Genomic DNA, 144179 nt, shown 5'->3' with positions numbered 1-144179 from the left:
GTGTGATGATGATTTTTGTAATTGTCTTTCTCTCAAGAAGTTATAAGATTGTGGAGGGAAGAAACTGACATTTTTTTCACTCACCACTGTGTCCCAGCCACCCAGCACAAAGAAGCTGCTCAGCAAACTCCTGTAGACCGAATGAATGAGATGCAGATGACTTGGGGCCCCTGAGCAGCCTCCAGGCAGGGCAGAGAGTGGTCTCTGTGCCCATATGACCACATGACCTCAGGGCCAATGTGAACCCTGAAATAACAACAAATCCATTCCAGTTTGGGAGCATGATGGGAGAAGACTTAGGAAACAGTCTTTGCTTGCTCCCAGCAGAGAATTCTCACAGCATTCAGGGAGACTGAACCCATCCGACCCTTCAGTGAGAGGCCTGGGCACGAGTATGGGGAGGAAGCTGACTCAAGAGCCTGCGGTGACTTTTCTAATCCCACATCGATGCACAGGGGTCCGGAATGTAAGGGGAGCTTTGACATTCTCTCACTTGGAAAGTCTCATGAACACTCCCTAAACATAAGCTGTTGATTTTGCTGATATTCACTGTTATTGCTGATGTCTCCGGGCAACTATAATGAGTAACTAGTTAAGCACAGACTGGTGGGTGAGACTAAGAGGATCCCCTGCCTTATCCATCTTTTTGTCTACATTTTCTTTAATAGGCATATTTTGGTTTTACAATGGAAAAGTAATACACCATTTTAAAAAAATGAATGCACACACCATGCCAGTTCTTAGTTCCTTTATACAGTTTTCTCTGCAAAATGACTTAAAAGCCTAATGTCTGACTTATAATTTATAGTCTAGGATAGTTTATGAAAAAAGTAGCTATTCAGATCAGTTCAGAAAGGTAATCTATTCAACAAATAGTGTCTATATATGAGAAAATTGAGATAGATCCTTGAACCATTTATAGAAACCATAGTCCATATGGTTAAAGAAATAAATATAAAAACTATAAAGTCATAGAAGAACATATAAAAGGATTGGGAAGACCTCTTAAAGCATAAATGAAAAGACCACAAAAGAGATTGATAAACCTGATTATATCAATATCAGCAACTTCTGAATGGCACAAGATACCATAAGTAAAATGAAAGACTTGAACAGTCTAACCAAAGATTAATATCCAGAATATACAAAGAACTCCTGTATATGAAAAATAAAAAGATGAACAATTTAATATTGAACTGTAAATATATATATGTATATATAAAAGGCATTTTCAGAAGATTTAATATGAATGACCATGAAATATAAAAATAATTTCAATCTATTTAGTAATCAGGGGAATTAAATTAGAGCAGTAATAAAATATTATTTCTTCTCTTTAGACTGAAAGAGAAAGTGACAGCGAGAGTGAGAGCAAGAGAAAGAGAGATGCAGAAAGAATAGGAACAGCATCAAGATATTTATTCCACCAGCCCGTGCAGTGACTCGCCTGTAATCCTAGCACTTTTGGAGGCTAAGGTGGGAGGATTGCTTGAGACCAGCTTGAGCAAGAGGGAGACCTGCCCCCATCAACACAAAAGTAGAAAAATTAGCCAGGTGTGGTGGTGCACACCTGTAGTCCAAGCTACTCAGGAGACTGAGGCAGAAAGTTCACTTGATCCCAGGAATTTGAGGCTGCAGCGAGCTAGGATGACACCACTGTACTCTAGTTGGGGTGACAGAGTGAGACGCTGTCTATAAAACAAAAAACAAACAAAATGAAAAAAAAGGAATATTTACTCCACAACACTGTTGATACGGTATAACATTTCAGTGCTGACTTGAAAGGAAATTTGATAGTAGCTTAGAATTTAAAGTGTACATTCTCCTTGACTCAGTAATTCCATATGTTATCTACTTCCAAGGAAAACTCATACGTGTGCACAAGGACACCCAACAATGAACATTGCAAGCACTGCTTGTTACAGCAAAATATTAAAAGAACCTGATGGTTAAATATACTATGGCACATCACTGGCTAAATACACTATGGTTTATTTAAATCTTAAGATACTTCACAGCAGATAAAAAAAATTAGACACACATGTACCAATGTGGGTGTTCAGTGAGAAGATGTAGGTTCAAAAATGAAACAAAGGCGTTGACAGTACTGCCCTCTTTATTTGTTCATTGGACAGTAGCGCTACCCCAAGAAAAGGATAGTTAGTGCTATTTTTTTAAAAAAGATATAGTTGTAAGGAATAGAATACAAGTTTATTTAAATTCGTTAGCGAATCTATAGTAGTTTTTTTCCCATTCTGCATTTTCTCAAATAGCAGATGTTAAAATTAACTCTTTTGTCCTTTTGGGTGGTCTGCATAAAAAGGGGTCCTCACAGCATTTTAAATGTGCATGTCTTTTGTAGTGTATATGTGTTATAAATGTAATATCTTGGGAGCAGGGATCTTGTCTTGGTCGCTTATTCAACTTGTTCAGCAGCTAGCTCAGTGCCTGAACTCAGGCATGTAAATACATTTTGAATAAATATATGCACACACACACACACACGCAAAAATGGAACAGTATCATATATTGTTATGTTAAAAATAAACAAAGAAAAGAACTAATTGATTTACCTGAAAAAGGAAGATTTTGATAAAGGATGGGCAAGCCAAAAAGAAGTTAAACCTTTATCTTTTTGAGAGTTTTGTTACCAAATGCATTCTTAATACTGCCATAAGAAAATTGAAGTGAAGGAAGATATTAAACGTTACCCTTTACTTTTACAGAAAAATGAAAACCCAAGAGTGAAGAACAAACTGTTACACAAGCAATCAGATCAGAAAGGAATCCCTGAGCTTATCCTTTAGGAAGGATAAGAGTGTTCTCTCTCCCTTATCCTTCCTAAAGAATGAAAAGAACGCTCATCAACAGCAAGCAGTAGGTACCACCAGGTGGCGCCACCTGTCAGCATCACACTCAGGAGAGCTCTTTACAGCTCATGGTTGGGATTTTTGATACCCTACACTGCTCAGAAACACTTCTCTAGAAACATAGTATAGAAAAGATTCCCAGAAATATAATTATCTGCCCTTTGCCTCTCCTGGGACTAGGAAATCTATTCTATTTTGTTGATGAAGACATTTTTCCTATCCTGATACCTACAGCCTTTAAATATATATATATATATATATATACATATATATATATATATAATAATTACATTCCATAGATTTAACAAGCACTTTGGACTCTATTAAGTATTATTTCTTAAAGAATGTTTATATCACAAAGTTCCTAATTAGCATAGTACTCGCCAATTACCAACCAGAAACCGTTATCTTCCACCTGCTAACACTCCCCCGGCCCTGTCAGGGGGTTACTCCCTACGCCGGAGCTCTCAGCACAGATGACCCAGGGTCCCAGGTGGTGGAGGGCTCTTCTCTGCATGAGGAGATACTAGAAAGCTGATGTTACCTCCACAGCTAACACCCGTGGCTTGTTCAAGTGTAGCTCTGAAGTTATTTCTAATTCTCCTTTGTGTCAGACATTCAAGTGTCAACAGAAAGTTTTTTTGTTTGTTTATTTTTTGAGACAGGGTCTTGCTTTGTTGCCCAGGCTAGAGTGAGTGCCGTGGCGTCGGCCTAGCTCACAGCAACCTCAATCTCCTGGGCTCAAGCGATCCTGGTGACTCAGCCTCCCAAGTAACTGGGACTACAGGCATGCGCCACCATGCCCGGCTAATTTTTTCCATATATATTAGCTGGCCAATTAATTTCTTTCTACTTATAGTAGAGACGGGGTCTCGCTCTTGCTCAGGATGGTTTCGAACTCCTGACCTCGAGCAACCCTCCTGCCTCGGCCTCCCAGATTGCTAGGATTACAGGCGTGAGCTACTGCGCCCGGCCTCAACAGAAAGTTTTAATGCTCAAAAGCAAAAACTTTGTCCTATCGTGTTTCTCGAATATCCAAGAGGAGATGGTGAGTTGTCAGTTGACATAGAGTCTAGGGTACGACAGAGTGATCTGGACCAGAGATATAGGGCCCTTGTCTGAGAAAATACAAGTAATCACAACTATTAGGTAATATTTTGAGATATTAATTGATGTTTTTCCCCTTGCATATTTCCTTTTTTAGAAATAAATTTCTCAACTTTTCCTCCCACCACATGTATTCAAGAAGACAGGCCAGTTTAATCAATCGCCTCAGAGGAGGAAAGCCCAGCCCAAACCAATCTGCTGATCTCTGGCTAATCCCACACTCATTAAGGAGATGACGTTAGACACCTCTGAGGGTGAGCACAATAGAGGGAGTGCCTTTATGTCTAAAATAATAACTAAGAATTCCCTTAGGTGGGATGGGGCTGGCCAGATGTCTGGTGTTGGAGTCTGAGGGCTGGGAAGAACCCAGAGGGAAGGGTCATAGCCCCCTTGTGGCTCTTAGGGCCTTGGGTGGGTCCTGTAAAGAAGGGCCATGCGTCGTGCCACCTGGGCAGAGTTCTTCAGGGTGTGGGGCAAAGCAAAGGGTGAGAGAGGTCTTAGGTTTAGGGGACCTGAGACCAGCGAGCAGGCAGAAATATTCCCCTCTGTGGGGAAATTGATTGTTTTGTTTTGTTTTTGAGACAGCGTCTTGCCCTCTTGCCAGGGCTAGAGTGCCCCGTGGCCTCAGCCTAGCTCAGAGCAGCTTCAAACTCCTGGGCTCAAGCAATCCTCTTGCCTCAGCCTCCTGAGTATCTGGGACTACAGGTGCACGACACCACACCTGGTTAATTTTTTCTATTTTTAGTTGCCCAGCTAATTTCTTTCTATTTTTAGTAGAGACGGGGTCTTGCTCTTGCTCAGGCTGGTCTAGATCACCTGACCTCAGGTGATCCACCCACCTTGGCTTCCCAGAGTGCTAGGATTACATGTGTGAGCCATCATGTCTGGCCAAGAAATCGATTATTAATTCTCAACAAAGGCACAGAGGATATCAACAGCTGCTGCCTCACCTGAGAGAACTAAGTTGGCAGCCTCTGTGGGGTGGGGTGGAGGGTAAACCCGAATATATTGGAATTAAATTTCCATTCTCCTCATGGAATGGGCAGCAATGGAGCTCCACGAAGAAATCAAGTTGAGTTAAATCTAAATGAAGCTATATTCCCTTAACATGAATCTAAGGACTGAGCTTCCTCCTTGAAACAAAGACAGGACTTATTTCCTTATCAATGCCGCAAAATAATGATAATTTATGTGAATCTCCTGAAACATCTCTGCTTATTTCATCATGAGATGGCTACATGGCTCCCTGGTTTCCTGAATAAGGTCTGGAAAAAAATTACAGATGTGGAAGGAGAAAAAAATACTCGATTTGAAACTGAGCAAAAGGAGGCACTGAGTATTGGAGGTTGACCACAAGTAAAGAATGAACCCTTCAAGTAAACAATCACAAATCCACTCATACTTTCTGCTTTGGTATCTTTTAAAGAATCCTCCAGGGCTTCAACTCAAGCCTTCTTACCTTCTTAGGCAACACATTCCACTTAGCTGAGATCCTATTCTTATCTATGGCTTCAACTAACACCTCTTTGCCTATGGCTTCTTGATCTTCTTCTTCCCAGAAGCCTCAGCCAAGCTTCAGATACAGATCTGCAACTGCCTGCTGGCCTCAGCCCAGGATGCATCCCATGGGCACGAGAATTCTGCTTATCCAAACCATAACTCATTGTTTTAACTTTTTTTATTGGTCAAAGAATAAAATAAAAACCACCAGAGCAATGGAAAAATAACAAAGTTTATCAAATTGCCAGGCAAGGAGTCCACATTGAGGAAGACATTCGCTGAGAACTTTGCTGAAGAAAAAAAAAAGTTAGTGGAGGGGTTGTGTACTAGGAAAGAAGGAGTTCACACTGGCATGCTAATTATGTATTGAATGGGTCTGTCTGTCTCTCCCGTTGTTCACTGGTCAACAAAGATCTCCCAATAGGCCTGTTAGGTTCCAGGGTCATTCAAGTTCAGGATCTTTTATCAACCAGTGAGGATGAAATACCTTATTTTATGTTGTCATCTCCTGGGCAAATGTAAGTAAAAAATTTCCCCTTGACACTTTTTTTTTTTTCTTTCTTTCTTTCTTTCTTTCTTTCTTTCTTTCTTTCTTTCTTTCTTTCTTTCTTTCTTTCTTTCTTTCTCTCTCTCTCACTCTTTCTTTCTTTCTTCCTTTCTTTCCACTAAAATCAATGGTGGTTTTACATATAAATACTGCCTATTTTGTATCTGTAGAATAGAGCCTCAAAATTAGATTTCCAGGCCAACAAGTACGTGGATTTGTGACTTTATTAGAAATTGTCAGACTATCTTTCAAAGTGCAATTCCCTTACCAACAACAATCTGTAGGCATTTCTGTTTCTTTTCTTATTGCCAGTTCTGCATGTTAGCTCTTTCAAGTTTTTTATTAAAGTTATAAAGTTATGCCAATTTGGGATGTGTAAAAATGATATTTCGTTCTTGTATCAATTTGTAATTTCCTACTTGTGAGTTTTTTTCCCCATAGATTTATTGTTTATTTGCATTTATTCCTTTTATCAATTGCCTGTTCACATCCTTTGCCCATTTTCCCACTAATCTGTTTTTAAATGTTTGTGGGCACTCTTTGTATATTAGATCCAATAACCTGTCTGGCACATGTGCTAAAAGTATTTTGTCCACTCTACTGTTTTTGTTTTGTTTTTATTTTCTTTGTGGTAACTTTCATCAGGCACGTCAAAAAAATATATAACAGCCCAGTATATCAATCTTTTCCTTTATAGCTTCTGGATTTTGTGTCTTCTTAAGAAAGACTCCCCAATCCCCCAAATTTTACAACTGTTCTAATATCTAAATAAAATACCCTCATCGTATGTGATTTTGATCATATGGTGGTCTTGTCTATCTTGGTAGGGTACCTGAAGAAGTGAGTTTGTTCCCTCCTGCAGTCCAGTGCCTCTCTGATTCTCAGGGACTCTGCAGTTGACTCTGAAGTTGACCGGAACAGGGCATTTGGTGATGTGATGTGCCAAACAGGTGCCAAAGCTACTATGCCCAGACTCTGGTGAATGGGGATATGAGTGGGAAGGCAGAGAACAGGGGTAGGGAGGTGTGGATGTGGCCAGAAACTGCATGGAACTCAACGTCCGCCAGTGGGATTAGAGTGGAATACAGTGAGTGCTGAGGGCCCACTTCTGGAAAAGACTCAGGTGCCCACTGCATGTTGGTTAAGAGTGGTAGATGCGTCTGTGTCTTTGATAAGCCTCATGGAGGGTAAGGAAGTCTTGGAGAGTTCTATCTCCAGATCTGGGAGAACAGCTCCTTTCTTTGTTAGTGCCCACAGCTTGAGTATTTTGCTTTTTTCTACAGTTACAGGTGCATGTGATAGAAGAGACTGCATTCCCTTGTTTCTGTTTCCTCCTATACCAGCAACACCACTGGCTACTCTCCCAGGTGTTGAGCTTGGGCCCTGCACTCTGCCCCTGTCCACGGTGCTGATATGCTCTTTAGACACTCATCTCTGGATAGACCCGGGGCCATTAGGCAACTTGTGGATCACACCATGGTTGAGCAGGCCAAACCGTTCATGTCACCCAAGCTGGCCACATGTGAGATGGGGCATTTCCAATGAGCAAGTCTCTTTTGAGGGATGCACAAGGTACCCATATCAAGCTAAGCATAGAGGAGGACCCCACAGGCTGCTTTGGTTGGTCAACTACTCTTGATGCTTCTCCTGAGTCCTTTACCTCTCTAGCCTGGAAACCCACCACCATCTCTATTGTCTGGAGGAGTCAAACCTGCTGCTGTGCTCTGGAGTGATATAATTCTGCCAGAGAATGTTTGGCTCTATCTTTTTGTCTCATTCTTGAAATCCTACATGCGAATCTTATATGGGATGTTTCTACAAGAGACCTCAGGAGAGCTACTTTCATTCATATCCCAAATGACCAGCTTTGCCTTCCCCTCACTCCATCTTCTATTGATCATTTCAAATCCCCATTTTGGACACACTTCTCTTGCTTGGCCTTGGAACACTCTCTAGAACATGCATTTCTATTTTTTCTCTGGCTCCATTTGCATGGCAACGTTTGGGCAAGGGTTGCTGGTGTAAGTGTCTCCTTAGGATCAAGTAACCCTGCCTGCCTCGTTCAGGGAAGAGGTTTATCACAGAGCAGGGAGAACTTTGGAAGGAGACCAAGGAAGTGTATTGTAGGTAGAAGCAAAGTAGAAAAACTGGAAAGAGTGGTAGCATAGATGCCAAGGGAGCACAGAATTTCAAGTAGGAGAAAGTTTCCTATGCTTGGAAAAAGAAATCTCCCTGGCAGAGAGGATAAGAAAAATGGACATTCCAAGGTGCCTGCATGTTTTGTGTCCCTAAATGGAACAGTGCCTATGAAAGTGGGGCAGCGTGGGGTGGGCAAGAGTAACAGTGGGCCCAGTGGGGAGCAGTATTTTATTACTGACACTATTTAGAATTGCTGACACAGTGACAACAGAGAGCAGACCCAGTTTTAGCTGATTTTATTATTTTTTAAAAATTCTTTACACCCAGGCACTCCCCTATTGCACCCAGGGTGGACCACTCCCATCCTCCATCCCCTCCCACTCAGCACATCACTGAAATGGAGAAATCCTCATTTGGCCCAGTATGGAGGAGTTTGGGATAGGCAGAGAGGCCCAGAACTAGAAGGGAGAGAAACTCTAAAATTATCTGCATAAGAAAACCGGTTATTGATTTTTAAGGCATGTCTGACAGGAGAGGCATGATTGACCCAGAAAACAGAGAACAGGTAATATTTAGGAGGAGAAGAATACCTAGAAATATAGTGATGTAAACCTTCTTCATTGCCTCAAACTTTTGGGAAAAGCCTTGTGGATTGGGTTGGGGTTGGAGTGAATGGTGAGTCATGGAAATGGGACAGGTGAGAGAGAACAGCCCATTATAGGAAGTAAAAACAGTGACGTCAGGAGTTTCATGGAGAGCCAGGACTCATAGCTAAAGAGGCCAGGAAAAACCTGCAGGCTCTTGGGGGGAGCAGTGGACTTCACAGGGCATCGTGTAGGGGCAGAGCCTTCTGGGTTTGAGTTTAAGGCAAAAATTCATTTGTTCCCTCTTGGCTTCAGTGTAGTAAGAGGGAGAGGCAGGTGGGCCCTGGGTGGGTGCAGGGAAAGGAGGCATAGAGCAGGCAGCCCTGGTCTGGCCTCTTAGGCATTAAGCTCACGTGTTGGAGGTCCTTGAGGCTGGAAAATGGAAGACCAGACAAGGAAATTCAAGCTGGAAGACTAACAGCAACACAGTATGGATTTGATTGCTGGGTCCCTTTTGATAAATTTCTTAAGAAGCAAACATGGCAGATAGAATGGTAGAAACCAATTTCCTAGAGTCAACCCCAAATAACAGCCTCTAGTGTTTTATTGATTTTTAAAAAATGATCCTCGGTAAGAATATTTTACATTGTGACTCAGGATTTAGTATCTTGGTTTCAACCATTATTCACAATATGCCCTCAACAAAAATTAGTTGCATAAATTTTAAAAAATGACCATGATAGAAGTGAAAGTGGTAAAAAAAGAAAAAAAAATAGAACATAAGAACTCAAATTCGTATATTTAGAGGGTGGTAGAATTGAGCCCAGATAGCTCTTGGGGCAACTGTTGCATGAATCCATCACAAACTATTACTGAGCACATACTGTGTGCAAAACATCATACTAGGAACTAGAAATAAAAAATTGAGTAAGCCCTTGTCCTTAGCCTGTGGAGCTTCTGCTACAGAGCATGTCATTCTGGCATGGGGTGAGCCATGCCCTTTTCTTGCTTTTTTATCAGGATTTCCTGACCACCTTTCAAGACTCAGTTCAAATCTTACTTTTTTGATCAAACTACCTAATGATTCCAAAAAAAACCAAAAAAATAGATATTTCCTCTTTTCTTCTAGAGCATTCTTTTAAACTTGTATTATATCATTTGTGCTTTATTGCTATTATCTGTATCCATACTTGTCTTCCTCAGTAGACTGTGCAGATAGGAAACAGTTTGTGTTGTTTAGATTTGACCTTGTTAGATTTATGATGTTTATTAATACATGCACATTGACCCATGAGGGGGTTGTGAAACTGGTAGATTTTTTTTTTTTTTTTTTTTTTTTTGAGACAGAGTCTCACTTTGTTGCCCAGGCTAGAGTGAGTGCCGTGGCGTCAGCCTAGCTCACAGCAACCTCAAACTCCTGGGCTTGAGTGATCCTTCTGCCTCAGCCTCCCAGGTAGCTGGGACTACAGGCATACACCACCATGCCCGGCTAATTATATATATATATATATCAGTTGGCCAATTAATTTCTTTCTATTTATAGTAGAGACGGGGTCTCACTCTTGCTCAGGCTGGTTTTGAACTCCTGACCTTGAGCAATCCGCCCGCCTCGGCCTCCCAAGAGCTAGGATTACAGGCGTGAGCCACAGCGCCTGGCCCGAAACTGGTAGATTTTAACCAGTATTTAAAAATGGAATAGAATAGAAACCATCAAAATGATCCACACGTCATAAAGATGAGTAATGCTTCATGAAATTTGTTTCTATTATTTATGTGGGTGTCCTGAGTCACAATGTAAAATATTCTTCTTACTGAGGATCAATTATTGGGGGGTAGATTCTATAAGAAAGCTAAACCTAGAGATTCTGCAGCTTGCAAACTATAAACAGCTCTTTACCATACATAGAGAGCAATGGGTCACACAAGTTTATAGCTTAAACAGGCAAATAAAATAACAAGCATGTTCCATAAATTAGGGCAGGAGACACTAGACTAGTTCTGTAAAGATAGTAAATATTTTACGTTTTGTAGACTATAAGGTCTCTGTCACAACCATGAAACTTTGCCATTTTTGCACAAAAGCAGCCACATGTGCTATGTATAGAAACAAGTGTGGCTGGGTCACAATAAAATTTGAATGTTGTATAATTTTCATGTGTCATGAAATATTCTTCTTCTTTTGATTTTTTAATTTTTTCAACCATTTAAAAATGTAAAAGCCATTCTTAGTACATGATGTTTTAAAACATAGTGTACTAATAGAAAATTTTAAGGGCAACAGATCAGGAGATGGTTGCCATCAAAAAGACAGTTTGTCACTCACAGAGCAGGGGACATGCCACATGTTAGAGGGGCCACACAGGGAAACACTGGGGTTGGTCAGGAGGCAGAAGGAGAGGGGAATTGTGGGCCAGAGACGTTATTGTGGTTTCTGTGGGAAGGAATGGGCAAGGCAGGTTAAGAAGGTTTAGAATTGACTAGTTTGAAGAATTTCAGGGAGTTCTGGGGACGGGAGCCATGCTGGGTTGTCTGATACCCGGCCTTGGGCTGCTTAGGGAAGATGGATAAAGGCCTGGAGTGTGACAGCCCAATACAGGAGGTGTTGGAGTTGTGGGCTCTGGCATATAAATATTCCCTAACCTGCTCTTTCCTTACCTTCACGGGGAAGGGTAACAGCCAGAACAGAACATGGAATTCTCAGAGTAGTGAGTGTCAACACGATTACATCTTCCCAAGTCCTCTAGTAAAATGTAAGTGTCATTTCTGTGTTCTCATCATTTTACCCAAGGTTAAGTTAACATTTTTGGAGCTCCTAATCTAATAATACCATTGTGAATTCCTTGAGGGCAAGGATGGCATTTTGTTTCTCACATTGCTCCCTTGCTCAAATCCTTTCACTGGCTGCTCACTGCAGTTAGGGGACAGTCCCAAGTCCCCGTCCACGGCCCTTTGCCTCCCCAGACCTGGCTCCTGCACCGGCCTGTTGTTTCAGATGCATCTCTTGGCAAGTTTCCCCCTTTTCAATAGCCACGTTGTTGGTCTCTTGACAGGCAATGTTGTCAGGTCTTGTTTTTAGCTGTTCCTTCAGTCTGGAATAACTTCCACTCTTTCCCAGTCTCATTCCTCATTCTCGAGGTCTTACCCTTCTCATCTACATTGAGTCCCCTCTCAGCTATCTGTGCTCTTCCTCCGCAGCGCTTTTCACAGCTTGTGTCTGTCCAGGGATCCTTTTAATATTAGTCTCTTCCATTAGGCCTCAGACCCTGGAACACAGGCCCTGAGGGCCTGGTACACAGTAGTAACTCAATAAACACTGAATGAATGAATGAGCAAAAGCAAATGCATGGCCTCTTGAAGAGCAGGGAGGAGTCTGGAGTACAGGGTAGGAGTGACCACTGTACTGTGTACATTGGCCCTCCATATTCCTGGTAGTCTTGTAAATCCTCATTTACATTTGAGGGCATTTTGAAGCAGCAGCACCCCAGCAGAAAATGCCTCATGCAGACTCAGTGAAAGAATTATCAGCAAGTCCAGGGAGAGAGAGAATCTGAAAGAGCTTTAAGACGTTATAAGGATGATCATAGGTGTGCATGTGGGGTGGGGCAGGACCCCTCAGGGATCCAAATGTAATTGGCCAAAATATATGTTTAAATTTCTTTTTATTTTATTCAATTCTATTTAACTAAAAAATATTGGTCATAACCTATTGAATTATGGCTCACAAATGGGACATGACCCACAGTTTGAAAAGCACTGGTCCAAAGAGAACCTAAATACTAAGATCTCACTTTTTAAATGTTTCACAAAAATACATGAGATAGAAGAAGAAATATATGGAAAATAAAAATTATTGAACATTTATATTTCCATTATACGTACATATGTGTGTGTGTGTGTGTGTGTGTGTATATATATATATATATATATATTTTTTTTTTTTTCTTCCATGAATTTCACAGCAAAAGAAACCAGTCCTGGATTCTCTGACTTTGGGGAAGAATTCACCGGCATTAAGTCAGAGTGTCAGATATGCCCGCCCTGGGTGTGGGGATGTGGCCTCTGAGCATGTGGCCTGCCTGGGTTCGGGCTTCCCTTCCTGGTGGTACACTTGCTGGAAGGAGGCTGCTGTCACTGGGGGGGGGGAGGGAGGGGAGGGTGTTCCTCCATTACATCCTATTCAGCGATAACTCATGTGAAGAAGTGCAGTCCTCTTCATGGGCGGAGGTACAGCCTTTCCTCCTGTTCCGGTTGGTGTGGGATGCTCTCGGGACCTGGGACTTGGTCTGCTGGATCTGGGCCATCCTCTCATGGTTCTTAAACATCCTCTGTGGGTCTTGAGCATTATTCTACTGAGCTGCCATAAATTACATGTGGAACCCTCCATTATGGAAGCTAGGAAGTATCCTTTTTACCTTGGTTACACCCAGACTGATTGCTGTAAATCCATCTGCAATTATCTGGAGATGGACAGAACAGTCACCCAAATGCAAGGTGTTGTTCCATAGGCTGCTAAGGCTTTCTTGTTGTCCATATCACTGACCCCAGGGCCATGTCTCAATGTGCTTTGTAGGTGATCAGTGTCTATCTTGGAATGACTTATTGCAACAATTTACCAGTTTATTACAAAAGATATTTTAAAGAAAGCAAATAAACAAACAGATGAATAGTCTGTTTGGGCAAGATCTGGAAGGGTCCCGAGAACAGGAGCTTCTGTCCGTGTGGAGTTGGCGTGCTTCACCGTCCTTGGCACATGGATGAGTTCTTGTTCACCTTCCTGTCTGCCTCCATGTATTCATCTATGTGGAAGCTCCCCAAAATCTTAATAGATACTGTTATGGTTTGAGTGTGCCCCCCAAATTTTATGTGGGGGAAACTTAATCCCCAAATGCATATGTTGATAGCATTTGGAGGTGGGGCCTTTAGGAGGTAATGAGGACTAGATACGGTCATCAGGGTGGAGACCCCATAATGGAGCCCACTGGCTTTATAAGAAGAGAAAGAAAGACCTGAGCTGGCTGGCACACTTTTGCCCTCTCACCATGCGATGCCCTCCGCCATGTTATAACGTAGTAAGAAGGTACTGACCAGATGCTGTTGCCTTGTTCTTGGACTTCCCAGTCTATAGAACTGTAAGAAATAAAACTTATGTTCTTTGTAAATTACTCAGTCTGCAGTAGTCTAACAACAGAAAATGGGCTAAGACAGACAGTTTAGACATTCCTCAACAGTAACTTTCTTGACACATCTCCTCTGCTATCACTGAAACGTCACCTGATAGCTTTACCGATATGCATAATTGCTCTGCTATTCTCATACCAGTTGTTGCGAGTGAGAACCATTTACACTGGTTGGTGGATCTACAGTCCCCCCCTTTTTTCTATTTTATTGTCAATATGTTCTATGACATGTAGAAATGTTCATTCAATAATGGAAACTTCATTTTAAAGACATGAGTGCACAGTCCACACCCCACTCCTCTCTCCATCATGTACTCTTCTTTGCACAGCACTGAGACTGGACGGCTGAAGTGTAGTGTTGAGCATGTGGCTCCAGAACCATGGGGCTAGGGTTTATATGTTGTGCTTTGTGACCTTGGCACCTTACCTAACCTCTCTGGGCCTCAGTTTCCTCATCCTATAAATGTTATGAAGATGTAATGAGCAAATATATGTACAATATTCAGAATGGCATCTGCAACATACCAAGGCTAGACTAAATGTTAGCTATTATTATTATTTGTATATGAAGTTAATATCTAAAAAGATAAAACACAGCCTAACTTGACATGAAATTGTTGTAAAACTCTATTTACATTGTTGTGATGATTTACAATGCAGTTTAGAGAGCTTTACATTAAAAATTATCAAAATTGGCTGGGCATAGTGGCTCACTCCCGTAATTCTAGCAGTTTGGGAGGCTGAGGCAGGAGGATCACTTGAGGTTAGGAGTTCAAGACCAGCCTGAGCAACATAGAGAGACCCCATCTCTACAAAAAATAGAAAAATTAGTGGGTGTGGTAGCATGTGCCTGTAGTCCCAGATACTCAGGAGACTGAGGCAGGCGGATTGCTTGAGCCCAGAAGTTTGGGGTTACAGCGAGCTATGATCACACCACTGCCTTCATGTCAGTGCAACAAAGTAAGATCCTGTCTTCAAAAAATAAATAAAATAAAATAAAACCATTTTGTTGTTCAAAACATCAGCAACAGAGAGAACCCAGTTCTCTAGACCACATAAGTACTAGGGAAGACCCGGACTTGGTGACTTGACTTAGGCTGCACTCTGGTAAGGATCTCTTAGGAGGATGGTGGGGCTTCATTTAACACAACAAATAAAAACACATACACACAAGTCCTCTTTACGGCTTGTATAGTCCTTTTAAAAATGAACTTTCTGTCTCATTAGCAAACAACCTGGAGCGTGAGCTGGTAGAAGAAATCCGTGGTGTGGACTCTGGGTTTGAGTGTCACACATGCCCTTCCTGTGAGTACTGCTGCATCTCTATAGAGCTCTTCAGTGCACAAAATGTTGGTTTAATCTGTACAGCTACTCCAGAGATGTGCATATTTATCCCCATTTTAATGATGAAGGCACTGAGTTTTGTAGGAGGGCGATGACATGCCCAATATCACACATCAAAGTATTGGGTCATTCATTTATTCAGTGTGTCAAGTAGACCCAGGGACAAGGAGCTGAATAACTCTGTTTTTTGATATCTCAAAATATTAAGGGGGTTCAAATGTTTTTGTTACATGGATAGCCTTTATAAGGCTTGAGTCAGGGCTATTGCTGTGCCCATCCCCTGAATAGTGTTCACTGTACCTGTTAGGTAGGTTTTTATCCCTGGCGGCTTCTCCTCTGCTCCCTTCTGGATTTCCAATGAATTTAGTTCCTTCTGTGACCATGTGTGCCCATTGATTAGTTCCAACTTATTAGACAGTACATGCGGTGTTTGTTTTTCCATACCTGAGATACCTCACTTAGGATAATGGTCTTCAGCAGTTCCATCCATATTGCTGCAAAGGACATTAATTTATTTCTTTTTATGGTTGAGTAGGGTGTATGTGTGTGTGTGTGTGCACGTGCGTGCACGTATGTCACATTTTGTTAAGCCACTCATGAATTGATGGGCACTTAGGTTGCTTCCACATCTTTGCAATTGTGAATTTTGCTGCAATAAACATTTGAGTGCAGGTGTCCTTTTGATAAAATGACTTCTTTTCCTTTGGGCAGATACCCAGTAGTGGAATTGCTGGGTCGCATCATAATGAATAACTCTTTCTAAAGGGCTCAGAGTGTGCTACAAAAAAAACCATTACAATATTGTGTGGTGGTTGCGGCAGTTTAGGGGGTCTCAGTGGGCTAGAGGGATGTTCAGGCACGGCATTTTACCCAGACTTGGACCAGAGGAATCCCCAGAAATGCAGCAATTGACCTAAGTCTTAAAACAGGAGTGGCACTTTGCCAAGTGACAGAAGTGAGGAATCTAGACCTCCTGACTCAAATTGTAATGTACATAAGGGTGACCCATGATGAACTAAATAAAAATACATATTTAACCTTTTGTATTTTAAGTTTAAATTTTTAAAGTCACTACTTTTTCACATACAATTTAAGTTTATTATTAAACATTTTGAAAACTACAGAATAAAGAAAAATGAACATTTTGGTTTATATATTTATATCCTTTTTTTTTTCTGCTTAAAAAGCCCTGTATATATCAACTTACGAGGATACCACGAACGTTCTCCTGTGTCAGTAAACAGGCACCTTCAACATCACGTTCAGTGTCTGCCGAGTGTTACGGTCATGTATTGCACCACACGCCTCCTTTGTCTGGGGCCCTGCTGGTGGACACAGAGGCCAGTGGATAAACTCCAGGGCTGTGCCAAGCCGAGCTGGAGAATGTGGCCAACGTACGGGCAGCTGGGGACAAATCAGGTAATAATTACTCAGTGACTCACCCTCGCCTCACTTGTCAGTTATTTGCCTTAGATTTCACTGCAATTTTGAAAGCTAATCTGGGTGTTTTGCAAGAAAAACAAATAAGCTGAAGTATCTTCTGGAGCTTGGCAAAGTAGAAATGGGTCGTGTGCAGGGAAATCTCAGAGCTGGCTGGAGTGGCCGGTAGGAGCAGGTGGAGATGGGAGAACACTAGACTTTTCATCTTCCTGAGGATGAGTTCTTCATGGGGTAGATTCTAAAATGCACTACAACCTTGAAAAATCAAACGCAGAACGTTGGCTTTGAAAAAGAAATGTATATTCACAAAAGTGTGGTTTGCTTATATCCCAACGCAACCGTCACAAGTTTTCTGATTTCCAGCACAAACAGGAGTACTTTCAAGAGTCCCAGTGGTGTGACCTCAAAATCAACATACTGTGGCTATTTCTTCCCTCTCTTTCTCTTTTCTCCACCCTCTCCCAGTTTTCTGAGTGCCGGCTTTGTGTCAGGGTCTTTGTAAGCACTAAGCACAGGTAATGTAAACATGCAGAAGTGCCCTGTGGGGACCCTATCCATAGTTCCTTGGAAGCAGTCAGCTGCAGAAACAAATCCACAAGTGCACATGATTTAAAGGCAATGTACGTACATAAGTCCTAGAGGAGCATAGCTTCATCTACTGAGGTCAGAGAAATTCACAGAGCAGGTGACATTGGAACAGAATCTTGCCAGGGAACAGCAGGAAAGGTTTATGCAAAGGCGTCAAGGGGGAAATCACAAGCCCCATGTATACTCACAGGAAGAAATACAAGGCAGCTGAAGTCTCAGGGGGCTTTCTGGAGAGGGCAGGGCCTTGCACTACCCAGAGAGGGCCTTAGATTTTCTCCCACTAAGGGGACAGAGTCTCACTCTGTTGCCTGGGCTAGAGTGCAGTGGCGTCAGCCTAGCTCACAGCAACCTCAGACTCCTAGGCTCAAGTGATCCTCCTGCCTCAGCCTCCCCAGTAGCTGGGACAACAGGCGCATGCAAGCATGTGCCACCATGCCGGGTTCTCTCTCTCTCTCTCTCTCTCTCTCTCTCTCTCTCTCTTCTTTTGTTATTGTTAGTTGCCTGGCTAAATTTTTCTATTTTTAGCAGAGTTGGGGTCTCGCTCTTGCTCAGACCTGGTCTCAAACTCCTGACCTCAAGCAATCCTCCCACCTCAGCCTCCTGGAGTGCTAGGATTACAGGTATGAGCCACTGTGCCCAGTTGAGAAGTCATAATCTTTCCATTCTTTGCCTACAAGCATGCTCTACCCTGAAACGGCATTCCCAACCCCACCTTCCTTCTCATCTGGTTAACTCTGATTCATCCTTCAAGTTTCAGCTCTTACATTACCTCCAAGAGTCTTTACTTACCTGGCCCTGGGGCAGGCTGACTTGCAAGCCCTTCCCAGCACCTGCTAGACCACATAGACCCTCCATCACTCAGCACACTGTGCTGTAACTGTCTGTATAACTATGAAAACCTGTGGGCTGTGAATGTCTACATTGATTTTCTACCTCCAGTTCCCAGAGCAGAGCCCGTCCTAGAAAGATGCATGTTTGCTTTCAGATTCCCTCAGCCTCTCTGCTCTGCATCACAGAAGCTGACCCTTGCAAACCACATTGCCTGGGATGACTTACAAATTGGCTTCCTGCTGGGTTTGGCCAATGGGAGGTGCTGGTGGGAGGAAGGGAAAGGCCAGCACATTTCTCCCCCTTTATCTCTGCTTTGAGCAGCAAAGAGACTGACAATGACCTTATCTCTGCTTTGAGCAGCAAAGAGACTGACAATGATGGAATCTCCTCCAATAGCCCAGCTCCTATTAGACAACCCCTGCCTTCAAGGTTCAAGTTCCTCCCAAGGAGCCACTGCTTCTGGCTCTGATACCACCAACCTTTTCCTTCTGTCTCTCCAGGTTTGGTAACAGCCTCCTGCTGTTGCTAATTCTGCATTGCTTCATTGTTCCCTGCTGGTTTGTCAGCTCTTCCTACACTACTGTCATCTGTTCTCTGTGTTCAGCTGTCTCTATTGAACTCCCTGGCAAGGCCCCTGCATCTCAACTGGACGGTGATGCACAGACAGGAATGCTTGATAATACTGCATTTGCTTAAGTGGCAACGTCTGAACTGAGGCAGAAGCAGCAGAAATGAAGAAGAAGGAGGAGAATCCGAGACACAAATGAGAGAGAATGGACAGTCTTAGTGACCAATTGGATATGAGGGTTGAGAAAGAAGGAGATGACAGCTATGCTGGCTCCCACGGTGCTGACCTGGGCCCTGGGTGTGGGAGTGCAGGCCGTTCACTGGGATGCGGAACGGTGGAAGCACCTTTGCAGGTCTGGGAGAGTTGGGGAAAGGCACTTGGTTCTCTCCCCTTCTCTGTGGCCTCATCTCTAATCTCAGGGCAAAGCTCAGTTGTGCACTGTGGGCCCCCAGCCCACCTTGCTGAGAGGCGTTAGACTGCCCCAGGCCAGAGTTGATCATTGCAGGGATGTGAACAGTTGAGAAGTAGAACAGTTGATGGGGATAGTTAGGCCTGGAGGAGATGAAGAAGGAAATGTGCTTCATCTCCCTGAGTGAACAGAATCAGAGCCAGAGACACCCCTCTAGTTCTGACGCCCCTCCGTGGTACCCACAAGTCACTGCCTCCCTCATCAGTAAAGTGAGGATAATGGCAGAGCCCCACCTCTGGGCAGGGGTGGCGTGAGAGGAGGGAGGGCCAGGGACGTCAGATGATGGTTACTACTGACTGATCTGTCCCCAGTAGCAGCAGGGAGACGAGGGAGCCAGGGCAGGATGCAGACAGAAATGGATGCTGGCGAGGGGCACGCAGGCGCAGGGACGGGATGTGAGGGGTTGGGGAGGAGCTGGTGCCATGGAGATGGTTGGAGGATGGTGGTGGAGCAGGGAGAGCAGAGAAAAGCTGTGACCTGGGAGAATCAGAGTGATCCAGGCCCCAGACTCCACATCAGCCTTCCCCGGGCCCTGGAGTGCATTATTGGGTTTCAGGCAGCGCTGTTGTCATCCTGGAGCTAAGCAGAGACCACATGAGCAAACCCTCACTGTGGAGTCCTCAGTGGAGAGAGCAAGAGGAGAGAAAGGGGCATCTGGCTGCAGATATGATCTCTGAACTCAAAGGCACCCAGTCTGCGGTGACGCTCAGGCCCTGGACTATTGCTTGTCCCTGAGTAGAGCAGAGACACTAGGCTTCTCTCTCCAAGGTGACTGGCAAGCCCAGGAGGGTGGGGCTCTGTGTCCTCCTCCTCATCTGCCTTCCAGAGTCTCTGCTCAGAGAAAATGCTGGGTAAAGACTAGTTGCATGCATGGCAACCTGTATGCTGAACAAACACAGGTGGGTCATAAGACACATCTTTTGTTTTTGTCTCCCACTATCTTTTTAAAATTTGTTTTCCCTGGACTCTTGACTTTTCTGCTCACTTAGGTAATAGCAGCCTTGCAGTCACTTAGCTGCAAACAGTCTCACTTGAGTAATGGCAAAGCCTAGTTTGTGTAATAATAAAAACTGGGAACCTAAATTTGCATTCAATCTTGTCCCTCCTCCTAGCTGGAAGGAAGGCAGGCAAAACCCTGCTTTCTGAGAAGGCCCAGTGGTCAGCTTCTCGCTTTCTCAGCTCATGTCCCCCCACTTGCTAAGGAAGGTTGGCATCTGGGCTGGAGGCAAGGTTATTAGGGAGCTTTCTTGCAAGGCTGCTGTCTGAAGCTGGCTCTTTCACTAGTGGCACATTGCTGGCCTCTTCAGGGACACCGTGCTGACCACAGCCCCTGTGATGTGGACCTTGCATTCTGTCCTTTTGGATGTCTCCTCCCTCGGCCCTGACCTCTGGTTCAGTGATGGCCCTCTCCCCGTTGGGGGCCCCTCAGTCCCCAGGCTGTGCTGTCAGGCAGGACTTAAAACTACACCCTCTGGCTTTTCTACCTCTTCAGGGTCTGGGAAACTCACATCCTTGCTCTGCAGCATTCTGGGAGTGCAGCCCGATTCCAGGGCAGCCCCTTCTACCCTGTTGCTCAGGCTGCCTTGGTCATTCAGTGCGAGTCAGGCACCGGATTTTGTACCCCAGGAAGTGGGAACATGGTTTGATTAAGATTGCTTACTGCTCCCACGGCAGCCCCCTTGCTAGGCAGAGGGAAGGAGGCAGCCCCTCCACACCCCTCCAGAGGGAAGTGGGGACTTGGCAGCAGTGCCCCCCACAGGAACCTTCCACGACTCCCCTCCCTTTTCTCTTCTCTAGATGTGTTCAAGGAGCACAGAAGCAGTTCTCAGAAATTCCCTTGGTGAATTCCGCACATTGTGGGCTGTCTAACTCTCAACCATACTTGTGTCACAGTTGAGACTGAGGCCAGGAAATTCCCATCGAACAGTTCTGGTAGAGTGCAGATAAAATCCCCAGCAAGGGGGAATGTCAAATTCAGAAATTCTCAATTTACTCTCGCATTTTCTGGCTCACCCCCTCTGCACACAACACCTGCTCTTCGAGTCAGGAGGCTGGAAACATCCCAGGGACTAGACATCCCTATTGTTTAATCAGTCTTAATTTCATTCCATTTGAATTGTCTTTAGTCATTAATTTTTAGGTGGGGCTACTGGCTAGGACTAAATTCTGCTGAGTATGGAAGTGGTGAAGGTTGCTCCACACACTTGGAGTGCACATATGGGCATATCTCTCTCGACTTTTCCAATTGCATGGCAAGTGGTCTCCATCTACCCTGTTATCAGAAAACCAGCATCTCCGTAAGTCCCTCCTCTCACCTGCCTAGAAGGTCCGGGTGCAAGTGCTGGGGAACTGGGATGCGCTCTATCCGCCGCTGCCCCGTGCTGCCACACGGTGGCGCCGTAGGACGGGCCCTCAGCCTTCCACAAAGCGGCTTTTGTCCGTGTCCCCGCTCAGCCGCTGAGGTTCTCTAGGGAGGATGACCCCATTCCCTCAGCGGTAACCTCAGCCAGGGGTGACCCCCACGGGAGCTCACGAGGTTGCAGCTCAGCTGAGTTCTGCCTCCAGTTTCCTTTCACAGCCGCCTTCCAGGTGCCAGCTGGTCCCAGGAGCCCCTGGGCAGCGCAGGCTCCCACGAATCCCAGCCATCCTTTGTTTTCAACTCAAAACACAAAGGGTCTGTTACCAGCCCCCACTGAGTCCCTGGACAACGGGGTTACTTGCCACCCATCCAGACTTCTGAGAAAAGTACCCTCAGCCACTCCCAGGGGATTCAGGGCGGCCCTACCTCTTCCCCTCCCCTTCCAGGTTAGCAGCCCGCCTGGAGGCCAAGTTGGTTTTCTGTCCTGATCTACAAGACGAAGAAGTTGGCACTTTTCTCACCAGAGAAGGGGACTACAGATTTAGTTTTTTAAATCTTCTGCAAGCACCCCTCTTGTAAGTCACCTGCCTCAAAGAGACTAAAAATGCGTGTAACATGCTTTAAGACCTAGAGCAATCTGTGGCCCTGACCTTCAGAATAGACCTCTGGGAGTGCATTTGAAGACTGTGTAGCAGTCTGACCCTTCTGACTGTTAAGGAAGTGACTTTGGATTCCAAGGGCTTGTTCATGCATGACAATTAGTTTTTTTAGAGCTTCCAAGAGCAAAGGGTAGACTTCATGAAGATGCAGAGTGGGGAACCTAGTGTTTTTGCTGCAGAAATGGAATTCACTAAGGGTCCTGGGTTTCACACCAGGAACTAAGCCACACCCCACCTTCACTGACTGGGAGCCAGGCATGGATGGGAGCAGAGGTCTTCCAAGGAGAGGCCGTCCAGCTCACAATGAGGAATAATATTAGCTGCCATCCTTGAACATGAGCTATATGCAAACATTTTGGAGGGCACTTTGTATATATTATTTCTAATCTTCATGACCACTCTATTTGTTAGGTATTATTATATCCATTTTACAGATGAGACAAGCTTGGCTCAGAGAGGTTAAGTAACGCAGTCCAGTGTCACACGGTTAGTTATTAGCCAAGTTGAGACTCAAGATCTTGGAACTCTAAAACTCATTCTTTTCCTGTAATTGTATATTGCCTTTGGAGAATGGTGTCCATGTTAGAAGGGGATGGGCTGAGAGAAGGTAGCTGGGAATGGATCTTGCCATATTGTAGAGATTCTTGTAAGGTTTCAAGTTTAGACAAATGATAACTTTGCCCATAAGTTAGTCGTGAACATGGTTCTGACACACAGTCCCCAGGGGAAAGAGAATCAGTGAGTGGAAGCAAAGGGCACAGAAATAAACTTGACCACATCTTTTCTTTGGCAGTGGATGGTTTCTTGTTAATCTAGCTGTCCTCATTCTCTTCACGGGGCTGTGCCTCTGCCCCACTGTTCCTCTGCCTGGAGTCACCTTCACCAGCCCCACCTCCACCAGGTGAAAATCTGATGAGTCACCTCTTCAACCACTTTCTTTCCTGATGGCTCCCTGCAAGCACACAGATGGGGTTAGGCACCCTCCTCTGCGTTCCATTGTTCCTGCTCATCCATCAGTGCCATAGGTACAGTCATTGTTTGCCTAGGCCTGAAGTTACTACCAAGAGTGGCGGGAGGGGAGTTCTCTTTTCTCCAAGACAGAAGCAGATGTCAGGAATGATCAGAGCCCCAAGCATTCCAGAATAAGGAAATCTGGGCCAGGGCGCGGTGGCTCACGCCTGTAATCCTAGCAATCTGGGAGGCCGAGGCGGGCGGATTGCTTGAGGTCAGGAGTTTGAAACCAGCCTGAGCAAGAGCAAGACCCTGTCTCTACTATAAATAGAAAGAAATTAATTGCCCAACTAATATATATAGAAAAAATTAGCTGGGCATGGTGGCACATGCCTGTAGTCCCAGCTACTCGGGAGGCTGAGGCAGTAGGATCGCTTGAGCCCAGGACTTTAAGGTTGCTGTGAGCTAGGCTGACACCACGGCACTCACTCTAGCCTGGGCAACAAAGTGAGACTCTGTCTCAAAAAAAAAAAAAAAAAGAATAAGGAGATCTGAAGGGAGTCTGCAGAACCCCAGAACCAAAGAGGGACATGATCAGGGGGTGAAGGTAGGGTCAGGAGCAGGAACCTGGACAGGCTGATAGGAGCAAGGCTAGTAAGTCAGGGCAGCATCTAGCATGGGGCCAGCTCATAAGCCGGTGATGAATGGGGGAGGAGGATGGAGGATGATGAACAGCCTTTATTAAGCCAAACCTGAGGCTGTATTTGTCACAGGCGGTTACCGCAGTCTGGGTTGAAGTCATAATTCTCTCAAGAACTCGTCATGCTCCTGGAACTTCCCACTATATTTCCCAACTGATTTCCCCATGAGTTTGACCAAAGACTTGGACCTCTAGAATTGGTAAGCCACACGGACCATCCCGGCCCGCACAGAGCAGCAGTGGATGCTATTGAGGCGCCTGTTTGCAGAGCTGGAACCGGTCCAGCCCCTTGTGGTGGTACAGGATGACTCAACCCCCTTGACTGGGGGCCAACCTCTTCCCTGGCCATGAATCTGATTGTGCCAAACACCTCCTTGTTTTTCTAAGTGGGTGTTGGAAATTTCCTCGGTTAAGGCTCCAGGTCTTCCCTCCTTCCGGATTTAATGAGCTCATTTATTTTTCTTTTTCACTTTGCAGGGTTTAGGGCCAGTTAATGAGTGGTGGGTTTCTCTTTAAGAGCCAAATTGGGCTGGAGCTCGGGGCACTTTCCTTGCCATTTCCAGCTCTCAAGTCCCCAGTGTCTCTGCAAGTCTCTCCCCAACTCTGCCAACTGCCTTTCCCACTGCAATTCCAATATGTAGAAGTTTCTGGAACATAATGTCAGGGACGCCTCAAGGTTTTTTGTTTGTTTGTTTTTCCTTCACATGCTTGCCCTGGGATGGTTGTTTCAAGATGAGCTTGTGCTATCTAAAAAGAAAGCTGTTGAAGCATCGGGGAAAGAGATTCTTTCTTAAATGCAGGGTTTCCCCTCTGAGTTCTGTCTGAGGCTTTTGGTAGATTTGGGGGTGGGGGAAGCCGGTGGTGAATTCCAGGGAGACTTGCCAGAGGCTGTTTTAACCTTCATTGTGTGAAGCTGGCTGCAGAGAGCTGCCAGGAGGGAGCACTAATGGAAGGGAACTTGGACGCCAACGGTCAGCCCAGAGAGAATGAGAAAGAAAGCAGGGTCCATATGGCCAGAACGGGAATCTGCAGCGATGCAATGGCAGACTCAGCTCCTAGAAGCTCCCCTGGGTGATGCGTTCAGAGCTACATTGTTGAATCATGTACTGGCCCAAAGAGTCTCCTGTACATATGTCTGTCCATACAACCAGTAAACAAAGACTGAGCATTGACTGTGAGGCAGACACTGAGCTGGGTGCTGGGACATTTAGAGGGACAATCGGACACAGTCCTAAGGAATGCCCACGGGTCATCTCTGCACGTTGCAGAAGAGTGAGGATTCATGTGCTGTGGGGACGGCAGACAGTGGGGGAGGCACTAGAGGATAAGTCCTAAACCTCAGCATGTCACCCTGAGTTTGCAGAGCAGGTGCTAACTGCTTGTTTCCTGCTCAACCGCTGAGACTTGGGCAAAACTCTCCCCACTGAGAAGGCAGAGCCCTCTGCCTGCTTCTGCATGGGGACCAGGCTGTGGTTGCCAACCGGGAGCCTGCCTTGCTCTGCTAAACTTCCATACCAGGCGACAACCACGGTTCTTGAGGCCAGTGTTATTGCAGGCACAAATGCACATGGAGGTTTGTTGTGATCTGACTCCCTACCCAACCCAGCAAAGGTCAGTGAGAAGGACTCAGGTAGGAGAAGGCCACCCACTTTCATCTGTGAGGGGTTGCTGTGCATGTTAGTTTCCTAGGGCTGCCGAAACAAAGCACCACAGATGTCATGGGTAAAACAACAGAAATGTATTGCCTCCCAGTCCTAGAGGCTAGAAGTTCCAGATCAAGGTTATCAGGAGGGCTGATTCCTTCCAAGGGCTTCGGAGGAAGTCTATTCCCTGCATCTCCCTGAGCTTCTGGTGGTTCGCTGGGCAATGTTTGGTGCTCCTTGGCTTTCAAAAGCAACACCCCAGTCTCTGCCTTCATCTCCACATGGCATTCTTCTGTGTGCACGTCTGTGTCTAAACTTCCGATTTTTATACGAACACCAGTCCTATTGGATGAGGGCCTGCTCTGCCGACTTCATCTTAACTAATTACATCTGAAATGACCATTTCCAAATAAGGCCATATTCTGAAGCACTGGGGGTTAGATTTCCACCTGTGAATTTTAGGGGGACACAATTCAATCCATGGCATCATGCTTTTGACTTTACCCCGTCCTGCTATCAGCAGTGCCTATGAGGAGGAGGCCAGAGCTGATTCCAACCCAGGGCGGGTCAGGAATAGAGTCCCAGGAAGAACCACAGGGTGGCCTAGAAGCAGGGAAACGTCTTCTGGAAGGACAGTTTGTGCTGGAGAGCAGCCTGGCACATGGATGTCCCACGAGCAGCTGCAGGAATGTGGGAGGGCAGTTACCAAGGTGCAGAGATTTGATCCTCTACCCAATTGTGCTCGGGGCTAGCAGGACCCTAAAGGGGAGGAAAGCTCCAGGTGGGCAGCCACTTAGCCTGGGGCAGGGATGTCGGCAGAAGACAGGTGGACCCTGGTACCTGACTGAGGCAGCCGAGGGACTCACCTAGGGAAAACGGAGTGTAGCCATCAGGGGCCAGAGTTCCAGGGGGCTTTCGAGTCCGTTGGTGGGCAGGAATCAGAGTGTGAGACTGGGAGTGAGGGTGTCTGGGGTGACTCTGGCTGGGTGAATGACGGGGTGCTCATTCACAGCCAGCCAAGGTTAGCTGTGACTCTTAACCACCTCCTCTTTGGAACATAAGAGTAATTTAATTAAAAACATCATTATATTGGGTGTTGTAATGTAGTCTCGTAGACTTTGACAGATAATTCTGGAAAAGGAAATAGGGGACATTTGCCTTACCAAATATTGAAATTTAAGATAAAGTGATTGTCATCAAAAGAAAATGTTTTGGCACATGAATAAGTGGTCCACTGGAACAGGCTAGAATTCAGGAATAAGCACCATATGTTTGCATGATTAGTATTTGATACAGATGATATTTCAGTTCAGTGGGAAAGTTATGACTGATTCAAGAAATGACATCAACCTAAGGGGTTCTCCATCTGTGGGAAAAAAGTAAGGTGGACCACCATTTCATACTGTGTACAAAAATAAATCCCAGATGGGTTTGGGTTAAAGATGTAAGTGTAACTAACTAAATAAACAAACACAAAGTATTTGAAGAAAGTCTAGTGGAAAATCTGTATAACTCTGGAGTAACTTTTAATGATGGTGAGAATCCCAAAATCCATGAAGGGGAAAAGAAATGACACCTATTCCCTCATTTTGTTTTTCAAATTATAAGAAAAAAACAAAGTCGAAAGACAACCTATAGACTCAGACAAACATTTGCAGCACATACAAAAGTATATTTTCCCCAATTTATCCCAAACTCATAAAAATTGGTAATAAAGTGGGCAAAAGCAATAGGAGTATAAGAAACAATATGAACAAGCAATTCACAAAAGAGGAAATGAAGATTTAGGTGGGATAGAGACTTCAGAGAAAGTAGAATTTAATTATTTATTCATCATATGGGCAAAAATGAAAAAGACCCAGTAACATCTGTGCATGAGCACTTTTATAGCTGACTGGTGGGAATGCGAACTGCTCAGACCTCTAGTGAAAAGCCATCTGGCAACGTCTATGAAAGTTCAGAATGCACACCCAGTAACTCAGCAACCCCATCTTGGGCAGCCATTCCAGTAGGCATAAAAGCATCAGTCCCTAAGAATATATTGACAAGGGTGTTTACAGAAGCAATGTTTCCCGTGGCAAAGTACTGAGCAATGCACAATTATTTGTCAGTAGTAAAATGGCCAAAGAAACATGCAGCTATCTATCACAAAGAAGGATGAATGAGTTAGAGCCAACTATCCATATGTTCATATGAAGAGATATGATACTATCGTATATACTAAGTGCAAAAAGCAAATTGTGGGAAAATGTCTCTACCATGATCTAATTTTTGTAAAAATGTGAGCAAACAGAGCAAAACCCAGCACACATGCCTGCTCTGCATGTGTATGTGTTATACCAACTTGAAGAAGTGCAGTTTAATGGTGTAAGTTGCCTCAGGACCTAAAGAACAAGAGAGAATGATATTTAGCTTCTTGTTTCTCTGTCTTTGGCTGTTTTGCTTATTACAAGAATCTTCTTTTTTTAATTAAAAGCAATTGAGTAAAGGCAATTTTAAAGGGAAAAAAAGAGACAAAGTGCTTAAAGCACTCCTATGACTCACTGGGCCCTCAGGTTAAGTCTGCTCTCTTTAACCGACTTACGGCCCCTGGGATCTGGTCCCTGGGCCCAGCACCAGCCTTTCTCCTCTCCCTGCTGTTTCCCTCTGCTCTCCCGCTGTGCAGAGCCAGGAGCACTCTTGACGCCAGGCTGTCCTCCCCATACACCTTGACCTCGCTTCCCGTGGGACTCTCTGAGGCTGGGCAAGGTACTCCCTACCTATTCCTATAGCACCTTGTACCTGTGTCCCTGGTGGCATTCCTGGCCTCCCTGTGATCACCTATTTAGTTGTATCCCCTACTAGACTCTGAGTTCCAAGAAGGCAGGAGTAGTCTCGTGGTATGGTGTCGCCTGTGCCTTGTCTAGCTCATTGTAGGAGATAAATTAGGGTTGTGGTGAGCATAGTGGGGGGTGGGGGCGGGAATACATCTAACCCTTCCAAGGGAAAGGCTAAGATATACAATGTAACCCAAAGGTCAAAAAAAGGGGGAAAAACCCCCAAAAAACAAACTTTTATCGGGTGGTGGGCAAATGGGAGGGGGCAGGAGGAGAATTTACACTTACAAAATAGGTGCGATGTGCACCACCTGAGGGTAGGACACGCTTGATGTTCGGGTAAGGGGGGTGGGGGGAGGAATGGCAGGGGCAATATATGTAACCCTAACAATATTTGTACCCCCATAATATGATAAAATTAAAAAAAAAAGAAGGCCTGAGAAGGGGAACAGAAGAATAAGAAACAAAACAAACAAACACCAAATAATAAAATGGCAGACTTAAGCTCTAAAAACAAAAAAATACAGTAAATGTTTGTTGAATGAATAGATAAAAGAAGAAAGAAACGAATGAATGCCAAACATCAAAGGTGCAAAGAAAACACAGTTTGTGCCCTCGAAATGTGTGGTAGAAAAACAGGCATGCAAACAGTCTAGTTATAATACAAGAAGATAATTATCATCACAGGAGACAGGGAACTTAAGCTACCCAAAATTGCTTGGGGAAAGTCTTTCGCAAGTGAGAAAGCACTTAATCAAAGACTTGAAGGGCGAATAGACATTTACCAGGAATGCAAGAGGATGGAGTGATGCTGCTGGCAGGAGGATCAGCTCCTGCCAGGGCACAGAGGCATGAAAGAGCATGACATGTTCTGCAAACCTCAAGAGAAATTCAGCATTGCTTAAGCATAAAGTTCAAGGATGAGGGAAGGAGTGTATGAAGGATAACGAATGGAGGCAGTCATACTGAAACCACCCTGCAGGTGATGCCTGTGGGTTCAGAGTTTGTAATGGAGGTAGACGCAGGGGACTCATGAGGAAGGTTTAAGCCGGGGCGTGACATGGGGGGCTTTAGATCACACCGGCAGGATAAGGATGAGTTAGCGTGGGGACAGGAGATGATGTCAGATAAAGGGAAAGTGGCCGAGAGCACAACAGAAAGGAGGTAAAGTTATCAAGAGAGGAAGGATTGGGGACGTACAAAGGAGGTCAAGTTGACGTGATTTGTGCTTGCTGGCTGTGCCATGGGGAGGGAGTCAAAATCAACCTCAGATTTCTGATTTTGCAACTTGTTTCATATAGTACAACAAGAAATACTAGAAGAGAGGGTAGTCAGAAAAGCAGAAAGCAATGAACGTGGTTTGGGCTGTGCTGAGTATATTTGTTTCCTAGGGTTGCCACACAAAGTTACACAAACTGGATGGCTTAAAATAACGTAAATTCTATTATTTTATGTTTCTGGAGGCTGAAAGTTCAAAATAAAACTGTCAGCAGGGCCAGGATCCCTCTGGAACCTGCGGGAGGGAATCCTTCCTTCCTTGTCTCCTCCTGTCTTCTGGCAGTGGCCGGCCATCCTTGGTGCTCCTTGGCTTATGGCTGCATCACTCCAGTCTCTGCCTCTGTCATCACCTGGCCTTCTCCCTGTGTGTCTCTGTCTTCATATGGCATTTTTCTCTGCTTATAAGGACACGAGTCATATTGGATTAGGGCCCACCCTAATGACTTCTTGATTACATCTGCAAAGACTATTTTCCAGTAAGATCACATTTACTGGTAGGTTAGGACTTCAACACATCTTCTGGGAGGGGACACAATTCAATCCCTAACAGTTAGAGGTTTGTGTCTGAAGGGGCTAATAGGATCTTCAGGTGACAATGTCCAGGAGGCCTCTGGATAGATGGAGTTGAGGGGCCAGGGAAGAGGCCTGGGCTGTGTATCTTTATTTAGGATCTACCAGCAAAAAAGACACAGCATAGGGTACTCAGAGCAAGGAAGTGAGTGGCCTGAGAATAGAAACCTTGGGAAAGGTCACGATTAAGGCCAGAGCGCGTATCTGCAAGGGACCTTGTGCACATGGCTGTGACTAAGCTGGCCTGTGTCCTTCCTTTCCTGGGAGCTGACCTTATTCCACTAGAGTGCCATACTCTTGTGTTTTCTGTTGCCTGCTGCTTTTATGTCTGAAATCCCCCCTCCCCCTGTATTCACTGCTTTTCTTCCTTGTGCAGGAAGTACTGGAGCCCCGCAGCCATCTTGCGAAAGAGTCGGGCTCTTACAAGATATTGTTGTGGCAGCCGCCTCCCTGAAGTCAGCACCACAATATAGTATTGGTAAAGCAAATAGTGCCAGCTTGTCTGTATTTTGTATTTCTTCAGAAATGAGCTGGCAGTTTTATAATTACAGGAATTACACTCCAGTGCACCGTCAGAACATTCCTGCGTGGCCATACAAGTGTTGCCCCCACTGTATACAGTCTTTCCCCTCCCATCTCCCACCCCGCCCCCAAGAAAGTCTGCAGAGCCCACTTTCAGGTCTCAGAGAAAGCTGCGGATTCCAGAATGAGGTTGGAGGTCAGGGCAGATGGGACGAGTCAGCCAAGGGCCTCTAGACCTGTGCCTTTGGAAGGTGTGCCTTTCAAGTAGGGTGGAACAGTGGAACGTGCCTTCCAAGAGGGCAGGGTGCTTGGCTGGCTGGTTCACTGTTGTAGTCTCAGCACCCAGTAGGCTCATGATAGACACTCAGCAAGTATCCCCAAGCCGTGGGTGGCCTAGGATGTGAGTCGTTTGTCCACACTGGGATCAGGAAATGACTGATTAGAGGTGTCCGGCTAATGCAGGATTCTCACTCTGACGCTGGGTGAGCAAAAGATGCTAACTCTGCCATCTTTTCTCTTTTCCTGGGGAGAGGCCAGTGGTCAGTGGCCAGGCCTGCTGTGATATGGCAGTTCTGAACCTCACACTGCTTGCTCCAGCAAGACCCACCCTCTCTGCCCCTGGGAAATGAAGAACAAACAACAGCCACAGTGACTATTGCATTATGATTTAATGAAAACATTGGCTAATATTTATAAAGTGCCTATAATAGGGCAGGCTCTGTGCTAAGTGCTTTATATGCACTATCTCAGGTAAGTAATGCTTTTAACGATTTTATGAGGTAGATGCTATTCATATCACTGTTTTAAAAATGGAATTTAAAAAGATGAAGTCACTCTGTACAAGGTCTCACAGCTGAAATGTAGTGCTAGGAGTGTTTGAACCCAGACTGTCTGGCTCTGGAGCCCACTCACCAAACCCCTTCAATGCACTTGTGAGCTTTGTTGATCTCTGGTCGCAGTTTCTTCTACACTTGTTGCATATTTAGCTTATGAGGTATTGCCCAAGAGATAGGGCAGGGATGATGTTGATGGTTAGGAGGGCTTCGGGGCAGCGGTCGTCAGGTTTCAGGAAGTAGAATAGGACTTTGGCTTTGTGGAGGAAAGCAGCAGTGTGTTTAGAGGGAAATGCAGAGGAGCCTGGGAGCCCAGGGTCCTTGCTGCCCGTGAGCTCTGTGTGTCTGTCTGAGCTGAGCTGTCCATGTGCAGGCCTACATAGGACGTGGACTCACAGACTGGGCTTCTTTGTCAATTAGCAAATTATACATGAGAACCAGTAATTCAAAGCCTTTGCAAATTGGCAGGAACCTCAAAGATAATCCAATTAGACTCTTTGATTTCATAGGTGAGAAGCCTGAGGCCCTAAGGTCACAGTAGGGATTATGGTATATTAAAGACAACCATGAATTCCTTGACACTTCTCCCATTGAAAGGTGGGAACTATGTCCCTCCCCGTGAATCTGGGCAGGCGCCTTAACTGCTTGGCCTGCCTAAGTGACACTGGTGCCAATTTCTGGCCTCAGGCCTTGTGAGACCAACAACTTCCATTTCCTGCTGTGGGAACTTGGATTTTTAGAACCCAGTTGCCATACTGTGAGGAAGCTTGAGTAGCCCCATAGAGACACACATGGGAAGGAGTTGAGCTCCCTGTTTAATACACTCTGTTGACAGTCAGCATTTTGAAGCCAGCTTGGAAGTAGATCCTCCAGCTCCATTCAAGCCATCCCTGTTGGAAATGCATGGAACAAGAATAGCTGTCTCTGCAGAGCCCTGCCCCAAATACAGATTTATGAACAAATTAAGTGCTCGTTGCTATGTTAAGCCACGAAGTTTTGGGATGGTTTGCTATGTAGCAATAGATAACCAGCACTAGGACCAAGTAGTGGGCATCGTGACTCTCAGCCAGTGTTTGTTTCACTCTATTTTGTTGGTGTTCAATGGCTCTTTTTGGGCCACTGAACAGTCTCAGTGGTCAGTGAAGTTGGAAAGGCTGGTGCATTAACCTGCATGAGGACTGCTGGATGATTAAACATCCTCAGCAAAAGTCACCCTACCTAATGATCATGAGAATCCTTGGGATGTGAGGGTGAGGGGTTTTGTTCTTCACTCAAACAATTCTCTGATTTTCCAACCAGGCATCCTACGATTCAATTCAATTCTCATGGTAACTACCCAGAGTTAACATCTGACTCCCCAGGTTTAACACATTGACTGCCATGTGAGTTGTATTTAACTCAGGCCAGTTTTGAGCCCAGGGCCTTATGAGGTAAAACCCTGCAGTTGGTTCATAAAAATCTTACTTGTTGATGTTCTTATATTGTTACAATTAATATTGACAGTTTAATTCTAAAAACGTGGATTGTGTTGCATATAACTCACGCATAGAAAACAATAAATAAAATTAGAAAGGATTGTTTAGGTTTAATAAAAGACCAGGGGGAATTTTTTTTTTTTCTAGTGCAGCAGTCAGTGTGTTAAAGGGTTAAATGCCACAAGACTTCTCTCACTTCAGGTGTCAGTTGCAAGTACCAGGTCCCCAGGTTACCTGCACTAGTGTCCAACTTGGCCACAAAGTCAGGGGTTCCCACAACCCTTCTCCTGCCCAAGGTATGATAATTTGCTAGGACAACTCATAGAACTCAAGAAAATGCTATACTTACTATTAAAGTTTATTATAAAGGATGTAAAAGTATAGCTAGATGAAGAAGTACATAGTTCAAGGTTTGGAAATGTCCTAAGCACAGGAGTCTTTGTCCCTATGGAGTTGGGGTGCACCACCCTCCCAGAACAGGGATGTGTTTGTGAGTTTGCAAGCTCTCTGAACCTCATCATTTAGAAGTTTCTATGGAAGTTCTGTTACATAGACATGATCGATAAGTCATTGGCCATTAGTGATTGAACTCAATTTCCAGCCCCTCTCCCCTCCCTAGAAGGTCAAGAGTGGAGCTAAGTTTCAACCCTCTACTCACATGGTTGCTTCCTCTGGAACCAGCCTCCACCTGAAGCTATCTGGGGCCCACCCTGAGTCACCTCAATAGGAGAAAGTCAGGTATATTTGAAAGAGGCTTATTATGAATAACAATAGAGATTCCTGTCACTCCTATCACTCAGGAAATTCCAAGATTATTAGAAGCTCTTGCCAGGAACTGGGGACAAGGACCAAATATGTGTTTTGTTTTTTTTTTTTCGGCATATGATGGGGGTACAGATTTTAAGGTTTCAATAAATGCCCTTTCCCCCCTTCCCCCACCAAATATATGTTTTTAACTGCACTACAGAGGTTAAGTATATAGATTCCTGGGACCTGTCCCAACAGTACATTGAATTAGAATTCTCAGGAGTAAGACTCAGGCATTTCTGTTTTTAAAGCTTTCCAGGTGACTCTGATGATCAGACAGCTTTGGAAACTACTGATCATACATCATTTGCGAACAATTGAAAGAAACGTCCCAACAACACCTACATGCACAGATTAGCCTAAACTAACATTACGGGGATTTTTCCATTTACTTTAAGATTCCTGGGCAGGATGAGTTATTTCTACTTCTTGGTTAAGCCAATGTGGGGCTTCCAGGTTCTCACCAGACTTGCCCTTCATTTAACTTGGTGTTGGCCTAGGATCCTCAGTGTTCATGTCTCTGATGACCCTGGACCAGGCTAATGTGAGTTATTCGTGTTTGCCAAATATTTGCGGCTCTCCCTCTTCTTGGCAAATAGTAGGATTGCACTTTCTGGCTCCCTGTGATTAAGCGGGACCATGTATCTAGCTCTGGCCAATGATCAGAAGTGCTGTGTGTGTCCCTTCTGGGCCAGAGCATTTTATCCCACATTCAAGATCCTCCAGAATTCTCTTTCTTTCCATCTGCATCATGAGTGGCAATGCTCAGGATGGCAGTTGCTTTGTAAGCATGGGTTCGCGAGGGACTATGATGTACAGGGCCTCCTTGCTGACCAACAATGGACATGTAGTGTTAGCGGTCAAGGGATTTTTATTGCTTGAAGCCACTGAGATTTGGGGGGGGGTGTTTGTTATGGTAGCATAGTCTCGACTAGCCTCATTGATCTAGCTAAAGATTGTAGGCTTATCACTCGGAAGCCTCCTCTCTCTTCTGTGTTTTCTGGGTTAGGAACATGCATGCAGCATAACCAATTTGGATTTTTTTTTTTTTCCTACTTCAAAGACCTATTAATCACAAAGTCCCATCCTCATTCCTGCATGAATAAACACTTTTCCGCCCAGTAACTTGTCACAAACCTGTCAGTATTCTCAGAACATCCAGTAAGTGTTGAGAACATGATATTATCAGCTGAAAGCTAATGGCTTTTGTTTGCTTATCACAGGGGACTCATAATTATGAATGCTGGGGCATATACTAACAAAGAAAATTCTACTTAACAAGGTTTAAAATACTTTGTGGAATATTTTCTTTTATTTTATTTTGAGACAGAGTCTCACTCTGTTGCCCAGGCTAGAGTGAGTGCTGTGGCGTCAGCCTAGCTCACTGCAACCTCAAACTCCTGGGCTCAAGTGATCCTACTGCCTCAGCCTCCCGAGTAGCTGGGACTACAGGCATGCGCCACCATGCCCGGCTCATTTTTTCTATATATATTAGTTGGCCAATTAATTTCTTTCTATTTATAGTAGAGACGGGGTCTCGCTCTTGCTCAGGCTGGTTTTGAACTCCTGACCTCGAGCAATCTGCCCGCCTCGGCCTCTCAGAGCGCTAGGATTACAGGCTTGAGCCGCCGCGCCCGGCCAATATTGTCTTTTTAAAAGGCTGTCTTGCAAGGCATGTTTCACAATTTTTCTGAAAAGCCAATGGTGTGAGATGATCTCTCTGACGGCGACTTAAGTGTGCTTTTCCTACTTTCCAAAAAGGTGTGATATATATTAAGATTATTTTCAAAGATAATTTTCTCTCATATTTTAGAAGTTAAGAGCCCTGCTAGTCAAAGAGAGAAAGCTCTACATTACCTCCCGCACGTGGATCTGCATCTATGCATCTGTGACTTGTCATTGCTTGTCATTCTTTTCCTTGGGAGAAGAACATAGACTTTTTTTATAGCTACTTTCTTTCCCCTTTTTTTTTTCAAAAATAACCACCAATCCTTCCTGCATTGGTACCTTAGGTGGTGAATTTTCTTTATTATCATCTTAATTATCTTAATTATTATCTCATTATCTCTTAATAGATAATTATCTTCCTACTAGATCAATAGTTTAATTTTATTTCTGAATTTAAAAGTTACCTTTTGTACAAGTAATATATATTCTGTTCATAAATCATTCAGATATTGCAAATAATGCTGAAATCCCTGTTTGCTGTCTCCCATTCCCCATTCTCCTCTGCAGGATGAATTGTATATGTGTACCCTTTCAAAATTTTATATATGTACCAGTAAAATTATGTCATATTTTCATGTTTTAATTTTTTACACATGTGGAGTTTATCGTCCATACTGTTCTGAAAATTGCTTTCTTCACTTAACATTATAACATAGCTTAGAGAGTTTTCCATATTATTATAAAAGGACAAAACTAGTTTGTTTTCTATAATATGGATGTTCCGTAGTATTTAATAATTACCTTATTAACAGACATTAAGGTTATTTCCAAGGTTTTATTATTACAAATAATGTGGCCACAAATATCGTTATATGTGTGACTTTGTGCATGTAGGTGAATGTTTCTCCAGAATTGATACAGAGAATGAATGGCTTTGTCAAATGATCTGAAACTTTAATTTTATCAGTTATTTCTCAATTTCCCTCCAAAGCAGCATCATTACATGAGAGCACCCATTTCCCCTTATTTTTGTCATCATTCTATATTAAGAAACTTTTATCTCAATGGTAAAAATATATTTTAATTTGCATTTCTCCAATTAGTAGTGTGATTAAATTATATTTTTATTTCTATGAATTACTTTTAAAGAATCTTTTCCTATTTTCCTACTGCATTGTTTGTTTTTCTCTTGTTCTCTTTCTTCCTGAATTAAACAACACTTATTTCCCACAATTCTGGGGGCTAGGAAGTTTGAGAGTAGGGCGCCCACGTGGTTGGGTTCTGCTGAGGGCTCTCCTTTTGACTTAGATGGCTGTCTTCTCACTGTATTCTTACACGGTGGAGAGAGAGTTTTCTTTTTGATTTATTGAGGTTCTTTATATATTATGCATACTACTCCTTTGTTGTGTTCATTGCCAATATTTTCTCTGAGTATGTCTCTTTTAACATTGTTTTGTTGTTGTTTTCTGCTTGCTTTATTACCTCTGTTTTCCGTTAGTCAGGTTCATCTAATCTTTGAGTTTAAAAGTGCTTCTTTTTAGTGATGTTAGCTTTCCTTAAATGTTTAATGCTTTGTGATTGTGAATGATCTTTTGTGTTTATTTTTCCCCTATTAGTTGCTATGCATTCATTATCTGTTTGCATGTGTGCATAGGATAGGGTAAGAGGCAGGTGAGAGAGGCTTTCTGTGCTGCTGTGTTTGTACCATATGTGTGTACCGAGCCTAAGGAGGGGCCAATTGCTGCCAGCTATGTTACTTTGATAGTTAGACTCTTAGGCATGAGAACTACTCATACTTGCAGGGAGTTGTCAGTTGCCCAAGGCAACTAGACTGCTTCTCTGTCCATGTCATCCCACTCATTGTTCATCTCTAAGTGCAGTCAGCTCTGTTGTTTGCTACCTGATGCACGTAGAGAGGGAGGGAAGAAGGGTGGGAAGATGGGAAAGTGGAAGGAGAAGAGGATTCCACACACCTGGTGGCTCTGCGTGTGAGACCTTAAATAATAATCTGTTAGTGATTCCAAGGTCCCCTGGTCCTCTAGGCAACTGCTCCCTCCTGGTGGTGTGTGCCTGGTGGGGTTTGCTTCACTTTTGGTAGTTGCCCTCTACTGTGTGCATTTTGGTTGTGGCTTTCTTCTTTAGTCTAATCCTATCTATATTCCACATTTTGGTGTTTTTTTCCTGATTTCTGACCTACTGAGGATCCATCTTGTTTTCCAGAGTGAATTATTCTAAGAATTTGGGGAGAAGGAAGAGGTTGCCCTGTGAGATCTGTCAGCCATCTTGAATGGGAAGATCAGACGTCATCTTATCTGATTTATATTGCACAACTCAGTCTGATACTCCTAAAATATTAAACACTTCCCTTGGGAAAGAGAGAACAGAAGAAGAGGAAGAGTTTGCCTCATTAATGTAAATATTCTTGTTTAGGCATAATTGTGTTGGACCGATTATTTACTTAAGCTAAGGAGTATAAATAAAAGGAAGGAACCCAGATAAGGTAAAAAGAAAAATTTATCTCTGACAGCATTGCCTACTGGAATTTCCCTAAAGGCCCATCCTGGCTTACGAGCCGCATTTATCGATTGTGTTTGAATATACTTTACACATTCGTATCTGAGTCAGTTTTCAAGTTGCAACACTTCCACAGCTGTCACTCACTAATGAGTCCTCTGGGAACAAAGCTCGTCCTCTAACAAACCTGGCTGAGTTAAGGGGAAACAGGCCATAAATCACACAGAGCAGGCTTGGCTTGTGGCTTGTGGCTCAGGGGCAATATTTTTGTAAGTCGCTCAAGCCCATGACAAGTATGCGCCCTTGCAACTTCTCTTAGGCCTTGCTTCAGGTGGACCTGGGGAAACCCTGCTCATGGACCGTGGGTCTTGGCGAGCAGCCCTAGATTTCTTCTTTCTCTGTAACTCATGATAAGGGCCCCAGGCTCTTATTCTCTGATCCTACCTACACAAATGGGAAAGGATCAAAAAGATCAACTGTACGTCTGAGTCAATGTGTTGTTTGATCCTGGGGTGATACCTACTGGGTTTGGCCCCCCTCTTTACTAATATACACAATACCTTAAAGAAACTCAGCTCACATGCTACAGATGAGCCACTACACTCGAAGGTAGAACTAGCACCCACATTTATGTCAACAGAAAAGATGGATGACCACAGCTTGCATTAATCTTCTATCTAGACATTTTCTCCTATGGATGTTTATAGCTATTTTCTTAAGACGATTAGACAGAGAAAGTGAGCAAGGCTGAATTTGTTTCAGGACTGTACCTTCATCATTGCCAGTTTGAGAGGTACTTCAACAACTTGCAGTAGAAACTGGGACTTTATTTCATTTAATGTAGTCAGAAGAGGCTTACAGAACTTTGTTCTTAGATCAAGGATTTTGGGAAATGAATATACCCCAAGAGACCTCATTTGTCAAGCTCCCCCTGGCTCAGAGAATTTTATGTCTTTAAGGATGTGACAAGATATTTGCACACATTAACCTTGAAACTATTAGGGGGAAAAGTTGTGAAGACCTGTAATTTATTAAAGGAAGGTAGATATTCAGATTCAAACTGGTTGTATTTTTCTTTATCAAATTGCCCTGAATTCATTGGGAATATGGATGTGTAGAAATTGTAGCTATTTCATGGAAATGAAGTCACAGTATCAGAAGAGTCCCAGATTTTTTTTTAATGCATTTAAATCATTATTTAAGTTTCTGTAGCTCCTTTTGGGAGGATATCTCAGGATATTCAGAATTGCCAAATATTAGCTCTAACAGTGTGGACATTTGGGATACAAATGTGTTGTGTCCACTAGGAAGAAGTCATATTCCTCAAGTTTTGGGACAAAGATATACATATTAGACCAAACTGTGAATATATTCCACAGTTGTTTTTTTTTTTAATTTTATATTCCATAGTTTTGATAACAACTTAGCTTGTTGATACCATTCTATAATTAACAAGACCAAAGTTGAACTAAGATTAGTACCAGGCCTATAAATGTTTTATAGAAATAATATTTATTGGCCAGGCGCCGTGGCTCACGCCTGTAATCCTAGCATTCTGGGAGGCCGAGGCGGGGGGATTGCTCGAGGTCAGCAGTTCAAGACCAGCCTGAGCAAGAGTGAGACCCTGTCTCTACTAAAATAGAAAAATAAATTAGCCAGTCAACTAAAAATAGAAGCAAAAAAGTAGAGGGGCATGGTGGCTTGTGCCTGTAGTTCCAGCTACTTGGGAGGCTGAGGCAGGAGGATCACTTGAGCCCAGGAGTTTGAGGTTGCTGTGAGCTAGGCTGATGCCACAGCACTCACTCTAGTCTGGGCAACAGAGCAAGACTGTGTCTCAAAAAAAAAAAACCCCAAAACTAAAAACATTTCTTAAAATGTGTTTTGATCTGCTTTGATCTTGAAGCTAAAAAAAAAAATTCCATATTTCTGGCCAACAAACAGACTCTCAGTAAAATTTATGAACAGTCCACACACATGTGTGGCCCATTGTTGGAAAAATGAAATGCCCACTGTATGGGGTGCCTTTGGGAAGTTTCTGACTCATGGATGGTCTCTGAAACAGTATCGAGATTCCTAAATACCCAGTACTGTTCTGCAAGATGGGCTCAGGTGCTGGTGTCATTTGGCCAGACCACCTTTACCTTGTCTAAATAGGATGCTGTTCTTTCATCTTTGTGCATGAAGTTTGGCTTTCATCAGCATTCTGTAAGGAACCTTCATGGGGAAAGAATGATTGGCTTATTCAAGCAAAAGCTCTTGGTAATACAGTGTGATCCCTGTATATACTGTGTTCTGTGTTTTGACTGTAGCATTACAGCTTTCTGACTTGAATTTTCTCTACTCTCCATTTGCTGGTTGCATGAAGCATTTTTGATAATGATACTTAAATCTTTGTTCTGGATAAATGCCATGCTTAACTATATGCTTTCCAGCTTGGATTATTTCCATACTTATTTAATGAACATTTGTCTACACTAAAATGTAATTTTGGTTTATTGTCCAAGATCTGGGACACATTCTAATCCCACCCATTTTGGTTTTGTATCTCTGTATATGGTACACTCATGTCCAGATGAAATATCTTTGGCACCTTCCTCTAAATATCTTGCTGGCCCTCTTGCCTCTAAGCCATTTGCGACTGCTTAGAAGCATGGAGACAATTTCTTTCAACTCTAATGGATTTAGCCATAGTCCATGGTCTTAAATAATCCTTATGAGTTATTTTATGTTGTACAATCTTATGATTTTCATTCTAAGTCTTTACATTCTATAGTTAATCAAAGCCTGGGGGAGAGGGGAGAGATTTTGGTCTCTAAACTCTTTACATAATGAAAATAGCCTAAACATTTTTATGGATTTCTTTTTGATCAGCAAAGTGATATATGCATATTAGAGAAAACTAGAAAATAGAGAAAAAGAAAAAGAAAAAAACAAAATCCAGAGAAAATATACGTTAGTTTTGAGTATCATATTTTTCTAATATTTTTCCCCCCTATTTACTTCAGTAGCATAGCAGTTTAGGCTACAACTCAGATTTGCATCCAGCTTTTAAATTTCATCTTATATCATAAGCATTTCCTCATGTTAATATCATGAGATTACCATTACATCTATAATGGCTTTAAGGCATTTAATCATTGAAATGTCCCATAATTTAAGAACTCCTATGTTGTTGAACATTTTGTTTTCAAATTTTTCACTAGTGTACATAATGATGTAATGAACATCTGTGCATATGGCATCTTAAGATGTATTTAAAATTATTTTCCTAAGTTTGTGGTTTGCTGCCTAGAACTAGACTCAAAACTTCATAAGTTTCAATATAAAGTTCAAATATTTAAAGAAGAAAAGCAGAGAAATCTGAATAAATATCTTACATAACCATGGCACATTTATCAACACTAAAACATTGACATTGGTACCCTACACTGGCTAAAGCATAGACTTTTTGCAGATTTCCCAAGTTTTTACTAATATCCTTTTTCTGTTCTAAGATGCAATCCAGAATACTATAATTCATTTAGGATTCAACTTTCAGAACGTGGTGACAAGTAGTTTATTCAGAAAGGTAGTTGAGTTATGTTTTCTGAGTTTTTGATAGCTAATAATGTCTTTCTCTTACCTCAACTCATAAATGGCAGCCTTGTTGTAGGTAGATTCTTGAGTCACAATTTTCCCCGTTTTCCTCCTTTAAATATTTTAATATAATTATCATGTTCCTTACGCATTTCTTTTTCTTCGGTCTAATTATTCTGAGTCCCTTGACTTTTTTCTTTATGATCCAGTTCCTCATATAATCTGGCTCCTTGTGTGATATTTGGCATGCCTTCACAACTCTGATTGTTTGCAGCCGAGCAGAACTTCACTGGTGATTTGTTGTTTAGAAGTTGACTCAACACTCCAGAAGTCTCACCAACAGAGAGTACATTAGAATTTCTACCACCTCTTTGACTTGAACTTACCTTCAACATTTGCCTTTTTGACACAGCCCAGAACTATAATACCTCCTTTAGCAGCTGTATCTCTCTGTTGACTCACACTAAATGTCTCACACTGAATTTCATGTAAAATTATCTGATGTATCCTGTCTTAACTCATGCATTCCCATGGAAGGGATAAGTGAACAAAATCTTAGACATTATAGTGGTTTGTGGCTCTCCAAAGCTCAGCCTTATCCAACAGGATCTTATTTCTTAGTATTTAATTTTTCTCATGGATAGATTAAATCAAATTAAAATTTTCTCCTTAGGGGAAGTGATAATAAAAGTTATACAATTATTATCTTCCACAGAACACAGATTGTCTTAATCTGATAAGATAATTTTAATTCCATGGAGGCCTAAATGAGTAAATATCTTTACTATAACTCCATCTAAACCATTAATAAACAATCAACATATTAAACAAGGCAGTATCTTTGCTATAAATACCTTGGCCACAGTCAAGATTGATATAGAGTTAGTGGCTTGGTATGATCATTCACAGACTTAAAGATTGCTCCTCATAAACAACATGATATCATTTTGAGTATAAAAATATGATGTAATGAAAGAACTGCTAAATACTTTAATAAAATGAACACATATTAATTAGGGGACATGGTATTTCCTTGATTTATTAATTTATTTAATTTTATAAGCAAATGAAATAATAAATGAGATTAGTCTTGAACAACTATTAATAAATCTTCCCCAGTATCTAATGATTATTGAATTTTCTTTCAATGGTTATGAATCACCACCACCAACATCATGATTGCCTTTTATTGAGCAACTGGTACATACAGGTTCAATGCTAAATGCCATACATTCATTACCACTTTTACTCTTCACCAAAAAATCCTGTGAAGTAGATGTTAATGTCCTTATTTTACAGAAATAGAAACTGAGGCCCTGAGAAGGTAAGTACATTTGGAAGGCCATATTTCTCTTAAAGGGTGGAGGTGTCCTTCAAGGCCTGCCTAATTAAAAGCCCATACATGTAACCCCTATGAACATTACCTTTCATTCATATTTCCATTTCCATATTCACTTATATGCTCTGGACTCCATCTGATTGGCATGGAGTTACAGGGACACACGTTTCCCCCTCTTTGAAACATTATTACTTTATCAATCTCTACTTTTTCTTGGGAATTACTGACTAATTCCTTGATCGTATTCTGCATGTTCATTTAGCAAACTGGCATGGTATAGATTTGGGGCTGGACAATGCATTTTACTTAATTGGTATCAGTTTACCACTGCCAGCACAATTAAGGTTAGACTTTGGTGTAGAAAGAGTTTGGGAACCTTTCAGATTAGGTAATACAATCCCTAGGGGATGAGCATTTGGTGGCGATAAAAACCCCTCCTTACTGATGCTGACTCTGAGGGCGTTCAGCCAGGGGCACGCATGTTCTAGTTTTGGAGTTAGTATAGATGCACATTTTATGAACCACTTGGCTCTTTCCTATATGCAGCTCTAGTCAAGTTTTCTTACGTTTTGCCCATGGGTTGACCTGGCCATGATTGGCACATGAGCTAGGGGGGCTCTAGAGGCAAGAGGACTCCTTTAAGATGGCTGAAGAGGGCAGGTTGGCAGCATTCAGCATTGCTCCTGCAGGGTATGGGGTCCTCTGACTGACTTGGGACCACCAATTTCATCATGGCTGTTCTCTCTTAGAAACTCTGGTGCTTCTGAGTGAGCCCAGCCTCAGTGTTTGGTGTTATTCTGTTTGACTCTTAGGATACCAAGACATGAGAGAATGTTAAAACTTTTGTTTCACATGCTCTTATAGAAAGGGTAATAAATCTTTTGGGGGGAGGATGGGGTCTCACTATGTTGCCCAAGGTAGAGTGCAGTGACTATTCACAGGCATGATCATATCGCACTGTAGCCTCAAACTCCTGGCCTCCAGGCAATACTCCCACTTCAGCCTCCTGAGTAATTGGGACTACAAAGCACATGCCACCTCAGCCTCCTTTGATTTTTTAATTGGAGAAAAATTACAAAAGGACTACAGAGGCTATTTATTTACCCAATTGTCTTAGTTCATGTAGGCTGCTGTAACAAAATACCATAGACCAGGCGGCTTATAAACAACAGAAACTTACCTTCACACAGTTCTGGAGACTGGGAAGTCCAAGATTCAGGTACCAGCAGATTTGGTGTCTATTGAGGACTCACTTCCTTGTTCTCACTGTTTCCCCTCATCACAGAAGGGGCAAGGGAGCTCTCTGGGGTCTCTCTCTCTCCCTCTTTTTTTTTTTTTGCTGTTCTTATTATTTTTAATTAACATATAATACTTGTATTAATACATATGTATGGAGTTACAGTGTGACATTTCAATATGCGTATACAATGTGTAATGATCAAATCAGGGTAATTAGCATATCCTTCACCTCAAATGTTTATCATTTGTTTGTGTTGGAACATTCAAAATCCTCTCTTCTAGCTACTTGAAAATATACAATAAATTGTTGTTAATTATAGTCTTTGTTAATTATAGTACTATAGAACACAAGAGCTTATTCTTCCTCTCTAGCTGTATTTTTGTTTCTGATAACTAACCTTTGACTATTCTGGGGTGTCTTTTACAAGGGCACTCATTCTACTCATGGGGACTCTGCTCTCATGACCTAGTCACCTCCCAAGGGCCTCACCTCCAAATACCCACATGCTGGGGATTAGGTTTCAACATACGAATTTTGGGGGGATACAAACATTAGTCTATGATACCAACTTCAAAAATAAATAAATGCCAACATTTTATTCTATTTTCTTTAGTCTTTGAAAAAGAAATAAAACCTTACAATAAAGTTGTATTCTTCTTTGCTTACCTCCCCAATTTCATTTACCTTCTTCCCTCCCCAGTAGCAAGTACTATCATGAATTTGTCATATAAAAGTATAAATACATATATTTCTGCAAGCAACATCAAAATTTGTTTTGTAAAATATACATAAATAGTATCATATGGTACATACTGTTATGCAATGTTTTTCACTCAACATTATGTTGTTGGAATTTATTTTGGTTGATATGTAAAAAATACAGTTCAGTCATTTTGGTTGTCTTTTGGTATTCTATTGTATATATTCACCAATACTTATGTATCTGCTTTCCTTAGGATGGACATTTAGGATGTTTCCAGTATGCTGATTGCAAACAGAGCTGAAATAAATATTCCTCTGTCTTACAGAGTACATGTAAAGGACGTCATCCAAGGTGTTAACCTAGACTTGGAATTACTGGATTGTCAGCTTCTGGGTTCCAGTTATTATGAAACAGTTCTCCAAGGTGGTTGAACCGAATCGTACTTCTATTTGCAGTGTTTGACAATTCCTGTTGTCTTTCATCCTTGCCAACAGGAATATGTCAGACTTTCAGCTTTTGTCCTGCTGAGAAATGTTAAGTGGAACCTTGGTGCTGTTTTACTTTTCATTTTCCTGCTGCTACTCTTTTCATAAACTAATCATCCTTTTATGTTTTTCTGTGAACATAAGGAAGGAACACTTGCCCCTTCTTTTTTTTTTTATTGTGCTGTTCATCTTTTTCTTATTTTGTAGAAGTCTGTCTTTTCTGGATAAAAAAATAAAGTTTACTCAACTTTATTATTCAACTTTATTAATTACATATGTTGAAAATGCGTTCTATTGTGCCTTTGGTCTCTTTTTAAAACATAAACTTTTTTTTTAATGTGGCCTTAATAGTACTGAAGTTTTAGTGTTGATATAGCCAAATTAAGTAAGTCTTTATAATTTCTGGTTTTTCGTATCTCATTTAGGAGTTCTTTCCCTTTTCAAGGTCATTTAGATATGATTATTTTTATAATGGTGTGAGGTGGAGATCCAATGGTATTTTCCAACAATGGAAATTTCCATATAGAAATTAAGTTTATTCTATTTATTCTTTTATTCTATTCTATTATTATTATATTAATACATTATTATTCTATTCTATTATCCCAATTCTATTTATTAAATACTCTGTCTTTCTCCTAGTGATTTTACACTACCTCATCTGCTTTATACCAAGGACTCTTTTATACATGGGTCTGTTTCCGGGCTACCCCACTGACCCATTTGCCTGTCTCTGGGCTTTTGCTGTCTTACTTGCTTACTATCTTACTATTTTACCTTATACTAAGCCTATATCACTTGTAGGTCAAGTTCTTTGTTTCTGTTCCTCTTTTTCAGAATTATCTTGGCTACATCTTGGCCCTTTGTTCTTCCATATGCAATTTAGAATCGGTTTGTCTATTTCAATGAAAATGCCTATTGAAATTTTGATTCAAATTGCATAGGTTAATTTGATGAGAATATTGTGCCAAATATTTTTCATTTCCTCTTTTAGATTTACCTTTCTCTACCTTAATCTTTTTTCCAGAAGACTGACTTTTACTCAGCTATCTTCCTCCACCTCAGTTTTCCCATTTGCACTATGGAGATAATAAGAGTACCAATATAGAATTATTATAAGGAATGAATATGCCTAGCACATATGAACACAATATCTGAAGGGTTAAAGAAGAGAATAATATTTGTTAAAAAGTACAAGGAATTGCGAAACAAAAACAATTTAAATGTGAATCTTAAACATGAAAATTACTGACATAGAAAAAAAAAGAATCATAAATCTTGGAAATGTCAATATATTCTCTGAAATTTAAAATGCAAATCAATACATGGGATTTACTCTAGACTTGGAACTCTTTGGAGCTAGTTCATAAATTGGGATATAGTATGGTAGGAGGCACACAGAAAGCACTAAAGAGATAAAAAATATGAATGAGATGACAATGGAAGGCAAGCAAAAAGTTTCTGACACAAATTAAATAGGGAATTAAAAAGCATCAAATGAAGGAAATGGCATATGGCAGAAAGTTGATATTATAGGCAATCATAACAGCATGTCAGAGCTAAAGAGAAACATGAGTTTTATGACTGTGAGAGCACACAGGGTGCCAAGCATGATGAAGTAAACTCAAAACCAGATATATTAATGGGACCTGTAGAACATAAAGAATAAAGAGAAATTCTTTTTTTTTTTTCTTTTTTTTGAGATAGAGTCTCACTCTGTTGCCCGAACTCCCTGCATTGCCAAGGAGAGAAGCCAGGATGACATTTCCCAGAATCCTCTTCTCTCTGTGATCCCAGGTTAGTGTCAGTCCATAAGAAGCGTTTGCCTGAGATGGGAAGGCAGAGGAGTGGGAGAGGCTACACTCTCAGGAAGTACTTGTAGGCATAGGCAGAAGGCAGACATAAGGTTTTTAGCAGCTTAATCATACTCTCTAGTGAATAACCAACTCTCTAGTGAATAAACCAACTCTTTAGTGCTGTGGGCAGCTGAGACAGCCAGTGTTGGCCTATAAAGAATCTCTCACTTCAGGGATGCAGGCTGAGATAGATGGTAGGAGTTTCCTGACTTTCGAAATAACTTCCACATAAGTCCTTCACAACTTCTTATGTTGGTGATGCAGGCTGGGATGATCACAAAAGACGTCTTTGACCTTTGCTCTGTAGCCCTATAGACACATATAAAAGCCCCAAATGTCCTCTTGGAGTAGATGGTGGAGCGCAGTAGCCAGCCCCAACATGGCCCCCAGTGATTGCTCTCTCCTGGTGTTTGTGACTTGTGGAGTCCCCTCGACACTGAATCAGAGATGGCCTTGTGAATCCACAAAAATAAGGTGGAAGGGTTGGTGTGTGGCTTCTGAGACTCCTATATCCTAAAAGCTACTGTGGCTTCTGCCTTTTGGAAGCTTTGTTCTCAGGGAAGTCGGTTGTCCAGCCATGGGGACACTCACATAGCCTTCTGGGGGGCCACCTGATGAAGAACAGATGCCTCCCACCAACCACCAGCACCAACGTGCTAGTCATGGATGTGAGCTGCCTTGGAGTGGACCCTGGGTTCCAGGCAAGTCATCAGATAACTTACACCCCAGCCAGCATCTGACTACAACCTACTGAGAGACTCCAAGCTAGAACTTCCCAGGTGAGCTACTCTAAAATTCCTAACCCATAGAAACCATGAGAGATAATACATGATCATTGTTGTTATACACCACTAAGTTGTTTGTTTGGTTTTTTTTGGTAGGGGGTGATTATACAAAAATAGATAACTAATACAAGTGGCTTCTATTTTCCTGAATAAACTTTTCATTCTTGTTTGTCTCAAATTGTCTTATGTACCTATACAGTCACTAAACAATAAGAGTTAAACTCATTGCCATTTTATTTCCTGGGATGATCTGATAAGCCCAGGAAGCTTGTGGTTTTTCAAACTGGTTGCCAATTTCCAGCTGGAAGAGTTGTTTTAATGTCTCTAGATTATCAGTATGTCCATTAATTATTTTACTTGCAGAAAGATGGCAGGTTTGAGAGTGGTCAGAATGTAAATAGTTTGCATCCCATCTCTACTATTTTCTGGTAGTATAACTACGAACAAATTTTAAAACCTTTCCAAATTTTAGGGGTTTTGACCATTAAATATGAATAATAGTACTAACCTCACAGGTTTATAAGTGGGTTAAAATTTTAACCTATATAAAACTTAAAAAATATATAAAAACTTACAGTGTATGGCACATAGTGATCATTTACTAATGGTTTCTATGATGATAATAATGATGAATATAGATTTTGGTGTTTGATGTTCAATGCCTTCCCTAAGACTTCCTGTTTCAATTATCTATTGTTGTGTAGATAATTTGTAACTAACAGCAAGTGCCAATCGCTCAAGATTCCGTTGGTTGCCTGGGATCAGTTGGATGGTTCTTCTCCATGTGGTATCAAATATGGCTTCAGTCATCTGGGGGCTTGATTGGGTTGGAATATACAAGATGATTCATTCACATGACTGGTTTTTATTACTGTCTGTGGGCTGTGAGCTCTGTTGGGGCTTTTGATTGAAGAGCCACACATGACTTTTCTATTTGGCTTGGATGTTTCACAGCATGATGGCTAGATTCCTAGAGACAGTGTCTAAAGTGCAAACGTGCCAGGAAGCAGGAAGTAGGAAGTAAAAGCTACTGGTTCTCTTAAGGGCTAGGTGTAAAACTGGCATAGCATCATTTCTGCTACATCTTATCTGTTAGGCAGTCACTGAACCAGCCCAGATTCAATAAGAGACATAAACTCTACTTCTCAAAGGGGAGACTGACAAAGAATTTGTCACACCATGTTTCGCCTACCACATTTCCCAAATTCCTTTCCAAATATCTCCCAAAATTCACTTAAGATGTTCCTACTCAAGTCAGATACATCTACTAGCTTTTCCAGTTGTTCCTTGCCTCTCTGTCCAGAGCAAGCCTGGCTTTCTCCATAAAGCTTTTCCTTAGAAACCTCTGCCCTCAGGGGCATCCCTAGCACTGACTGTCAGGGCTGGTCATTGATCAATGCCTCGTGGGCTGTGTTATGACATCACATGTGCCTGTTACTTGACACTTTCCAGGCTTGGATCCTCATTTTGAATATCGTTTCTAACTGAATGGGTTTTATACTCTTGGCTTCCTGCACAAGCCTGGTATAAGTCTTTCCATTAATCAGTGCTTAGTAAGTATTTTCTGATTTGGATGCTGTGCCATTGGGGGTGGGGGGCAGTGGTGGAAGGGAATTGATTTTTATTGAACATTTGGAGTCAAGTGTGATGTGAAGTGTTTGCATCCATCACCTCACACATTCTTCATGACCATCGTATAAGATAAGTATTGTTATTCCCATCTGTCAGATGAGGATGCCGAGTACTTAGCTTGTCTTAGCACAACTAGTAAGTGAGAGAACCAGAACTGAACGCAGGTCTGTCTGATGACAAGACTTTCATCGCCGCTTCTCCCAGATAGCTTCATTTCACCTCCTTCTGGGAGAAGAGCGGGAAAGCACATGAGTAAGTAAGGACCGTGGTTTCTAGAGCACTTGAGCCGTAAACTCCCCAGGGCGAGGGCATGCTCTTGTCGGCTGGCCGTGGTGTGTGCAGGCATTCACTCCGCCTGGGACCAGAGCTAAACATTAACCCACTCGAGCTTTGCCTTTTCTTTCCCATTTTCAGACTCCCAGTGGCTTTGGTCAAATAGACCCTCTCCAGGATTATTGCCTTTGAAACTGCTTCTGGCGTTGTGACAGCATGTTTGGAAACACCGTGACATATCTGTGGTGATTAAACCTCACTCCAGCGTCAGGATCCCTGGCTGCCACAGCCTCGTGGCTCCAGCAGTGCCTGGGAGCCCCGCGTTTGCCTTCACTGGAGGAATCTCAAGCGAGTGCTTGTGGCTCCTTCTGCCCAGCCTCAGCAGGGAGAAAAAATGCTGGCCAGGCATTTCCAGAGGGTTTCAAGGGGATCAAAGAGAGAAAAGCAAACACTGAGGGAAAATGTGCTATTTATTCTTGGAACAAAGTTACATTGGCAGCTTTCTCCTCTCCAGTAATACTTGTTTTCCTGAAAGGATTACGCTCGCGGTCGCTTCCTCCCACAGGATTTAGCTGCTACTCAGCTCATGACCTGTAACTTCTGTCTCCCACCCCCTCCCAACCATGCTTTCAGTTTTCTCACAGGCTGGGCAGAAATTAAAGAGATTAAAATCATCCATGAGAGAAAGTGGGTTAGTGCAGCTGCGGCAAATGCCCTGCGTCAGCAGCCCCAGTCAGCAGCTCAAATAAACTCAGCCATGTGAGCCGTGTTCCTGGGCCGCAGATGGAGGACCCCAGCCATTTTAGGGCTCCCTCCTTGGGCAAGGCACAGGGAGCAGGATTAGGCTGAGAGAAGAGGGCTGCCAGGTGGAGGTGTCTGTCTTTGGGAGTGCGATTCCATTTGTGTTTTTCGTGGACATTTCTGCTTTTAATGAATTAGACAAATCCATAGAGGGTTGTATGGCAGAATAATTTATGCAGCTTTTCATCTGTGTCTTGTTCTTTTGGCTGTGGGTCCCCTTCTCTGTCTCAAGAAGGTAGCAAGACCCTGTCATGCCCTTATCTTCCTGAGCTGTTTAGTTCCCCGGGCTGAAAACAGACTTTCCAGAAGACATCCCTATTTCTTTGTTTCCACTGCCAGTGCTCCCCGAGGGGAATCCTGCTGCTCCTTGTGTGTGAGGGTGCATAGCTGACTGGGGCCTATGGGGGTCCCTGAAAGGGAGAGAAAGAACAGATCGTTGGGGTGTCCATGAGGTATGGTCGTCTGGACCCTGCTTTCCAGCAGCACCCACGATGAAGGCAGCTGATGGGGCTCGTTGGGGAGGGGGGTAGAAAGGACTAAACATTAAGGGCTGTGTCCTTGAGAATCCCTGTGAAAAAAACCCCAGTCCCAACCCTCAGAAGAACCTGCCTCGTGGCTCCATGCAGGGCTGGACAATAGACCTGGATGTGGTGACTGTGTAGACAGAGTCTGTGGCACCTTCTTTGCATGTTCCGCATCCTACAAAAATCACCAGGACCCTCCACTGACCCTGGGGAATGGAGATGCCCCAGTAATAACTGAAATTAAATTTTTCGATGGAGCGAATAGGGAGTGAAGTTCAAATGAAATTCAACTTAGAGAAATAAAAGACGAGTGACATTTCTTGCACCCTAATTGTGTGGTAGGTTCTGTAGGTAAACTCCGGATCAGGAGACTCGGATCTGGGTGAGGCCACAGGGTGCAGAGCTCAACGATGAAGACGCGTCACATCTGCCGGGGACCCAGGTGGGATTGCTGCCTCTATCTGGGGGCAGACAAGGCCTCCCGGAATGGCTCACCTTTGTTCTGAGTCTTAAAAGATGAGCTGGAATTCCTCAGGGGAGGACGGGGGTGGAGCTGAGAACATTCTGTACAAAGGTACAGAAGCGTGAAATAGCATGACATGTTTGGGAAAGTGCAAAAAGGTTGACATGGCTGAAGCCTAAGACAGGCTGTTCCTGGGCGGGTGGGAGAGGCAGGTAGGGGCCGCCCCCCGGAAGGGCTTTGCAGCCCATGCTAAGAGTCCCGATTTTATCGTGTAAGAGGTGGGCATTTTAGTGACATGAACAGATGTGTCTGTTATGAAGCAAAGCCAGTTAAAGAAAGTCACAGAGGTGTGATCCCAAAGGCAGGAGGGGCTCTAGGAAATGGGGAAATGCAGAGGTGAAGGGAGGAGAGAGTGCAAAGTAGGAAGGGCCACAGCAGCAAAAACTGCAGAGAGATCTCCAACACAGCAGGAAGCAGCCACTGGTGACTTTAACGAGGGCAGTTTCAGTGGAGTTTCCGGGATAAAAAGCAGACTACAGTGAGTTGAGGATTGAAGAGGGTTAAGTGAGGATATTGAATACATGTATTTGTTTGAGAAGTTTGATTATTAAAACAATTAAAGATAATAAGAAAAAAAACTTCTAGAAATGGGTCCAAAATCTGACAGGTTTATTTAATAACTATTTATTAACATGTTTTCAATGCTGGGGGAGGATCAGAGGCAGTGGGAAGATTAAAGACAAGGAAAGAGGAAATAAAGCTGAGGGGGGAAAGGATTGGCAAGCAGGGCTCTACAGCACCGAGGACTCCTGACCAAACCTCCAGCGTGCCCAAGCAGTTTGAAACCACACAGCTGTGTGGAAGCTCTGTTCCTCTGCGCTTCTCAGTACAAGTAAACCCTCTGCTTCTAGAAGTGTAGCAAGCCGCTTAAAATAAATCAAGTGTGTCATGTTATGAATACATTATCAAACCTGTTCATTTATTTATTTATTTATTTATTTATTTATTTTTTTTTGAGACAGAGTCTTGCTTTGTTGTCCAGGCTAGAGTGAGTGCCGTGGCGTCAGCCTAGCTCACAGCAACCTCAAACTCCTGGGCTCGAGTGATCCTTCTGCCTCAGCCTCTCGAGTAGCTGGGACTACAGGCATGTGCCACCATGCCCGGCTAATTTTTTATATATATATCAGTTGGCCAATTAATTTCTTTCTATTTATAGTAGAGACGGGGTCTCGCTCTTGCTCAGGCTGGTTTTGAACTCCTGACCTTGAGCAATCCGCCCGCCTCGGCCTCCCAAGAGCTAGGATTACAGGCATGAGCCACCGCGCCCGACCAAACCTGTTCATTTAAATGATACCTAGTGTGGACCCTTTGGTGAAGCAAATGAATCAGCCTTTCATTTATTAGCTCTTCTGCTGCTAGGATCGAAATCTTAGATTCCTTGTTCACATCTACGGTGGATCCCAAATTCTACCACAGATGTCCAGGCACAGAAGGCTGACTGGTTGCTGGTCGCAGACACAAGTTGAGGAATGGAAATCACTCTGATCTGGGCACGGGGGCCATAAACGCATTGCCATCTAGTTTGCTGATAAGGTCTGGCTTACCTGTGCATGAGGGCACCATGTCACAGAGCTTGCTACCACGAAATCTATGAATTAAAGAACTGATTAAATGCATGCACTGTGGGGTTTTTCAGAAGTTTGGGGCCCCCTTAACCATCTGTTCTGGTTAGTGTACACTCTTCAAGGGAATTAAGAATTTGGTGTGATTTGTCATCTGTCCTGTGTTTTGCCCATTTATTTTTCAAACCAAATCACCTTATTAATTGCTCAGGCTCACACCTTCCACAGAGTTACAGGTAATAAGTCCTTGAGGGATTTGGGAGAGTTGCAGGCAGTCTTGTAATAGAACGCTAAAACAGGACTCAGAATTCAGTTCAGTTATGCTGTTGGGTTGAGCTACTTTAATTCAAATTTTAAACTTTACTCAAACTCTATTGCTTCCTTTTTCTCTAAAAATGCATCATTTTCTACATATGAAGGTGGTTTTTTAACAGGTCATGGGACAAAACTGCAGTGGGATGTCTCGATTTTATAATGAGAGCCAATGGTATTTTCAATATAAAAATAGACTGGTATTGATTTTATTTTTTAAAATGTTTATCTTACTGACAACTTTTTGAGGTCATGTACATTGTGGCCAGGGATCTAACTTGCATTTTCATAAAGAACAACTATTAGCAATTTCTCCAGGCATGTTTCATAGTTCCATTGTCTCATTTTTTATAATTGAAATTTCTCATTTTTACAGTGGCTGCCTTTTGGCTAGAAAGAGAGGGCTTTTTATGGGTGATTTATTTGAGTTCTGTTTATGCTTATTTAACCTTGTTAGCTAAGATGAAAAAAGTAAAGGAGGTGTCAGCTTGAGAATTTCCCTTTAGAAAATGATGGGGGGGGGAGCAAAATTTATACTACGCTATGTTTATGGTTTAACTGGTGGATATGTTTTGATTAAAAACCTATCATTAATCAGAAGTAATGTTGTATTGGGCAGCAGCAACTAGCTAGAGAAATATTTTGATTTCTACTTATGACCCCAAGCAAGATAAAGTAGTTGAGCTGAGTATTTAGATCTCTGTTCTTCTGCCTGGGGCCTTTGAGGAAATGATACAGTGAGATAAGCTCTGCGATATAACAGATAAAGATGAAACTTAATGTATGCTTTTTACTCATTATTTCATCCTTTTGGGGCACATTAAGTTTTAAGAAAGGTAGGGGAAGTGATTAGAACATCGCAGAGACTTAACTGTGCGACATATATTCCCCGGAGTTTTTAGTTCTACTAAAAGTTCTTTGAAACAACTGAATGGTACTCTCAACATCCTCTCACATTCCTCCATACAGGTAAAACTTCACTTTCTGAAAAAAAGAGACAAGGTCTGGAGAACTTGTCCAGGTTATCTACATCTGGAAACTAGAACTTCTGAAGGGGTGTAGCTGTCAACATTGATTTATTTGGCAGTTAAAGGCATCCAGTAGGCCTTATAAAAAGTTGGTGAAAGGTTGGACTATAAATAAGTGGTACTGCATTCTCCAACCTTTGGTGTCTAGGCGATATTAGTAGTTAGTACTATCAAATGGCTAGTGTCATTTCAGCAGGTTGTCACGGAATGAATGAATTTGAATGCCATTTGGTTAATGACTATCTCTGAGCCTTAACAGAAATCCCACTACTTTGCCAGGGAACGTAATGGCAAAAGTGAGACAATGGGAGGCAGAAAGGAAGAAAAAGAAGGAAGGAAAGGAGGAAGGGAGGGAGGGAGGAAGGAAGGGAGGAAGGGAGGGAGGAAGGGAGGGAGGAAGGAAGGGAGAAAGGGAGGGAGGAAGGGAGGGAGGAAGGAAGGGAGAAAGGGAGGGAGGAAGGAAGGGAGGAAGGGAGGGAGGAAGGAAGGGAGGAAGGGAGGGAGGAAGGGAGGGAGGAAGGAAGGGAGAAAGGGAGGGAGGAAGGGAGAGAGGAAGGAGAAAGGAAGACAGGGAGAAAGATTGTCCTGCTTTCCCCAAACTAACATTTTAAACAAGTATACATTTTCTTTTCAAGTTCACTTTTGCCGAGATGAATAAATACAAAATGACCGTAGGGCAAAGCATTAAAAAAATTTTTTTTTCTGCCTTCTGATTTTCCTAAAGTGACATCATTAATGGTGACACATTGGTGTCTCTGTCTGCACATCCATTAGCCTCTCATCAGGCCATGAGGCAATTTCCTTTGTCTTTCATTATTCGGTTTCCATGCCTGCCTTGCTCTAACGCTCCTGGAGATCATTTACTACTTCTGGAATTAATAAGAGCTGGAAGTTTGAAGGCTCCTTGTAAATAGCTGTGCCGTAGTGGAAGCAGGCAAAGATCCTGGTTTCAATCATTTATACTTTCTTGGGACAGAACCAGATTTCCTACCTTGTGTGGTAGGCAAATCCCCACATCCTACCATGTGGGGATGATTTCACTCACTCAAGGCAGAGGTAAGTCCAGGGATGTTTTTGTCCCTTTGGCATCGTCTTAATATGCCTCAGGCAGGAGAAATTTTTTTTTTTTGATACAGAGTCTCACTCTGTTGCCCGAGCTAGAGTGCCATGGCATCAGCCTAGCTCACAGCAGCCTCAAACTCCTGGGCTCAAGCAATCCTCCTGCCTCAGCCTCTGGAGTAGCTGGGACTACAGGCGTGCGCCACCATGCCCGGCTAATTTTTTTTCTCCATATATTAGTTGGCCAATTAATTTCTTTCTATTTATAGTAGAGATGGGGTCTCGCTCTTGCTCAGGCTGGTTTTGAACTCCTGACCTCCAGCAATCCACCCGCCTCGGCCTCCCAGAGTGCTAGGATTACAGGCGTGAGCCACTGCGCCCAGCCAGAAATTTTGATGTTTTCCTTTTCCTGATGACTTTCAGAGACCATCCACTACTAGACCAAGCTCCTTACTGTTTTGTAAACTTCTCATCTGTGAGGACCTGGATTTTGTCTCAGCATTTCCTAAAGAAGTAGCTTTCAATCCTAATTGCACATTTTAATTATCTGCAAAGGTTTTTTTTTTTTTTTTTTTTTTTTTTTTTTTTTTTTTTTTTTTAAGAAGCCCTATCCCTAGAGATTCTGATACAATTGGTCAGGTCTGGAGTGCAGCAGCTGGTGTCTTCAGAACACTCTCCTGGTGAGGGCTGACTGTGATGTGCAGCAAGGTTGCCTATGGTGTCTAGATAGTTCCCTGGGAAGGGCAGAAAGTCTCCAGCAAATGACAGTTAAGCTGAACTGCACTGATAGACAAATGGGTTATGTAGTGCCAGATGATTTCAGGTGAGGGCATATCTGGACATTCCTCACTGCAGGCATCTTGTGGTGCCTTCAGCAGCTCATCATTTTGCAGTAAACTATGGGGGTCTAAAGGTCTCAACTTGGTTCAGCTGGTAGCTCAGCCTGGCTTTGTTGTCTGCCTTTGGGTTTTGTGCCTTAGTTTGTTTATGGGGGTAATCAAAGCCTTAGGTTGTATTTTTGTTTGAGGCAAAAACTAGTAAAAATTTGCCACAATGAACTTGTGTAAAATCATCAAATTGTTGTCATGCAAAGAAGGATGGAGTTTTGGAAGTGGACGAACCAGGAATGTGGCTGGAGTCTTGTCAAACAGTAGCTCATCAATGGTGCTCAGTGATGACCTGGACATAGCCATCCTTCTATCAAATCTTATTATCACGACATTTGTGCCACGTCTTCTTTGTAGTAACGGAAGGGCTTCTGGCATCCAGACTTTTTCCATAAGCTGGATGTACTGTTGGTCAGGACAGCAGTGCAAGGAATGGTAGTTCCTGTTCTGACCACCAGCACCCTGGAGGCCCTGTGCACTTTGCAGGGGGCTCAGGGCTGCTGGCATAATCTGTCCACATTTGCAAGGCTGCCCACACTGACAGCCCTAGCTCACAGCCCTGGGCCTGGACCCAGACATGGCGTGGTTACTTGAGATCCTGAGCTGTAGACCCTGGCTTCCTAGGATGAACCCTTTTCTTCTTCTAATTCCCTATCTCTGGTTAGAACTGGAGCTGCACGCTATGCCTGCGCACACAGACTCCCTCTTTCTGCCCCACCTGTCTCATTTGTGCATCCCAAGCCCTGCTTGAGTTCCTCGACCACTTTCATCCTTAAGGCCAGTCCAGCAGACCCTGTAAAGCCAGGCCTAGCAGCTTCGCTGGGTAGCCACTGAGCATCTGCCCAGGTCTAGCACAGGGGCTTAACACCCCTTCCTTGCATCTGTCCTAAAGTCTTAATATTGAATGCTGCTCTGTACATATATCTCTCTAGAGATGGGAAATAGTTGGTTCCCTCTTTTATGACACTTGTGCTATTAGTGAAGTACTGGGCCCTCTCATCTTGGGGTGAGTCACCCCACTGTTTTCAGTTGCTTTTAACAGCACGTGGGTTATCTCTCCTCATCTCCTCTCAGGCTATGGAGTGTGGAACCACACTCACAGTACCTTAAGGAAAGAGCAATCAAGGACAATTTATTTTGCAGGTAGGAAAATGAGACACAGAGAGTTTTGATGCCTTGTAACCATTAACAAGTGAATGGGACTTGAAATGAGGATTCTCCCCTGCCACGGAAGGAGGTGAGCAGGCGTGGTGGACGTGGAGCATGCTGCAGGAGAGTGTACCTCTTAAGAAACCTGAGCTTCAGTGACAAACAGATCTGCACTTCATGATGTCTCAGTTTTCTTATTTATAAAATAAGAGAATAAGAATACTTAACCAAGCAGGATGCTGCAATGATTAAAAGAAATATATGTCATATCATATATATGTATACAATGGAATACTACTCGATTATAAAAAATGATGGTGAGCTAGCACCTCTTATATTTTCCAGGATAGAGCTTGAGCCCATCCTCTGAAGTGACATATCACAAGAATGGGAGAATAGGCACCACATGTACTCGCCATCAAACTGGCACTGACTGATCAACACTAAGGTGCTCACATGGTAGTAATACTCTTTGGGGGTAGGGGGTTTGGGGGTGGGTAAACTCACAACTAATGGACACAGCAAGCATTGTGGGGGGGAGGGCACATCTCAAATCATGTATGGGATGTGGCAAAGTCATAACATGTAACCAAAATGTTTGTACCTCCATAATTTCCTGAAATAAAAAAAATTGCAAAAGAAAAAAAAAGAAATATATGTGGAAAGACTGGCATAGGGTTTGGCACCTAAGAGGCTCTCATTAAAGGAAGTGCATGCCTGCACATACACATGAACACCCATGCAGCCATGAAGTTGGTTGCTTTGAGGAGTCCCTTACCAAGGCTCAGCCATAACCCATAGGTCCTCCGCCATAGCTCCTGGGAGAATCTCCCTCTGCAGGACCCTGGGACAGTCACTTCTCTGAAGGTTCATTTCCGTGCAAGGATGCACGTACTGGAAAATGACTTGCAGAAACCTTAAGGGGGCTGTCTGACCTGCAGTGGATGCAGCTATGCCCTGCTGCACAACCAGAGGCAGGGGCTAACCTAGACAGCAGCACTAGTCCCTCCATAACCGTGATTCCTGAAACCTGTTGAAGCACACGGTTTCAACAGCATCTGCTTCATTTTAATAAAATGAGGTAATGTTTATAAGTGGAACACTAGCTTAATGACTGGTGTGTACTAAGTATTCAACACATATTAACAGTTCTTAGTAGTGGTGGTGTTTTTAAATCCAAGGCTAGATTGGGCCAGAGTGCTTTCCATTGTCCTTTTTCCAGCCTGGGGCAAATGAACAGGCTCTAGATTAGGGCTAGTCTGTATAAAGTCTATGCTCACCTATTGGCACCTACCTGTTCCCTATTTATTTATTTGTTCATTCATTCATTCAACACATTTACTGAACACCAGTTTTGTGTGTGCCCCTGTGCTCAGCACACAAACCTCTAGTCTTTGGTAATTCGTGCATGGCTGCGCTCTGGACTAGCACACGCAGTTACCATATCAGAAAACCCTGCTTCTCAGCACCGTCTTTCCATGTGCCTGCTGAGAAAGCTGGAGAGTTAGGGGGAGCTCTGATGATGGCCCCTTGCACGCCAGGGTGTGGAATTTGCAATCAGGCAGGTATGTGGGTTTTTTTTTTATATATATATATATATATATAGATAAGGAAGCAGAGGTCTGAGAGGGGAGTACTTGCCTAAATTCTTATAGGAATTTAGTGGCTGTCTGAGGCTAGAACCTGGTTTCCTGATTAGCTTAGGAAACAAGGGTCCTTTCTACTTGACCAGTTACCTCTGTAGGAGAGCGGAATAACTTGTCTTTATGTTTTCATCTGCACATGGGTATTTTTTCCCTTTCTGATGAGCTGCATTCAAGGTTAAACGAAGAAGCTCTTGAATACGTCTAGAACAGTGGTTCTCAACTTTGGCTATATTAGATCATCTGGAGAGCATTTCAAAAATACTAATGTAGGAGCCCCACCCCAGACCAATTAAAAAAGTATTTGTGGGGGTGGAGCTGGGGCCTCCGGTTGGCTTTTAAATTTCCCCAGGTGTTTTTAATATACAGTCAGGGCTCCACAGTCTAGTATACAGTGAGTCTAATATACAGTCAGTATATTCCAAATTCTAATACACATTTGAATCATCTGGGGATCTTGTTAAAATGCAGTCTCCATTTCTAAGAAGCTTCCATGTGATGTCAATACTGCCTGCCTGTGGACCACACTTGGAGTAGCAGCTCAGAAGGTTCTCTCAGATTTTGGTCATCCACCTGGTTACTGGTTACTCTGAGGGAGTTACTTCTCTCTTTCATCCTCTCTTCCTCTTTACCCTATCAGGCCCTTGGCCATCAGATCTTGTTAATTCCACCACATGGCTCCCTGCAGCTCCTGTCCTTTCTTGGTGGACTAGAGCAACACACTCTACCCGGTTCCCGCCATCACTCACTACCCTGGCTGTGTTCTGACTAGACTGTCTCCTGACAGAGCGTTCTCATTCCTCCTTGCCTCTGACCATGCTGTTTTTATTCCATAGAAAGCTCTTCCATTCGTTGACCCATCTCTTAAGAGACCACTGCACCCCTGGACCTCCTCTCTCCCTGCACTAATCACCTACTACGATTGTCTGGTGACAGGGTGCCCTTCTGGTTTGTTTCTGCATTTCCAGCGCCCAGCCCAGCGCCTATCAGACTCTCCATAAATACTTGTTGATTTTAACAAACAAAACCCCAACCCTGAATGGACAAGGCCAAACAAAGACCTCAGCTGCTTTCCTTCAGATAAAAATGAACATTCCTTCGAGATTATGCATCAGGCTTTAACTCCTCTCTCGGAAAAAAAAAAAGTTGACCAAATTTAACAAAGTAAGTGGTTATTTCCTGTCTGGGTTGGGTTGTTTAACACAGGCTCTGCGCAGGCGACGGGGCAGGAATGAGAGGATGGGTGCTGGCAGGAGCTCGGAGGTCTGCTTTCAAATCTGGGCTCGTCCCAGCGGCGGGGAAGGCTGGAAGTCCGGGATAGGGTGGAGGCGGACGGTGGGAACCTCCCGGGCCCGGAGACAGTGAGGAGCGCAGGCAGGCCGGCAGGCGGGAGTTGGGAGCGTGAACCGACTTGGCGCGGAGGGAGGCGCCGCGCGCCGCGGCCGTTCAGGTTTCGAGTCTTGCGAGCGCCCACATGGGCGGCTGGCTTGGGGAAGGGGGCGGGGGAGAGGGAGGGCAGGTCCGGAGCCGAGGGGGTGGAGGAGGGGGGAGACCGAAGGAAATGAGACAACCTTTTCCTCCCACTGACTCGGGCTTCTCCAGCGGCTGCGGGGCTCGGCGCCGCGGCCCGTGAGCGCCCAGGCCGGGACCCCGTGAGCGCCCAGGCGGGACCCCGCGTCTCCAGCCCAGCCCCGGCCCCGGCGGCCGGTCCGCCGGAATTCCCCTCCGAGGCGCCGGTGCCGGCCCAAGCTCCGGGCAGCGCTTTGTGGCGTCCTCCCCTCGGTGACCGGCTCCCGGTCCCCGGGCTCGGCCCCGCGCACCCCGAGCGCAGCCCCCGGAAGTACGCGCCGGCGGCCCCGGCGAAGGTAAGCGGCGCCCGAGAGCGCGCCCTGGGCGCAGGGGTGCCCGGCATCCCCGGCGGGACGCGGCTTCCCCAGAGCGCCCCCTCTTCGGAAACACCCGGAGCACTTCTGACCTGAAGCCGCTGCTTTGTTCCCGAGCCCCTGCCCAGGTGTTGCAGGCTGGGTTCCACAGGGAACTCTGCTTCCCAGCGCTTTCTTTTTTGGCCCCTCTTCCTCCCACTTTCCTGTTGCTTTCCCTGCTCCCCACTTCTTTTTCTTGCTCAAACGACTCTCGGCGCCCAGCCTCTGCGCCCAGCTCCCTGCCTCTACACCAAGTTCCCAGCCTCTGCACCCAGCTCCCTGCCTCTACACCAAGTTCCCAGCCTCTGCACCCAGCTCCCTGCCTCTACACCCAGCGAGTCCTTTCCAAATCTGGCGCGTCTCTCCTTGTCCGTCTCTGGGAGCAGGACCGAGCGAGCTGGCCCACAGTAGCGACTGGCTTTGCCCCCGGGCCTGCCCCAGGCTGACCTGCCTGAAATTTACGTGGTGCGCCTTGGACTATTTACCTGGCTCGTTGCGTGGACACTCAGCTCGCCTCGCTCATTTGGCGACCCCCAGGACCCTGAAATCAGAATTGACTAGGGAGTGAAAAGGCTGTTGGCGCCCCCTAAAGTCTGAGCGGGACGCTCTGCTGGGAGACAGGGGCGCAGTCAGCCCGTGCCGCTCCATCTGGGGGTCCCGACGGTGGGGGTGGGGGGCACTAGATATGGGACATGGAGGTAATTAGGAAGGTTTGGAAGGACAAGAGGGCCAACCACGTCAAGCTAGCTTGCCATTTTGTTCTTAATAACTGCCTTTCTCACACCAAGCTTATGAGTGGAGACTCCTTTCCCTCTTATACAAACCGGCAAAATGGGGTGGGGAAAGGTTATGTAACACTATAGGGACCACACAGCTAGGAAGGGGCCCAGACAGATTTGGGTCCCAAGTGGTCTAACTGCACATCCCAAGTCCACCCCTATGGAGGTTCCTCTGTTCAGTCTGAGCAAGAAGCCACCACCTTCTGCTTGCTAGAAGAAGGTGGGACTAGTCTCTTTCCTTTTTGAGCGAATGCGTCTTGATTCTATACAAACACAAACGATTTATTTAGTACCTACTGTCCTCAGAGTTCAGCGGGAGTACTTAGATTTCACCTTTGAACCTCACCCTTTCATGCCCTTCCTGCCATCCAGTCTGTTACCAAATCTATAATTTTGCTGCAGCAGGATGGCTTGAATCTGTCTTCAAGACAGGCAGTTAAGCACTGGGACTAAGAGCCCAGGCCCTGGGGCCAGACCACCAGGTTGAATCCTGACTGAGGCCTTTCTGTACCTGGATTTCCTCAACCCTAAAGTAGGGATGGTAGGGTTTACAGCAATGGTTCTCAAACAGGGTTTTTTTCCCCTCAAGTGGCATCTGGCAATGTCTGGAGACATTTTTGGCCACCACCATGTAAGCAGGGGAGGATGTTATTCATCTGGTGGGTACAGGCCAGGGATGCTGCTAAATACCCTATATTGCACAGGACGGCTCCCCACAATGGAGGATTATCTGGTCCAAAATATTAATAGTGCTGAGGTCAAGAAACCCTGATTTCATGTATCAGTTCATGGAGATTGCCATCATTTCCAGCTCTCATCCTTTTATCTGCTCCAGTTTGGCTGATTATACCAACCTCAGTCCCCATCTCTTCCCTCATTCCAGTGCCAGAATTCTGTTGCTAAATCCACAGCAAGTCTTACAACTATTCTGCCTTACTACACTTGTTGGTCTCCCATTGCTAACAGAAGGAATGGGAATCTGCAGGTGCTTTATAAGCACCAAAGGTAATTCTTCTGCATGTTAAAGTTTGAGAATCACTGTCTTTACAGAATAAAATCTAACCTCTGTTATTGTACACATGGCTCTTCACCACTGGTCTCAACCTACCCTCCCAACCTCACCTTATGCCACTTCCTCTATGCTCCCACCATAATTTCCAACTCACTGTTCTGGGTCCTTACTTTTTGGAATGCCCTTCTTCCTCCTTGGCTGGCAAATTTCTCATCACTCTTTGACACTAGAGCTCAAGTCCCATTCTGGGTGAAGCATTCTTCAGTTCCTACAGCCAGTTCTGTTGCTGTCCCAGCCCCACGCATCCCTGTCCCCTCCTCACTTTTCTTTCAGTATATCTTTCCTAGTATTTACTGCATTGCGTAGGGTTCCTTGTTCATCTCTCCACTGGGCTAACATACTTAGACTCTAATGCTGCCTATGCTCACAGTGGTGGCTAAGCTTTCTGGCTTTGGAGTCAGGCTGCCTCCATCCAAATCCCAGTTCTGCCACTTATTAACTCTGTTAAAAGTTAATTACTTGACCTTGGGCAAGTGGACTCAGTCTCTCAAAGCCTTACAGGTAAAATAAGAAAAAAAATAGTATGCCTTCTCTGTAGACTAGTGTGACTAACTAATGGGATAATAATTGTTCATCTTAATAATGAATGTCTACCCATGCGAGGAGATGGTTCAAGTTTAGCATTTTATGAGTTTCTACTCATTTAATCCTTACAATGTCCCTTTAAAGTTAGTACTAGTATTGTTCTATTTTCCAGACAAAGAAATGGAGGCACAGAGAGGCCGAGCGGTTTGCCCAAAGTCACACAGTGAATGAATGGTAGGGCCAAGATTCACATAGAAATCCAGATTGCAGAACACACTCTTTACACTATGCAGGTAAAGGGCTTAGCCTAGTGCGTGGCATACAGTAAGTGTTCAGTAAATGCGAGATGAGGTTTGTTGAGGGCATAATCAGAGCCTAAGCCCACTGGCTTTTCTACCTGCATCACACTTACAATCTAAGCCTATGCCATTATTTTTACAACTCCTGTTCCTTTCCTTTTCTCCTTGCCCTGTCCCTGGCCACACAGGGGAAGGACATTGGGGTTAGTCCCCTGTCACAGTGCTGAGCCAGCACCATTGACCTTGATACTCAGTGAAGCTTAAGTGTGCCTAGTCAGGGCTAGAAGAGCATTAGCTCTTTGGGGATTAGTGGTGAATGGGGGGTTGGAGTCAACACATACCTGTCTGGAGGAGAGAGGTGAAGATGTGGGGTCAGGAACTCTGTGACCATGGTTTTGTCCTTATCAACATATGCCCTTTGCAGTGTGGACCTAGCACATAAATATTGGCAAAGCCAATTGATGAATAGGGAATGGATGAATAAATGCCACCAGCTGGGTCTCCTACCTTATGCTTTATCAGGTACGGAGTACACCTTCTCTCTCAGTGTTAAGAGAAACATTTATGTATTAAAGGTAAAACTTACTAAGGGAATTTAATGACTCATATAGGGTGTTGGATAACCAGGTTTGGAACCAGGTTTGACCATCTGTATGAGATGTGTTTGACATTGGGTACTTGGTTACAGCTTGGAATGCTTTATTGCTCCAACTACAGCCCTGGCTTTGAAAGCTGAGCCCCCTTCTTGCTAGTCCCTGGACCAGTTGCTCTGTAGGCCAGACTGCCTTGCACAAATACCTGTGCATTTGTGTACTCTGGCTTCCTCCGCAGCTGCCCTCCACAGCTGTAATGCCCCTGAGTTTGCTTGTTTTGACAGGTTGCCCCCAGAACTTCAATGGGATGAGGTTACCTGGCATCTGTAAGGCCTCGTGGTTTTGTTAGGGGCCACAGAAACACTCTAGTAAAGGCTGCTTTTGAGGGTGACCAAGGTGAGAACTTTCCTATCCGTTGACACAGCCTAGACCCTTCAGATCCCCTGTAGCACTGTCTTCCCCTTCAGGCACTAGATTCTTAGTGTCCCCTGACATCATCCTCTCTCCTAGGTCACCAGCTGGCTGATCTGAGAAACATATTCCCCCAGGATGTTAATGACTTGGGTAAAAGTCAGACCCAAGACCTTTGGGCATCACTTGTGTTGACACTGAGGCTTTTATAGCCTGGTGCAGAAGATAAACTAGCCCAGGGGTGGTGGTGTCAGGGGGAGTCAGGCTCGGGGCCTGGTCGTCAGGCCTCGCATATTGTACCTTGTTGGCTGCCATCCTGGGCAGCACCTCTTCACTGACCAGCAGGCAGATTTCTTTCTTTTTTTTTTTTTAGACAGAGTCTCACTTTGTTGCCCAGGCTAGAGTGAGTGCTGTGGCGTCAGCCTAGCTCACAGCAACCTCAAACTCCTGGGTTCAAGCGATCCTCCTGCCTCAGCCTACCAAGTAGCTGGGACTACAGGCATGCGCCACCACGCCTGGCTAATTTTCTCTCTCTCTCTCTCTCTCTCTCTCTCTATATATATATATATATATATATATATATATATATATTAGTTGGCCAATTAATTTCTTTCTATTTATAGTAGAGACGGGGTCTTGCTCTTGCTCAGGCTGGTTTTGAACTCCTGACCCCTAGCAATCCGCCTGCCTCAGCCTCCCAGAGTGTTAGGATTACAGGCGTGAGCCACCGTGCCCAGCCAGCAAGCAGATTTCTAATGGATCTGGCTCCTGCTTTGTGTATCTGATTCTAGGGAGATATACTTCACCCTCTTTAGGTCTTGAGCTGTGTTCTTTGTGAAGTGTACTTTGCTGTTTGAATCTACGTGAAACCCTGTTTAGTGCTGTAAGGGACATTTTAGTCTCAGACTAGAGTGGTAGCAGAATTTCGAGGTGTTAGCATGGACTTGGGATACACATGCAATAAGTAGCCCTGTGTAGGTGCCAAAGACACAAAGATGAAGAAGGCCTAATCTGTATCATCAAGCTCACTGGCCACGACGTATGATGGATATATATGAACAGAGTGTGTTAAGTAGAATAAGAGATCTGAGCAGAGAAATGGGAGCTCAGAGGAACCAGCTATCATCCGTGCTAGAAGAGTCATGAGAGGCATCAGAGAGAAGAGGATGTTTGAGCTGGGCCTTAGCGTATAAGTAGGAGCTTGCTGCTTTTGAGAGGACTGGTGATCAAAGGGCGTTACCAACAGGAAACAGCATACATGAGGTGAAGAGTCAAGAAAGGGCCTGGCAGACGTGTGCAGGGTGGGGTATATGGTGGGAACTGGAGGGCTGGAGATGGGTCTGGGGAGGTGACTTTGACATTTCAGCAGTCCAGGAGTCTGTGTCTGTGCTGTTGGGAGACAATGGAGTAGGTATTTAAAACTCAGGTGTGCTGAGCTCTTTGAATGGTGACTCTGCCTTCTGTCTCTGCTGGTCTTGTTTCCTCCTGGGACAGTGGGAGCAGAGACCAGGGGTCATGGAGGGACACTGTCTCTAGTAAGCAGAGAAACCACAGTGAAAAACAAAGCTCAGCTCAGTGGTTGTGTGTGGTTGTTTTGTTTCCTTTTCAAAGCCCTGGCTGATGAACTATGTGGATGGCCCCTGCGGAGTCTGGGCTTTTGAACAATTACCTTTAGAGCATCCCAAAGTCTGTATGAATTGCTAAGTAATTGCAAAGTTTCTCCAGACTTAAAGAGGGAGGGAGGGACACAGAGAGGGAGGAATGGAAGGAGAGACAGAGAGGTTGAGTTTTGATGCTCATGTCTGTTTTACATAAAATTCAGCCTGTGATCCAGCAGATTGACTGCTATTAGGACTGACACATTTCCTGGGAATTGTGTTCACATTTGCATTTCTTCTCTGAGCCCAAAGCCTTTTTGCATGTACTGATTGCATAGACCTCCCCACAGAGGATGAGTGCATATGCTTGTTGATTGGACAGTTGATGTAGGTCCTTCTATAGGTCACTCCAAGGCTTTACTCACTTATTTACCACTTAGTGACTACTGTCACGTAGGAGGCACTCAGTAAGAGATAGATAAGTGAATGAATGCCCTAGCATGGAAGTCCCATTGGTGGTGCTCATGGAGGAATGGGAAGATAGACAAGAAAATAGACGACACAGCACAGTGGACTAGTACCATGACAGAGAAGATATGGCTGCAGAGGAAGACCCAATCCAGCCAGGGATCAGGGAACAGAGGCAGGGAGAAGGGTGCTTTCTTCTGGGGACCAACCTCCCTTGGGAGAAAGTGCCCTATGGGTGGTTCCTAGAGGTTGATTATAATAGTAGCCTCTGGGCTAGTCACAGTAGCTCACATCTGTAATCCCAAGGACTTGGGAGGCTGAGGCAGGAGAACTGCTTAAGCCCAAGAGTTTGAGGCTGCCAGTGAGCCATGGTTGTGCCACTGCACTGCAGCCTGGGTGACAAAGCGAAACCCTGTCTCTTAGAAAAGAAAAAATAATAGCGGCAGTAGCAGTTAGGGTGGGTGCCAGCCTCTGTGTCAGAGGCTTTAGGTGCTTTTATTGCTAGATCCTCACAACACCCTCTGAGGTCGGCATTGAAGAGGAAGGGTGGTCACACCCACAGCTTATAGGCAGATCTGGAATCAGATCCAGACCACCGGACTCTGAGCCCTTCACCACTGCCTCGGACTGTCTTGGGATAGTTGTATTATCATCAGTGATGCTTTTAGGAAATCTGTTTTTAAAAAAGAAGATGCAAGAATGTGGGCCTCTGTGTTCAGAGTGGGAGCAAGCCATTTCCTCCCGGCTTTTCCCCCTCTCCTCTCCCTGTGTGACATCCGAGGCTGTGCCTGGGACAGGTAGAGCCTCTCTGTGCTCTCTGCTCTGGGGTTCAGTGACTCGCTTGCTACCTTCTCCGGCCCCCTCTTTGATCACCAAGGCAGCCTGCACTTTGTCCTCCATGGTGAGAGGATGCGGAAATGCTGCTTGGCAGAGAAGCAACCATACAGTTGCAAGGAAAAGGCTTTTTACAAAACACCTGCTGTAATTTAAGCCTCTCCCCTTTTGCCCTGCCCCCTCCTGCCCGTGTCACTCAGACGGGAAGTAGCTGCAGGGAACAGACTTCAGGGGATCCTGTTTCTGCATGGGGACCCCATCAAAAGGGCTGCCTAAAGCTGTCTTCCCCTGGGCACCTCCACAAACACACTCATCTTGTCGGGACAAGACAGGCCACAGCAGCCCGTGGGGAGGGGCTGGGAGGGCCTCTTGCTGGAAGACAAGCGCATTTCTTTCCCAAGGTCCCCCATCCTGCGTGCCACTTGGCTGAGCAACTTCTGACAGCAGCTCCCTTCCTTGCTGCGCTGAGATCCGACAGTGAACCTGAGGGTGGGCAGAACGAACACTGCAATGCCACTTACCTGCCATGAGGACCGGGACCTTTAATCGCTCAGCAGGGCAGTCACACGGGGCAGGAATGGTTGGCCTGGACATTCTGCAGCATTAGGTCCTGCTGCATGTCAGAGTGGGGCTCACCGTGAAGACCTCGTGACAATTCAGGAAATAGTGACTTGGAGATTTAGACTGGAAAAGACACACATGAAAGTGAATTGTGTCCCTGTGGGTGGGCGCGTATGCTCACAGAGATAGCTTGATGGCCTTGGTGTGTCTGCTCAGCTCACGCTGTCAATGTTTACTAATACCCTTGTGTGCCATGCACAGGTCTAGGCCCTGGGGACACAGAGATGAACAAGATACTCTTTGTGCCCAAGCACCTCAGCGATCCAGTGTGGAGACAGACAAGGGAATCAGAGAGAGTAGCGCAACACTTTGCTGCCCGCCTCTCATTATAGTAGGTTCTCTGAAAGCAGGACACATGTCCTGTTGATTCCCACATGACCAAAGCCTACCATGAACACTGGCATATAGTAGGTGCCCTACGTACGATACCTATTTTATAGCTGAGTAAACCTAGGCACAGAGACAATAAGTAACTCGCCTAAGGTCACACAGCTATAAGTGACAGACCTAGGATTTTAGGTCAGCTGTCAGGGCCAGGACCTGTGCCAGACCACCTCTATCCATGAGTGTTGTACTACCCTAAATGCCACGCTAGAGGCAATCACAGAGACACAGCGCCGTGAGCACCTGGGGTAGGGGCACATGAACTCAGCTTGGATAGCAGGTAGCCCAAGAGGAAGTTCATTGAGGAAGCCAGGATGGAGGGATCCGGGAGGGAGAAGTAGAACGTAGGCAGAGGGGCCAGTGAGAAGTACACTATTTCCAGGTGAGCAGGCAAGGTGCGCTCCAAGAAAGGAAGGTCGGTAGGCAAGGTTGGAGAGAAGGGGAGTGAGTCTGTGAAGGAGCAAAGTAAACTTGCTGGAGAATTTGAACTTTACTTTGAAGGCACTGGGGAGCCACTGTGGATTTCACACAGAGGAGAGACTGGGTCAGAGTTTTGTTCTAGTAACAGACCTCTCTGGCAATAGAGTAGATATTGAAGAATAGTAAGACAGGTCAAGAAGACAGGTGTTAGGACACCACTGCAGCTTAGAGGGTGGAAAAAGCCTGGGGTTCGGAATCAGGCAAATCGCAGTCTCCTTCCCAGTTTCACAATGTCTTTCTAAAACTTGGGCTATTTGGTAAATGTATTTGAGCCTGTGTCTTCTCATCTGAAAACAGAGACTCTACTTCCCCATGGGGCGGGGGAGGGGGTGGGTTATGGATGTTGGTCAGGATGATGAAGTACGTGAAAAGTCTGCTGCAGTAGTTTATCCAGTGATTGACATGTGATAATAGTGGCCAATATTATTGTTACTTATGATCATTCGGGTGAGAATTAATGAGGTTCTAATAAGACCCTGGTAAATAGGGGTGGAGAATTGGGCACGGACTTGAGAAATACTTTGGCAATAAAGTCGACACGATTTGGTGACTATACAGGGAGTGAGGGAGGGGCAGGAGTCTAGGATGACTCCGACATTTTGGCCTGGGTGGCTAGTGGGAAGGAGAGTGGGCTGTTCGTCAGGAGGGTAATGGGGGGAGCAGCATTTATAGGCAAGGATGATGAGCTCAGCTTTAGACATGCTGAGTTTGAACTGCCAGGACAGTTAGGGAGAGATGTCTGTGGGCAGGTTGGAAAGAGGTCTTAAGGAAGATTCATAAGCAAACTTTTAACACAAGATAGTGAAGTCATGATGTGGATCTGTTGACCACAGAGTGTGGGAAGAGGAATCATAATAGCTAGTGCTTATTGACTGTGTATTGTGTGTTCTAAGCACTTTATGTGTATGAGTCCTCTCAACAACCACTGCTTGGGAGGACTATTATTATTTTACCTTTTTTTTAGCGGGGTAAACCTAGGCACATAGACAGTAAGTAACTTGCCCCAGGTCACACAGCTGTAAGGAAAGGACCTAGGATTTTAGGCCAACTGTCAGGATCTGGGGCCTGGGCCAGACTGCCTCTGAGAGTGGAGTCCTAAAGCACAACGTTGCCCTCTGAGGGAGGGAAGGAGAAGACCCAAGGAAGGCAACAGGGGTGAGGCAGTGCAGAGGCAGGAGGAAATTGGACACTGGGATGTGGAAGAGGAGAGTTTCCAGGAGGGAGGGATCCACAGCATCAGTGGGGAGCACTGCACATTCCACGGTGTGGAAGTCCACTGAGAGAGCCAAAATGCCCATGGATTTGGGAACTAAGAAGCTATTACAACTTGGTGAGGGGAGTTTGGTGGATGAGGGGAGTTGGTGAACAACTGTGAGGTGAGGAAGTAGACACACTGTGCAATTATTTCCAGAAGCTTGACTACGAATGTAAAAAGTGAGAGAAGACGGTAGCTAGAGGTGTTAGGTAGAGGTGATGTTTTAGGGATGGAAAATGCCTACACATTTTTGCATGGGGAGGCCGAAGGCGCCAGAGGAGGCCCTGCAGAGTGGCCACAAGCGCACTGTGCTCGCTGGGAAAAATATCTCCATATTCACTTTCCTTTTCTATGCAGATTTTTAATACTTCTCCTCAGGTTCTGGACAGCTTTATTAGGTGGAGCAGAGAAAACGTCTTTCACAATCCCCAAGGGTGACTCATCACTTGTTAAATCCAGACCATGTCAAATTTGGTGCAATATGTTATCCACTGAATCTGCCTTTGAAATATTCTCTGAGAGAGCATTACATGCTGGGGCTCCCTGTCAGGCATGGAGAATTGGCGTCTGCTCTGTAGATCCCCGGAGGTGAGAATGGTGGTGGCACAAAGGCTTGGGGAGGAAGGAAGGGGACCCAGAGCACAGCGGGGTCGTGGGAATAAGGACACCGGCTTTGGACTGGACACGAGACACTTGATGAGGAGCACATGTGGTAGGGGTGGAAGGCAAATCTACGGGAGGAGACAGAGGGTTGCTTGGATCTTGTAGGAAAGGGAAGGCACGTGATAAGGAGGTTTGCTGGGACGACAGCCCTCTGCTTGGCATGATTCCAGATGACTTGGCTGCTGCCAATTAAGTTCTTAATGATGGAAAAGGCTGGCATTCTTTATGAATGCTGTATGACCAGGCTTAGAGGATGCAGGTCCAACAGGCTCTGAGAAGATGTATTTATCTAGGAGCAAAGACAACCTCTGCTTTTGTACATAGGCTTCTTTTGTTCAGACCAGAAGCAGATACCACAGAGGGTTAAAAGCTTGACTTAAACAAGAAATTCAGCTTTGCCTTGTTTCATGGTGCTGATGTCCCTGAGGCTCTGGGCTGGAATTAGGGTTTGGCTGCCAACTTCATAAATTTGCCTTGGTTGAAATGGTGTCTTTGCTCTTCTTGGAAACATCTCTTTGAAATGCACACACCTTCACAGACAGCCTTTATGGATGGGGCCCTCCCGAAGGATACTGTCCTGAATCCAAAAGGCCACACAGGAAATGGCCTTGGGATATATGTATATATATGTGTGTATATATATATATATATATATATATATATATATATATGTTTTCCCACATGAAGCAGCAACTCAGCTGAATTATTTGCTTGATCACGAGTCTTTGGATATCAGGAAAAGTGAACAGTGCATCTTTCAGAGTCACTTTTCAAGCTTCAAGGTTCCATCAGTCGTGGAGGACACTGGGGAGCCAGAAGGACCATCCCTGCTGGACCCCTCCCAGCCCTGTCCCGCCAGGTTGGATGCAGGAATGTGCCGTGTCCCTTTGCCGGGGTGTGGGTGGGATGGACGCACAGGGTACTCTCCTTGGGGACACAGGGCAGAAGCCACAGGTGTCTTGCCTCACCTTTTGTTAGTAGACAAGGAACCAATGATGTCCTTCTCCAGGAGGGCATGGCTGGAATAGCATATGGCTCAGCACAAATGTGGACTCAATGAAGAACCATAATTCTATATGTGGCTTTATTCCTATTCCACAGGGTCTGAATTTTCTGTCATGGAAAAGGCCTATCTATGTGCATGTTCCACACTGATTCTGCAAATGAGTGCATAGGCCTGTGTACAAGCTTTGAATATCCACGTCAGAGCTGGCAGTGGTGCTTATTTCTGCCATCCACCCTTCTAGACCACGGGGGCGCCAGAAGAGTCTGGGAGACAGTATCCAGTATGCCTAGAAATTAACAGCTTTGATACCTTTGATTCTTTCACTTGTATTTGATTCATTAGTCAGATACATTTTTTTTCGTTCAGCCAATCACTCATTCATTCAACACTTTGAACAACTACTGTGTGGCTGGCTGTAGGCTAGGGATGGTAACGCAATAGTGATTCCAACAGTCTTAGTTGCTGCCTTCCTGGAGCTCACAGTCGTTAGGGGACAGACATTAAAGAAATGAAGACACAGACAAAATACGTGATTACAAACTATGGTGAGTGTTGCGCTGGACAAGATGAGGGTGCTGTAGTGGGGAATGAGAGAGAACAGTTTAGATTGGGGGCATCTAGTGCAGGGGAAAGATTAAAAAGGCGCTATTCACCACAGACAGCACCCTGTCTATTGAAGGGATGTTACGAGGAACCGAGGGAGCTCTAAGGAAGGAGTGCCTGGCTCCTGGGTAGGGCTGAGGGGGCAGTTCTGGAAAGCTTCAGGAAGGAAGGGACATGTAAGAAGAATCTTGAAAAACAGAAGTTTTCTACATGGAAAGGGAATAGTGATGTTCTAGGTGGAGGCAACATGGTGTGTTTGAGGGAACTCCCAGCAAGGCGGAGCTTATGCCACATAGAGGGGGTGGCAAGAGATGAGCCAGGAGAGAGAGGCACGGACCAGCTAACACAGGTTCGTTTTGTATCAGAAGCAAGTCACTGAGGGGAGTGACATGTCACTGAGGGGCTGGCGGACATTTTCTGTAAAGCATCAGACAGTAAATATTGTAAGCCCTGTGGGCCATAAAATCCATTGCAGCTACTCAGCTCTGCCACTGTAGTGCAGAGGCAGCCACAGACAGTATGGCTATGTGCCAATAAAACTTCATAAACAAACCCAGGCAGTGCGCTGGATTTACCCACAAGCTGTAGTTTACCAACGCCTGCTCTGGAATGATAATTCTGGCGGCTCTGTGAAGGTTAGAGTGGAGGACGGAGAGAGAATGAGGTAGGGAGGCCAGTTAGGAGCTGTTGCTTTAATTCAGGGGCCGTAAGGAAGGGACAGTGGGGAGAAATGATTTGTGGCATGCTCCAAGGTAAAAATGACAGGACTGCATGCTCAATTTAATGGGAGCATGTCTGGTTATTTCTTTAATGCTCAGTGGACTGATTCTTCCAGTGAAGGGAAAAAAATTCATGGACATTCTAGGCATGTGACTCAGAATCACATGCACATCTGGGAGGTCACCTGCTGGTCACTAGATATAGCGCTTGGTGCATTACATAGATTATCTCATTGTTAAGCACAACTCTTACGAATTCTTAAGAGTGTTAAGTTGCATTTTCTATTTCAGTTTAAAAATAGTAAGTTGTTTTTCCCAACGTCATATCGCTGGGAAATGGAGGAGTCAGATTTAACACGATGTGGTGTCAAAGTCTGTGCCATTCCTGAGATGTGGAATCTCTTCTCCTCCTCCCAGGGGGGTGACATGAAGCCCCGCCCACGAGCCTGTGCAGCTCTCTCCTCTCCCTTCTCTTTGTCCCCCCTAAGACCCATTCCGCCAGGAGGAAGAGAAAATGCATGTTGGGGAGATAAATACCAACGTCTGCCGCAAGTGTTGATCTGTTTTAACTACCAGCCTGTATTATTGTCGTTTCCTAGGACTCCTGTAACAAAATACCGCAAAGTGGGTGGCTTAGAATGACAGAAATTTATCATCTCACAGTTTTGGAGGCCAGAAGTCCAAAATCAAGGTGTCAGCAGGGCCGTGCGCCCTCCAAAGGCACAAGAGGAGGAGGTGTTCTAGGATTCTCCTGTGCCTTCTGGGAGCCTCAGGTGTTTTTTGGCTTATAGGTGGCTGTCTTCTTTCTGTGTCTTCTCATGGTTGTTTTTGCTCTGTGTGTGTCTGTGTTCAAATTTCCCCTTTTTATAAGAACACAAGTTATATTGGATTGGGGCCCACCCTAATGACTTCATCTTAACATAGTTAAATCTGCAAATACCCTATTTCCAAATAAGGTCACATTTTGAGCTACTGGAGATTAGGACTTCCCCATATTTTTGGGGGGTGGGGCAGGGTGGGGACAGAATTCAACCCATAACACAGCCCTTTCCCAGGAAGAATTCTGGAGCTTCCTTAGACCAAGGTGCCTGAGTGGATTTCAGTCTAGTTCCTACTCCAGTTATCTTCATTGTGGTCATTTTCTCGTCTATTTTCAGTATAGGTTTTGCAGGATGTGAAGATTCTGTCTGTATTCACTCATGGTTTCATTACTATATTTCAGGTGGGCTCCTGTCCTAACTTCTCAGACTTTGTACTTGTGAGGGTTCTTCCAGCCTGAGAAGACCCCTCAATGCATTTGCCTCCCAGCCTCTTCTTTCCCTACTTTGCGCTTTGCTCATTCATTTATTTGTTCATATAACAATAAGTGTTGAGTTCCTATCGCATTCCAGGCCCTGAGCTCACTGAGCTCTAAGGATATAAAGATGAAAAAGACAGTTCCTGCTCTTGGGGAGTTCTTGTGGGAGGCCACACAAGCCAACAGTGTGGAATTGAATAGGGAAGTGTACATGCAGGTTCCCAGCTTAGTTGGTGGGACAGTGGTTCCCTGGTGCTGCCAGGGGACAGTCTGAGCTCCCTTGCAGAGCAAGCCAGGCCTCCCATGACCTGGCCCCGGCCCCCTCAGCAGTTTCATCTCTTGCTGTTTCTTTTCTTTCACTTTGTGCTTCACCCATTTTGATCCACTTGCTGTTCCCCAGCTATACAGCTCTCTCTCTCAAATCTTGTCATTCTTCATGAATGCCCTCTTAGTTGGGATATGTCCTCCCCGCCCCCCCCAAGTCCTCAGCTATGCTCTGCTTAAACAACTCCTGCCTCTCTTTTGGGCTCATCTCCAGGGCTGCCTCTCCCAGGAAGCCAACTACGGCCCCCTTCTCTGCCATCCTCCTAGCTCCCTGTGCTCCTCTTTGACCTCTCCTCCTCTAAAGAGACTCCGACCTAGGTTTATTTTATCTTTGTGACTCCAGTGCCCAGTAAATTAATACAGTACCCCGTGTTAATGGGCGCTCCATCAATAAACGCGTTGAGTCCTGTGTTCTGTGCTTTGCTTCTTTTCTCCACCCTGTGGCCTCCTTTGCCCCAAATCACATGTTTGCTCATCATTTTTTTCTCTACCACAAGCCCAGAGACCTCACTGTTCAAGATGTCCTTTCCTTTATGCAGACACCTCAGCCCTTCTGGCCCTAATGGTCAGTGGCCACCTTTGGCTACCCACTGCCCATCATCTCTGGTCTGCCTTGCTTCCCACAAAGAAAGGCCTGCTGACTTGTCTGTAAAGAGATGGCTCTCATGGGGGAAGCAAATCTTCCTATATGGCCTTCCCTGTTTCTCAGTTCCTAAAGTTTCCTCTTCTCCCAATTCCAGGAGCAAGGGACCACTGTTTCTGCTTCATTGATTGATTCAATAAGCATTTTTTTTTTTGAGCCCTAAATTTATACCGGGGGCTGTGGTTGAAGCACACATCTAGTTTCTGTTTTTCTAACCAAAAAGATATGTTTCTTTCGCCCCTTTCTGCTTCATATATTGGGTTTCTCCTATGAACTAAATGACACAGTGATTTTCAAAAATATTTTAAGAATTAAAACTCTTCAAATGAAAGCTTATATGGAATATTAATGAATAAAACAGAATAAATCAACATTTTTTTATATATTTCATTTGATAAATCTGATTTGTAATATTTAGTCAATTAAGAAAATAATAATAGCGTTATGATGAATATGAAAATTTAAAATTGAGGGTCCAGGGTGACAGTTGCAGCCTCAGAGCATCCACACTTCAAATGCACCCCCATATTTTGTATTGGTTGTACAGCCTGGGGAAAACTGTGACAACCAGACATTGGAAGTGACAGCATTTTTAAACAGGACACCCCTGAATCTCAGGCTATTCTGATTAAAAATATTCAGAAACTTGAAAGAGAAATCTAGGAAAAATTGGTTTTAATGTTGACTCACTAAAGCTTTGTAACAATTTTCTCATTATAAGGTGTCTAATTAAAAGGAACAGATGAACAGATTCTTTCCGCAATTTATATCTTTCACAGAAAATATTTCTCAAAGTTATGTTGCGTCATTATGAGAGATTAATTATGTCATTAAAATTTTTTTTTCAGAAACTTCACTGCCTGTTTTTCTGTTTCCTTCTTTCTGTTTCTCTTTGCCTTTAACACAGCAAAAAATGTTTAATTTGGCATGTCGAGTCCAAACTTCATTTGTCAGTCTCATCACTGACCATTGGCCACAGGAGGAGCAGTAACAGAGTGGCTCTGCCTTGCTGAGTTGATCTTGTTCAGATTTTTAAAAGTCTGCCAGTCTAAGATTACAATAAGCACTAAAGCTACCAATAATAACTTACCATGGTGCAACATGTCATGTAGTCACTTACTACTGTATAATTTACTGTTACATCTGTATAAGACAATGCACTCAGTGGGGGGCCTGAGCCTTGCCTGGTATTTAATTGAACAAGGCACAGGGGCCAGAGGGGAGGTAGTGTACTTGCTTGTACAGTTTATAGCACGAGAGGACTTGCATGGATCTGAAATTGTTAAAGGATCTCTTTGGAGCTACAGTCTTCAAACATGTTCGTGGTTTTGACAGGAGAACATTTATTCTGCAGTCAGGATGGGTATATTAACCTGTAGCTCATGGAAACCACTGGGGTCTGTGATAGTTCACATTTGGCATCACACACTTGAGTGTCTCTGTTTATACTTTTAAAAGTATTTTTAAACATGCAGTTTGAATCAAACATTTGCAGAACCCTGGAAACCAATAGGTTGACCCCCTTTGTGTTGGAATCAGGTGTAAGACAATTGTTGGTCCCACGTGGGACCTTTTTGGCAGGGCTGGCTTGGGGGGGGGGGCTCCCTGTTCTGATCAGATGAATGTCTAGTCTGCCGGTTCAGGGCTTTTTACCTCCCAGGAGCTCCTCGGCAGTGAATTGAATTGAGCAGACACAGGACAGGTCTCATGTGGCTGTGGGACTAGCTCCCCCTGGTGAGGGATGATCAGGAAGGTCTAAGGGGGAAGTTGTCAACTTCCTGAGAATCCACAAGGCTCCCACTGGGAAGGCTACGTACCCCCCACCTAGAACTACTCCTCTCTCCAGCAGGGGTTTTGATGCCTCCAAGACTCCCCCCCACTGACTTCCTCAGGGTCCCTGTGCTTGTGCTCTGGGTTTAATAATTGTAATGGACTTAGAAGTCACTTTCTGGACTAGGAGGCCAACACAAAAAAGAATCAGATGACCAGGAATGCTTCTTGTTTTTATTTCACTGTGTGTTCCTTGGTCGGGCATTATTTCTGTGAGTTCTCTATATTTGCAGAGGCCTCAGGTGTGCTGGGCTTGGGAGGCCCCACTGGTTAGGAGTAGAACGGTGGCAAGTAGATGGCCTTTTTTAACATCCTGAATTAAGGATGCATAAGCCTGCCAGCATGTCCTGCCCTATTTACAAAGTCACACAGGATTCAATCAGAATTATTCAGGCACATGTTGCTATGGCTGACCAACAGCCATGGGCAGGGGGGTACGGATGGTGTGATCGTCTTCTGTTCTGTGCAACCATTTCCTGCCAGTGTCCATGATGGTGTCTTTGTTTTCCAGCTGACACTTGCAGGTGGGTGTTCCCCGTGGTTCCAGCCATAGGTCTTTCCGCTTCATGTTGAATGTTCTGTCTCAGGGTTACCTCATCTATTTTCATACTTCTACTGATGACTCCCAGATGCCTTCAACTATCACTCTGGAGTCACAGGACTTCAATCCACCTTTCCAAAGTTACTCCCCCAAACTTCTTTCCATTTCTTACAAACCGACCAACCTCAATGTTCTTAGGTCCCTCTATGCCTCCCCCATGAAGGCAAAGCAGAGGTAAGGCCCTATTGTCAAAGAGCTTACAGCCCAATGGAAAGTATAAAAAGCACACGCGCTTACTCAGTACCAAAGAGTGGCACCCAGGATTACAAGAGTCTGAATGCAGGAGCAATTATGCTTGCTGGGGAGGATCAGAGACTGTGCTAGCAGGAGGTGATATGATGTGGACCTTGAGGGATTGGTAAGATTCAGAAATGCAGTGATGCAGAGAAATGCATTCCAAGAAGAGCCAAAGCTAGAGGCAGAACTGGGTGGGAAGTGTGCAGAGGAGAGAGTGGTTCCATGTGCCTGACGTTGGGCTGTGTTGGAAAGGTAGGTTGGGAAGAAGTCGTGAAGGGCTTTGATTTACAGGCTCACATCTGAGTTTTATTCTAGGTGATGTGGATTCTTTGATGATTTTAGAGCAAAGGAGTGGCATTATCAGAACTTCGTTTGCAAATGAAGTTTGGCCTGGCACCACTGTCTGCGATTGGGAGTGGGGAGGGAGGAATTCCTGAGTGAGGGGAGTGACAGTGGGGATGGAGAGTTAGCGTAGGACGTAGGATTTTCAGGGCAAGGGAGAGAAGGGGTCTATGATGTCCTGCAGGTTTGAGCCTGAGTGATTGGGAGACTCAGGATAGTATGAACACTGTAGAAAACAGAGGAAGCGGGTGTGCTGGAGGAATGAACTTAAGGCATGTTGAGCTGGAGGGATGTCTGGGGACCCCAGGGGGAGACTGCTCCTTTCCCCTCCCAGCCTCGGTGTTCCAGACTCTAGGTCAGTGCAGTCTGGCTCCATCCCTGACTCCTACCAGCCAGGCCCCACATATCTTGGTGCCCAGGCTTGGCTGACCCAAGGCAGTGAATACTGCAGCAGGTCCTCCAGACCCCCGTGTGGTGGGCATAGATATTAGGACATCAGTCCTGATGGGCCAGCCTAGCACTGAGCACAAGAACCTTGCTGCCTGTCTCCAAGTTCTGTGCTCTATCTCACAAGACTAGCTTTTGATTGTCTCTGAAAATTCTTTTCTTCTTTTTGAAGTTCCCTCCTAAAACAGAAACCCTGCCGCAGGCTGATGTCAGGGCCTGGATGTCCATGGACAGAATGCAGAGGCTGAAAGCTGATCTTTAAAGATAACTTCTGGGTTTTTATATGTTCAGTTAGCCTAGGGGACAGCTTGTGGCTTTTGGTTGTTGACCATTTTTAAGGTCATAGGCTTGGCTCAACTCTTCTGTCTATAAGGCCCAGCCCCCATGCCTGTGTCATCCTCAGGGATGGGCTCTGGCCGTTGTCCCACTCCTGGGTGCTACTTGAACACCACACCATGCCAGTGACCCCCAGGAAGTGTGAGGCGTCCAGCAGGTGCATAGCACACTCTGTACCTTGTATTCACTTGGGTCCTTTGATGAAAGCACTTTGCATCCTGCCTCTCAGGTTTTGAAGATTCCTTTGGATTCTCACCCCTCTGTCCCCCACCCCAGTTGTAGGTACACATAACTGGACGCATGACCTTTATGCTACCCTGGAGGTCCCTGACCTGCTGGGGGTGTTGGTGTGGTGTCTCTTGGCTGTTCCTGCTGCTAGTGGCATCTTAGTTCTGACAGTGCCATCATCCAGTTCCATGGAAGTTTCCTTTGTGTTTGTGGTTTGGGGACTGCAGCAATAAACTGAAACTGGAGAAAGGTCTGGGAGCATCCAGGGCCTCCATGACTGCTTTAGTCAAACGTCTTCAATCACTTTCTTCTCATTCTGAAGTCTTCACATAATTAAAACCGTTCCCAGCCAAACACTAAATAAATTTTGCACATGCTGCTTGAATTACTGTGCAAGCTTACCCCAGTGTGGCTTTCTCAGAGATTAATATTTCACTAAAACTACCCCTCTGGGTAGGCTGAAGCCAGCAGCTGTGGAAACTCAGCTTTTGCTTTATACAATGAAACTTTAGGATGGGGCTGCATTTCACATTTCTCAGATATGCTGCTCACTTGGAAAAAATAAGCGTTCTTGGCGAAGTCCACGTGGCATGAGCCCCAGCTTGTGTTTCTATCTATTCAGACATAAAATGATGAGAAAATGCAGCTCTTTGTGTCATTACAAAACATTGGTGCATACAAATACTTGGTGCATACAAATAATGAGCACTTACTATGTGCCAGGCATCTTAGATGCTCTGTATTTTTACAAAAACCCTGTGCGTGTGCCAGCCCTGGGCCTGTTTGTTTTCTGATCCCTGTTCTGCTCTGGAGAGCTGGGGCTGACCTGGAGTCTGCCTTTCCCAGCTTCAGGGAGTCTCTGGTTTCCTGCTAGGTTTGGCCAATGGAAGCACCAGTGGAAGGCTGGGAGGTAGCGGAAAAGAGGAAGCCAGAATCTTTCCCCTCTCTCTCCTTTAAGTGTCTCTTCCAACCAGGGCTGCATCTCCCCCATGGCTCCAGCTCCCACTATTTGGGTCATCCTTGGTTCCAGATTCTTCCTGGTGACCCTGACTCCTGGGTTCTGGCAACTCTGCCTCTTACCTCTATCCCCTCAACTACCTGCTGCTTACTGTTGCTAACATCTGGATTGCATTATGATCTCATCCCGGGGAATCTTCTTCCATTTAATTTCATCTTTCTAAAGTTACACCAACTTGAGAGGATCTTTACACTCATTTTTTTCCTGTTATTTTATCATATTATGGGGCTACAGATATTGTTAGGGTTACATATATTGCCCCTGCCACCCCTCCCCCTCCCCTGCCAGAGCATCAAGCGTGTCCAACCCTCAGGTGGTGCTCACCACACCTATTATGTACGTATACATCCTTCCCCTCCTCCCCACTCCCACCTGCCCACCTCCCGATAAAAGTTTTTTGACATTTTGATTACATTGTATATATCTTTGCCTCTCCCTAAGAAGGGTTAGAGGTAATCCCTTCCCCCCACAATGCTCGCCACAACCCTAAAATGTGGGTCTCCCCCCACCCCCGAATCCCTGGTGAATACTACCACCATTTGAGCATCATAGGTTTAATCAGTCAGTTCATCTATTGCAGCAGTCTTCAAATCTCAGCTTCTCTGTCACCTGCAAGCTTATTTCTATCTTTATCACTGCAACGAAGTCCCTGCATTAAATTACTTCTGTTGCAAATACTGAAGCAGTTCCTAGGTCTCAGCTTAGATGCTGAGTGATGGATTGAACTAGGAATAATTAGCTTTGTTCTAAGGATGAGGAAATGGAGAGTCAAAAAGCTTAGCTAACTTGTTCAGTCTTAAAGGCAGGAAATGGTGGAGTTTGGGCTTAAACCTAGGCTTGGTTAATCCTGCAGCTTGTGCACTTTCCCATACATCAGCCTGTGTTCTGTTTACTGGTGCCACACGAAGTCCAATTTCTTGTGTACGATCCCATCATATTCTAGAAAAAGTAAACCCTGATAGTCTTTCCCAAGGTCTCCTCAGATGAAAAACTCTTCATCCCTTCAGCTGTTCCTCATGAAAAAGAGGGTATTTCCCCTAATATCCTGGTTGGGTCTTTTATAATAGATTAGTATTTCTCAAACTTTAATGTGCAGAGTATGATTCAGGAGGATCGTAGAGATTGTTCATTAAGACATTTTTAAAATTAGGCTTTTTTGGGAGATAATTTCAAATTTATGTGCAGTTGCAAGAAATAATGCAGAGATCCCATATTCTGTTTAACTAGTTTCCCCAATGACCACATCTTGCAAAACTATAGTGCACTATCACAACCAGGATGTTGACATGGATATGGTCAAGATATAGAACATTTCCATCACCACAAGGATTTCTCATGTTGCCATCTTATAGCTAAGCTCACTTCTGTTCTGATCCCATCTCTTCCTTAACTCCTGACAACCACTAATTTGTTCCCTATTTCTATAATTTTATCATTTCAAAAATGTTGTATAAATGAAATCATGTAATATGTAACCTTTTCTAAAATATGCAACCGTTTGAAATTGTTTTTTTTCCATTTAGCATAATTCTCTGGAGATTCATCCAGCTTGCTGTGTGTATCAATAGTTTGTTCATTTTTTATTGCTGAGTAGTATTCCATGGTATGGATGTACCACAGTTTGTTTAAACAATCACCATTTGAAGGACATCTGTATTGTTTTCAGTTTTTAGCTATTACAAATACAGTTGCTATAAATATCCATGCAGAGGTTTTTGTGTGAACACAAGTCTTCTTTTTCTCTGGGATAAATGCCTAGAAGTATAATTGGTGGGTTGTATTGTTGTATTTTTAGTTTTTTGAGATACTGCCAAATTGTGTGCTGTTTTACATTCTCACAAGTAATGCATGAGTGACTCACTTTTCTACATCCTTCTCAGTATTTTGTGTTGCCATTCTTTCTTTTAGCCATTCTGATTGGTGTGTGGTGGTACCTCATTGTGGTTTTAATTTGCATTTCCCTAATGACTAATGATGTTGAATATCTTTTCATGTGCTCACATGCTATCTGCATATCTTTAGTGAAATGTCTTTTCATGATGTTCTCCACGTTCCAAATGGATTGTATGATTCTTTACTCTTGAATTTGGAAAGTTTTAAAAATATATACTAGATACTAGAAATAGGGAACAAATTTATTCTTTGTCAGATAAATGATTTGAAAATAGTTTCTTCCACTCTGTAGCTTATCTTTTCATCCTTTTAACAGAGTCTTTCACCAAGGAAAAATTTTTAATTTTGATGAAGTCCAGATTATCAATTTTCCCTGCTGTGGATCATGCCTTAGACTGTGTCCAATCTAAGAATTCTTTGCTTAGCCCTAGGTCCCAGAGGTTTTGTCCTATGTTTTTTTTCCTAAAAGTTTCATAGTTTTAATATTATACATTTAAATCTGTGATCCATTTGAGTTAATTTTTGTATAAGATGTGAAGCTTAGGTCAAAGATCACTTTTTTGCCTATGGATATTCAATTCCTCCAGCATGATGAAAAGGCTGTCTTCCTTCATTGGATTGCTTTTGCAAATTTGTCTAAAATCAGTTGGGCATATTTGAGTGGGTCAATTTCTGGCTTCTCTATTCTATTCTATTGATCTATGTGTCTATCCCTCTGTAATAACACACAGTCTTTATTAATGTAGCAATGTAGTCAGTCTTGAAAGTAAGTCTTGAGTAGATGGATTCCTCCCACTTTATTCTTTTTCAACCTTGTTTTAGCCATTCTAGTTTCTTTGCTTTTCTGTATTAATTTTAATGTAATCTTGTTTATATCTACAACAAATTTTTGCTGGGAATTTAATAGGAATTGCATTTAACCTACATATCGATTTCGGAAGAATTATTCATAGCATCTTTATTACTATGTTGAGTCTTTCAGTCCATGGTCATGGTATGTCTCTTCATTTACTTAGATCTCCTTTGATTTCTTTCATCAATGTTGTGTAGTTTTCAGCATACAAGTCCTATAAATGTTTTGTTAGATTTGTACCTAAATATAGTTGCACATTGCTTAATGACAGGAAAACATTCTGAGAAATACATTGTTAGGCAATTTCGTTGTATGCAAAGATCATGGAGTAGTATTACACAAACCTGAATGGGTTAGCCTACCACTCATCTAGGCTATATGGTCTAGCTTATTGCTTCTTGGCTATAAGCCTGCACAGTATTTTACAGTACTGAATACTGTAGGCAGTTTTAACACAATAATAACTATTCGTGCATTGAAACATAGAAAAATGTTATAGTAACAATATGGTATAGAAGATACAAAGTGGTTTACCTGTTCAGGACACTTACCATGAATGGAGCTTGCAAGACTGGATGTTGCTCTGGGTGAGTCAGTGAGTGAGTGGTGAGTGAATGTAAAGGCCTAGGGCATCACTGTACACTGCTGTAGACTTTATAAACACTGTACACCTAGGCTACACTAAATTTACAAAAATTTTTTCTTTCTTCAGTAATAATAAATTAACCTTAGTTACTGTGCCTTTCACTTTATAAACCTTAATTTTTTTAAACTTTTGACTGTTTCATAATAATACTTAGCTTAAAACACAAACACATTGTACAGCTGTACAAAATTGTTTTCTTTCTTTGTATCTTTATTCTATAAACTTTTTAAATTTTTTAATTTTTTTAAAACTTTTAAAAACTGTTTTTGTTAAAAACCAAGACACAAACATACACATTAGCCTAGATGTATGCAAGGTCAGGATCATCAATATCATTCTCGTCCACCTCCACATATTTTCCCACTGGAAAGACTTCAGGGGCAAATAACATGCATGGAGCTGTTATCTCCTATGTAAACAATTCCTGCTTCTAGAATACCTTCTGAAGGACCTGCTTGAGGCTGTTTTACAGTTAGCTTTTTTTTTTTTTTAATTTAAAGAGGAGTATGCTCTAAAATAAAAAAGCATGGTATTAATAAACGCATAAACCAGTAAAATAGTGATTTATTATCACTATCAAGTATTATATACTGTACATAATTGTACGTGCTATACTTTTATACAACTAGCAATGCAGTAGATTTGTTTACATCAGCATTACCATAAACACAAATAATGCATCAAGTTGTGATGTTATATGTTACTGAATTCTATTTGCTAATGTCATGTTAAGAATTTTTATTGGGCAGCAGTACTAGGGTAAAGAAAAAAAAATAAAAGAAAAAAAAAGAATTTTTACATCTATATTCTTAAGGGTTTTGAGTTTTCTTTTTTTGTACTGTCTTTTTCAGGAATTGGGATCAGTGTAATGCTAACTTCATGAAATGAATTGGGAAGTATTCCCTCTCTGCTTTTCTGGAAGAGATTGTGTAGAATTAGTGTTAATTCTTGAAACATTTGATAGAATTTTCCAATGAAACCATTTGGGTCTGGAGATTTCTTTTTTGTTAGTTTTGAAATTATGAATTAAATTCTTTAATAGTTATAGGGCTATTCAAATTATCTCTGTTGCCAGGTGCAGTGATTCACACCTGTAGTCCCAGTGACTCAGGAGGCTGATATGATAGGATCACTTGGGCCAGGAGTTCCAGACCACCCTGGGCAACATAGCAAGATCCTGTTTCTAAAAAAAATAAAAAATTAGCCAAGCATGGTGCTGTGTGCCTATAGTTCTAGCTACTTGGGACGCTATGGCAGGAAGATTGCCTGAGCCCAGGAGTTGAAGACTGCAGTGAGATATGATTGCACCACTGCAGTCCAGCCTGGGTGACAGAGGGGAAAAAAAAACCCAAAAAGCAACTCTAAAAAACATTTCTGTCATATTGGATGAATTTGTGGCACTTTGTGGTTTTCAAGAAATTGATCCATTTTATCTAAATTGTCAAATTTATGTATTATGTGTGTAGAGTCATAGTATTTCCTTATTATCTTTTGTCATCTTCAAGTGATATTCCCTGTTTTGTTCCTGATTTTGGTAATTCGTGACTTCTTTCTTTCTTTTCTTTGTTTCTTTGTTTTTTTGTTTGTTTATTTGTTAGTTTTATTTATTTATTTATTTTTTGTCAGTCTTGATAGAAGTTTGTCAATTTCATAGATTTTGTTTTCAAAAAGCCCCTTGTAAATTTCTTTGCTCTGAAGTTTATCTGATATTAGTATGGACTCTTTTGGTTTTGTTAATATTTACATGATATACATTTTTTCATCCTTTTTCTTTATACTTACTCATATTATATTTGGAGTTAGTTTCTTATGGACAACATACAGTTGGGTCATGTATTTTAATCCACTTTGCCAATAGCTATCTTTAATTGGTATATTTAGAGCATGTACATTTAACATAATTATTGACGTGCTAGGGCTTGAGTCTGCTGTTGGTTTTTTGCTCTCTGTTCTTTTTGTTTTTCTGTTTCTCTGTTTTCTTTTTCATGACTTTTTTGGAGTACTTGAACATTTTTTTTGTAGAGATCGTCCAGCGTCTCTACCAGTGTTACGGCACAACGAAGAATACTCTAGACCACAATCTCAGTCTGAAGGAGGAGGAGAGACTCTTTTCGTTCCAAAGAGCTCCCATACTTCCCCAAACCTCTCTATTTATTGCAGAGAAAGGCATGCAAGGTCAAAGCAAAGAACATACAGATAGAACGTTTGGAAAGAACATACAGACAAATATCTCTGGTGCCAGTAAACATATTACTCTAAAGAAATCTAGTTAGTGATATGCAACATATCTATATTTGTCTTGGGATTCCTTGTGACTCCTTAAGGCTATAAAGAAAAGGACAGGGATCCGGCATCAGTCACATTCCCATACATTCCAAAGCCTACTGCATGCAGCTGGCTGATAAGCATTCATATGCCAAGTCCTGTTTGCAGGACTGCCACATTTCCACCTTTATCGCAGTCCCTTTACCCAGGCCTTTATGGCTTTTCTAATATCCCCTACATTTTTAAAATTCCATCTTGATTTTTCTGTAGTGTTTTTGAGTGTATCTCCTTGTATAGTGTTTTTGGTCTTTGCTCTAAGTATTTCATTATATGTACATCACTTATCACAGTCCACTAGTGTCATTTCATCAGTCTGAGAGTGAAGTATAAAAAACCTTACCCCCTTTTATGTTTCTTTACCCTCCTCTATAATTGTCTTAAATATTTCCTATATATGTTTAGAACCACATCAGAAAGTGTTAAAATTGTCACTTCAAATGTTAAATACAATTTAGAAAACTGTTGAAGAGAAGGAAAACCTATTATATTTACCTATATTTTTGCTTTTTTTCTTCTTTCCTAATATATCAAGATTTCTTTTTTTAAATTATTTTTTCTTTCTGTTTAGAAGACTATATTTTTGCTGGATAGGGATTCTGGGTTGACAGTCCTTTTCTTTATTTTAGCTAAAATACATTGTGCTATTTGGTGCCCTTTGGCCCTATGGTTTCTGATGAAAAATCCTCTGTGTTTTGAATTGAATTTTTATTTTATTTTATTTTTTGGTCTTTAGTTTTCAAAAGTTCTATTATGGTATGTTTTGGCATGGATTTCTTTGGGTGGTGTACCTATTTGGGATTTGCTTAGCTTCTTGCAACTATAGGTTATTGTTTCTTGCCAAATTTAGAAATTTTTAAGCTTTTATTTCTTTGATTACTTTTTCAGTTCCTCCTTCTTCCATCTCTCCTTCTGGAGCTCCAATGACTCAAACATTAGCTCTTCTGTAATAGTCTCACAAGTCTCTAAGACTCTGTTCATTTTTTCTATTTTCTCTCTGTTGTTCAAGTGAGTAATCTCTGTTGTTCTGTCTTTCAGATCACTGATTATTTCCTCTGTCCCCTGCATTCTGTCGTTTAGCTCATCTACTGAGCTTTTAATTTTGATTATTGTATTTTTAAATTCTATAATGTTATTTTTTCTTATATCTTCTATTTCTTTGCTGAGACTTTTTATTTCTTTGCTGAGGCCTTCATTTTTTTTTTTTTTCATTTGTTTCAAGCATGTTCATAATTGTTTGTTAAGACATTTTTATCACAGCTGTTTTAAAATCTTTGGCAAGACATCCCTGTCATCTTGGTGTTGGCATGTATTGATTGGAGCCTCATTACTGCTGGATGGGAACGGGAATTCTGGATCCCATGTGGTCTCCACTGATGTTTGCCTTGTAACCACCGGTGGTGATGAGACTCCTGACTCTCCACGGGGCATCCATCCTCTGATACCCCAGTAGGGAGTGGGAGGGGCACCAAGTTATTTCTGGGTGTGGGCGGATACCCAAGTTTCCCATGTGGTCTCCACTGATATTGCCAGGGACATGGCTCATTACTAGCTGTCTGGGCTGAAAGTCCCATCTCCCTACTTGGCTTTTCTGACATCACTCTGCAGGGGTGTTGGGGTTTCTTGTTATAGTCTCTTAAAGGCGGAAATCTAGACTTTCCACTCAGGCTTTGCTGGTGTGGGTGTGGGTGAGGCCACAGAAGTTTTGTTTTTTTCTAAAATGAAGTTTGCCTGAAGTAGAGTAGTTATTGTCTCAGAGTTTTCTGTCTTGCTCGACCACCCTTTTCTTGGTCCTTCTGCTAGAGAGAGCAGGCATTTATTTGTTGGGCATTTGTTTGTCTACATCTGTTGTGCGGGGTTTCTGGATCGCTGGCTTCTTTAGCTATTTTATATCCTTGGTTTCTGGTGCTCATTATCCTTCACCTGGATTAATGAGTTGACCCCCTAATGAGTCTTTCAGACCATCTCTGGCATCTCCAGCGTGCTGCCCACGCTTCAGTGATGTTTCTTTCTATGAAGCAGAACTGATCGTGTTACTCTGCTGTTAATATTATTTATTGTCCATAAAACAAAGTTCAACTTCTGTTGGGTATGGCAGATCCTCCAATAAGCAATTCCATTTCTGCCTTTTACCTCCTTTTGAGTTCCTCTGCCTGTCCCTTTGCTCCTGATGTGCCATATGCTTTGGCTCATGTTCTTCCTTCTGTCTCCAGGGCCATTCTTCACTCTAGAAAATCATAGTTTAGAAGTTAAGAGCACTGGAGTTGGACTGCCTAAGTTTAAATTTCAGCTTCAACATTTTCTAGCTGGGTGATCTCGGGCAAGTTTACCTCTCCATACATCAGTTTTCTCATCTGAAAATTCGGGATAATAGCACCTACCTCATTGGATTGTTATGAGGCTTAAATTAAATATTCTGCCTAACGTACCTAGCAAATTACCTGCTTGCAGAGGAAAGTATCAACAAATGTGAGCTGTTAGTATAATTAGTTATTAAGTTAATGCTCAGTAGTTCAACGTTCAATTTGAATGTTACCTCTCTATGAAGGTTTTATGGGCCCTCCCCACTGCCACCCCATTATTGGAATGAATTACTCCTTTCCAGCTGCCCACTTAATTTACATTTCTTTGTACAATTTATTCTGTTTGCATTGTAGTTAGGTAGATTGTGACTCTCTCTACCTGACCACATTTGTTCATTTCTGGATTCATTCATTCAGAGGAAGCACTTACTGTGAATCAAGTATTGGGCACAGAGGTGTCTAAGATAGGGACCTTCCTTCAGGGCATTCTCAGTCCCTTAGTAGAAGCAGCATGCTCTGCTAAACAAATGCTTCCAGTGGGGCTTAATCAATATCTGTTGATTTAAGATAAGCAGGCTCTGCTTTGGCATGGGACGGTGGGCTGCCCACAGGCTAAACAGCATCACAGTGTGTTAAAGTTAGAAACCATCCTTAGAACTGACCTCTGCCTAGTCCTAAGTGAAGGCTCTTGCTTCCTGTTGGTTTTCTGCTGTAATAGCATTGGGTTTCCCGTAGTCTGTGGCCATAATGTGAGTTTTGTCTAGGGCCATACCAGTTCCAAACCCTGGTTCTGTAGCTCCGCTCCTAAGTTTAAATTAAGACAAAGCTCTGATGGGGTCTCAGGAGTTATATCAATGTCAGTAATGGTTCAGAAACTGTTCATTCGGTTTTCAAGCCTGCGTCTGATCATCTTAGCCTCACACACCTTGACTGCCCTCACTGTGACAGAGTTTGTTTGAAAGCACTTATGTGCCAGGCCCTGTGCTGGCCACTGCAAATGCAGAAGGTGAATGTGTGGGATCCTCGGCTGCCAGGAACTCAAAGTCTTTATCCTGAAGTGGTCGTTAGAAGCCTAGATCTGATTGTTTCACTGTGGCCACTTTACCAACGATACTTTGATAGACAGGCTGGATATGAAGCCAAAATTTTCAGGCCAAAGATGGATGATGGGAGAAACAGAAAGAGAAAGTGCAAGTTCCCATGAAGATACTTGGCTGTGAAGGGAAGGAGAATGAGTGACAAGAAACTACAGTGGAGGATGAGCAAAGAGAAGATTGTTTAAGGGTGGGGGTAATTCAGTAAGTTTATAGTAGATAAGGAGTAGATAAGGCCAGTAGATCAAAACATAGAGAGATTGAGAGGGTGACTGGGGAAGAATGAGAAAATGTTTGAGAGAGAAAGAGATATGCATGCACACATACATACGTGCATGCATATATATGTACATATTTGCACCCGTATGTATGTGTGTTCTGTACACACACAAATATACATATATATGGGGGTGAGAAGGTAAGGAGAAAGAAAGACTGGGAGAAAGTTTGGGAGACAAAATTATACATGTGTATATAATCTCTATCTGCATTATCTCTATCTATCTATTCATCCATTTGTCTATCTATTTATATAGAGAGATGGAGGTCAGTCAAAAAAGGGAAAGTGAAAGAAGAATCAAGCATTACTAGAACCCTGTCCTGTAGGAAGGGGGAGGAAATCATTTTATCAAGAGCACAGGTGAAATCTCCTTAGAGATAGGAGAAAGGAAGATCAGAATGAGATGGAAGGGAGAGAAGTTAGAGTTTATGTAGGGTAGCCTCTGTTTTCTCTGGGAAGCTGGGAAGATTAAGAGAGGTAAGGCTGGAGGAGTGAGCTTGAGAAAAGAAGTAGAGATTTGGTCCATTTTCTCTGGGGAGTGAGAAAGTGAGATATCAGGGACATACATGTAGATTTTCCTAGCAGCATCTCAGGCCTTGATTGATTGGGTTTGTGCACCAAACATTTGCAATGATGCAAATACAAATAATTTTTTTTTAAGAAGCACTGAGTCTGTGGGTAGGGGAGCAGGCAGGTGTGGGGTTGGAGTGGTTTGGGGTTAGGACTGGGGGTCGGGGGAGGGCAGCAAAAGGGTCCTGGTGGGAGCAGGTGAGAGCATGTGGTGGTATTGCAGTGGCCAGGTTGTGTTTAGAAGATGAATCTAGAAGGAGAGTGATAAATTGGGTGAGCATGGAGAGGGTGGAAACAAGAGCCTCGAAGAGGGTGGGCAGCATGTTTACTTTGATTCAGGTGTGGAGACACAGGATAGAGGTTCTGACTGGAGACTGGGGTTTCTGAGTGTGAGTCATTCATCCAGTCCCTTAGCATTAGCTCTGTGCATTTATTGTGGGAGGATCTAGGAACAAAGAGAAGAATTAAGACATGGTCCTGCCCTTAAGTTTGCAGCCCAGATCTCAGAAGTGAAGCCTTTCCATGTGATGACAAGGTCCAGAACAGGATGTGTCCCTGGAAGTGATTTGCGGCTATGTTTTAGAGAAGATAGTTGAAGAAATGGGAGCCAAGTGGCTGGCAGGCTAGCATGTTGGGTGTGTCATCCACAGGCGCTTATCAGCCCTATAGAAAAAATCAGGGTATCTGTCTGCTCAGTCACTTCTCTGGGGCCACTTAAATCCTCTCCCCAACCTATGATGTGAGTGAGGATTGTTTTTCCATTCAAGCCTTTGCCTCTCCGACTCCATGCGACTGCTCTGGGGTCAGTCCTTGATGGTTTTTATGAGAGTGGAGTGGAAGGTCAATAGGCCTCTAAGACCTGCATCCTTCTGCACTTTGGTTCATGAGTCTGTAGGGAGCTGCGGATATCATGCGTCAAGTTTCCTTTTCCTTTTTGCCCTTAATTTCTTGACATGTAAAATGGAGATAGGAATCTATCTCCACAAATCCTTTGTGGGGCAGAAGCTGCTGAGACAAGTCTCTACTGAGTCGTCAGCAAGCAGAAGTCAGATGCTGCAGGAGCTGGCAGGGTGCAGTGATGATGAATGAATGAGTGTGCACGTGTGCAGAGGGACGGCTCAGTGCTTGGAGCTGGGTGACTGATTGCATTCTTCCTGCACACACCTCAGTGAAGCTGGCGACAGAGAGGAGCTTCCTTAGCTGGCTGAGCAGAGGCCTTGACACTTCTGCATGGAAGGCACAGGCCTCGGGAATCCACACATCAGCGCTGACAGGTTTTTAGTGCCCACACAGAACTGTCTGAGACTTCGTTTCATGGCCCATCTGGGTATTGCTATCTGGGAACTGAATGCCCTCCCTTCCTGTTGCAGAGAGGCTGGCCTGCAGACTGCACCGATGAGGGGCTAAGCAGGCATGTCCTGGTCTAGCTGTTTTGTGGGTTTTGGCTGACGGGAGAAGAGAGGAAACATGTAACTTTGATCTTTTACCTCCTGTTTCCTTTCTGCCATGACCTTGGGAGGTTGGTTTCTCTAGCCGTCTGGTCCAAATTCCAGATTAAACTCTGGCACTAGGCTTTCTCCTCTCAGGGGATACTATTCACCCCTCCAGGAATCTGGACACATGCTACCGAGGCTTCTCTGTTGGGTTCATGATGACGCCAGACCTAAAGCATGATGTGATCTTCCAGGTATGTGATGGGCTTTGTGCCACCTCTTTTTTCTTTCAGAGTCGGAGAAGCCAAATGGAGCCAACCAAGTTTTAGAACCTGTACTGGCTGATACCAACATCGTCAGGGATGAACTGCTCTTACCAGAAACTTCTCTGCTTCTGACAGCACACCTCTCCCCAGGTAGCTAAAGCAATAATGAGATTACCAACTCCTGAGTATTGAGATAGTCCCCTGTATGGGCGCTCACATACAAGGGGGCAGTCACTGCTGCTACTAAAATATGAGATGAAATGTGCTAACACTGGGTATATTTCATATTACACTTGGCCATTCAGCGATTGCACTCAATATAAATGGGTGGACTCAAGGTTCCAGAAAATATAAATTTGAAGCAATGGGAAGAATAAGAGTATCTCTAAAATGGAAGCCACTGGAAAAAAACTTAAAACTCCATGTGACTCCACATGACTCCATGTGACTGCCTTGGGGTCAGTCCTTGATGGTTTTTATGAGTGTAGAGTGGTAAGTCAATGGGCCTCTAAGACCTGCTTCTTTCTGCACTTTGGTTCATGAGTCTGTAGGGGAGCTGCGAATATCATGCATCAAGCTTCCTTTTCCTTTTTTGCCCTTAATTTCTTGACATGTAAAATGGAGATAGGAATCTATCTCCACAAATCCTTTGTGGGGCGGAAGCTGCTGAGATAAGTCTCTACAGAGTCGTCAGCAAGCAGAAGTCAGATGCTGCGGGAGCTGGCAGGGTGCAGTGATGACGAATGAGTGTGCACAGGTGTGGAGGGCATCTAAGAAATGGTGCTCACAAGGTAAGGTTTATTGTCATCTTCATCAAGAGATCAGCAGGTGGTCAGGAAGACAAGAATCTGGGATGTAGGTGTTAGAAATAAGCTATCTCCTTTCAATCGTGGTGTGGTTTGTCAGTAATTAGGTGAAGGAGCTTTGGGCCATGGATGAAAGAAAGCTGTTGGAGAGTAAGATTTGCAAGAATTGGTAGGTGCTGTCCAGAGAAAGTGTTCTGTGATGCTGGCTGAGTGGCCCTAGTGTGTTCTCTAGAAATGATTTTTCTCTAGAATGGTATGAGGTTAATACAAGGGGTTATCACTGAGAGAAAGGCCTGGCTTTGAAATGACACTGCCCCTTAGTCATAATTCTGTCCTCACCAACATAATCCCCAGGATCGACGTATTTAGAGGATACAATCTAGATCTTGTGCCAGGTCGTTCTCCAGCTACACATTAATAAACCATTGGTTGATGATGTGCTTTCTTAAGGGCTGGGTTGCTGTGAGTCATTCTGCCAGAGCTTGGTCACTTCTGGCCACTGGGAACATTGAGTTGCTGGTCCGGGACTTGGACCTGTGCTACCCTGATCAAGTAACTGGGAGCTGCCAAGCAGCCCCTCTTTCTGACACCTTTCTGACTGTGTTGGTGATCCACATGATGTTCTTAGACACTGAGAATTGCTTATGCTGGTTAATGAAGTTAGAACATGTTTCTTAACCTTGGCACTACTGACACTTTGAATCAGATAGTTCTTTGTGGTGGGAGTCTGTCCTGTGCACTGTAGGGTGTTTAACAGCGTCCCTGGCCCCTGTCCACTAGATGCCAGTATCATGTCCCACTATAGTTGTGACAACCAAAAATGTCTCTAGTCATTGTCAAATGTTCCCTGTAGGCAAAGCTGCCTTGGATTGAGAACCACTGTTCTAGGAGCTAACCAGTGGAGAAGGGCTTCCTTGAGGAACAGAGCACAATATTGCACTTAGGAATGAATGAGTGCTTCATTCTCTTTATCTTTATGTTGGCAGGAGATGCAGAAATGTTTTAATTACAGGGTGAACTGCTTGTGGAAGGTGTCCAGAGTCACCTGGAGCTGGTTCATCTCTGTTAAGGGAGGGCCCAAGAAGGATTTGAGAGTAGAGTTTGGCTCTGGGGTTCATCACTTCTCTGACTTCCACAGACCTTGTCTCATTGGCGGATAACCTGAACAGATTCTCCTCTGCCAAGTCCTGCCTTCTAGCTTGGAGTCCGCACTAAGGTTCTCTGTGACTGCTTGGAGAACTGAGCTGTGTGACAGGGTCAGTGAGGAATAGCCCTCTGGCCCGGATCACATTTATAAAGGTGGCACTAAGTGAAAGTTCCCTGGGCCTCTGTCTTGGTATCGTAGTGCTCAGGCCGAGGGGGTTATGGAGAGCAGCACCTCTCCAACTGTACTGGGCATCTTGTAAAATAAGATTTTGATTCAGTAGGTCTGGGATGGTGATCAAGATTATGCAGATCTAAGAAGCTCCCAAGTAATGTCAGTGATGCTGGTCCTCGTGCCATCTTTTAAGCAGTTAGGATCTAGGCCAGGGGTCTGCAAACTATGGCCTGTGGGCCAAGTTGGGACCAAAACCTACTTTTGTAAATAAAATGTTATTGGAGCACAGCCACACTCATTCACTGATGTATTACCAATGGCTGTTTTTATAACACAATGACAACATTGAGTAACTGTGACAGAGACTCTCAGGCTCTCAAAGACTAAGCTATTTACTCTCAGCCTTTTACAGAAAAGCTGTGCTGACCCCTGTCCTAGACTGACTTGTCCCATATGGACCATCGGGGGGTCTTCCAAAGAGGCTACTCTTTAGGATGGGCCATCCAGAGCTCGTTTTTCCTCTGCCTTGGCCTGACTTCTTTGTGCCTGGTTCTCTTGCTCCTGGCTCCTGCCACCCTCTCCATTGGCGCCTGGGGCAGGGAGACTTGCAGGAAGAGTTTCTGTGCCATCTAAGGCTCTGTCTTGCACATGTCTCATGGTCCTAGGAAAGTGCCCCGCTTGGTGGCCCATGCAGAGCCACCATCAGCCCTGTTGTCCTTTAGTCTTCAAGGTGGCTCACCCTCAGATCTGTCATTGTACCTTTCATTCATCTACCTACCACCCATCCAGTCAGCTGGCATTTACTGAGAACCTCCTTTCATTGGGCACCATGCCAGGAAGCTTGGGTAACAAGGATCTATAAGATGTCTCTCCAGTTAGGAGACAAATATGTGAACTGGTAATTCCAATTGCAATATCGTAAGTGCAATATTAGAAGAATATTTGGATACCATGGTAGCCAAAGAAGGTCTTTTGGAGAATTCATGGGGAGTTTCACTGTGATAGACCTTTCTTCAGTTTTTAAATTTGTATAATGTTAGAGGGCGCAAGTGCAGTTTTGTTACATGAATATACTCTGTAGTGGTGAAGTCTGAGCCCTTAATGCAGCCATCACCCACATAGAGTACATTGTACTCATTAATTAATTTCTCATCCCTCACCCCCCTCACCTTCTCACCCTTTCAAGTCTCCAGTGTCTATTATTCTACACTCTCTGCCCGTGGGTACACAGTATTTAGTTCCCATTTGTAAGTGAGAGCATGCAGTATTTGTCTTTCTGTGTCTGAGTTGTTTCACTTAAAATAATGGCCTTCAGTTCCATCCATGTTGCTGCAAAAGACATGATTTAATTCTTTTTATAGCTAAACAGTATTCCACGGAGTGTGTGTGTGTGTGTGTGTGTGTGTGTGTGTATACACATTTTCTTTATCCCGTTATCCATTGATAGACACTAAATAGGTTAATTGCTATCTTTGCTATTGTGAATAGTGCTGTGATAAACATATGAGCGCAGGTGTCCTTTTTATATAATGACTTCTTTTCCTTTGGGTACATACCCAGTAGTGGGATCGCTGCATTGAATAGTAGTTCTATTTTTAGTTCTTTGAGAAATCTCCATATTGTTTTTTCCATAGAGGTTGTACTAATTTACATTCCCACCAACAGTGTATGAGTTCTCTTTTCTCTGCATCCTTTTCGACATCTGTTATTTTTATTTTTGACTGTTTTCTGACTGGTATAAGATGGTATCTCATGTGGTCTTAATTTTCATTTCTCTGATGATTAGTGATGCTAAACATGTTTTTCATATGCTTCCTGGCCATTTTTATAGCTTCTTTTGAAAAATGTATGTTCATGTCCTTTGCCCATTTTTTTGGTCTTTTTTTTTAAATTTCAGAATATTATATGTGTACAAACATTTTGTTTACATGAATTGCTTTCATACAGTTTGATTCAAAGTTATAAGTGTGTCCATCACCCAGATAATATGCATTGTACCTGTAGGTGTGCCCACTTTTTAATGTCATTTGTGTTTTCTTGAGTTGAGTTTTTGAGTTGTTGAGTTTATTCCTTTTGTTTTAAATCATGAATTTTTATTAAATTTTACACAAATATATTTTGCATTTATTGATGTGATATATGTTTTACCTGTTATTCTATAAATGTGATAGGTTATACTAATTTACCCTTCAAGTTTTTTAATAAGTGAGATAACATCTTTTACTTAAAATTAAGCCATATTCATAATGTGATATAGAATTCTATTGACTTTAATTTTAATAGCATTAAAAGATAACCCTGCTAGCATTCATGTTAATTTAAAATCAAAATTTGATGTCAGAATTCTCTAAATGAAGAAAGCTTCACAATTCACTGTTGTACCCCATCAAAACATTATCATTATTATTATTATTATTACTGATTTTTGAAATTGTGGTGAAATACACATAACAAAATTTATCATCTTATTTGTAAGTGCACAGTTCAGTGGCATTAAGTACATTTACAGTATTGTGCAACTATCACCACTACCCATCTCTAGAACTCTTTTCATCTTGCAAAACTGAAACTTTGTACCATGTACCCTGTATAATAATTCTCTTTTCCTCTCTTCCCCCAGTTTCTTAAAACCACCATTCTACTTTCTGTAGCTATGAATTTAACTACTCTAGGTATTTCATATATGTGGAATTATACAATATTTGTCTTTTATGACTGGCTTATTTCACTTAGCCTAAGGTCTTCAAGGTTCATCCATGTTACAACATGTCAGAATTTCCTTCCTTTTTAAGGCTGTGAGTAGTATTCCATTGCATGTATACACCACATTTTGTTTATTCATTCATCCGTGGATGGGCATTTGGGTTACTTCCACTTTTTGGCTACTGTGAACAATGCAGCTCTGAACATTGGTGTACAAATTCTGTTCAAGTGTCTGCTTTCAATTCTTTTGAATTGACCCAGAAGTGGAATTTCTGGGTCATGTAATAATTCTATTTTAACTTTTTTGAGGAACTGCCTTACTGTTTTTAATAGAGGCTGCATAATTTTACCTTATAGTGCACAAGGGTTCTGGTTTCTCCATATCTTCTCCTTCTGATTTTTTGATAGTAGTCATACTAATGGGTCTGAGGTGGTATCTCATTGTGGTTTTGATTTGCATTTCCTTAATGCTTAATGATGTTGAGCATCTTGTATTGTGCATATTGATTATTCGTATATTGTTGGAGCAATGTCTTTCCAAGTCCTTTGTCTGTTTTTAAATTGGGTTGTTTGTTTTTGTTGTTGTTGGGTTGTAGGAGTTCTGATATTAGGAATTAGGATATATAGGACTACAGATATTAACTCCTTATTAGATATATGACTTGTACATATTTTCTTCCATGCTTTGGGTTTCCTTTTCACTCTCTTGTGATCTTTGATACATAGAAATTTTTAATTTTAATGAAGTTCCATTTAGTTATTTTTTTACTTTTGTTGTCTGGGTTTTTGGTGTCATATCCAAGAAACTACTGTCAAATTCAATGTCATGCAGCTTTATTTCTATGTTTTCTTCTAAGAGTTTTGTAAAAAATTTTAGCTGTTACATTTAGGTCTTTTTAAAAATAGTATAAGGTAAGGGTCTAAGTTCATTCTTTTGTATGTAGATATCCAGTTTCCTAACACTATTTGCTAAAAAGATAAGTCTTTTCTCCATTAAATGATTTGGAACCCTTATCAAAAATCATTTGAACATTTATGTAAGGGTTTATTTTTGTGGTATCTATTCTATTCTATTGGTCTATATGTCTGTTTTTATGCCAGTCTTTAAGTTTTGAAATCAGGAAGAGTTAGACTTCCAGCTTTGTTATTTTTCAAAATTGTTTTGGCTTTTCAGAGTCCCTTGAGATTCCATATGAATTTTAGTATAGATTTTTCTATTTCTGCAAAAAATGTTATTGGGATTTTGAAACTGCTGTAGAAATTTTGAATTTTCTCTTAAAGGAAACATTTGCCAGACAGATGAGGGGAAATGGGGCATTTAAGCAAATGGAAGAGCATGATCAAAAGCATGGAAAGATGAAAGAGCTGCATTTGGGCAATGAAAAGTATTTTTGAAGCATTAAGCAGGCTCGTGTCTCTGTGTGTATACGTGTGTGAGTGTCAACTTGGATGGGAGGTAAATTAGGAGCTAGACAGGGGTCAGACATTGTGGAAGTAGGCATGTGTTGTGTTAAGAAGTTCAAAGGGAATTCATTAAAGGGCTGGGTTGGAGGGTGAAGTGATCATAGTTATATTGGAGAAAGGTGACTCTGTTGGTGAGAGTGGGTGCTATATTGAGCAGGAAGAAGATGTCAGTGGAAAGAACAGGTAGGAGACTGTTGCAGATTTCTCAGAAATGAAGTGATGAGACTTGTGCTATGGTAGCACTAGAGGAGATAGGTAGGAGGGAATGGATGTGAAATACCCTTGTCTCACTGCATGCTGAGACACATTGCAGTAGCTTCATTCTTTTCCTAGGTCCTGACGTCCTCAGACCTGCAGAACAGCCTTTGAACTCAGGTTAATACATTAAGATAGGTTAATACATAGCATAGGTTAATATATTGAACTTATCTTTATTATACCAGTTCAATTATCTGTTAAGAAAAATATCCAAGATGAAATTTCTGTGTCAAATAGTATACACTTTTTAAATTAGAATCACAATATGTTCACCATTTAGAAATATGCAAAGAACTCAACTCCAAAGTCATAGGTTTTAAAAACTGTGCTTTTTCAGTTTTGAAATCTCAAGTATGAAATTAAAATATTCTGTGAGCACTCGGAAATAGGATCTTTGAAATTAATGGTGGTTCTAACCATTCTCCTGTATCATCCACTCGTCCTCGTCGTCACCTTTTAGGAACTCAAATGGCTGCTAGAGGAGGCCCCGTGCTCTGGCTTAGAGACTCAGGGATCCTACAGCAGTAGCCAGCCCTTCTCAGAGCCCCTGACCTGCCACTCCCAAGGCCTCTGGCTGCTCCAAGGACCTTATGGTTGTTTCTTCTCACCTGTGAGTTGGTCAGCTGTTCCTCGAGTGAAGAGTGTTCTTTTCTGTTGTTACCCGCTCCATCCACCTTGTGGAATCGCAGCTGTCCAGGCCCTCTGTGCTCCGTGTTGCTGATGGTCCGTGACCCTCTGAGAGCCCAAGTTCTTTCCCAGAGGACTGGAGCCTTCTGCTTCTCTAGCTTTCCCCAACCTGACATCCCTCTGCATCCTGTGACTCAGTTCCCCTCCCTCCACTCACCACAGCATTGAACGTGAGCCCTTGGAGTCTTTGCCACCTCTCCCCCCCTGCATGCGCAGGAGCTCTAGGCCTTTGCTGTGAACTGGGCGATATGATGCCAGGTCTGAGCTGTCGCAGCAGCTGGGGAGAAGATAAGCTCCTCCAGCCAGGGGCCGAGCTGCCGAACACCGGGATGCAAGTAGTATGGCTTCTATCAAAAAATCAGAAGGAGAGGATATGGAGAAAAGACTATCTTTTCAGCAAATAGTGTTAGGAAACTGGATATCCACATACAAAAGAATGAACTTAGACCCTTACCTTATATTTTATATTTACCTTATACTTATACTATATTTTAAAAGACCTAAATGTAACAGCTAAATTTTTTTACAAAACTCTTAAAAGAAAACATAGAAATAAAGCTTCATGACATTGAATTTGACAGTAGTTTCTTGGATAGGACGCCAAAATCCCAATAACATTGGGGTGATGCTGTGGGTGGGCAGTCTGGGGGCTGTGTGTGTGTGTGTGTGTGTGTGTGTGTGTGTGTGTATGTTTGGCTCACCACAGGCACAGGTGTAGTCATTGAGTTGGGGGCAATGAGTAGGTTCAAGCTCACAAATTCTGGTGGGTATTTTATTAGAACTGGAACTGTTTTGGGAGTTCTGGGATAGCCAGCGCTGACCCGCTGCCAAGGACGCACATTTGGTGACCTGAGGGATGAGGCAAACTGATCAAGGTACACAAGTGTCGTCAGTGCTGGCTCCCGGGAAAGCAGAGCAGGAGAGAAGAGGGCTGTGGCTTGGACATTTGTGATTTGGACCCGCTGGGCTGTGCCTCAAAGGTGAGCCAGGGAGATCGTAATAAAGAACACGAGGAAAGGTAAGAGGAGGGTGTTAAGTGGGGAGGTCGGGAAGAGAAAGGAGAGAGGCCAGGGAAATTAGAGATGTAAAGAATTGCTGCCTCCTTGCAAATCAACAGGCTCACTTGAGCAAAGAGGACAAGACCCCAGATCTTTGTGGTCCCCGACTGGAAAGCTCAGTGGCATCAAGAGATTGGCTCTTTGTTTGCGAGCCCAGGCTACCTGAAATATGGCCTCAGGAAAGCAGAATGTGTCTCATCACCCCCTTTGTGTTCCCAAACAGAAGAGAAGAGAGGGAGAGTGGCCACGTGGATTGAGCCGCAGCGTCTCCAGGAGGTCTCCTCTGGATGCTACACGAGGCTGCCCCTCCGCCCCAGCGCAGAGCACGTGGAGATGGCTTTGCTCAGCAACATCCTAGCGGCCTATTCCTTTGTCGCCGGTAGGTACCTGGTCTTGGCTGGGCCAGCGCTGGGGCCTGGGGCTGTGTCCGGGGCTGTCTCCTGGGTGGCTGTCCCTGGCCCTGTACTCAGGAGAGAAACGCTCTGTGATCAAAGCCAGGGCTCTGCTGTGCCGAGTCTTGAGATGAAAGGTCTTCTCGCTGGGAGTTAAGCTTGGAATTCTCTAATTTGGCAAATGAAGGGTTCTGAGAGCTTTATCTTGCTGAAAATGTTTGGTTTCCTTTCAGCTCAAGTGAGTGAGTGAAGTAGCCCGGGGCTACCGTGGGCATCTGTCGTTGTGCATCAGCTCTGAGGACGGAGGGGGCTGATGCAGTGCCTCCATCCTGGTTATTTCTGTGCAGTTCCAACCCCAAACAGGCTGCTCGTGTGTGAGTGTGTGTGTGTGTGTGTGTGTGTGTGTGTGTGTGTGTGTGTTCCCTGTTTCAGGAGCTCTCTGAGGTGTTTGGTACCCTGTAGGAGAGATGGAGACAGAAGGTCTGTGAGTTTGGGAGAGTCTGATATCTGCGCCTTCCTTTGTGTAATGTTGTACTCTTTAGGAAGATGGCTGACTTTCTCCTCAAGATCATTTCCTGTAAACAGACGTTGTTCATGTGAAAGAAACCATTTTAAAATACACGAAAATGCTCAGTGGTTTGAATGACCAAACTGCTTCTCTGTTGCTTCAGTGAGGTTTAGGGTTTTTTTGATACTTTGTTTTTGTTTTGTTTTGCCCGATGTCTCTAAATGTTTTATAAAAAGGAAAGGACTGAGGTTTCAATTTGACTTTTTTTGGGACAAGGACTGGTTTTACTTTCTGATTGTCTAGGCAGGGATGACACGTGGTGACCTAGGAGTTCAAATGCAAAACTGGACATTTCTATTTATGGTGGCAAATCCAGGCCAAGGTGGAGGGTTCCATGAGCCAAGGAAGCTCATGGCTTCTCTTTGTGAGAGGCTCTTGGGTGACGTGCAACCTGATTTCAGAAAGAGACACTCTCCAGCCTTACCCGGCTGGCTCCTTTGTGGTTGGCAAGATGCAGCTTGTAATCTGTGTGTGGCTCAAGTCCAGGGCTCTGCCTTCTTGGATCAGTGAAGGCCTAGGTCATGGTCAGCTCCTCACCTCTCTCAAGGAAGTCCAGAGGCCTCCTTCCCGGGCACCCACGCATCAGAGGAATCTTACCTTTGCTCTTTCTTCAAGGCTATATTGGGGAGAAAGGACACTAAAGCTAGAAAAGAGATGTTTGAAATTCTGGCATCATGTTTTCACAAGTGATTGAATGATGAGCCCCTTAACTTTACATTGAAGATATCCCCAAAATGAAGTGGGTGTGGCAGAGAGGGTCTGGAGTTTCCAGGGCTTCAAAGGACACCTGCAAATCAGTGGTTACAGGAAAATGTCTCAGGTGAGAGCAAACAGGGTACTGGACTTTGGAGCTCTGCTCGGCACAGGAGGTGCCTGGCAGTTTTCCATTTCAGCCAGCATGATCCTGACTGTGGCCATTGAATGTGGTAACTCATTGAGTGGTCTCTGTTGACCAGGTGTCTTGTGATCTTGTCAAGGCCAAAAGGGTACTTGGCCCTGTTTCTCTCTCCCTCCAAACTTCCTCCTTCCTTCCCCACATTCTTGAATTAAATACTGCTTGGGATGCAGGAAGATCTTTTAAGTAAGTATGGGCTGAGATTTTATAAAATGTAAGCAAATGGAAAATAGAGTGGCTAAGATAAAATTTGTTAGATCCAGTAAATAGACTTGATTCAGTGGAGAACATGCCCTGATTATAAATGAAATGCATAAAGAAAATTAAAAATATGAAGGTGAATGTAATAGATACAAATAACCATTGTTTTCAAAGAAGAAACTTGAATAAATGGATTAGAAGCAATGATGAAAAGTATGATAAAAGAAAATTGTGGAAAATGTCCTAATCTTGTAGCTCTCTTTTGCTGTCTACTCTTCTTCTGCCGTATCTGCTCTTCAACTCCTTGAGTTCCAAGCCCTCCTGTTTTCTGCCAGTACATTGGTTGCCTCTTGTCTCATCCATGTGGTCCATTATTTCAGCAACACACTTGCCTTATACACACAACTGCCTTATTATTTTGTCCAGTTTCTGAGAAAACCAGTAGGGGAAACCCTAACTCTGAGTATATCCTACTCACTTTCTCTGTCTCTGCCTCTCTCTCTCTCTCTCTCTGTCTCTATCTCTCTCCCTCTCTGTGTATTGTATTTTCTGTGTTTGGGGGGCTGTCTGAGGTGGGAGAGATGGAGGTAGAAGGTATGTGTGTCTGGGAGAGTCTGATATTTGCCCCTTTCTTGGCTCAAAGTTGGGACTCTATAGGAGGATAGCTGAATTTCTCCTCCAGATCATTTCTGGAAAACAGATGCTGTACATATAAAAGGATCCATTTAAAAATACATGAAAATGCTCAGTGGTTTGAATAACCAAACTCCTTCTCTGTTGCTTGAATGAGTTTTTAATTTTTTGATACTTTGCTTTTGTCTTTGCCTGATATCTCTGGATGTTATATAAAAAAGAAGGGACTAAGGTTCTGAATAGATTTCCTTTGGGCAAGGACTGGTTTTACTTTCACATATCAGCTTTCACAGGGTTGACATGTGATGACTTAAGACTTCCTCTGCACCCAAGTTATCAAGTGCTGCTACAGTTTGCAGTTGTTTTTTTTTTTTTTATTTTCTTCTGAGCACAATTGCGTTACTGGGAATACAGTTTGCAGTTTGAAACTGCTAGAAATTCATGGCCTCCAGTCTCAGCCAGTCTCAGCTGAGCCTTTCATTTAGTGCTTTAATCTTTCTCTTTGCTTCTAGATACATCTTGTGTCCATTCTTCATAACAGTCATTTCAAACCTTGACCATTTCAATAATTTTAAATATCTGCTTACCAAAATGAGCCCTGAAAGTAAATGACAAGTGACAAGCTAAGAAAAAAATGTAGCATTAATGAAGAAAGATTAAAATTTATAACAAATAAAGAGCTCTCACAAATCAATAAAAGTGTCCCAAAAGAAAAGTTGCCAAAGGACAAGGATTAGCAGTTTGCAAAAGAAAAAATACAAATTGTTAATAAAACATAAAGATCTAAAATACTAACAAACACAAAATGGAAACAGCAATGAGATTAATGTTTTTATTTTATAAATTTCTCAAAGATTTAAGTGATTAAGTACATAACTTTAGTCTGGGAGAAAGTGTGAGGAGATGAGTATGTGCCCATAGCACTTATGGGATTGTGAATCGCTACAGCCTCTCTAGAGAATGATTTGGCCATATCTATCAAAAACCTTAGAAACAAATATAGCCAGAAATCCCACTTCTAGGAATTTCTCCTAAGCAAATAATCAGGGATATAGGCAGAAATTTTACTATGAAGATTATTTATCTCAAAACTGTTTATAATACAGGTAGTAAAAAATTTAGAAAAATTGGTGAATATTAATTGAAATCGATATTTATGGCATGCTATTGGGTGAATAAAGCCTGTTACCACACATCACAGACAATATAATCCCATTTATGTGTGCATTCTCATATGTATAGGTAACCACATTTTACTACAAATTATATCTGGGTGCCAGCATTGTACAGGTATGTGCCTGTATGTTTTATTTTCTTTTGCTTAACTGTATTTTTAATTATTCTATAATTCATTGATATTATTTCATAATAAGTATGTTATTTTATTGGAATATTAAATTTTGAATTATATCATATATACATTAAACAATTACCACTCCCCTCTCTTTTCTACCTGCCTTTTCAAACTGTCCTGAAAATTACCACATGGATGTGCTATAAGCATGTCAAATTCAACCTGGCCTAGAATGGAATATTGTCCTTCACTTTAAATATACTCCTTCTTTTGCATACCTATCTAAGATATTACCTAATCCAGAAATATGATTTTTAACCTTTGATGCATCTTCTTCACAGCTCATATCCAACTAGGTTAGGGCAGATCCATTTTAGCCTCTTACTGTCCCTCAAATGCGTCCCCTCCACTTTATTCCCACCATTATTGAATTGGTTCAAGCCCCGGCCTGTTTTTGCCTGCCTTGCCATTACAGCATTTTCCATGGTCTTCCTGCCTCCAGTCTTGCTTCACAGTCTGTATTTTGTGGCAAAATGGTCTTTCCAAAATGCAGGAGTGATGGTGCAACTCTTTTTATTTTTGAGAATCCCTCAGTGCATCCTCATTATCTCTGGGATAAAATCCAAACACTTTTTTATGGTTTAGCAGTTAGAATTGTTTCCAGCTGCAAATAATAGAAAACCTCAAGTTGGTAGCCTAAACACATAGGAGTTATTTCACCCGCACAACAAGAAGTCTGGAAGTGGACAATTGCTAGCTAGCATTAGCCCATTGGCTTAAAAATATAGTGGCCAGCATATTTCTTTCTGCGTCTGGCTTATTTCACTCAGCATAGTATCCTCCTGGTTCATCCATGTTGTCACAAGTGGCAGTATCTCCTGAATAATATTCCATTGTGTATAGATACCACAGTTTTTTAACCTGTTCATCCATCAATGGACACTTTGGTTGTTTCCATATTTTGGCTATTGTAAATAGGGCTACAGTAAACCTGAGAGCGCCGATATCTCTACAAGGTGCTGATTTCATTTCCTTTGGGTATATACCCAGCCAAAGACAGAAAAATACTGCATGATTTCACTTATATGTGAAATCTAAAAAAAATGTTGAACACATAGAAACAAAGAATGGAATGGTGGTTACCAGGGATGGGGAAGAAAAGGCATGGGAGAAGTAGCTGGTCGGAAGGTATAAACTTGCAGTAGCATAGGATGAACAAGTCTTGAGATCTAACGTACAGCATGAGGACTATAGTTAATAACATTGTGTTGTATACTGAAAAAAAGGAGTAGATTTTAGGTGCTTTACCACAAAAAATAAAATAAAATAAAAAGATAATCATGGAAGATGATGGATATGTTCATTTGGTTTTCACTAGGTATATGTATATCAAAACATCATGTTGTATACCTTCAATATATACAATAAAAAATGTAGGGGCCAACATCCTTGTGATTCTCATGGCCTTTCTTTTAAACTTGTCATCTCATGGCTAAAATGGCTGCTGTTGTTCATCCTGTCATTCAAGGTAAAAAAAAAAAAAAAAAGGCAGAAAAGGAAGGAGGTTCCAGTAGGTCTCCTTTGATATTTCATTGACCACATTGGGTCACATGGCCCTCTCTAGCTTCAAGGGAGGCTGAAATAAAATGAGAATTTTAGCTTTGTCAATGTTTAGACCAGTGGTTCATACCAGGGGTGATTTTGCCCTACAGGCGGACTTCTGGAAATGTCTGGAGATATTTTTGGTTGTCATACCTTGGAAGAGCAGGCTGATACTGGCATCTAGCAGAGAAACATCTTACGATGCATAGGACGATCTCCCACAACAAAGAAAGAATTATCGAGTCCAAGATGTCTATAGTGCCGAGATTGAGAAAACTTTCTCTACAGTAGAAAAACTAGGAGAAAGGGACCTGGGGATGGTTTGGGGGACCCCACTCTGCAGGTCTTTGTGTAGCTTACCAGGACTTTTAGCATCTGACCTTTACTTCTCCATGTTCTTATTCAGTTGCCGCCCACCTTGACCGAGAGCTCTGCTCCAGTTATTCTAAACACTTGCCAGGTTTTTGCTTACCTCTTTGCTTTTGCACAGTCGTTTCCTTTTGCAAGAATTCTTCCCTTCAGTCCTCAACTGGCTAACTCCCTCCTAGTCTTCAGGGCTCTCTCGGGGTCATCTTCTCCCCTTGCTCCTCCCATGGGCTTAGGCACCCGTTCACATTCTTCCCAAATGTTTTGTTTCCCTCTATTTCAGCATGTGGATTGGAGGACTTAACATTTCTTGTTTTAACTATTTGCAAGCAGCTCATTGGGACCAGAATGATATTTTATGATGGGGATAATCTCATTAATAATAATAACCTTAATTAAGAACTCCTAACAGGGTTGTTAGAAAGAGTAAATGGAATGATTACTCATTTTTATTTAATGATGTGAATTTTTAGTACATTCACTCTTCCATTTCCTTTCGATTTTTTCTTAAAAGTCACCTCAATCTATCTACCTCCTACCCACTGATACCCATTCAACACTTCATATTCTCCTTCCTATTTTCCCCTTTGCTCCTCCTTATCACTTATCATCATCTGCCATACTATATATTTTACATATTTGTTCAGTATCTATCTCCCCTGCTAGAAAGTAAGTTCCCAGGAACAGAGAGATTTGTGGTTCTTTTGCTGACTGCTATATCCTCAACATGTAGAATAGTGCCTGGCAACCATTAGGTGCTCCACAAATCAGTGAATGAACATGGCTCAATGATTAAATGATATAAAAAAACATATAGCAAGGAATCTTACCCCAGAGCTGCTGCTTCCATCCAGTTCCCAAGCTTGACCTATAACCAGGCTTCTATGTATCCTTCCAAAATTCTTCATGCAGATGTAAAAAAATATCAACAGTTTCTTCCCCCCACCCATTTTATGCACAGATAACATACCATAATACTGCTTTGCACTTTGCTTTTTTTTTTTTTTTTTTTTTTTGAGACAGAGTCTCGCTTTGTTGCCCAGGCTAGAGTGAGTGCCATGGCATCAGCCTAGCTCACAGCAACCTCACACTCCTGGGCTCAAGCAATCCTACTGCCTTAACCTCCTGAGTAGCTGGGACTACAGGCATGCACCACCATGCCCGGCTCATTTTTTCTATATATATTAGTTGGCCAATTAATTTCTTTCTATTTATAGTAGAGATGGGGTCTCACTCTTGCTCAGGCTGGTTACAAACTCCTGACCTCGAGCAATCTGCCCGCCTTGGCTTCCCAGGGTGCTAGGATCACAGGTGTGAGCCACCACGCCCAGCCTGCACTTTGCTTTTTTCACTGACAAATATATCATGGAGATATTTCAGATCAGTATGTGGAGACCTTCCTCATTCTTTTAGATAACCGCACACCGATCCATTGTATCCATGGACCATCCATAGTTTCATCAGTCCTCTACTGTTAGCCAGTGGGAATGGTTCAAATCTTTTCAAACTGAGCCACAAACAGCTGCAATAATTAACCAGGACATACATGTTTAAGTGAATTTGTAGAATAAATTACCCAAAATGGAATTGCTGGATCAAAGTATATATAACTTATTAATTGAGAAAGACATGAACAAATTGCCATTTAAAGAATGTTACCATTTTACTCATAAAAGATATATGAGAAGACTCAGTCTCCAATGGGAGAGACCCCGATTTATTCCAAATTTTTGTGGAATAAATATAAGTATTTATTGACCTGCACATTTTGTAAAATTTTAACAGTTGGAATATCCCCTGTTAGAGAAGGTTTGATGAAAGTGGTACTTTGTCATATGGCATTAATGTACCTCTTTTGAAAAACCACTTAGCAATGTGTATGAAAAGATATACTAATGCAATCTCTGTTTGACACAGAGATTCCTTTTCTGAGCATCCATTGTAAGGCAATAAACAACAAAGAAGCAAATAAGGAAGTAGTGTTAAATATAATATTCCTTCTATCATTATTTTTTTTAAAATATTTTTTGTAAAAATCTAAATAAACCAAGGCAGGAAACTGTTTCTGTAAACTGTGGTACTTTCACTGGATAGAATACTATGTAGCCTTTATTATGCTTGATTGAGGGAAGATGATGGAGCAATACTGAACAATGTTACATGTACAATACCCAGAGAAAAAGATATAAACAGTATATATACTCTGACTACAACCAAGTAAATATAAATAAATATGCACATTTATGACAGAAAGAACAGATGAAAATTCACTTCACTATACTATATACTGTATAGTTATATTCAAGTTGTGAGATTATAGTGATTTTGTAATTTTTTCTATTCTTAACTCTTAGTGTTACACCATCATATATATGTATACACATGTCTACATATAATAAATACATTAACTGCTCTTTTAGAAGTTGTAAATTCATGATTTAATTCAATAAATATCTGTGTGATACCATGAGCAACACACTGTGCTTGGATGTTCTGGGAATCGGAAGTGAAACATGTGGAATCTGTGCTCAAATTTCTCACTGTCACGTGATAATGATTTATAACTAATTGTAATGCAACTACGTAAAGTGCTGCCTAGATTGGAAGGGCTAATTCATCACACTCTTCTTCCCTTCCAAATTCAAGGACCCCTTCAGCAAAGCATCAGAATTTTGAAGTTGACCTTATCAGTATCAACTTCAGCAGTGGTAAAGCCAGATTAGAGACTGTGTGTGTCAGGGCCTTCTTATCTAGCTCCCTGGAGTCCCAGGGCAGCTATGGGACTGCAGATCTTTCCCATTGCAGGGGAAGAAAAGTGAGCAGGTGGATTAGGCTAAGGGGTAGGAAAATGGACGCTTTCTTGTGGGGCATTTATTGCCTATGGGTGGGGAATGAAAGGGTTGACATTAAAGGAGCACATGTCAGAGCCAGCTTGGTGGCTGCAGAGATTTCCCACTACTCCTTCTTCCTAAGGAGGAGCAAGTCAGGGATGGAAGGAAAAGGAAGGAAAGCTTCCTCCAGGGTTTCAGAGAGGGGAGTAGTGTTAGTAGGAGTCTCCCCTTTCCTGTGGGATGGGGCAGAATCCCATAAAGAGACATCCTTACTATGCCTAGAGTTGGAGAAGAGATTATGCTGCGCCCCCCCTGATTCTACACAAGCCCCATTATTCATTCTCTTTAAAGCCCATTTTAAAGCCTTTTCCTTTCCACTCAAGGAACTGGAAGCACTAGGGCCAATAAGAGAGCCCAGGCGGGGCAAAGGTGGCACTTGCATGGAGACCAGCTGACCTGGTCTGGGCTGCTAGTTGCTGTGCATGCCTGCTAAGAGTCTCTTGGGCATAATCTGACCTCTGAGGGTGCAATGAAATTAGCCCCAGGACCTCTCCATAGGGCCTTTTCCTGCCCATGAAAACAATGACCCTGCAGGAAACAAGATACAGCAATACATTTATTTTTATTTATTAAGGGAAAACAACTGACAATAGCCCTCCCTACTCTGCTTCCTGGGTAATTAACAGCTGTCTGGATCTGGTCAGGACCAGGGTGGATCATTGGTCATGAGGAAGTGACCTGGAGCAAAAAGTATTAGAGGAGAGAAAAAACAACCACCGTAGAGCTCCAGCTTTGATTTTTTCAGAAAAGTGATGAAGAGGCATGATATAAATTGCATCAGCTGAGTCACCAGCGTGAAACCTCGTGAGGCCTAGTAAACGCCCCTGCCTGTTTGATTGCTCTTACTGGACTTCTCTGGGAACTCATGTCTGAGATGTTGTAGACAAAAGAGGATGTTTTCTGATCTGGGAGACAGGATGGGGTGGACTAGTTAAGCTGGAGGGAGAGCAGCAGTTTCCCAGGTGGAGTTCAGGAAGTATCTTTAAAGTTAGGCCTGTATAACTGGCAGGGAGAGAGCAGTATGTGAAAGCCAAAATGATTTGTGTTTCTACCTTTAGTACGAAGTACAGTTTTCCATCCTGGTGAAAGCATGGGTTTGGGTGTCAGGCGGACCTGCATATGACACCTCAGCTCAGCCTCATCTTTTAAACAGGAGTAACACCAATTACCTACCCTGCTGAACTGTGGTAATGGTTCAAGATGGCCAGCATAAAGGGATAATGCCAGATCCTGGCAAAGAGAATCATTCAGTAAATGATAGTTCACTCTATCTGTCTATCTATCTATCTATCTATCTATCTATCTATCTATCTATCTATCTATCTATCTATCTATCTATTCATTCTGTCCTGTCTAATCTGTCTTCCTCCTTCTTTTCCTCTCTCCCTTCTTTCCTTCCTTCTTTTTCTCATCCCTCCCTCCCTCCTTTCCCTGTGAGTTATGTCTCTCTTGTGTATGCATATATGCAATAGGCATATATTTTTAAACATCCTTAGATTCCAATGTTGGGAAAAGGATGGATGCCCAAAGAGATTCTACTTGTGAAGGGGTTGGGAAATAAAGGGAATATAGCCCAAGCTCTTCTGCTGTACCCGTTCTGCATTTATTGATTTTTCTTGAACTTTAATTCATTGGAGTGTGTGGTCCACATGATTATGTTGAAAACTCTCATGGTCTGGGAACTCTCACAGGGAATGCAGGCAAGTCTTCAGGAAATGGAGATGGAGTTATGGAGCTCCAGACTCAGACTCCGGGAAGGCAAGGATGTGTTTGCTGCCTTCGTGGATACCTGAGCCATCTAGAAGTTTTAAAAGAGAGCCTATTCCAAATTTATTGGTTACCTACCAATATGGATGGGCTGAATTGACTTCTTTTAATGCTAAGTGCTCACACTAACAGAAGATAGGTCGATTTATTGGGGGAGTTGGGCAGTAAAGTTAAGGGTAATTGACCTCTCATGTCCTCTATCTCCCATGCTGGGACACAGGCAGATTCCCTCTTGATTGGGAAATTGGCTTCCTTGGGTTGAAGGAACTGGTGGCAGATGCAGTATTGGTGTCTTCTGAGCCATAGCTTGCCAGGGCTTCGCAGTGGGGAGCCAGAGGAGAAGAATTTGGTCTCGAGGCTCATCCCCAGAAAATGGATGCAGAATGCCAATCACAGTAGCTGCACCTGCAATTCCCACTCACTCTGCCTATGGGGGCCCTTCCCTTGCCCATCGGAGCAGAGCCAGCTTCCCATTGGCCTGTCTCCTTCAAGGGCATTAGATCAGAAGTGGGCCAGTCCTTCTCTTTGGCTCATTTCATTCCAACTTAGAAAAGCTGTAACTTAATTATAATTGGCTCTATTTCTTTAACTCGATTAAGGAGGCAAAGCCAAACTAAGGTCAGAAATCAAAGTCTTTTTGTTGCCAGGGCATACTGAACAATATGAGCTTAATCTGTAGTTTATATGCTCAAAGCCATATCTCCTAAACCAAAGCATGTGCAGGATGATTTTAAAGTCTTCTTTTCCTAAGGAAGAATTTGCACAATAACCTTGTGTAGAATTTTTACTTTATACTCATAATAAAGTGATCTTTAATAGAATTCTAAGAAAACTCCTTTAGAATGTTTCATACTGCTGAAAGGAGAAATTAAATATTTGTGAAGTTCAAGGCCTATCACTTGAGCACTACATCAATGTAAAAAAGAAAGGCTTAGTTTTGTTGGTGGTTAATTATCTATTGGAAAAAGTTTACTAAGGTGCCCATATTCTGACATTCCAGCAGAGGAGTCAGGAATGAACCTGAAGGAGGTGTGTTTGTGGCTAAGAGTAGACAATGAAGTCTTTGGCTTGTGTGGAGTAAAGGCTCCTGTGGAAAAGTCTGGGGGGGGATAGGATTGAAAATGGGGGTTGGAACCAGATTTTTGAGGGCCTTGAGAGTCTTTTTTTCTTTTGGAAAAAAATGAGGCATATAATCAGAGTCACATTTAAAAATTGCACTGACACACATCTGTGTGCAAAACGCATTGGAGGTGGAAGGAAGTGGGGTCTGATTGCTGAGCTAGAATACTGCAGGTGCAGGGAAATGACAGTGAGAATGGGGGGGGGGCGGCTGGAAGAGACATGAGAATGGCTGAGATTAGTTAATTCATGGATAGAAGCAAAAGAGTGAGTCAAAGATGACCCTGGGCTTTGGGCATAGATGGCTGGTAGGCTGAGGAGAGCCTCAGGTAGAAAGGGAATGGTTGAAACAGGGAGGGAGGGAGGAAGACAATGACAGCAAGAGTGGGAGCGAGCGAGCGAGCAAGAGAGAGAGAGAGAGAGAGAGAGAGACCTTGCTAGTTTGAGGGAAAAAAAAAGAGTTTGTTGTGAGGTATGTTCTGTATGAGGTTGGAAGGTATAAGGGAGTTTTTAAACATAAAACTTATTATGGGAAATGTATCTTTTAGGAAATGTATCTCTTAAAGAGATGGATGAGGTCCCTCCCCCCAGCCCCATTTAATGTATTCATGGGTAAATATCACTTATTGCAAGAATGAGACATGATTCAGTGAAAATTCTATTTCTGAATTTAACTTTTATAGATATGGGTGTTGAGAAACTTTGTTCACATAAATATGTAGATGAAAACAAAAGCAGTTTTGTTATAGTAAAGTCACTCAAGTCTTTGAATTAAATTTTCATTCTATGCCAAAAATCAGGGTGATCTGTCATCAAAAATTATTTTAATGATTTATCAGCTGGCGACCTGATTGGGCCTTCCTTGTGTTTTGTTGAAAACCAAGAACTGGAAGCTGACTTGGAAAAGGACGTGTTACCAGTTGTTAGGGCTTTTGCCTCCAGACATTGACATTGAAATTTGGAATTGTTATTTTACTTGGTGGCCATTTTTGCACTCTGTGACAGTGCATTGTAGCAGGATTTGGGATGTGGGGTGAGGGGAGGAACTGCCTTTTATGAAATGAACGGGGAAGGGTCACAGTGGGGGGTATAGAACAGGTAAGTGTGTCCCTCCACCATGGGCACCTTCTTGGCAGATCCAGTATAGGAAAGAACAAAGAAAATGACTGTTAAAGGTCTGGAAATTGATTTCTTCAAAACCATCTGTGCCTGTTCACCTCTTGGGCACGTGTTCCCACTGTGAAGATTGCTTATCTAGAGTAAAGCACAGAGCAGTGAGATAAAACTTAGGCCCTTTTAGACCCATCGGGACCTAGGCAGGTCACCGGCCTGATGGGTGTGTGTGTGTGTGGATAGAGGCAGCACCCTGGGTCCCTGACCAGCTGTCACCCCACATGGAATGACCTTATTCCTGCCCGACACAGCTGATGGCAGAAAATCAATTCTGTTAGCAATTGGAAGCAGAGTTCTGAGGCAGAGTCAAGCCTGTTTTAGAGGAAAAGGGCTCCAAAGAACTCCAGGAAAAGCAGAAAAGCCCAAGGCACGGCCCTGGAGAGAGGTTTTATCTTGATAAACAGCAGAACCTACTTTTCCAGCAAATGGATTTCGGTCTGCTTTATCCTGGTGATTTTTACTTTTGAATTCTCACTGAAACTAGGTCTTATAAAGGCCACTCTGGACTGAACCTTTCTTGCCTTTTTGGTTTTCCGTTCCTGGTGCCCACAGACCTTTCCCCAACTCTGCACTCGCCGCGCCGCCCCAGAGGGGCCTCGTTCACACTCCTGTGGTTCCATCAGTCCCGCTCAGTTCCCGTTAAGTTTTGTTGTGTGCGTGTTTCTCCTGTCACACTTGGGAGTTCAGTGAGGTTGTGATTGGCTCAAGGTTATTTGACTAATAAATGAGAGAGCCTTCCTCCCGCTATACAAACGAAAAGCAAGTTATTGGATTTAACCCAATCATGGGAGGCGAAGTCCAGGGCTTTTGTTTGTCCCAAGACATGTCCTCTGTATCTGAAGGCCTAAGAATTGTCTAAGTTGCTCTAGAATCTAGGTATGGCTCAGGTGCATTCCAGCCTGTCATCAGATAGCATGTTTTTGTACACACTGTGCATGTTAATGATGGTCAGGAGACATGAGCTGATCATAGATAAATGCAGATGCATGGGCTGTCCTGATCATTATTTCCTCAGGGAAAATGTAAACCCTAAGAATAGAGGTAGTGCCTTTTCTGTGACCCTATGGCGCCTGGCATAGGAATATGCCAATGGGTAAGCAAACGAGTTCTGAGGATGCCACCTTTTATTTACCCAGAAATGAAACTTTCACATACAATATTGATCCTTCCAACAGCCTTGGGCAGTAGATGGCACCTCAGCATTGATACTGGTACCACAGAGGCAGCAGGTGATGCAAAGGGAGTAGGCTTTGGAACTAGACAGACCTGGACTTCTTTGCTTGGGCCTTTCTACTTATCCCTGGGCTTAGAGGAATCACAATACCTCTTTTTGCTTCTGCCTTTTAGTTCATAAAAGACAACCAAAAGAGGAGGAAAGGAGGAGATAGAGGAAGGCAGAGCAGAAAAAGAAAAAGGGGACTATCTTAAAGACTGGGACTGATGATATAATGGATTTCATGAAATTGTAGGAACGTGGACAATTTTTGTAAGTTCTAGAAATTCAAAGAATTAAATGAGATTCAGTTCCTGTCTTCAGAAAGCACCTAGTCTATCGGGGAGAGAGACGTAAGGAACTGGGACAGTAAGTCATAGGATGGGCCATTTATGATGGAGGCACATTGTCGGGGTAAGTAGTCCTGGGAGACCAGGGATCTCTAGGGCATTTCGTGAGCATGAGGATAGGGTGGAGACGCCTGGGCTGAATGCTGGGCTGATTAGGTAAATTGACACCTCCTGAAGACCACAGGACTCCCTCTTACGGGGCCGGTCAATATTAACCCAGACGTCAGTTTACTAGCTTGTTACAGGGCACTGTCCTGTTCAATATTTTTACATCATTTTAGATGGAGCTGTATGTGTTGCTTTTGGTGGCCAATGGTAGGCTCTGGGAGATTATTTTAGATGACAATATAAAGGTTATAAAAAACCTTAACAACTTAACACCAGGCTGAAACAAAGTGAAGTTTTTGTATTTGAATTGAAAAGAATCCTAGTAAGTAGTATTTTTTTTAAAATAGGGAAACGAGACTTAATGCCATTACCTTTGTTAAAGACTTAACAGGGTTTGCTTGACAAGTTCACTACATGAGAATATTGTGATTTGGTGATAAAGACATGATTTTAGGGTAGTTTGTCAGTATCTACAATGGGGGACGTTATGGTTCCATTACTTTCTGTGCTGGAATATTATGATGTTTAAAGAGTGACTGTGATGTTTGAATATCAACCACTGTTCTTTGAAACCTAGCTATATGATAGTTATTTCCAAATATTTAAAGGGCTGCCATAGAGAAGAAGAATTTAACTTTTTTTTTTCTGTAGATTTGTTCCAAGGCTCTTATACTTTCCCACACAGACATGCCTTTTCACACTTCTGTGCTTTGTCCACGCTGTTCCTTTCACCTGGAACACTTTTCCCAATCTTCACATGGCTAACCCCTCTCAGCCTTCAATTCTCAGCTCAGAGATGATCTTTTCTAGAAAGGCTTCTCAGACCCCCATATCTGATCTTAGCTTCCTATTTACCTTTGTGTTTCCAAAGATCCCTCTTCATTCTTCTATCATAGCATTTCTTTTCTTTTCTTTTTTTTTTTTTTTTTTTTTTGAGACAGTCTCACTTGTTGCCCAGGCTAGAGTGAGTGCCGTGGCGTCAGCCTAGCTCACAGCAACCTCAAACCCCTGGGCTCAAGCAATCCTACTGCCTCAGCCTCCTGAGTAGCTGGGACTACAGGCATGTGCCACCATGCCCGGCTCATTTTTTCTATATATATTAGTTGGCCAATTAATTTCTTTCTATTTATAGTAGAGACGGGGTCTTGCTCTTGCTCAGGCTGGTTTTGAACTCCTGACCTCGAGCAATCCGCCCACCTCGGCCTCCCAGAGTGCAAGGATTACATGCGTGAGCCACTGGGCCCGGCCAGCATTTCTATTTTGTAGTGGAATGGGGTGGGCCTCGTTCCCTGCCAGACTGTTGGCTCTTCAAGGCAGGGGCCTCCTTAGTCCTCTCGGTGCTTGCTGAATGCCAGCTGGACAGAGTTCAGTTTCAGCTTCTTTCCCTGCACTTTAAATCCATTTGTTGACTATTATCACCTATTCTTGTTTCCATTTTCTTCTCCATACTACTCTTTGTACTTGTAATTTATATCTGTTTTATCTATATTACTGTCATTTTGATGGGGCTTCAGAGGGAAGGATGGATTTTTAACACATGGGTTCAATATGCTATGTTTAGATGTATAGTGCCTTTTATTAGATACAGAATATAGAATGTATAAAACTGCAAACTGTCTATGCTTTTTGATGCAGCTGTTCACTTTCTAAATAACCTGTAGAAATAATTCTGTTTTGCATGAAGAGATGTGTACAAGGACCCAAGGACATTGACTCTAGTGTTGACTGTGAAAAATTGTGAAAATTGGCAACAATTTATATGCTATCAATAAGGAAATGGTTGAATAAACTTTGACAGGTCTGTCTATGCTACAGAACACTCTATAGCAGTCAAAAAATATGCTGTTAAGCTAAATACACATTTCCACATTTGGAAATCTCTCTAAGAAATATTCTTAAATTTAAAAAGTAAACACGTATCATCTATGATCCCACTTATATTCTTTTTTTGTTTGTTTGTTTGTTTGTTTGTGTTTATTTTTTTTTTTTTTTTGAGACAGAGTCTCACTTTATTCCCCAGGCTAGAGTGAGTGCCGTGGCATCAGCCTAGCTCACAGCAACCCCAAACTCCTGGGCTCAAGTGATCCTCCTGCCTCAGCCTCCCAAGTAGCTGGGACTACAGGCATGTGCCACCATGCCCGGCCAGTGTTTTCTATATATATTAGTTGTCCAATTAATTTCTTTCTATTTATAGTAGAAACAGGGTCTCACTCTTGCTCAGGCTGGTTTTGAACTCCTAACCTCGAGCAATCTGCCCGCCTCAGCCTCCCAAAGTGCTAGGATTACAGGGGTGAGCCACCGCACCTGGCCCCACTTATATTCTTAAAACTCATAAAACAATATATATTTTGATTCATACTTACAGGTGAATATAGAATATGGAAAATTAATTTGTCTGTGTGGGGTCCTGTCAGCTTGACCACGCCCTGTGACTCAAGGCCAGGCATGTCCCTGTGTCTTCACTTGTACCCCAAAAGGAAAGCTGCTCACTCAGAGACTCCCGTTCTGCTGAGCACATCTTACAGGAGTCCCCACTGACCCACTAAGCGCTTTGATCATCAACAGAATGACTATTTTCTTCTTTCACAACAGAAAAGAGCTCAATCAAATTCCTTTTGGTTCACCTGCTAAGGCCATTTCTAAATGCCTGTACTGGCGTCAGTGTGTGAGTGATTGCATTAAGTTATTGATTGCTGTGTACAAAACTACTCCAAAACTTAGTAGCTTAAAATAACGTATATTTATTTTCTCTCAGTTTCTTCAGGTTAGGAATCTGGGCGTGGCTTAGCTGGGTTCTCTGGTCCAAGGTCTCTCACAGGCTGCTGCAAGGCCAGGGCTGTGGTCACCTCAAGGATAGGCCGAGTGATATTCACTCCAAGCTCACTCACGTGACTTTCGGCACCATTCAGTTCCTTGAAGACTGTTGGCCAGAGGCCACCCTTAGATCCCTGCCACTTGGACCTCTCTGTAGGGCAGCTCACACATGGCAGCTGGCTTCTTCAGAGCCAGCAAGCAAGAAGAGCCACAGAGAGGGAGAGAGCAAGACCAACAGCAAGAGAAAGTCACAGTCGTATGTAACTTAATGTTAGAATCACTCATTGCTTTTGCCATATTCTACAGTCATTCCTGGGTGTATGTGGGAGATGAGTTCCAGGATCCCTGCGTATGCCCAAATCCGTGCATGCATACTCAAGTCCTGCAGTCCACCCCGTGGCCCTGCGGTAGCTGTGTGTTCGAAAAGTCAGCCCTCCTTATATGCGGGTTGCACATCCTGTGAATACCGTATTTCATCCCTGTAGGTGGCTGAAAAAATTCCACTTAACCGTGCAGTGAGGCAGTGCAAGCCTGGGTGCAAGGCTCAACTGTATTTCTTAGGAGTCACTAGGTCTAGCACTTAAAGGGATAGGCTTGCACAAGGCCCGAATACCAGAAGGTGGAGGTGAGCTCAGAAACTGCCCAGCACTGTAATGAAAAGGAAATTCAAGGGGTCGCATGAGCAGATTCACAAGGGAGATGTTTTCGCATAGGTGAAAAGCGGCTTTAGACAGAAACGCCTCTTAAAAACCCCCTAAGCACAGTTATTTGCCTATAGTAGGGGCTCAATAATTACAGTTTTTCTTTCTTTTCACTTTTCCTTTGAAGATAATTTCAAAGTTAAAGTTGCACAAGAATAGAAGAATGCCATGTACCCTTTACAGATTCACTGCTTTATGAATAACCATATTTTGAATACATTATGAAATCTGTTACATGGGAGGGCAATATTTTTAACCATCAAAGCTTTGGGGCCTTGGTGGGAGTCCCATTTGGTCTCTGCCTCTACGGTTGTCACCTCTCAAATACTTGCTTCTTGCTCCTCTCCCTCCAGAAAACCCTGAGCGGGCAGCTCTGTACTTCGTGTCCGGCGTGTGCGTCGGGCTGGCGCTGACCCTGGCCGCCCTGGTGATGAGGATCTCCTGCCACACCGACTGCCGGCGGCGTCCGGGGAGGAAGTTCCTGCAGGACCCAGAGAGCAGCAGCGACAGCAGCGACAGCGAGGACGGCAGCTCGGACACGGCGTCGGACCTCTCCGTGCGGAGACACCGCCGCTTCGAGAGGACTTTGAACAAGAACGTGTTCACCTCGGCGGAGGAGCTGGAGCGCGCCCAGAGGCTGGAGGAGCGCGAGCGCATCATCAGGGAGATCTGGATGAACGGGCAGCCCGAGGTGCCGGGCACCAGGAGCCTGAACCGCTACTACTAGGGCAGCGGCGGGCACCCCGGAACCGCTGGAAGCCGCCTGGAAGCGGGAGGCTTTGCAGGGACGGTGCGCACAGGGGCCTGAGCCCAGCTCTGCTAAGATGGTGGCAGGACGCGCCCTTTTCCTAGCAAGGAGGACTGATTTCTCCTTCTGGACTGAATCTGTGGAAACTCGGAAAAACCAAGTCTGTTCGTCAACCTTTCCCGGTCTCACGGAATGGTGCTGAAAACCCCTCTCCAACCATGCGGATGGAGATTGGTTTCTCTTGATTTCTGAGGATCTCAGAAGTTTCTGCAGACTTCATTGCTGTGTGTTATTCCTTTACAAAAGGGAAGATCGTCATAGCATGAAGGCTGAGAATAGCAGGGTGAACCTAACCCAGTAAATGCAATTTTCTAAATGACTCCATGCTATGGAGGTGATGCTGATTCAGATAGCATGATCCATGCTTATTATTTAAGGCTGATTTTTTAAAAAAATCTTGTGTTGCAATGGCAACCTCGTCCATTCTTAACTGGCACCTCAGGGATTAAAATCCTATTTTTTAGTATAGTTCCCACATCATTCATGAAAATGAATAGAATTACTGTATTATGGGAGATGTGTCAGTGAACTAGAAAATATCAATAACCTCAAAGGATGAAGGGTTTTTTTATTTTAAATAGTTTATAAGATATATATTGACATGCATATTTGAAAATGCTGCAAAAGAATAAAAGTTGTGTGCTTCCCCTCTCTTTGAACAGAAGAAAGTTTTATTATGATTCCAGATAATCATGATTTTAAACATTTTGTTTAAAAAAAAAGTTTGGATTTCCAAGAAAAGAATGGAAATGGGGGGTGAGAGTTAAAGCCAAAATTAGGATGGGATTAAAAAATAAATGTTACATAAAATCTCTTTTGTTCCATGTCTGTCTCTGTTGTTACACTTACCTTAAATGATAGCTTTTTTATATAGGTGGGTATGGGCTTTTGCTAGGCCCCTCAAGGATTATTAGAATGGAGAAATAACCCCTGTGTGATTATGGGCTTTTCATTTTCCATAGGTTATATGTATGGTTGCAGTATAGTTGAGTTATTGTTAAGCAGACAGAGGAATAGACTTACCTGAGTCTCGTAATAAGATGGCGGCCCCCATATGGAGAGAGGAAGTTGGTAGGGAAGGAAGAGAGACAAGGCTGTGCTACATTTGGAAAAGGGTTACGGAGGAGGAGGCAACATCCTCCAGGCGGATAAACAGGAACAGTGGGATATCTGTTGGCTCCCTTCTCTTGCTGTGGAATAGGTTCCTTAGCCTATCTGGATGCTCCAGAGCCTTTCTACTGGGAGGATCTCCCCTGTCCTTTGACTGACACCATGCTTAAGGGTGGTCAGAAGACCACCCTTTCTACTGCATTGGCAACCCACTTTCTGTTCTGGGGACTTGAAGGGCCATCTTAACAATCATAATCTTTGTTTGCTGAAGGAGCAATAAAGTTTCCTTGAAATGCTCATTAGCTGGCCTGCTTATATAATTTGGGGTGGTTAATAAAATTGGCTAGTAACAAATGCCAAAAATCTTAATCAGCATCTCTGAATCTGGATTCCCCACCCTGTTGGTTTCAGTCCCTTAGCAGCAATTGCAGAAATCATCGTATTCCCCGGGCTTTAGATTAATCTCATCTGTCTTGTTCTCTGACTCCTAGAAAAGTGCAACAGTTGCCAACTGCCTTCATTGCCAGGACACATCCAAGGCTGATTATGGGGAGGGACTATGACCGTTGTTAGGCAGGAGCTGCAGTAGTGGAGATGTTTGGGAAGGCTTAGGGACATAACGGCTTTCCTAGTTCTCACTCCCATCTTCTGATGTCTTTCTATCAAGTCTATAATGTTCCTGTTGCTGGGATGGTTGGGGCATTACCCAAGACACAAAATATACTAGGTGACAGCTGCTTCACTTCCGTATCACTAGGATTCCAGCTTTTCAAACTTCTCTATCTTCACTCAACCGATTTCACATTTTAGGTCTATCATTCCAGTCCTGGTTCAAGTTTCTATATTAGGACACTTGCATTAGCAAAAGAAAGATATCTAATTTACGAGCATTTATTGATTCACATACCTGGAAGGGCCGGATTGGATCTGGCTTCTGGGATAACTGGGTCCAGGGGCTCAAATGATATCAAAAGGTTAATCTTTCTCACCTGTCTGCTCGACTTCCCTCTGCTACTGGGCTCATTTTCTTCTACTGCAGATGACACTGTGACACACTAGTATAGTGTGTTGGGCTGCTTGCTGCTCATCAAGCTCCCACACAACTCACAGGTTGCATGTGTGTGTGTTTGGCATAGCTTCATGGCTTATCTAGCTCAGAAGTCAGCAGCGAGACAGAGACAGCATGGGAGGGACACTTTCGGTTCAGCTTCTCTGGTCTTCCAGAATTCCACAGAGAAGCAATAGCTGACAAAAGTCTGAGAAAACTTTAGGAAGTGAAGGTGTCTTAGGAAGCCCCCAAATCCTCTTCAGGTGTGAGGATACTTCCACCAACTTCCCTGAACAGCCTCTTCCTCAGCTGCGAGGCCCAGGGGATCATTATTAACTCATGGTGCATCTAAACCCACTCAGCCGAATCTTTGCCATGTGGCAGGGAGCACCCCACAGGCACATCTGGATTTATGTCATTTCAATACAGGGACACAGGAAGAAAGAAACTCCTTGCTCCATGGCTCAAAATATAAATTAATAGGGAAGGACTACCTGGGCTGGCTTGTGTAATGTGCCCATCAATAGAGCAGTCGTTGTGGTCAAGAGGCTGGGCCCAGCTAAAAAGAGTGGAGACAGGATGCTGGGAAGACACTTGCAATAGCCACTGCACCACTCTTCCCTGTCTTTCTTGGTTTTCCTACTATCTGTCTTGATTTTTCTTTTTCATTTTTTCTTAATATTCTCTCTTCTTTTCCTCACCTCCATCGATATGGGCTCATCCTTCTAACCTTGAGCCACTGATCTTCTCACTCCACACATCCTGAAACATCTCATATATTGAAATGGCTCAGAAGACCTCCTACATGCTGATGATTGGGAATGTCTCTTTCTAGTACTGGCTAAGTTTCAGACTCATAGCTAAGTTTCAGACTGATCCTCAACCACAGGAGCCAGTTGTCCCACAGGAGGTATTTGGCAATGTCAGGAAGACATTTTGGTTGTTGCCGCTGGGTGGGTGGGATGCTATTGGTATCTAGTGGCGAGAGGCCAGGGATGCTGCTAAACCTTCACAGTGCTGAATCCAGCCTTCCAGCCTCTTCACCAATGCCCCAGCAGTGAGTGAAGAAATTTCCAAGTGATTCCAGCCCCCAGCCATATGACTCTCTCCAACGAAAGCCCCAGACCTTAGAATAGAGATAAATCACCCCCATTGAGCCCTGTCCAAATTCTCAGTTTACAGAATCCATGAGCATAATAAATCGGTGGTACTTTTAAGCCACTAAGTTATTTTTCCTTCTTTTATGTAGAAGAAATACACTACCACCCAACCTCTACTATAAGGTTGGCAGCCCTGAGAACTCCTTTATTAATGTAACATGTTATGAATGTATTCCTGATCCTAAAAGAATGAGGAGCAGACATTTCCACATGGATTATGCCACTAAGTTGTGAGGTAGTTTGTTACACAATAGATAACTTGACAACTCCCAAACTGCGCTCACCTTTTCCCAAACCTATGACTCTACCTATATTTCCTGTCAGTTAATGAAAAGGCAAGTTACAGGATTACCCAAGTCAGAAGCCTGGGACCAGTCCAAGTTCCTTTTTTTCCCTTTAACCTTCACATTTAAACAATTAGCAAATCTTCCCAATTTTAAGTCATTCATATTTCTTGCAATTTATGCTTCCTTTACAACCTACCTTAAGCCCTTATCATCTCTGCCTGGACATTTGCAGAAACATCCAAACCGTTCTCCAAGTCTTGCCTCCATCAAAGCCATCCTGAATACAGCTACCAAAGTGACTTCTATTAAATGCATAGCTGCTCATGTGCCAGTCCCTCTTTTAAGTCCCCTAATTTCTTTCCGTTGCTTATTGAAAATGTCCACATGCCTCCAGATAGCATATTGGGCTCCCTGTGCAAGGCCCTGGCAGTGTCATTTCCTGATCGTCCTTGCCCATCCCTTTACATTCTAATAATATTGAATTGCTTATAGTTCCCTCCCACACTCTTTATTCTGATTGGTGCTTCTGCCTAAAATACCTTTCCCTTGTTCTCTTTCTCCCACTCTTCTACCCAACCTCAATACTCAGCACAGGCATTACCTCTACCAGGAAGCCTTCCAATTCTTCCCTAGGCGGGGCTAAGTATTGTCCTCTAAGTTTTCACATATCCTGTACCGGCTATGCTTATGCTCCTACCACATGGTTGTGAAATTATCCAGCTGTGCGTCAAAGGCAGGAATCTGACTTCTGCTTGGGTCCTAGCAGGATGCACAGAGCTGGTCACCTCATGTGCTTTCAGCAAAGACTATCCAGGCAAAGACTATGATGTATTCACCAAACTCTGTTTCCTCTGCCTCCTGGGCACATAGCTGGACTACATTTCCCAGTTTCCCTTGTGGTAAGACGTGGCCATGTGACCAGGCCTACATAGTTGACATTTGGCATTTCAATGCTGCTTAGCTCCTAAGAGCTTCCACATGATCCGTTATACTCTTTCCTTCTCTGTTAGCTGGATGCAGAAGATCCAGCAAAGAATTCTGAGGCTCTAGGGCAGGCATCCTCAAATTACGGCCCTCGGGCCACATGCGGGTGTTTTTGCCCATTTGTTTTTTTACTTCAAAATAAGATATGTGCAGTGTACATAGGAATTTGTTCATAGTTTGTTTTTTTTTTTAACTATAGTCCAGCCCTCCAACCGTCTGAGGGACAGTGAACTGGCCCCTGTTTAAAAAGTTTGAGGACCCCTGCTAGGGGATAGTGGTGGAGCCACTAAATGGAAGGAGCCTGGGTTTCTGCATGACCGCATGGAAGGCCACTCACTGGCCAGAAACATCCACATTGTGCTTTCTGTGAGGAGAGAGGTTGATGCAACAAATGTCTGAATCTAAGGCTGGAAGAACTCTTAAATTCTCTGCTTCCAACTCTCTATCTCTAGATAGGCTTACTTCTGATTCATTCTTCATAAATAAAATTGATCCTAAAACTTCCCAGAAACTCTATAGAGCAGAGTAACCCTCTTATTTAGTTAACAATTTCCCTTTATTGCTTTTAAGTTCTTAGGCTTCAATTGGAGTTACCATCTTCTGTTCATAAAAGACATTCATCCATCTCCTTTTACAGTAATTCAGATTGGATTCAAACTTAGCCTGTTCTTTGCCTTTCTTCTCTTTGTGCAAAAACAGTTTCTAACCTATTGACACACTTCTCATGGAAATTCTCCCTTTTTATTCTAATATTTTATTTGCATGTAGGCATATTTTGTATTCTACTTTGTTCCGGTAAAGTGGGACGGGTATTCCTCCTGCCTATTATGATAGCTGTCATAAAAGCTGCAATGTCACACTTGTCAGAGTGGCAGTTCTGATAAAGGCAGCTGAACTTGCTCTTCTAATCAGCTTTAAGCAGAGCAAAATTAGCCTCATTTCTCATGCTGTTCCTCATCTTCTCAACCTATGCTGAAATTGCACAAATTGAAAAATGGACTCCTTTTAAAAATTGTGGTCAGTCAGACAAGGGGTGTCAATCTTCTAATCATTTGCCAGCCCAAATCAGTATAGATCAGGATACATTATTTCCTTGCCCTAAATAGGAGATTTAACATAAAAAAAAATAGCACCAAAAGTATCAACCTTCAAGGTGACAATCTTGCCAAGTCTTCTTGAAAATCTGTACCATGACCTCACTTTATCACTAACTGCAGATTCGAAAAATCGTAACTTTTTTAAAGTCTTAAACACATATATTGCTTTAACTCCAAGGTAAGAAAATCTAAATATTTCCTTCTTTTTCCAGATAGAGTCACATTCTGCCTTTGTGTCCCCACTGTTCCTTGGACATCAATGATGTCTGTGATTGTTCTGTACCTGCCTCCGTGCCCTTGTCTCTGAGCTTCTGCCTGCTGGATCACATCTTACCTCTCATTTCTCAGTGAGCATACAGGACCCATTTCACAGCAACATTTCCTTAAATACGTCTTGAATTAATAAAGTAATACATAAAGTCTCAGAGAATGTGAAATAGAACTTACTGCAGTGTGTTGGTCCACAGAGCCCCAAAGCCTTGTTTATGACAAAGATGATTTATCTTAAGTTTATGGAGGTCTGTTTTATTTGTTCTTTCCTCTACCATTAACTGTTTTCTTGTCTCTTTCAACCTTGGAGCCTCTTCCATCTTCCTCTGCATTAACTTAGATGTGACTGTGTGGTAGAGCTTTCAGTGCATTTCTCCAAGTTCAATTCCACCTTCAGAGTCTTAGAAAATCCTCACAGGTTTAGGAGGCATGGGTGTTTCTTGAACTACAATGGCTGTTCTTAATCTCATTGATTTCAAATTTTCCAGCCCCTCAAAGGGGGAACAAATAAAGGGAACTTCTAAAACGTAACCACTGGGAGTGTGCCTCTTGTGTCTCCAAAATAGCCCCATCGTATGTGCCATGATTCCTGCTTCCAAGACCATCTCGGTCTCACTCATCTGGTCTGAGAGACTGGACCCTCAGACAGGTTTTATCTCCTGTGTATAGCGAAAACCATCATTCAGTTACTGAGGAAGGAAACTACTATAATAAAGCCTCTTTTCCTAGCTCTCTATTCCCTTTTTGTTTTCTTTCTTTCAGTAGTAGGCAGAGACTTGGGCTTACTGGTGGTGACAGTGAAATTAAAAATGACCCTAATTTCCAGCTCTCATTTGAAGAACTCAAGGAATCTCTGAGGCTCTAAGAAGCAAAATTTCTCTGGGCCCAAGGCCAGGGCCCATATTAAGAAATTCATCCAGAATTAGAATCATGCAACCAGCTACACATGGTCCACAAAGACCAGATGATTAAAAATTATCTTTTATAGTACTGAAAATTTGTGATTTGGGCCATCATCTCTAACCTTTTCACAGAGAGTATCTGATGCTTTATTTCCTGTTACAATACCAAATCTTGTGGTTTTTTTGGAATTGAAAAGCTGTGGCCATTCAGGGGCAATATGTAGATATTTCTGAGTGAATTTCTTTTCTTTCTTTCTTTCTTTCTTTCTTTCTTTCTTTCTTTCTTTCTTTCTTTCTTTCTTTCTTTCTTTCTTTCTTTCTTTCCTTCTTTCTTTCTTTCTCAGAGTTGCCTGATCTAGAGTGCTGTGGCATCAGCTTAGCTCACAGCAAACTCCTGGGTTCAAGTAATCCGTCTGCCTCAGCCTCCCAAGTGGCTGCAACTACAGCCATGTGCCACCATGCCCAGCTAATTTTTTCTACGTATTTTTAGTTGTCCAGCTAATTTCTTTCTATTTTTAGTAGAGATGGGGTCTTGCTCTTGCTCAGGCTGGTCTCGAACTCCTGACCTTGAGCGATCCGCCTGCCTCAGCCTCCCAGAGTGCTAGGATTACAGGTGTGAGCCACCGCGCCCAGCCTGAGTGAATTTATTGAATGAGAAAATGCATTTCTGAATCAGGAACTTTTGATAGAAAGGAAATGCATGAACAAAAATATATTTTCTCTTTATGATATTGTTGTTACTTTGTAGGGTTGAACTTTTGCATATCTAGGAATCAAGAGACTGTTCCAACTTTCTTGGATACTTCCAAGAAAAGTGGGTGATTCATCCTTAATGCATATTGAAGAGTGACCAGGATATTCATAGGTGACAAGATAAAGCAGAAGAGATTTAGCTAAATGGCATGAGCTTCCGAAGAAGTATTTATGAGATCATAGAGCAGAATTCAGTTAAATATAGCCCATGGGCCAAATCCTGCCACCACCTGCTTACGTACTGCTTGCAAGCCAAGAAGGATTTCTACATTTTTATTTATTTATTTATTTTTATTTTTTATTTTTTTTTAAAGACAGAGTCTCACTTTGTTTCCCAGGCTAGAGTGAGTGCTGTGGCGTCAGCCTAGCTCACAGCAACCTCAAACTCCTGGGGTCAAACAATCCTACTGCCTCAGCCTCCCGAGTAGCTGGGACTATAGGCATGCGCCACCATGCCCAGCTAATTTTTTTTCTATATATATTAGTTGACCAATTAATTTTCTTTCTATTTATAGTAGAGACGGGGGTCTCACTCTTGCTCAGGCTGGTTTCGAACTCCTGACCTCGAGCAATCCGCCCGCCTCGGCCTCCCAGAGTGCTATGATTATAGGCATGAACCACCATGCCCGGCCTACATTTTTAAATAGTTACATTTTAAATGATTATACAAATGCCTACATCATAGCCTTGATTTTTCCTCTTAGCCGACAAGCCCTAAATTATTTACTACACAGCTCCTTCATAGAAAAAGTTTGCTAATGCCTGTTGTAGGGTAATGATCTAGAGATATCAACAAGGAACAAGACCATTGCAGAACTCAATCTCCCTCTCTTCAAATGTGGTAGGCTGAATAACACCCCCACCTAATATGTCACGTCCTAACCTCTGGAACTTGTGAGTATGTTATCTTCTACAGCAAAAGGGACTTTACAGATGTAACAAAGTATCTTGAGATGAGAAGATGATCCTAGATTATCTGGGTGCGTACAATGTAATCACAGGGGGCCTTATAAGAAGGAGACGGAAGGGCCAGGGGCAGAGAAGCAGATGTGATAACAGAAGCAGAGGTTGGAGTGGTGCAGCCATGAGCCAAGGAATGTGAGCAGCACCCAGAAGCTAGAAAAGGCAAGAGAAAGGATTCTCCCCTACTGTCTCCAGAAGGAATGCAGCCCCATGGACATCTTTATTTTAGCCCCGTAAGACTCATTTTGGACCCTGACTTCCAGAACTGTAAGTTAATAAATTGCTATTGTTTTAAGCCACTAAATTTATGGTAATTTGTTGCAGCAGCAATCAGAAACAAATTCCCTTATCAGCCCTATGCTCCTAGGGTTGTGGAAGAATCATGGAACACACCATAGAGTCTCATAAAATATAATATGTGCCTATAGGCCAGGTGGGTAAAAGGGAAGCTGGTCAAAGGGTGGAACATATAGCTAATCACAGAGTGATTGATGGTTTTAGGGAGCACCTGGGAGAGGTACCCAAGGAAAAGCTCAGTTGTAAGGTCAGCTGCAGGAAGAAAAACTGCAGAGTAAAATGTGGCTAAAAGTCAGGCGGAGGGAGATGATTGCAGGACCTGGGAGATGGGACATGTTTGAGTGAGCTAGCCTCAGGTTGTGATGGCCACTGCCCAGGTATCTACTTGAACACTAATGATGTCCCCAATGGCAGAAGAACAGGAAGGAGAAAGCCCTTAAAATTATAAGGATATGCTTTTATATCAGCCACATAAACTATGTGACATCTTTTTCAATCAGAACATTTATCTTTGCCCACTTCTTAATTTCAGATGAATTTCCTCCCTTTGATAAGGAATCCACGTACTGATTGTATTTTCCGTAAGGTGCACACAGTGGTATTCTTGGCAGCAAGTTATTTGCTACCAATATAGCATTTAGAGTTCAAAACATAACTTATTCCAGAAACTCTTTACTAAACAGGCCAGGATCTCTTAAGACATTTCTAAAATTATGTTCACCAATGACCACCTCTTGGAACTGAGGATCCATAGAGAAAAGTTTGGGAAGTGCCTCCTGAAACCATTTAAATTCAGTGCAGAACACAGATTACAATAGAAATTTGGAATTAGTTCCTGCTGTGTTCTAGGCCTCAGAAGAGATACAAGTACATAGAATTCCTAAGGCTTTCTTAGAAATTTGGATACGTAATAGTACAGGCCTTGCAATTCAAAATTTTTTATGAGCAATATGAACATAAAAGCATGAAAATCAGAGCTACTTTTGGAAATCCTCTCCAAATTGCTGAGTAGCTTTCAGACTTTTCAAACCACCTTACATGTAGGTGCAATGACCCATAATGTCCCTTCTTCCAAGGGGTCTTCAGCCAACATCACCAGCTCTTCTAGGCATTGGGGACCACAGGCAAGACTTCTTTAGGGACCAGGAAGGCAGCAGGTGTTGCTACAGGCCTCCTTGACATTCTACCCTTTGCCTAACTCTTAAAGTGTGAGACCAGAATGCTAGTGATGCCTGGGTGGACATAAAACAGAGCCCTGAGAAGCAACCAGAATCAACCTTGACAGTTTGCAAATGAAGAGGCAGGCAATTTAGTAACTGAGTTTCACTGCTCTTATGCACCCAGTGCATAGTAGTAATTTTTTTGTTTGTCTGTGTCCTCCACTAGATTCTAAGTTTTATGGCATCAATAAATTTGTGTTAATAGTAACATTCCTACCACAATGCCATGCCTTAGTATGTGTTCAATAGCATGTGCTGAAGCAACAACTGGATGTTAAATATTAGCATCCAAAAGCTCTTTTGACATGCAGAGGCCCTTTTGGTGTTGTTGCTATTGCTCTATCAACGAGGTGGTAACACATTGCATTATTTTGAGTTATTTTTCTGCAAGGCATTTGAAGTTGCCAACAGAAAAAATAATTTTCTTTTGGTGAAAATGAAGAATAACCTCTGGTTATATCTGAAAATTCTAGTGTTCAATATAAGAAAAATCTAAAAAGGAGAATGTTTATAAAGTACAATTATTTTTTTATCCCTAAGACCCCTTGGCATAGATTCTGGAGTTTCTATTGTCATTTCAACAAGTGTTTACTGAGTGCTTACTATGTTCAAGACATCAAAAGGATTACGTCCACAACCTCAGTCTGCCAGAGGAGATAAGAAAGTGCATAACTGCTGTTTTGCAAAGTATAGTGCGATAAGAGTGAGAGCGAAAGATACAAAGTGCCAGAACTTCCAAAGATGCAGAGGAAACTGGCAGCTCCCTGCTCTCAGTTAGTGTGACTGAAGTCTATCCACAGCTTCCAAAAACTTAGATTTCCATAATTAGCGTAGTTCCATATTTCAGTCATGTGATGAGTTATAGGGTGCCAGTGTCCCAAGTTAGCCCAGTGAAATTTATTAAATGATTGTAGGATTTTTGATGGAACCATTGGAAAAGCCAAGTTCTCTCTTTCCTCTAGGTTTACTAAGCCAGTGAAGACAAGGCTGGTGCTTATGGGGGCTATTACATGGGTATCCTGACCTAGAAAGTCAATACACACACACACGCACACACACACACACACACACACACACACACACACACACACAGACCCAAAAAAGGAGGGAGAAGGGGGGAGGGGAGGAGAGAAGAGGGGAGTTCCTGGATCTAGCTCCAGATTCTTTTGGTTGCATAGGAAAATGCATTCCTCTTTTTTCCCCCTCACATAAGCCAGTTTAAGTTGTATTTCTGTCATTTGCAATCACAAAGACCCTGGTGAATATGGCAATGATACGTTTGACTTTAAACACTTAAAATTTCAGATTCCAGAATGATATCTCAGTGGACTGTAACTCAGAAGGGAAGTTGTAAGTGGGGATCCATGTCTAAGACTCAGCTACATGAAAGTGATATTAAATCTCTGGGAGTGACAGAGATCCCCCAGAGAAAGGATGTAGAGGAAGATGGGGGAGAACCAAGAGCAGGATAACACGTGATAGGAACCGAGAAAAGCAACTGGAGAAAAGAAGGAAATGGTCCTCAGTAGAAGTCAAGTAGAACAAAGTCTTCCCCAGGATTGGAAGCTGGAAGCCATTGGTGACCTCTGAGGATGTGACTTGTAGGGTTTTGTGTCTTAAAAACAATTATAAGAGCATAAGATATCAATTTTATTTTATTTTACTTTATTCTCCATTGGCATTTGCATAAGACTTGAGTAAGACATTATGTATCTTATTCATTTTTAATACTTCATGTCTGCACCCAGTAAATGCTCAATGAGTGAGTGGGTAAAAAAAAAATTGGGATGTGTATTTATAGAGTGTTTTTATTTATAAAAATGGATTTTGTCAAGAAAACTTGCTACCTACGTGTTTTAGGTTGAAATCTGAGAACATATTTATGACATGACAGCACCCACAATTCAAAGCTGGTGATTAGAACAGATCAGCCAATGTAGCCACAGAGCGCCATGATTTATGGGCCATAAATCACTGGGGAGGTGAGTTATAGACTCAGATGTACAAAGTAAACCTCACAAAGGGATGGAAACATCTTGTCTTTATGACAAAAGAAGAGGAAACAATCAATCCTACATCATTAGGCTCTTAAATAATGATGGGTAAAAGTTGTTCCCTAGATTCAATCTCTATTGTACATTTTCCTCCTTGCTTTAGAAAAGGAAGACATTTTTGGAACAGGATGGAAAATAGGCCCAGCCATGCATGTTAATACCCATGAAATGGCAGTGATGGCCTGGAGTGCTGCGTGGAGGATTGTACGGCTTCATGGAAGAGAAGTGATGGCTCTGATTATTAGTATTTTTTTTTTTTATAGACAGGGTCTGGCTCTGTTGCCCAGGCTGGAGTACAGTGGCATGATCATAGCTCACTGCAGCTTCTAATTCCTGGGCTCAAGCAATCCTCCTGCCCCAGACTCCCAAGTAACTAGGATGACAGGTACATGCCCCCTTAGGCCTGCTAATATTTTTATTTTTGTAGATATGGGGTCTCACTATGATGATGCCCAGTCTGCTCTCAAACTTCTAGCCTCAAGTGACCTTCCCCTCTTGGCTACCTAGAGTGCTGGAATTACAGGTGTGAGTCATGGCATCCACCTTCTGATTGATTATTGATGTTAGCCATAGGCAAGGGAAGGGAGAAGTATCTTTCATTTCATTTATGTCTCTAACCTCTTCAGAGTGGCCTTTCCTGGTCATTTTATGTAAAGTTATCTTATTTTTCTTCATAATGTAACAAAATCTGACACTATATCATTTATACGTTTTACTGTCTGTCTTCTCTTCATTGGAATATAAACTCCACAAAAATGTCATTGCTGTATTTCCAGCTCCTAAAACAGAGCCCTCTCAACAAACATTTGTTGAATGAATGAATGGTATTTATGCTCTGTATTAAGCCAAACTGGACCAAGCCAAAGCACATCTTGAGAACTCAGAGGTAGCACAGCACACAGACAGTTGTACCCCTTTCAAAAATGTTAAACTATCTATTAGTTAAAGGAGAGGAGGGTGGAATCCCTATCACCTATGTGTACAAGTACTAACTAACATCAATTCAAAATTAAGTTTTAGGAGCAGACAGACAAGCATGACTTCCCTTTCCTCCCTTTCTCTGAGGCTGTATTTGGAACAAAAAACACTGGGACCACCCACAGAGCAGGGATTTGGGAAGACGTGTGTGTGTGTTCTATGCTGGCTCTTCTACCTTAATGGAAGAACTGTTTAAAAGAAACAACCACAATCTCGAGAAAGAGTAAGAGCAATGAATCATAACATTGTAGTGACACTAATTTAAGATTCAAAGGGTTTGGGAGGCACAACTGTCAAACAGCAGGATGAGCGATGCCAAGCTTAGAAGCCTTAGTTATGAATGAGTGAGCAAGCATTTACCGAGCAGCAGGACAGAAATACACAAAGGAAGACCTCGGTTAAGTTTGTTTCATTGTTCAGGTTTTGGGGGCGGGGTGGAGGAGTCTCTGAACTAAGTTCCTCTTGGGTCTCCCCAAATGGATTGCTCGATTTCCCCAGGGGAATCCACTGTGGAAAGAAAGGTGACACTAATCCTACTCTAGTGGAACAGGTGTTAAAAGATGTCCAAGATCTGGGCAGAGGGGGAGGCTTCGGAATAGAGGAAGAACAATGAACACTAAACTTCAGGGGTCAGGGCAGGGGTAGGAGTCACAGGCACGACCAACAAGTGGGGATCAAGGGGGAAATGAAAGGGATGCAGGTGTGTGGGGCCTGCGGTGCCGAGTAGCAAAGGATTATTACTGAGATAGGGGAAAGGCCATAGGAAGAGGCGGTTTCAGGCAACGTGACTGCCGTCAGGGGGAGGGTTACAGGATTGGTGGGTGGGAGAAAATGGACATATGTGTTTTATTTCATTATAATTTATATCTGCATAAAACTTTTAAAAAAGTGAAGGCAGCTTTCAAGACTAAAAAAAATTTGCAATGCAGCTGTTAAAATAGAAATAAAAAATTTTAAAACAGGAAGGAACGAGAAACACATTGAATCAATGCCTAGGAAAATCTGGTTATTTTTACTGGGCATTGACTTGAGCTCTGACTTTTTTAGTGGCTGAGGGAAAAAAGAGAACAATTTTAATAGCTGGCAGTCCAAGAACAGAGAACAGCAGGATTAAATGAAACTTTCCCTTTTTTATTCGAAAAGAAGAGAGCTGAACCTGCCTATAGGAAGAGACAGAATACCAAGTTGAAAGGGAAGGTCCAAGCTTGTGCAACACAAAGGAAAACATTGAGGGTGGAGGTGTCTAGGGCCACGCCAGGTCCGCTGCTTGGGGCTTTTTCTCCTTCTGAAGCTGGCTCCTCATGCACCCTTATTTCTGGCCATAAAACTTTCATCTACTCTCTTGTCTTCTTACCAGCCTAGCCACTGGCTGCATTGTGGCTTGTAAACCTCTCTACACTCCCCTTTCTGGTAGGCTCTATACAAGCCCACTTTGGTTTTTACTCTCTTGTTTACATGCTTGTTACTCTGGGTGAGGCCACAGATACTAGGAAAGTTTTGCCTCTCCTGTCGACATTGAAACATAAATCATTCCAGCTTCTGTCCCTAACTCCCCATCCTGTGGATGGTGGGTGTAGAGTTCTTCCATACACGCTTTTATCACTCTTGGTATCCCGTGGGTGGGACTCAATCTGCCTTCCACCTTCCCTGTCCTCTGGGAGGCCATGTGGGCTCCCACATGTGTGTACCAGGACCCAGAAAGGTGCCACCTGCCGCTGAACAGTAAAGAAGGGGGTGTCAGGATTTTCCCTCTTCAGTGGCCTCTGGACTCATGTTGGCAAACCCTGATATTACTCTCACCCCACTTTCTCGTTTTACTACAATTGTTTAGTCTGCCAACCTGTCTGCTGTCGCCCTTACCCCTCCCCAAGCACCAGAAGCCCCTGCCTGTCCCCTTTCCTACAGTATCCTCAGCAGCACTCAGCTCAGCCAGTGCCTGGCACAAAGTGAGCATTCGAGAAACAGTGCATTTATTACAAATACTTACTAAGCAACTATCACGTGAGCAGTGCTGCCCTAAGAATTTGGGATACATCAGTGAACAAGATAGACAGACCCCTTGTCCTCGTGGAGCTTACATTCTCATGGGTTTCGGTGAGTAAATGACTAACGGTCTCCTAGGAAATAAGGAACAGTCCATTAAGAAGCAACCAGAGGGGCAGGACATTCCAGCAGTGCTTCTCAAATCGGGGCGCACCCGAGAGCCTGTCGCGGAGCAGAGCTCGATAAACGCGTGGCATCTGTGCAGGGTCTCTGTCCTGTGGGTGGTCCTCAGACCACACGTGGAGAAATGCTGCCCTCAAACCTTGCCTGGGCCTCCTGGGGGGAAGCTTGAGAGCAGAGTATGATGAGCAGGCTTCACATTGAGGTTAAAAAAGGCGACCTAGGGAGCACCAAGCTATGAAACAGTTAAAACAATAAAATAAAATAAAAGCACGCCACGTAAAGCTGTCATTTATCACAAGCAAAAAGACTCTGGCTGCTTTCTGTCCTAAATGGCCATGGGAAGTCCTGTATCGAGGCCAAAACCTGGACAGTGCCACCCACCCCCCTGGTATAAACTCTGGGTATCACACTGGGTGTCAGGAAAAAGGCCCATGTCATACTTTATTGAGAGCCCACGGTGTAACCAGTTTCTGCGTTCTACTCTCACATGTGTGATGGTGGGGAGAGGGCAAATCTGTTTTCCTGCTGTTCACATTCTTTCCAACTTGAGGCATGTGGGTGGGTGGCCCGAAGGCACCGTTTTCCCTGGGCTTTCTCTACCCCACACAACTTCCCCGTCTCACTCTCAATCCCCAAGTGATTTTTGGAAAGAACACACATTCATTGGAAAGGAGGATGGGGCCACTCTCCTGGGCCCTGGCCAGCCCTTGCCTCAGCGTCTGACGACCACATGCCGGCACCCCTGAACTGCAGCCCGCACCAGCCAGGAGCGTCTGGGCTCCAGTCCTGTGGGGGCTGTGGGGTGAGAGCACTGCTCCCTCCGTGCCGCTAAAGGCGGCAATGCAAGCCCTGCGAGTGGCCTGTCTTCTCCTGCCTCGCTCTCCCGTACACTCCTTGCTTCCTTTCCTTTCTCACTTCCAAGGTTCCATGGAGAATCCGTCTTCTCCAAAATACCGGTGTTGTCATTGTAATGCTATTAAGCAATGGGGCCTTCAATGGGGGGTGATTAGGCCGTGAGAGCTCCTTACTCAGGAATGGGATTAAGACCCTTATGAAAGAGGCTTCACTCAGCATGGGAGTAGCTTGTCCTTTCACCTTCCACCAGGTGAGCGTACAGAGCTTCTCCACTCCGGAAGACTTGGCCCTCCCTTGACAACCAAACCTGCTGGTGCATTGAACTTGGACTTCCCAACCTTCAGAACTATGAGAAAATAAGTTTCTGTTCTTTATTAAGTATCTATCCTTGAGTATTCTGTTATAATAGCTTGAATGGCCTGAAACACAAGGCTTTCTACTAAGCCCTATGTAAGCCCCATTATAAGGTTTAAAAAGCCCCAAAAAACAAACAAACAAACAAACAAAAACCCAATTATCTGCTTCTTTCCTGAGGGTTTTCCCCACATCTTGTAATGAAACCTGACCTTGCTAGGGTGTCACAAAGCACAGGACCTGGTGAGGTCTGCGTTTGCCAAGCCCTCTATGGCTGCCTTAAAACCATTCTCCATCCCAGTGTAGAAGCCCCATTTTCATTGAGATGTGCCCTATCTGACTAGGTACTGGTCTGGAAAAACTGGACTGTTTATCTTCTTTGTTCTTAAATATAGGCCACTGATTAACAAAAGCCACCCAGATGTGCAGATTGGTGCTTCCACAAGCCCCTGCTCCCTATTGCTGCCAGCACTGTGTTTTCAGCCAGCACTGGCCAGGCCCCCCCCAGGCATCTCACCTTTCTCCCCACCCCTGTCATCTCGCCTCTCCCTCAGCTCTGCCACCCACCCATTGTCATCATTTCAGACATTTACCAGATCTGCAACCTGCCTCACTGCAGTCTGCTCGGATGAGTCCCTGCTCTGTGGCCGCGGCTGATGTAGGGCCTCTGGGTCTAGCAAGAGCCAGTAGAAGTCAGGAGCTGCCTAGGTCTGAACGTGGGCCCTTCTGCTTCTTGGCTGTGCAACTCTGGGAAAAAATATTTTTTCTTCTCTGTGCTTCAGCTTCCTTCTGTAAAATGGAGGCGTTAACATCAATTTTGAACTGCTTTTATGAGAGTCAAATGAGTTAATATATTGCACAGGAAAATAAAAATTCTGGCATATGATACAAACTCAAATATTGTTTATCTTTGTCAGTATTTCCAGGACTCCTCCTCTCCCCAGGAGTGTGGGCTTCTAAACACAGAACCCTCAAGTGGAGGGCAGAAATTTTCATATATGCAGAATACAAGAAAGCTGTATTGATTTCTGCACTTGTCAAGGGATCAGGCAATGTGACATCTCAAGTCCAGCTCAAAGGAAATTTACAGAAAAGTTTACGTAGTTTTAAACTTCTTCTCCTCTCCTGTTGCATAAATTCCTCCCAGTTCAATTGTTTTCTATCATTCTAATAATTGGAATCCCTGAATAAGTTGAAGAGGCACTTTTAGAAAAATGGAAATATGTCTGTAAATGCATTCTTTGCCCTGATTTAGAATTCTTTGCTCTCAGGGCTTTGATTTTGGCATTTTATGGTATACAGGACCTGCTTGGAGCACTGGGAAATGCAACAGGTGGATCCAGGGGATTCTAGCTTCTCTGTTAATGCACAGGACTTAAACTCAGATTCCTCTCCCAATGCCCAGGAAATATCAATATTAGGAAAATATATTCAAGTCACAAGAGATGATGTGCATGAGTCTTTTTATTTTTATTTTTTTAAATAGAGATGTAGTCTCACTCTGTTGCTCAGGCTGGATTGCAGTGGTGCTGTCATAGCTCACTGTAACATGAAACTCTACATCTCAATCAATCCTCCTGTCTTGGCCTCGCAGAGCACTGGAATTACAGGCATGCACCACCATACCTGCACAGTCTCTATTATAAAGGGCAGAGGGCTGTGCTCCAAGGTAGGTGTGATTTATCTGCTGCATGAGCTTCCCATCTAAATTTGGGTACCTAGTCTAGCTCACCTTCACCTCGAGTACATTTACATTGTATATAAACCTACCTGACATTGGTACACTTCATATTTATATCAAAAGCCAGGCTTCCACTTCTATACCCCAAATGCCCTTCACACCGAAGTGCAATAAATCCTGAACAGTGCGGTTGGCTTCGGGGAAGACCAAAGCGATTCCCATGTAGGTACAAATAACAGAGCGCAGGTATAGCAACAGTGCTGGCCCCACGGCATGCACGAGCCGGTGTCCCCAACTGCGCAGGACACTGCAGGACAGAACACCTGGAGGAAAACAAAAGCTGACTCTCCCAAGAGGAGGAACACCAAGGGGGCCCAAAACATCTGATACTGCAAAGGGAGTCCCCAATCTCTTCATAAAAAGCAATAAGAAAAAGTAAAAATAAGAAAAATCGACTAATAGGAGAGTGCTATTTTAAAAATCCCCCTCCTTACCACTTTTCTTTCCATGTAATCTCAAAGGTTTTTGCCATTCCTTTCTGGTTGCAGGTAGTGTAGATCTGCTTTTTTCATCTCCACAGGCTGGGTTTATTGCATCTTTTAATATCTTGCTCACATCCGTCCGTTAGGTTACAGTTAACAGCATCAGAAGGGTCCAGGTAACAGTTCTCTCTTCATCCTCAGGGGTTGTGAATGCCTCAGTGAGAAAGATTGGAAAGGGACAGAGAGTTTGCTCTTCAGGGTGCAGTAGCACAGAGCCAGGCATCTCACCCCTGCTGAGGGTGACTAATCCATTCTCGTTTGTGCAGGACTCTTCTAGTTTTTGTACTGAAACCGTCAGTCTCAGACACACTGGGTGTTTACCCACCCTACACTGGGGAATTTTATAAAAACAACAAACCACTGATGTCCAGAGCCCCTCTCCTAACATTATATTTTAGTTGTTCTGGGTGGGGGCTAGACATTAATAATGTTTGAAAGTTCTCCCAAATGGTTCTGATGGTCAATGAAGGTTGGAAACCCCAGGTGTAAGAGATAATCGATCAGCTTGGATCAGGCCAATGACAAAAGGGTTCTCTTAGGACACGATCAGAGCTATTTCTGATAGATTTCTAGCCTGACCCTGATTCTCAGAGGCCTTTGGAAAATGAAGATACTTATGATTAAACATTCTCCCAATCCCTAGAACTCTTTACAAAAAAGAGCCAAAGAAATGAGAAAATACAATCAGATCAATGTCTAAAAATCATCAAAGATATGCATAACTTTGTACTTAGTTCCCCAGATAATTAGATGTGAAAGAATTCTAGGAGCTGCTGTATCTTACACAATATCACCTGGTTCCTCAAGAATCTAATGCCAATGAATGAAAAATTCAAACTGACGAGGCCATCGCCCAAGCTTAGCTGATGCCCATGGTGTGCACCCTTGCTGGCTGCAGCACACCCAGCCAAGGAGTTACATTTTCATTGTATGCAGATCTCTCTCAATACGTGCAAAATAAGTCCAATAACCCTACGCCAGATCCAAAGACGCTTTTCAAGAAGGAAAAAAACTAAAAAGAACAACTAAAACCAAACCAAAAAACAACAAAAAATTAAGTGCAGAAAACGCAAAAACAGTTATCCTCTAGTATTTCTCAATACGTTTTACAGCAGCGTGGGGGAATTTTCTTTCCAATTTTTAGCCCACCCTCTTAGAAAGAAACCCAACAGGAACCAGCATGAGGCCTCAGGAAAGGAAGTCCACTGTGGTGTCCTTCAGAAAGACTGGCGTCTGCTTTAGCCGCTCACCGAGACTAGAGTTTCACATGAAGGTTTGGGCTCAGGTCAATGATGACGTGTTCCTTGGCCTGGCATTGTCCTCTGTGTGCTCATGGGCACCTCATTGAAAGACTCCTAGAAGGGACCTTGACAAGCATGTCCCAGATCCTGGGCCCCAGCCTTCTGTTGGTCTCAGTAGTAGATACCCAGCCAAGAAAAGGATTGGCTGCAAGCTGTGTATAGTGAGGCTAGAAAATCATTAGATTAAGGCAAGAGATGAAGGTAGTTCATGGGAGATGTCTGAGGATTTAAATTTAATATAAAAGACATTAGTTCTCAATAAGTCACTATTTAAAACAGTACAACTATTAGAGCTCTGGTATTCATGACAAAATTCCCTGTATCTGTGCACCAGACTAATTTGAAGAGGTTAAAAAAAAATGGATTCTGTGGCCACAACTCCACAGTTTTCCAATCAATAATCTGGTGTTGGGACCTAAGCATCCCTATTTTTCAAAGCTCCCAAGGTGACTTTTGTCCACAGCCAGGTCTGTGAGCTTAACGCTATAGGCCCTTTTTTGCTCCATCAGCTGTGTCTTTGAAGAGATTAAAAGACCACAGACCTATGTTCTAAACAGACATGGTTCTAAAGAAAAGGTAAGAACCCTAGTGTCTTCAGTTTTCAGATAAAAGATCAGTGGGAGACGGACTACCACCCCTATTCTTTTGAGTTTCTTCCATGTCTAGCTCTTCATCTAATGAGTACTCTGGCCTTAGCAGACAACCCCCTGCCACAGCCTGCCTCTTGGGTGCAGGATCTGAGGGGGCTTTATTAGTAGGGAGACCATATCATCCATCTTCCAAACTAGGGTACTCTTGAAAGTGAAAGGCGGACTATTAATAATCACACCAGGCAACCTGCATAAACTGGGACTCTCTGAGGCAAACCAGGGTATGTTGATTCCATTATGAGCATCAGTTACCTCTTGGGAGCTCCCTATCCCTTGAATCTGTCAATTAGTGACAAAATCTGTCTAAAACTTTCTCCTCCCCCATCCACTACAGAAGCTTCGGATATTCTGGTATTTGACTGAAGGTTTGTGACCTTATATCTTAGTCTATTCTTTTAAATTCTCTTTATTACAACACATTTTACTCATACTGAAAAGTACACAGAATTACACAACAAATTAACACTCATCCCTATTAAGGACTAAGAGATACAAGTAGGACTCCTTGTCTCTCCTCCTCCTTTCCCACGCCTCCTTCTCTCACCAGAGAATCACCACCCAGAATTATCAGTCCTGAATTTATCATTCCTTTGCACGTTTTTATGCTTTACCACATACATATGTGCAAGTCCATAAATAATGTCTGGCATTGTTCTCCCTGTTGTAAAACTGTATGTTATTCTGCAATTTGCTTTTCTCATTAACATGTTTTTAGATATTTATCTCTGCTGACACGTCACTCTAATTCATTCACTTGAAACAAAGTCCTTTCTAATAGACGATGACTGTTATCCATTCTCCTATTCATTCATGTTTATGTTTATGCATTTTTTTGCTGTGACAAACAATGCTGCCATGAAAAGTTTTCTGTAGATCTTCTTTTGGAACATGTATGAAAATTTCTCTAGGCTATATTCCTAGAAGTTGGATTTGGGGTTGTAGGTTTTTGCCTCTTCAACTTTTCCAAATATTGCTAGATTTCTCTCTAAAATAACTGAACCAGCTCATGCTCTCAGCATCTGCATAGAAGGGCTCCTCCTTTCTCTCCATCCTCACCAACACATGATATTTTCCGCTATTTCAATCTTGTCGCAATCTGGTATATGACAAGGTACCGTGTTATTTTAAATTGCATTTCCTTCATTGCTAGTGATACTGAGCATCTTTTCATGCATTTATTGGCCTTCTAGGGCCAATAAATCTTCTGGGAATTACCCATTCGTATCCTTTGTCCTATTTTTCCCCACTGGGTTGTTTTGTTCTTATTGACTTGTGGTAGTTTCTTACAAATTCTAGATACAACCCTTTATGGTTACATGCTTTATAAATCTCCTGGTGTGTGGCTTGAATTTTAATTCTGTTTGTGGCATTTCTTGTTGAACCTAAGCTTGTGCTTTGAAAGAGTCGGATTTATCAGTCCTTCTCCTTATGGTTCATACTTTCTTGTATCTTAAGAAATCCTACCCTACCCTGAAACCAAAAGATCTTCCTATATTTTCTTCTAAAAGTTTAAAAATGTTGTGCTTTATAGTTTACTCATCCCAGAATTGATTTTTATTGATGAAGTTGAGTTGGGGTCTACTTTCGTTTCTTTAAAGATAATCAGTTGTCCTGATATTATTTATTGAATAGTCCCTTCTTCCTCCCACTACTCTGAAGGGCCATCTCTCTTACTTATTTGGTATATCTTATACTTTTATTTCATTCCATTGACCTATTTGTCTATTCCTGTATCGTTGCCACAATCTCTCTCTCTCTTTTTTTTTTTTTTTATTTGAGATGGGGTCTTGCTTTGTTGCCTAAGCTGGAGTGCAGTGGCATGATCATAGCTCACTACAGCCTTTAATTCCTGGGCTCAAACACTCCTCCTGCTTCTGCCCCCCGCCCCCAGTTACTGGAACCTTAGGCATGCACCACCATGCCTGGCTAATTTTAAATTATTTTTGTAGAGATGGGGGTCTTGCTATATTGCTCAGGCTGGTCTCAAACTCCTGGCCTCAAGAGATCCTCCTGCCTCAGCCTCCCCAGTAGCTGGGATTACAGGTGTAAGCTACCATGCCTGGCCACAATCTAAATTAATATACCTTTATAAGTTTTGCAATCTGGTAGATAAATCTCATTTTTCCTTCAAAATTATTTCAGCCATTCTTGGTACTAGCCTTTTCTTTATGCAACACACTGAGAGTAAACATAGGAGTGAAGTTACCTCTGTCAGCTCCATCACATGATAGCATTTCCACATTTTTCTCAGGAAATTTCACATACTGCTTGTGATCCGTGATCACCAATACACAGACCCAGTAAGGGAGCCATTCAATTAACATGGTAAATATTTATAAAGCTTCATTTTCTTCTTGCTTTCTTTTTTTAATATAAATTATATAGAAAGCAGTTCTACTATTAAATATTGGATACACTTATACTTCCTTGAAGTGCAAACCACATTTTGAAAACCCCTTGTCTAAATCAGTGGGTTGCTTTTACAATAATAGACTCCTTGCCCAACCATATGACTGAATCATAATTTCTGGAGGCGGAGCTTTAAAATTGTGTTTCTAACAAGTTCCCTGAATAATTCTCCTATACTTTCAGGTTTGGGGGCCACAGTATTAGTTAGTTTAGCTTACAAAAATGGTTATCCTAGGAGCAATATTAGATTTTATGGCCTTTGGGCAATGCTCAGGATTCTCCCTACCTAATCTGTCACCTCCTTCTTCCTGATGTCCAAGGGGGACAGAGCTAGGCACATCACAGCCCCAGAGACAAATCCTACCTGCCTGTCTTTGCATAGTTCAGGAGCCGAAAATGGTTTTGTAACTTTAAATGACTGAAACGAATCAAAAGAAGAAGAATATTTTTTAACACATGAAAATTAAATGAAATTCAGATTTCAGTGTTTATAAAGTTTTAATGGAACACAGCCATGCCCATTCATTTATGTATTAGCTGTGGATGCTCTAGCACTACAATGCAGAGTTGAATAGTTGCAATAGAGCCCAAATGGCTTAGAAAGCTTAAAATATTGACTGTATGGACCTTTGCAGAAGTAGTTTGCCAACTCTTGGTCTAGGGTGGTCAGCAAGGATGTTATTGGGCTGTGGAGCAAGAGGTGGTGCTTTCACAGAGGCCCTGCGTGTGAACAGTGAGTTCTCTCCTGTGACTCTCTGGCACCTTCTTCTCAGGTTCTCCAACAAGGCTCTTGGGGCTCTGAGGATCTGGGGTCAGAGCTACTCCAAAACCTTTGTAGTCCCTAGCTCCTCCTACTTTACCATATCAAATTTTATAAGATGCACTCCATCTCTAATAAATGTAATTTATGCATAACTGTAAGAGTTGGAGTGCAGTTTTCTAGTTGACAGAATGTTACACTTTATAAATATTTAAATTAAAGATACACTATTTAGAGAGGTGTCCTAACTTAGAGATCCAGAATCAAGGACTCAGAAACCAGACGCTAGGGTTCAAATTTGACCCTACCATTTACTAACAAGGTAACTACTAGGTGCCTCAGTTTCCCCAACTGTAACATAGAGATGAAAACAATAGTACCAGAGGGATGCTGAAGAGCCAACAAGTCAGTGTGAGAGAAGCTCTCAGAATAGAGTGGGGTATAGAAAGTACTAGTACCACATAGGTGTTTGCCCATATTAGTACTTTTATTTTGTATTTTTCTTTTCATGTTTTAGATCCTATACAATTTTGATTAGGTCCTCAAACACTTTTAAAACAAGCCATTGCAGAGTCCATTAAGCCTCAAGTACCACTTGACTTAGACAAGCTCTACCCA

The 144179-nt window shown here is 43.2% G+C and overlaps 1 protein-coding gene and 2 non-coding genes across 7 annotated transcripts; 1 reads left to right on the top strand and 2 right to left on the bottom strand.

Moving 5' to 3' along the window:
• Nucleotides 1-2813: 2813 nt before the first annotated feature.
• LOC142870238 (small nucleolar RNA U3) lies at nt 2814-3024 on the bottom strand. The gene has a single exon (XR_012918677.1). It is a non-coding gene; the product is annotated as a small nucleolar RNA U3 (small nucleolar RNA).
• Nucleotides 3025-60525: 57501 nt separating this feature from the next.
• EVA1A (eva-1 homolog A, regulator of programmed cell death) lies at nt 60526-120534 on the top strand. Of its 5 annotated transcripts, none has more exons than XM_076000920.1 (4): nt 60526-60599; nt 92559-92681; nt 101049-101204; nt 119266-120534. In XM_076000920.1, the coding sequence occupies exons 3-4, from the start codon at nt 101159-101161 to the stop codon at nt 119637-119639; spliced, it is 420 nt and encodes a 139-aa protein (XP_075857035.1). In that variant the 5' UTR covers nt 60526-60599; nt 92559-92681; nt 101049-101158; the 3' UTR covers nt 119640-120534. The 5 variants fall into 5 exon arrangements, with proteins under 5 accessions (XP_075857035.1, XP_075857034.1, XP_075857038.1 ...); XM_076000919.1 differs by lacking the exon at nt 60526-60599 and adding an exon at nt 60895-61201; XM_076000923.1 differs by lacking the exons at nt 60526-60599; nt 92559-92681 and adding an exon at nt 60895-61201.
• A 2585-nt stretch (nt 120535-123119) lies between these two features.
• On the bottom strand, nt 123120-123254 carry LOC142870412 (small nucleolar RNA U109). Its single transcript, XR_012918811.1, has one exon. It is a non-coding gene; the product is annotated as a small nucleolar RNA U109 (small nucleolar RNA).
• Nucleotides 123255-144179: the final 20925 nt, after the last annotated feature.

The sequence above is a fragment of the Microcebus murinus genome, chromosome 3, assembly GCF_040939455.1.
Source record: "Microcebus murinus isolate Inina chromosome 3, M.murinus_Inina_mat1.0, whole genome shotgun sequence".
Lineage (NCBI taxonomy): Eukaryota > Metazoa > Chordata > Mammalia > Primates > Cheirogaleidae > Microcebus > Microcebus murinus.
Note: the sequence above shows the minus strand (reverse complement) of the source record. Positions and strands in the feature narration are given on the sequence as shown.

What these genes read in the sequence shown, in the direction of transcription:
- EVA1A (XM_076000920.1), top strand. Translation starts at nt 101,159, where the DNA reads ATGGCTTTGCTCAGCAACATCCTAGCGGCCTATTCCTTTGTCGCCG. An exon ending in GGCCTATTCCTTTGTCGCCG is followed by an intron (nt 101,205 to 119,265) that starts GTAGGTACCTGG and finishes CTCTCCCTCCAG; the next exon opens with AAAACCCTGAGCGGGCAGCT.